The sequence below is a fragment of the Bombina bombina genome, chromosome 12, assembly GCF_027579735.1.
Source record: "Bombina bombina isolate aBomBom1 chromosome 12, aBomBom1.pri, whole genome shotgun sequence".
In the NCBI taxonomy this organism is placed as follows: domain Eukaryota; kingdom Metazoa; phylum Chordata; class Amphibia; order Anura; family Bombinatoridae; genus Bombina; species Bombina bombina.
In genome coordinates, this window is record NC_069510.1 from 107,157,380 (window position 1) to 107,301,558 (window position 144,179).

The 144,179-nt window shown below is 40.6% G+C and overlaps 1 protein-coding gene across 2 annotated transcripts; it reads left to right on the top strand.

Annotated features, from left to right (window-relative positions):
* The first annotated feature begins 39,862 nt into the window (after positions 1-39,862).
* FAM3A (FAM3 metabolism regulating signaling molecule A) lies at positions 39,863-96,209 on the top strand. 2 transcript variants are annotated; one of them, XM_053695951.1, is made up of 10 exons: positions 39,863-39,990; positions 51,687-51,758; positions 53,806-53,916; positions 59,346-59,372; positions 61,285-61,408; positions 65,087-65,145; positions 76,210-76,260; positions 93,389-93,473; positions 94,646-94,772; positions 94,884-96,209. In XM_053695951.1, the coding sequence occupies exons 2-10, from the start codon at positions 51,746-51,748 to the stop codon at positions 94,980-94,982; spliced, it is 696 nt and encodes a 231-aa protein (XP_053551926.1). In that variant the 5' UTR covers positions 39,863-39,990; positions 51,687-51,745; the 3' UTR covers positions 94,983-96,209. The 2 variants fall into 2 exon arrangements, with proteins under 2 accessions (XP_053551926.1, XP_053551927.1); XM_053695952.1 differs by having other exon boundaries at positions 59,349-59,372.
* Positions 96,210-144,179: the final 47,970 nt, after the last annotated feature.

A 144,179-nucleotide genomic window follows, 5' to 3' on the forward strand; every position in this document is an offset into this window, starting at 1 on the left:
AGACTTTTGGATTGCATTTTTTTGTTTTATCATTATTTTGAAAATACTTTGATCAGTTTGTCTACATGTAGGTAACTCTGCGGATACATTTGGAGCAATATCTTAGACAATAGCTGGTATATAGACTTGTTATCTCTATTACTAGGTCCAATACAGTACTATAGGTACACCTATAGGAGTTGGAAGTGATTACACTAGACATTTGTATCTTTATACACATCTTTACATTGATTTAGATACCGTTATGTCAAATAGCTTTTGATATATTTATGTTACACATTGCTACATTCCCTTGTTATTGTTACACATAGTTTGAGGGCGGGGCTTAGGATGCCATTTTTTTCAGTGCAGGAATAACAACTGAGGTTTGTGATTATATTTAATAGAGAATTTGTTTTTATCACTAACAAGGATTGACTATAATCAGTGATGTTCTGCAAATGGTCCCGCTATTACTACACTATATGTTTATTATTGCACTGTATAATATTAAAGGGTTAGAAACTGTTGCAAAATTGTATATAAATAAAATACCTTATGATAATTAATATATTGAATGTAAGCAAATAAAACGATTTTTATGTGAAAATTAAGCCTCTACACACCTTTGTATAAAACATTAAAATTCTCATGAAAGGAGCGGTAACGACCACCCATAAAAAGAGGCAGAGTTTATGCAAAACCAACTACGGAGCCCCATCCAATGGTGAAGTAGCTGAGGACATTAATTTTAATATGTAAATGCTCTTATTTTTGTGAACATTGCATGGGCACTTGTAATGTAAGGGATATGCAAGAGCACAATGAATAGAAACGCACATCGGCCATATTTTCTTTTACAATTCATGGTCCCTATAATAAAACTGATTTAACATGCTCGTTGGTCTAGGGGCAATTTGCATACTTACCTCCACCTCTCCATCTACAACATCCGCTCTTTCCTATCTGTGAAACTTCAGTGCCGTGGTGCACCACTCCATCCGGTGTCAACGTCAAAATCCACGTGACCGCCCAGCATCAGGTACTTGGATCATGAATCTGCGCATGCATTAGGCTAAGAGTTGATATAATGCGCATGCGGGCCGTCATGATGTTTCTACCTAGGTAGAACATTGATATAGGCCCAAAATAACTGGTTTAAAAGGGGGTTTGGCAAAGTAATCATTTTACATTAAAAATTACAAGAAAACGATAAATAAATTTAAACAAGTACCAATTACAAATATATTTAACATAAATAAATGTTTTAAGAGAGCTTACAATTTTTTTGAGTTTACTATCCCTTTAACACAGGATTAGTAACTATGAGCATTCACAATGTATTTGGTTTTTCTATGGTTGCTATGGCAACAGTTGGGCGTTTTTTTTGCACAGTGGGTGGGGTTTCAATGGGTATAAAATGTTTGATTCACTCTGTACAATTGTTGGTCTGATGAAGGGTTGAACAACCAGAAACGTCACTTGTGTATATGGAATAAAACACTTTTTATTTCACCTGTATCAAGTCCAGTGAGTGCTTGTGTTATAACTTGGATATTTGAACTTTCTAAAGCACCCTGGCAGAATTGAAATTTACTGTTCGTGGGAGTGCACTTATTTCAGTGGATTATATATATATATATATTACAATTGACATAAAACTACCTTTAGTTTGCATATATAAGATGTATCTGGACATGGCTATACCATTTTACAGATGCAAATATACATAGCAGTAGGTTATACTTAATAGAAGTCATTGCAATATGTAATTGTGATTATTTTAAAAGAATATTACCATTTATATATTTTTACTTCTACAAGGGGGCTGAAGTCCCTACATGAAGGCAATGTTGCCGTTTTTCCTTTGAAGTGTTGCTATCAGTTTATTGTCCATGTTCAGTGAAGGACTTGTGCTCCAAACATCATTAGACCATAGAACCTAAGTTCTGCATGCTTGCTTATCTAGCTGTAGGCAGTGGCTACACTGAAAATTTCAAAGTACTCATTTAGCTAAAAACAAGTAAATTGTAAGCTGTTTTTTTTTTTTTAAATGTTTCTTTTTATGTTTTTTTTTTACATTAAACAGTAAACAAATGCTAGATATAATAATGTTTTCAAAACATAGATCAACCTGAGAATAGTATGTAGATGTATTATTTTTTTTATTTTATTTTTTAAAGGGACACTCAAGTCAAAATTAAAAAACTTTCATAATTCATATAGAGCAGCAATTTTAAACAACTTTCCAATTTACTTCCATTAACAAAATGTGCACAGTCTTTTTATATTTACACTTTTCGAGTCACCAGCTCCTACTGAGCATGTGCAAGAATGAATAGAATATATGCATTTGTGATTGGCTGATGGTTGTCACATGATACAGGAGGAGTGGAAATATACATAACTTTGAAATTTGTCATAAAAAAATATCTACTACTCATTTGAAGTTTAGACTTAGTGCTATAGTATTGTCTTTTTATCTTGTGTTTGCTGACTAAGCAAATCTGCTGTATTTACTGGTCGTTTAATTACAATAGTTGTTAAAATACTGATGCTAAAAGTGTAAAGGTTTAGTTTCTATAAAGTACTTTCTCCTCTACTGAAGACAATTAGAGTCATACATGAAACAGGCAATAAAAGAGAATGAGCACACAATGGATGTGTGAATTATTGGACACCAAAATATTTATGGGGAGTTAAAAGTTATTCTGCTGACAGTTCTACTGTGAGGAGCATTTGATTACGCTCCTCGCAATAAAACTGACGTTACCCCCAATGAGAAGCATGGAATCGCAGCAGCGTGCACAGCAGAGCGCGATCCCATGCTGAAAACAAGGTGACGTCAGAGATAATGGAATGCATGCGCTGTACTAGTCTTCGCAAGAGCGAGCATACCTAAAGCGGCTGAACGTATTCTGAAAAACTGTCTGGGCTTGGTAAGTATTCAAAATGTAACAGTGTTCACATGCTAATAAATCCTTTATCCTTTAGGTTTAAAAAGGTAATCAGGGATAAAATAACTGCACATAACATGCTACATACGATAAAGGATAGAAATTGTGAGTGCATAATGTCCCTTTAACTCATCCCTAGATGGTGAAGAAGAAATACACAGATGTCATTTATGACTCATCCAAGGAGAAATAACTAAAAAGGAATAGAGAAGAACTGAATGGCACTACCTAATGGCATCCCAATAAAATAAGTATTTATATTATTTATTTGTTTCAACTGGGAGTGGGTGCTGTATACTGGGAGGACAGGATCTCAACAAATGTGTTTTAAAAAGAGGATCCCATAAGTCCTCTGCTTAGCTTGCTGATAAAGCAGCACATCTGTACGGTCACCGGCCTGGATTACATCAGCCAATCAGACGTCCATTGTATGGAATCTTAGATGATTTTTTCTTTTTCAAAGCCATTCTGAACTGTTACAAGAGACACTATTCAAATGAAAGAATTATTTAATCACAAAATCTAGTAAAACACGTAATAAACATATGAAAAATAAAACCTGTACGAAACAGGAGTATTGCAGTTGAACGTTCCAAGACCTTCACAGAAGCATGCTGTGTAATGTAGCCTACTAAGACAGGCCGGGGCCGGGCCACATTAAAAGCAGTCAGCAGTAAATAGTGGGCGGGGCTAAGGTAACCGGCGGCCCACCGGGCAAATGCCCGGTATGTCCTATGGCCTGAATTTGGGATTTGAGCTATATTTTTAAAGATACATGAACGTCAAAATTAAACGTTTGTGTATAAGATCGGTCATGCAATTTTAAGAATATTTTTAGTTTACTTATTAATTATATTATCACATGTACTTTGTATTCTCAGTATCCTTTGTTGAAAAGCATGTCTAAATAGACTCAGGAGCAGCAGCACAGTGTTGGGAGCTAGCTGGTAATCGGTGGCTACACATATATGCCTCTTATTATTGGCTCACCAGATGTGTTCAGCTAGCTGTCAGTTATTTATTGATGCTCTGGAGCTGCCTTTAACTAAGTGTTTAACCCAGTTGCCGTGATTCAACAAACAGGTTTTTAATCTGCCTGAAATTGTTGTTCAGTAACAAAAAAACTAAAAAAAAAAACGGCATAATTTGTTGTAATCAAAATGATTGAATCTTACCGAGTAAAAGACCTGGCGAGCTTGATAACTTGCAAGGTATTCGATTTCCATTTCCCCTCAACAACACAGTTAAAGGGACACTGAACCCAAAAAAATGTATTTTGTTATTCAGATAGAGCATGCAATTTTAAGCAACTTTCTAATTTACTCCTATTATCAATGTTTCTTCGTTCTCTTGCTATTTCTATATAAAAAAGAAGGCATCTAAGCTTTTTTCTTGGTTCAGAACTCTGGACAGCAGTTTTTGATTGGTGGATGAATTTATCCACCAATCAGCAAGGACATCCTAGGTTGTTCACCAAAAATGGGCCGGCATCTAAACTTGCATTTCAAATAAAGATACCAAGAGAATAAAGAACATTTGATAATAGGAGTAAATTAGAAAGTTGCTTAAAATGCCATGCTCTATCTGAATCACAAAAGAAAAAATTTGAGTTCAGTGTCCCTTTAATGACAGATAATCAGTGGCTTATTTAGGTTTTGTGCTGCCCTAGGTACTCAAAATTCTGCTGAACCCCCCCCCCCCACACACACACACACACTAGGTTTTAGGCTGTTTTTTCGGCCCTAATATTTTTTTGGTCAGGGTATAATGTGACTTTTTTTAGGAGATGTTCACCAAGACTTGCATGGGTGTATGTGTGATCAGGGACGATCCTCCATACATGCCAGCCCCAGGCAACAGTCAGTGACACACTGCTGCTATATTAATTAATTAAATTTATTTTGTTCGGGGACCGTCACCCACCTGAGTGTTTTGCGCCACTCAGCCAGTCTGCAGGGACCATCCTGACCTCCATACATCCCAGGCAACAGTCAGTGGCACAGTGCTGCTAGCCTGCTATTTATATCAATGTATCATTTATTTTGTTCACTGTAGACAGTGACCATTACCCACCTCCCTGTTAAACCTAACTAAAAATAGAAATACAATGGGAAATAGATATTTGCTAAAAGACTAATCTCTCAGTGATATTACACAAAAGTGCATATTAACATAATAAGAAAACTGCGTTGACTTCTATAATTTATCATTTGTGCAAAATAAACAGCTCACCAGCACTTGCTGTAGCTACTAACGTTACAAACCTCTTATTATATTATGAGCCTAAAAAGCCACTAATGTAAGCTAGCTCCCAGCTTTGATTCTTTATCCCTGCCAAAACCGATGGCCGTCTGGCCTTGGAAGGTCGCTATTGGTGAGAGGACGTCACGTGACCAGACCGACTGAGTCAATGTTTTTTTTAAAAGTATATACATAGACTAGTGCAGCGGCTGGGGGCAATAGACCAAAAGTGCCGCCCCCCCCCCCAAATTTGCTGCCCTAGGCATGGGCCTTGTTGGCCTAGGCCTTTTTGCTGTATTCCCATATATAACTTGTAGAAATCCCATATAGGGAAACAAAGCTATCAAATAAATTATATGTTGGTTATTAAACCATTCTTTAACCTTTTAAAGCCGTTATGCCGTTCCATTCCGTCATAATTAGACTGGGCTTTAAAGCCGTTATGACGGAATGGAACGTCATAACTAACGGCTGTCCTGAAGCCTTCTGTGCTTCAGGGATTTAATCGCGGTCTGGAGGGCGTTCCTAGGATTGTAGGGACGCCCCCCAGATGCGATCCAATAATTGAAATCTCGCGATCGTATGCACGATCGCGTAGTTTCAATTTGTCTACATCGGAACAGTTGTTCCGATGTAGGCACTTTAACCCTGTCACGAAAGGGTTAAATGTAAAACTTATTTCCTTATCTTAGGGCTATTTATTTATTATCTATTGACTTCCTTTTAAGCCAGTTAGTGCTGTGGCCTGCACAATTCCACTGGAGTGAGCACGATGTTATCTGTATGGCTCACATGAACTATCAGTCTCCTGTTGTGAAAAGCAAATACAAAAGCATGTGATAAGAGGCTGTCTATAGTGGCTTAGAAACATGCAGAAATGTAGAGGTTTAAATGTAATAAAATACATTAATATAACAATGCTGGTTTTGCAAAGCTGGGGAATGGGTAGTAAAGGCTTTAGCTATCTTTCTAAACCGTAACAAATTTGGTGTAGTCCAGGGGTGTATTTTGGCCTAGGCAAACAAGCACTTGCCTAGGGCAGCCGATTGGGGGGCAGCACTTTTTGAGTCTCTGTTGGGAGCAGCAGGTGACTTAACTATTGCTAGCCGTCGGTATTATATATATATATATATATATATATATATATATATATATATATAGTGAGGGGAAAATATTTGATCCCCTGCTTATTTTGTATATTTGCCCACTGACAAAGAAATGATCAGTCTATAATTTAATATAGGTTTATTTGGACAGTGAGAGACAGAATAACAACAAAAAATACAGAAAAACGCATTTCAAAAAAGTTATAAATTGATTTGCACTTTAATGAGTAATATAATTATTTGACCTGTTTGCAAAACATGACTTAGTACTTGGTGGCAAAACCCTTGTAGGCAATAACAGAGGTCAGACGTTTCTTGTAGTTGGCCACCAGGTTTGCACACATCTCAGGAGAGATTTTGTTCCACTCTTTGCATATCCTCTCCAAGTCATTAAGGTTTCAAGGCTGACGTTTAGCAACTCGAACCTTCAGCTCCCTCCACAAATTTTCTATGGGATTAAGGTCTGGCTAGGCAACTCCAGGACCTTAATGTGCTTCTTCTTGAGCCACTTCTTTGTTGCCTTGGCTGTGTGTTTTGGGTCATTGTCATGCTGGAATACCTATCCAAGACCCATTTCCAATGCCCTGGCTGAGGGAAGGAGGTTCTGACCCAAGATTTGATGGTACATGGCCCCGTCCATCGTCCCTTTGATGCGGTTTAGTTGTTCTGTCCCCTTAGCAGAAAAACACACCCAAATCATAATGTTTCCACCTCCATGTTTGACGGTTGGGATGATGTCCTTGGGGTCATAGGCAACATTCTTCCTCGTCCAAACAGGGTGAGTTGATGCCAAAGAGCTTGATTTTGGTCTCATCTGACCACAACACTTTCACCCAGTTCTCCTCTGAATCATTCAGATGTTCATTGGCAAGCTTTAGACGGGCCTGTACATGTGCTTTCTTGAGCAGGGGGACCTTGCAGGCGCTGCACGATATCAGTCCGTCACGGCGTAGTGTGTTACAAATTATTTACTTGATGACTATGGTTCCAGCTGCCTTGAGATCATTGGCAAGATCCTCCTGTGTACTTCTGGACAGCTCTTTGGTCTTGGCTATAGTGGAGAGTTTGGAATCTGATTGATTGATTGATTGCTTCTGTGGACAGGTTTCTTTTATACAGGTAACAAGCTGAGATTAGGAGCACTCCTTTTAACAGAGTGCTCCTAATCTCAGCTTGTTACCTGTATAAAAGACACCTGGGAGCCAGAAATCTTGCTTATTGACAGGGGATCACATACTTATTTCACTCATTAAAATGCAAATCAATTTATAACTTTTTTGAAAGGAGTTTTTCTGGATTTTGTTGTTGTTATTCTGTCTCTCAATGTTCAAATAAACCTACCATTAAAATTATAGACTGATTATTTGTTTGTCAGTGGGCAAACGTACAAAATCAGCAGGGGATCAAATAATTTTTTCCCTCACTGTATATCTATGTATATATATATATATATATATATATATATATATATATATATATATATATATATATATATATATATATATATAATTATTACTGCTCACCTGTATAACGTGTACACATGTGCTAATTTAACCCACCTGAGTGTATGCAAGTGTTTTGTAGACCCTGGTGAACATTTACTTTGGAAACGGCATGAAAAAAAGTCACATTACACCCTGCCCAAAAATATTATGGACAAAAAAGGCATAAAACCTGGAGGGGCAGCAGATATTTGAGTGCCTAGGGCAGCATTAAACTGCTTCCCAATATAGCTATAGATTCTCTTAAGTATTGTTCATTATTTATCACAAAATCATCCCACTTATTTCTAAGGAATTCCAAGAAAGACTCTGACGTTATAGGCTATCTATGAAAAAATAATTGACTAGTTCTATACCAGCTCTGGTCCCTTAGCTTAAATATAACTGGAGCATGATATGATATTATCTCCAAGATTTTCGTGAACATGCAATTTTAACAACTTTTCAATTTACTTTTATTATTACAGTTTCTTTGTTCTCTTGTCATTCTTTGTTGAAGAGTGATGCTAGGTAGGCTGATAGGAGCTTTGGAGTGTGCATGCTATGGCAGCAATGTTTGTAGCTATGTACAACATTGTTGCCAGATGGCTAAAGACACAAGCACACTTCTGAACTCTCCTAGGATAATAGGATTACTCTTTACAAAAAGATACAAAGAGAACTAAGCAGAATTGATAATAGAAGTAAATTTGAAATTTGCTGAAAACTTTATGATCTATCAAATCCATTTAAGTTTAATTTTGACCTTACTGTCCCTTTAAATATATGTTTTATAGCAGTAACATTTTATATATAAAGGCCTCGCTTCCATTGAGTCGTTAAAAATGGAGCCGTAAGCTACCGAAGCGGCCGACAGCTAAAAGTAATTTACGGCTCCATTTTAGTACCAGGTTTCCATTGAAATATTTTGCGGATAGCGTGCAGTCGCTCTTTTCGTGTAGTTGTAAGTTAACGTTGTGTTAACGCTTCCATCTGATGTCGGATTTCATGAAAATCAATTAGTTGCTAAGGTAACCCGACCTTACACTATAGAATTTACGTTTAATGTCCGTGCTCCTTACCGGTGATCACCTCTCAAGAAAAATAAAAAAACACTTATCCATATTTTTAATAATCAAATACTGTTTTCTAATATAATTATATTTAACACTTCATAAATATAAGTAATATTTATTGCTGCCATAGGCATAGGTCTAGTTTGCATTCTGTAGATATGTTCTTGCATATATTATTATATTTAAATATATACTGATATTTCTATTAGAATATAAGTTCAACTATTTCTATACATGAGACAACAATAAATATTACTTATAACAATTTATTTCTACATTAAAACACTTGCATTATTTGCAAGTTTTATAATTTCAATAGAAAATAGGTCTCAAAAAGCACAATTTTCCTCTTTTACACCTAGTTGAGCTGGGGGTAATATTTCTCAATGTATCAACAGCCTCCGACAATGTATTAACGGTTAGCGCTTTCATTGGAAACCTGGTATAATTTATCGATTAACGGCTTCTATTACTTTCTATGGGACGCGAAGATCTTTTCGGCAGCCGAAGTCCGGCTGCCGATATTGAGGTATAACGCGCCATTGGAAACAGTCGATAAACGATATTGCTTCCGACAGCATATTTATCGGTTTGCGAGTGCACGCAAACTGAATTACGACTCAATGGAAGCGAGGCCTTATTTAGGGAAGAAGTATATGGTAAAACAAATATGTGGTTAGAAAATTAAAACTTAAAGGGACACTGAACCCAGTTGTTTTATTTCATGATTCAGATAGAGCATGCAATTTTAAGCAACTTTATAATTTACTCTTATTATCAATTCTTCTTCGCTCTATTGGTATCTTTATTTGAAAAAGCAGGAATGTAAGCTACAGTAAATGTAGCCACCAATCATCAAGCGCTATCCAAGGTGCTAAACAAAAAATGGGCCGGCTCATAAGTTTACATTCCTGCTATTTAGCATGGGTGTTTTTTTGTGGTTGTAGATGTGTAACAGATTTTGGGGGTCAAAGTTAGAAGAAGGGTGTTTTTTCCCATTTTTTTCATCATATTTTTAATTTTTTTTTATAGTAAATGATAAGATATGATGAAAATAATGGTATCTTTAGAAAGTCCATTTAATGGCGAGAAAAATGGTATATAATATGTGTAGGTACAGTAAATGAGTAAGAGGAAAATTACAGCTAAACACAAACACTGCAGAAATGTAAAAATAGCCCTGGTCCCAAAGGTAAGAAAATTGAAAAATTGTCTGGTCACTACGGGGTTCAGCAGATCTATCTCTAACAAATACCAGATCTATATCTGATAAAGATTATTGTTTGTAGAATATTACACAGTAATACAGTTACAGTATCTGGCCACTATACTGCACTTTGCAAGATCGCCAACTGCAATGTGGCATCAGAAATATAATGGGTAGACATTTTGTGCATGGCAAGATCCCACTAACTATTTTAATTTCACATAAGCTTAGCATCCGGTACAGAATAGGTTAGATTTAACCTCTTGGGTGCTAGAGACTTTGCATTATACAGTGTGATCTGCACTCTGATCTGAGAGCAATGTTACCAGTGGGTGTACTTATGCACTAACTAGAAAACTTGAAGGGGCAGGTCACCTTAGGTATAAAAATATGTTTTCTGACTCCACACAAACTACAACACACAGAGAAAGTCCAGCACTCACAAGCTCTCAGCTAAGATTTAAAAGCAAAAATGGAAAGGTTGCTTTTAAATCTTAGCTGAGAGCTTGTAAGTGAGTGCTGGACTTTCTCTGTATTTGTTTTGTAATTTCCCTATGGTTATTGCACCCAGACCTGTCTGGGGTTAACTGCCTGTGACTCTGGGGACAGCACAGCTTCCTGTGAGTGCCCGTGAGCACCCAGGGCTGAGCATGTTACAGGGTCATGGGATGTGTACCCGGTCCGGTATGAGAGTGCAGACCTCTTCCGTGTTTTCCACACAAACTACAGTTTGTGTTGGGCATATTTGACTTACACTAGCCATTGACCTGACATCAAATAATAATAATTAGAATGAATTAAAGCGTGACAGAGAAAATAATGATCAAAAACTCGCTGCCATGGAGAAAATATTTAAAAACCTTTGGGATTTTTTTTAGACCAAATACTGTAATATAGGAGTCTTTCCTTCACATACAGAACCATGTATAGCCAGATAAGCATCTCTCAAGGTAAAATTTGCATTTCTAAAATTATTTAAAGGAATATTTAAGCAGCTTTCTAATTTACTCCTATTATTAATTTGTCTTCCTTTTCTTGGTATCTTTATTTGAAAAAGCAGGAGTGTAAGCATAGGAACCGGCACATTTTTGGTTCAGCACCCTGGATAGCGCTTGCTGATTCGTGGCTACATCTGAATCATGAAAGAAAACACTTGGATTCAGTATCCCTAGGGTCCTTGCCGTGCTGACAAGACTTTATAGATCATCTCGCCTGAGAGAAGAGCTTTAGTTCATCTGGGCCAGAGAGAGAGACCAGCTTCAAAGCTGCATAAACGTTCTTGTCAACCTTCCGTCTCAGCTTTTGTCTCCTGTCCGTTGGTATAATTGTCCAGGCAGTCATTGTACAAATATGCCCTGGGGCGTAGGCATGGCACGGGTACCTGACTGTGAGAATCAGACAGATCTTATTAAGACAATTGTTTTTATATTGCAGATTTAGAGCCTCCAGCACTTTACATGAGAGCAGTAGAATAATAAAACTAATTTGTTGACCTATCATATGTAAATGTCTTTCAGATTAGATCAAATAATAAAATATTTAATATAATTTGCATATTCTGTGCAATTTACATTTAAGGCTAGATTACAAGTGGAGCGCTAAATTATAGCTTACCAGCAAACTGGCTAATTTGCCCATTTGTGGGCGCGCGATAAATCCCCAGCCATTACAAGTGATCAGATCTCTGGTTAAAGGGACACTAAACCAACATTTTTTCTTTCATGGTTTAGATTGAGCATGCAAATTTAAGCAACTTTCTAATTTACTCCTATTATCAATTTTTCTTCGTTCTCTTGCTATCTTTATTTAAAAAGCAGGAACGTGATGCATAGGAGCCGGCCCACTTTTGGGTTATGCTTGCTTATTGGTAGGTAAATGTCATCCTCCAATAAGCAAGCGCTATCCATGGTGCTGAACCTAAAATGGGCTGGCTGCTAAGATTTACATTCCTGCTTTTAAAATAAAAATAGCAAGATAAAGAAGAAAAGTTGATAATAGGAGTAAATTAGAAAGTTGCTTAAAATTTCATGCTCTATCTGAATCACGAAAGAAAAAAATGCCCTCAAGCATTTATTTATTTTTTTTATAAAAAAAACAACTGCACTAGGCAGTTTTGGGGCTTTAAAGTTGGAGGGTGTGGGGTGTTAGGAAAAAAAACCGCACTGGAAAGTGCCGTTACATTGCGCTCTATGAGAACTGTGTGTTCCCAGTAAATATTTATGTACATGCTTATATACATATATATTTGTGTGTAAATATGTGTATATACATCAGTGTGAGGCTCCCATTGGAGCCTATGGAAGCGCACTCTTGTGAGCGCAATGCTTCCTTCACGTTCACATTGCACTTAACTTGTATCCAGTGCACATTAGCTCCACTTGTAATCTAGCCCTTAATCATTCTAGGGCTGAACAGAATGGGAGGAGCTATGGGAACTGTGGGTCAATACTTCCATAACTATCTTACTTTATTGTTCTGCTGCAAAGCATGCCTGGAATGTTTTTATTTAATATTGGGAGCTATGGTATCAGAGAAAATGTACTAATAAAGTTTGTATGATTTCTGGACATTTGGTTGGATATAGGTGTACAAGTATAATGGAGAGCACTATGCAGTGCTATTATATGCTATCAAATGTCCTCCTGTGTTAGCATTGTGTCAATGCTACCATGATTTGCACTTTCCCAAACCAATGTCTTTAGATGCCATCAGAACAACCTACTTGTAGCTATGGAGGAGACGCTACCCTATTTTACAATGATGACAATCTGTAGGACTAAATCTACTTACTGTGATCATTTCTCCGAGAAATGCAATATCTGGTCTACATCAGAAAACTGGCAATGCCTTCTGGAAATTATACATAGGCATTATTTAAATGATATTCAGAGCAAAATTGATCATTTCTGTTGCACTAGAGACACGTATAGAAAGAACAACGGAAGGATAGATGGGGGATTATGATGGATGAGCTAAAAATGAATAGATAAAGTGAAGAGGGACAAAAAATATTTTAAAGAGAGAAGGTAGAGATGACAGCTGATTACAATAAAGATGACAGCTGATTACAATAAAGATGATAGCTGATCACAATAAATATGACAGCTGATTACAATAAAGATGACAGCTGATTACAATAAAGATGGTAGCTGATTACAATAAAGATGATAGCTGATTACAATAAAGATGATAGCTGATTACAATAAATATGACAGCTGATTACAATAAAGATGACAGCTGATTACAATAAAGATGACAGCTGATTACAATAAAGATGACAGCTGACTACAATAAAGATGGTAGCTGATTACAATAAAGATGACAGCTGATTACAATAAAGATGACAGCTGACTACAATAAAGATGGTAGCTGATTACAATAAAGATGGTAGCTGATTACAATAAAGATGGTAGCTGATTACAATAAAGATGGTAGCTGATTACAATAAAGATGGTAGCTGATTACAATAAAGATGGCAGCTGATTACAATAAAGATGGTAGCTGATTACAATAAAGATGGTAGCTGATTACAGCTGATTACAATAAATATGGCAGCTGATTACAATAAACGTGGCAGCTGATTACAATAAAGATGACAGATGACTACAATAAAGATGACAGATGATTACAATAAATATGACAGATGATTACAATAAAGATGGCAGCTGATTACAATAAATATGACAGATGACTACAATAAAGATGACAGATGATTACAATAAAGATGACAGATGACTACAATAAAGATGACAGATGATTACAATAAATATGACAGATGATTACAATAAAGATGACAGATGATTACAATAAAGATGACAGATGACTACAATAAAGATGACAGATGATTACAATAAAGATGACAGATGACTACAATAAAGATGACAGATGATTACAATAAATATGACAGATGACTACAATAAAGATGACAGATGATTACAATAAAGATGACAGATGACTACAATAAAGATGACAGATGATTACAATAAAGATGACAGATGACTACAATAAAGATGACAGATGATTACAATAAAGATGACAGATGACTACAATAAAGATGACAGATGATTACAATAAAGATGACAGATGACTACAATAAAGATGACAGATGATTACAATAAAGATGACAGATGACTACAATAAAGATGACAGATGATTACAATAAAGATGACAGATGATTACAATAAAGATGGTAGCTGATTACAGCTGATTACAATAAACGTGGCAGCTGATTACAATAAAGATGACAGATGACTACAATAAAGATGGCAGCTGATTACAATAAATATGACAGCTGATTACAATAAAGATGGCAGCTGATTACAATAAAGATGGCAGCTGATTACAATAAAGATGGTAGCGGATTACATTAAATATGACAGCTGATTACAATAAAGATGACAGCTGATTACAATAAAGATGACAGCTGATTACAATAAAGATGATAGCTGATTACAATAAAGATGGTAGCGGATTACATTAAATATGACAGCTGATTACAATAAAGATGGCAGCTGATTACAATAAAGATGGCAGCTGATTACAATAAATATGACAGCTGATTACAATAAAGATGGTAGCGGATTACATTAAATATGACAGCTGATTACAATAAAGATGACAGCTGATCACAATAAAGATGACAGCTGATTACAATAAAGATGACAGCTGATTACAATAAAGATGGCAGCTGATTACAATAAAGATGATAGCTGATCACAATAAAGATGACAGCTGATTACAATAAAGATGACAGCTGATTACAATAAAGATGGTAGCGGATTACATTAAATATGACAGCTGATTACATTAAATATGACAGCTGATTACAATAAAGATGGCAGCTGATTACATTAAATATGACAGCTGATTACATTAAATATGACAGCTGATTACATTAAATATGACAGCTGATTACATTAAATATGACAGCTGATTACAATAAAGATGGCAGCTGATTACAATAAAGATGGTAGCGGATTACATTAAATATGACAGCTGATTACATTAAATATGACAGCTGATTACAATAAAGATGGCAGCTGATTACAATAAAGATGGTAGCGGATTACATTAAATATGACAGCTGATTACATTAAATATGACAGCTGATTACATTAAATATGACAGCTGATTACAATAAAGATGGCAGCTGATTACAATAAAGATGGCAGCTGATTACAATAAAGATGGTAGCGGATTACATTAAATATGACAGCTGATTACATTAAATATGACAGCTGATTACAATAAAGATGGCAGCTGATTACAATAAAGATGGTAGCGGATTACATTAAATATGACAGCTGATTACAATAAATATGACAGCTGATTACAATAAAGATGGCAGCTGATTACAATAAAGATGGTAGCGGATTACATTAAATATGACAGCTGATTACATTAAATATGACAGCTGATTACAATAAAGATGGCAGCTGATTACAATAAAGATGGTAGCGGATTACATTAAATATGACAGCTGATTACAATAAAGATGACAGCTGATTACAATAAAGATGACAGCTGATTACAATAAAGATGGTAGCGGATTACATTAAATATGACAGCTGATTACATTAAATATGACAGCTGATTACAATAAAGATGGCAGCTGATTACAATAAAGATGGTAGCCGATTACATTAAATATGACAGCTGATTACAATAAAGATGGCAGGTGATTACAATAAATGTCAGCTGCTGAGTGCTGATGATGTTTGTGTGATAAACAATAATATTATAAGAGACTGTTGAGATATAGACAGCCTCCGTGAGGCTCTGGGTCATTGCTGTGACTCGACAAGAATACAGTTGGGCTGACCCTGCAGGAGTGAGACAGGCACAGATCTGGGGGTAGAGAGAAGCCTACCACCCAACTCAGTAATACATTAATTCCACTTACCTAATATTAGCCCTCATCTAATATTCTCACCCTTGCAGTCCTCACCTCCAGTTTCTCACCCTCCTACCCTTCTAGATTGTAAATTCCCACGGGAATAGGGCCCTCAACTCCTCCTGTATGTGTTTGTCAAATGTTGTCTTGTCTCTTACAAGTTTTATATCATTGTTTTATTTAAATCATTTGTACCCATGGACAGCTCTGCAGAATATGTTGGTGCTTCATAAAGTATAATAATAATAATAGAGAGACAAACATAAACACTGGGTCTACGGTTGCCACCTCAGTCATGTTTTCCAGGACACTAATAAGTTACACATGCTGCAGGGTGTGCAGGAAGGAACATGTATAGTGTTTCTGGACAGCACTTTTCATATGCACTATACATATTCCTCCCTGCACACCCTGCAGCATGTGTAACTTATAACAGGCCCATTTATCAAGCTCCGTATGGAGCTTGAAGGGCCGTGTTTCTGGCGAGTCTTCAGACTCGCCAGAAACACAAGTTATGAAGCAGCGGTCTAAAGACCGCTGCTTCATAACCCTGTCCGCCTGCTCTGAGCAGGCGGACAGGAACCGCCGGAAATCAACCCGATCGAATACGATCGGGTTGATTGACAGCTCCCTGCTGGCGGCCGATTGGCCGCGAGTCAGCAGGGGGCGGCGTTGCACCAGCAGCTCTTGTGAGCTGCTGGTGCAATGTTAAATGTGGAGAGCGTATTGCTCTCCGCATTTAGCGAGGTCTTGCGGACCTGATCCGCAGTGTCGGATCAGGTCCGCAAGCCCTTTGATAAATGGGCCCCTAAGTGTTCTGTATTTTAAGGGACGGGTGGCAACCCTTACTGGGTCTGACCCCATAAGTCTGATACTGCTCCTAACTATAAGAACATAAGTGAGAATTCCACATAATAGACACAGCCCAGAAAATCACTTGTAGGCTGAATAACAGGAAGTTTACCTGTGTGTAGTATGCAATATATATATATATATATATTTTTTTTTTTTATTTTTTTTTTTTCCTGTTTCTTGCTTAGACTTTATACTGACACAGGATCCAGAAAATAAATTTTCTAGTCTAGTTATGTCTCATAAAGGAAGCATAAAAGCATTGTTTTACAATCAGACTGTTGCCAAGTCACTGTACAACCTGTATATAACTTTGCTTGAATTGTAGTATCCCTGGACACAATGCAGTAAGTGATACAAATTAATTACCCCCCCGGTCAGTAGTTTCAGTAATGGGAGGGGATTCCTTTACTAGTGAAACTAAGTGTGTCTGGGGGATAATTTACTTGTTGTGTCCACTGATACTGCAGCTTGAACAAATTACTGTACAGGTTATACAGCTGCTTAGCAAATATTTGTATTAGCAGATAATAAACCTGAAAGAAGTGTTGTGAGCAGGAAGGAAGGAAATGTTTATGTGCTCCTGTAGATATTGTATAACTAGACATCTTTATTTCTGTGCTTTCTAGATATAAAGGTATAGAAAGGTCAAAATTAAAAATGTGCACAGGTGTATTTAATTTTAATTTTAAAGTAATTTTTTATTGAGGTCTCAAAACAGATTACATACAATAGTCAATCCAATACAATAGTGATAATCTGAAAAAGATACTTATTACATAATATGCCCAAGTCATCAGAGATCCAGATAGTATACAGAATTGTGCAAACATGACAAGAAAAAAATAATAAAAAACCACTTATTTGATATATAAGGAGCCTCCTTTTAAAGGGACAGTGCACGCCAATTGTCATATAACTGCATGTAATAGATACTACTAATAAAGAAGAATATGCACAGATACTGATATAAAAATCCAGTATAAAACCTTTTAAAAACATAAACAGTAAACATAAATAGTAACACATTACTATCTCATAGGTATTCAACTTCTTCTCGCAGCAAAATTGACATTGCACCGGATTTTAAAAATACTTACCTTTTTCTTCTGAAACGCTGGATCGCCGTTCTGAAACGATGCCCTCGTCTGCTTCTTCCGGGTTAACTTACCCAGCAATGACGAAACCAGATTCCTCCAATCACAGAGTTGCCTCAGGCAATGATGCCCCCGGGGGGAAGCCGTGATTGGAGGAGGCCGGAATAGTCATTGCTGACGTATAAAGAGGCTTGCGACGGGCTGGTGAAGCGTTGGAGCGGCTTCAAGAAGAAAAGGTTAATATTTGAAGAAAACGGGTGAAATGTAAACTTTCATGAATGAAAGTGCCCCTGTTTTTAATAGTATTTTTAAAAACCAGGCACTCATTGAAAGTTTACATTCACTTTAAGCTGTGAAGTAGTTAGTTGTTAGTGCGCGTGGCCACCACCGTCCAAGAATCTGATGAGTGGTGACGTACAGCCATTGGAATGCTACAAGGAAGTGAATTTTTAGTTTTTTTAACAGCGGTAGGGAGGGGGGATGAGGTAGAGGGGATCCGAGTGGATGGGGGGGGGATCAGAGGGTAGGGAGGGGGGGACCAGAGAGGGAGGTGGGCAGCTACAAACATACCTGGCTTTAGACATTTTGACCCCGGGCTTTAAGACAAGTCCTATAATATATGCAAACTTGTCAGAGAATCAGTACCTGTACAAACGGTGCATTTACATTTTCAATAGAAGCAGTTTTGCATTATTCTTCAATTAGTAAAAATGCTTTCAGTAAAAGTTATTACGGTTTTTAAGTGGCATACGCACATATGCTGTGAGGGCTTGTGCACCAGTATTCAAGCTCAGCGAGCTGGTAGTTTCTATAAATATCATCAAATCCTTTTCTTTCTTGGATAAAGGGATATCAAAAGTCTGTTTAATTGTTTTAACCAAAAAAGCACGAAGCAGTGGGTTACACTTAATTGAAATCATTGTAATATGTATAATGCATAATTTTAAAAGGGTTATAGCTTTAATTCCTTTTTTAAATTTTGTTTGTGTAGTGCCGATTACTTTCTGTCACAGCACCACAAGGGGGCTGGGGTCTCTATAGGAAGGCAAAGGAATAGTTTTTTTTCCTTTGAAGTGTTGCTAGGAGATACCAGAAAATAGCTCCAATCCGTCTTTTGCCCATGATCAGTAGAGGACATCTGCTGCAAAAATCATGTGACAATGGAACTTAGGTTTTATAATGTCTGCTTGCTTATCTCGCTGTAGGCAGGGGCTACACAGAGAATTTCTAATTGCTCATTTTTCAACAAAAGTTGTTTTTTATATCTCTTAAATTAGTTAAAGGTGCATTCTAATACACAAAATGCATCCTCTAATTAATTAGAAGATGTCATTTGCGCCTTACTGACCCTAGATAACTGTATTTATCCCCCCCAAACAATTAGCGAAAAGCAAGAGAGTGCAGGGAACCGCTAAATGTAGTATATTGGATTCACAAATTGTAATTAAAATAACAGACTTACACTCTTTAACCTCATAAAAATCCATGAGGTATATATAAGGCATTAAAAACAATCTAGGTCTTTTTCAGCGTATATGAACAAATACCGTCAGTTCTGGTTTCCTCCTCGAGAATCCTCTCTCTGTGGTCATCACCATATTTTCAATAAGTCTCCACTTATACCGTGTGTTGCTTAGTGCCTAATTCAGACTTTCCACCGGATCCTATAGAGGAAGTTTGGAAAAAACATTTAGTGAAAAGCAAGAGAGCGCAGGGAACCCTTAAGTATCCCCCAACAATGGCTTAAACACATAGGTAAAGTCTGCTTGGGAGCCAAAAGCATTGCAGCTTCTGTTTGGCAGCTACGTTTGACTGCTGCTCCTGATTGGTGGAACTGTATTTATTTGTTTAACCCCTTTGGACTAACTCCTTAAAGGGGCAGATCCCCAATATGGCACTATGGGTGCAGGCTGAGAAGGTGTTTACTAGGTTAAAATGTAACTGTCTTGTCTTTTCTGTCCAATGGCAGGTCACATGCCTGAGAGAGAGCTCCTTGCTATAATGAGATCTAGGACACTGTTGTCCCTAGTTTCCCCACAATTTGTTTTGCTGACCTGGGGGAAGGACAGGCTGATATCACAATAAAAATAACAAACCTACCTGTCACTATACTTCTCTGTGTTTCTCAAGCAGGTAGGTACCTTACTGGGGTTAGTAGAAAGGGCACAAAACTGGGAAATTTATGAGTAGAGGTCAAATGTGGCACAGAGGAAACCCACATCTCAGTGTAATGGGGATGTCCATTCGCTTTGTGCACTGGGCCGTACAAAGACAATAATGAACATTTTAGCTATATGCTAAATCACAATACCATTATTATATTTAATGGCATGTGAGATATCTGCTGCAAAAACTGTAAAAATAATGTATATTTTTGCTTAGATTTTAGTAAATAATATTGAAAATTGCCAAGTGACCACTGTTAGTGCAATGAGCACCTTACTAAATTGTCATCATGGGTAGCAACATGTGGGATAGAAGCACATAAGGGATTTTGGGGGTTATAATATAGATTAGAGAGACCCTGCTGTGTACTTTATTTGTAAGACATCACCTGTGTACTACCATTCCGAGACAACAACCATTTGAAAGAGCAGAAGATTATCTTTCTAATGAGAGTTCTTGGAGGTTTGTAGACACTAAGGGAGCTGATGACATTTTTTCCTTTCATGATTCAGATAGAGCATGAAATTTTAAGCCACTTTCTAATTTACTCCTATTATCAAATTTTCTTCATTCTCTTGATACCTTTATTTGAAAAAGCAGGAATGTAAGCTTAGGAGCCGGCCCATTTTTGGTTCAGCACCCTGAGTAGCGCTTGCTAATTGGTGGCTACATTTACGCACCAATCAGCAAGCTCTACCCAGGTGCTGAATCAAAAATGGTCTGGCTCTGAAGCTTAAATTCCTGATTTTCAAATAAAGATACCAAGATAAAGAAGAACAATTTGATAACAGGAGTAAATTATAAAGTTGCTTACAACTGCATGCTCTATCTGAATCATGAAAAAAAAATCATGAAAGAAAAAATTTGGGGTCAGTTTCCCGCTAAGGAAGTTTACTATGTAAATCTTGCAAGATTATGGTGAAATCCAACAAAATTATGGCCAAATCTCACTAAAACGGGCTGCTTGTTTTTGCTTTTTTGCTTTACGTTGTAGATAAAAGTAAAAAAAGAGTATATGAACGGTAACCGCTCACACAGCAGTCACTCAGTTGAGTTAATCTTAGTTTTCAATAAAGAAAAACCCAGGTAAACATCATTAAAGTTTTTCTTTCTCAATGTAGCATCAAAGATAAATGAGACTTTATGTTGAGTAACAGGTCCACTCCCATCAAACAAATGCCTAGTATATGTTAATGCCGCAGGGCATGGGGAGAGGTCTTTAGTGAGAAGCTAGTCGGTTCCATGTGAGCTGCTGAGCAGGGATATGTGGCAGGTAGAACAATGCAGTCAAATGGTTAACTGTATAATGTATTCTTATTGGCTAAGATCAATCCAATTTAGTGATCTCAATCTCAATGTAGCGTTCCTGGTAAAATGTTTTATAAATAAAATAAATGAAATAAATATTTGAGGTATTGTTAGTAGCGTGCACTGGTATTACTCAGTTGAGCGCAAATATCGCTTTTGCGCTCAACTTGTAATCTGGTCCCTAGTTAGCCAATCACAAGGGACAAATGCGTGCAGGCACCAATCAGCAGCTAGTTCTCACTAGTGTAGGATATGTGCATATTATTTTTTAACCAAGGATACTAAGAGAACAAAGCACATTTGAAAATTGAAGTGAATTTAAAAGTGTGTTAAAATGACATGCTCTATCTGAATCATGCAAGTGTTATTTTGACTTTCCTGTCCCTTTAAACAGCTCCACAAACAAATATATTTTAATATTTGAGTTCTTTCATATGTATAATCTAAATCTTTCAGTTGATCCTTTAAAACCCATTTCAGATTAAAACAAATTGATTACACAACAAAACCATGGGGGTGGAAAGGGAAATAGTTTACAGATTATATTCTAAACTCTGTAGTCATTGCAAAGGTAGCTACTTGGTAACAACAGCAACAGACAGCAAGCAAATGTTTGTGGTTTCTTCCAGATAATGTATTTTACAACTGCAACAGCATCTAAAACCTGAGCTTTTTATAATGATCTAACCATAGTAGGAAACAAAATAATTAAAGGGAAAAATTGGATTAAGCACATAAAGTTTTCTCCAGGGCAGAAATATAATTCTGCTCCAGAGCATATTGTAGTGACGCTAGCCAATCGATAGCCAATCGGATGCTAAATTTAACGTGACAGATGAAAGACTCACGTTAAATTTAGCATCCGATTGGCTAGCGTAATAGTGAGTGGACCAATCAAAAGTGATGAACCTTAAGAAAAATTTGAATACGTAACACCCGAATCTGGTTGTTTATTAGAGGTCAGAACGGGATGATTTGCAGTCCCAGCACAGCACAGTACAAATCTCAGGCATAACACATTAAAGTTTATTTGCAACAATCTTTACTGAACATATAGCGATTTGACTGGTAATATGCTGTTTGTAGAACAGAACTGTGTGAAATGAAATAAGCCTGATTGGTTCAGGAGAGGGAAGGGTGTGTATCCCTACAACCAATGGCTCATCAGATGAGTGGTTTTAAAACTAAAAGCCAGCGTGTAGTTTTAAGCAGGCTAGGAGTAAGGCAGCAGCCGAAACCGGTCAGCCTTTTTTCATCTGATTAAATTTAATTTCTGTATTTTTACCCGGGGTAATGGTACCCTATTGAACCATAATAAAGTATTTCATTTTTACCCCCTACCTTGGTGCTCCTGTAAGTTTCTTAGCAGTTTAGAGTACATATTTTTGGCCAACAGTGAGCACAAGTTACTGGGTACACCTGTGGAGGATGGGTTTTTACTGCAGTTGACTGGTCCTTACCAATGGGGTAACGAGGATGTTGTAGAGCACCTAAAAGCATGCCAGCAAAGGAATTAAGCAACCCAGGCATCAGTTTGAAGAGGTGAGCATACCTGCAAGGGGATTACGCTGTACCAACTTGCACAAAGGAAGTTCTCAACATATCAAGCACAGAATTCAGGAGCGGTGAGTCATTTTGGACATTGTTTCTAACATTTGCATATGTGTTTGTAGTATCCCTTGGAAAATAACAGAGTGGGGGAGAAGGGGAACACCCCCACAGTTTATATTGGACAGTCTATTTCATGCGGTGTCCAGAAGGGACTTTTTCAATATTTGAACAACATTTAATGTGCACACACCCTACATTTTTCCCCTACCATTTTTTGATGTTATAAGATATAGGACAGTTTCCTTTAGGCAGCAATGGGAATTCCTCCTATCTGTTTAGAGCTAAAAATAACACTAAATAAACATACTGCTACAAGGAATTTGCATAGAAGGAAGTATTTCTTGAGTCTCCATGTACCGTGGGTGTTCAGAGACACTTACAAATGTTTACAGTGGTGGTTATTTAAATAATCATAATTATGTAAAAGTCATTCTGTAGAATTAACAGGATCTGGAAACAAAGAAGGAACAGTAATCTCCTAATTGATATTTTCCGATTAAACTACTTTAGAAAGAAAAACATAATTTATGCTTACCTGATAAATTTATTTCTCTTGTAGTGTATCCAGTCCATGGATCATCCATTACTTGTGGGATATTCTCCTTCCCAACAGGAAGTTGCAAGAGGATCACCCACAGCAGAGCTGCTATATAGCTCCTCCCCTCACTGCCATATCCAGTCATTCGACCGAAACAAGACGAGAAAGGAGAAACCATAGGGTGCAGTGGTGACTGTAGTTTAATTAAAATTTAGACCTGCCTGAAAAGGACAGGGCGGGCCGTGGACTGGATACACTACAAGAGAAATAAATTTATCAGGTAAGCATAAATTATGTTTTCTCTTGTTAAGTGTATCCAGTCCACGGATCATCCATTACTTGTGGGATACCAATACCAAAGCTAAAGTACACGGATGATGGGAGGGACAAGGCAGGAACTAAAACGGAAGGAACCACTGCCTGTAGAACCTTTCTCCCAAAAACAGCCTCCGAAGAAGCAAAAGTATCAAATTTGTAAAATTTGGAAAAAGTATGAAGCGAAGACCAAGTTGCAGCCTTGCAAATCTGTTCAACAGAGGCCTCATTTTTAAAGGCCCAGGTGGAAGCCACAGCTCTAGTAGAATGAGCTGTAATCCTTTCAGGAGGCTGCTGTCCAGCAGTCTCATAGGCTAAACGGATTATACTCCAAAGCCAAAAAGAAAGAGAGGTTGCCGAGGCCTTCTGACCTCTCCTCTGTCCAGAGTAAACAACAAACAGGTTAGATGTTTGGCGAAAATCTTTAGTAGCCTGTAAGTAAAACTTCAAGGCACGGACTACGTCTAGATTATGCAAAAGACGTTCCTTCTTTGAAGAAGGATTAGGACATAATGATGGAACAACAATCTCTTGATTGATATTCTTGTTAGAAACCACCTTAGATAAAAACCCAGGTTTTGTACGCAGAACAACTTTATCTGAATGAAAGATCAGATAAGGAGAATCACAATGTAAGGCAGATAACTCCGAGACTCTTCGAGCCGAGGAAATAGCCATCAGAAAAAGAACTTTCCATGAAAGAAGTTTGATATCAATAGAATGAAGGGGTTCAAACGGAACCCCTTGAAGAACTTTAAGAACCAAGTTTAAGCTCCATGGAGGAGCAACAGGTTTAAACACAGGCTTAATTCTAACTAAAGCCTGACAAAATGCCTGAACGTCTGGAACTTCTGCCAGACGCTTGTGTAAAAGAATAGACAGAGCAGAAATCTGTCCCTTTAAAGAACTAGCTGATAATCCTTTGTCCAAAACCTTACTCCATGAGTAATTCTTGGATTCACACCAATGAAGATATTTACGCCATATCTTGTGGTAAATTTTCCTGGTGACAGGCTTTTGTGCCTGTATTAAGGTATCAATTACTGACTCGGAGAAGTCACGCTTTGATAGGATCAAGCGTTCAATCTCCATGCAGTCAGTCTCAGAGGAAGTAGATTCGGATGATTGAAAGGACCTTGTATTAGAAGGTCTTGTCTCAGAGGCAGAGTCCATGGTGGAAAGGATGACATGTCCACTAGGTCTGCATACCAGGTCCTGCGTGGCCACGCAGGCGCTATCAATATCACCGATGCTCTTTCCTGTTTGATTTTGGCAATCAGACGAGGGAGCAAAGGAAACGGTGGAAACACATGAGCCAGGTTGAAGAACCAAGGCGCTGCTAGAGCATCTATCAGTGCCGCTTCTGGGTCCCTGGACCTGGATCCGTAACAAGGAAGCTTGGCATTCTGGCGAGACGCCATGAGATCCAATTCTGGTTTGCCCCAACGGAGAACCAATTGAGCAAACACCTCCGGATGGAGTTCCTATTCCCCCGGATGAAAAGTCTGACGACTTAGAAAATCCGCCTCCCAGTTCTCTACACCTGGGATATGGATCGCTGACAGGTGGCAAGAGTGAGTCTCTGCCCAGCGAATTATCTTGGAGACTTCTGACATCGCTAGGGAACTCCTGGTTCCCCCTTGATGGTTGATGTAAGCCACAGTCGTGATGTTGTCCGACTGAAATCTGATTAACCTCAGTGTTGCTAGCTGAGGCCAAGCCAGAAGAGCATTGAATATTGCTCTTAACTCCAGAATATTTATTGGGAGGAGTTTCTCCTCCGGAGTCCATGAACCCTGAGCCTTCAGGGAGTTCCAGACTGCACCCCAACCTAGAAGGCTGGCATCTGTTGTTACAATTGTCCAATCTGGTCTGCTAAAGGTCATACCCTTGGACAGATGAGCCCGAGATAACCACCAAAGAAGAGAATCTCTGGTTTCCTGACCAAGATTTAGTAGAGGGGACAAATCTGTGTAATCCCCATTCCACTGACTGAGCATGCATAATTGCAGCGGTCTGAGATGCAGGCGCGCGAATGGCACTATGTCCATCGCCGCTACCATTAAGCCAATTACTTCCATGCACTGAGCCACCGTGGGGCGCGGAATGGAGTGAAGAACACGGCAAGCATTTAGAAGTTTTGATAACCTGGACTCCGTATTCTATTAGTTAGTATTAATCTATTAGAGTCCCTAGGAAGGAAACCCTTGTGAGAGGAGATAGAGAACTCTTTTCTTCGTTCACTTTCCACCCATGCGACCTCAGGAATGCCAGAACTATCTCTGTATGAGATTTGGCAATTTGAAAGCTTGACGCCTGTATCAGGATGTCGTCCAGGTAAGGAGCCACCGCTATGCCTCGCGGTCTTAGGACCGCCAGAAGTGAGCCCAGAACCTTTGGAAAAATTCTTGGGGCTGTAGCAAACCCGAATGGAAGAGCTACAAATTGGTAATGCCTGTCTAGAAAGGCAAACCTCAGGAACTGATGATGATTCTTGTGAATCGGAATGTGAAGGTAGGCATCCTTTAAGTCCACTGTGGTCATGTACTGACCCTCTTGGATCATGGGTAAAATGGTTCGAATAGTTTCCATCTTGAATGACGGAACTCTGAGGAATTTGTTTAGGATCTTTAAATCCAAAATTGGTCTGAAGGTTCCCTCTTTTTTGGGAACCACAAACAGATTTGAATAAAACCCCTGTCCTTGTTCCGTCCGCGGAACTGGATGGATCACTCCCATTACAAGGAGATCTTGTACGCAGCTTAGGAATGCCTCTTTCTTTATCTGGTTTGCAGATAATCTTGAAAGGTGAAATCTCCCTTGTGGAGGAGAAGCTTTGAAGTCCAGAAGATATCCCTGAGATATGATCTCCAACGCCCAAGGATCCTGAACATCTCTTGCCCACGCCTGGGCGAAGAGAGAGAGTCTGCCCCCTACTAGATCCGTTGTCGGATAGGGGGCCGCTCCTTCATGCTGTCTTAGAGGCAGCAGCAGGCTTTCTGGCCTGCTTGCCCTTGTTCCAGGACTGGTTAGGTTTCCAGGCCTGCTTGGATTGAGCAAAAGTTCCCTCTTGTTTTGAAGCAGAGGAAGTTGATGCTGCACCTGTCTTGAAATTTCGAAAGGCACGAAAATTAGACTGTTTGGCCTTTGATTTGGCCCTGTCCTGAGGAAGGGTATGACCCTTACCTCCAGTAATGTCAGCAATAATTTCTTTCAAACCAGGCCCGAATAAGATCTGCCCCTTGAAAGGAATGTTGAGTAATTTAGACTTTGAAGTCACATCAGCTGACCAGGATTTGAGCCATAGCGCCCTACGCGCCTGGATGGCGTATCCGGAATTCTTAGCCGTTAGTTTAGTCAAATGAACAATGGCATCAGAAAAAAATGAGTTAGCTAGCTTAAGAGTTCTAAGCTTGTCAACAATTTCAGTCAATGGAGCTGTATGGATGGCCTCTTCCAGGGCCTCAAACCAGAAAGCCGCCGCAGCAGTGACAGGCGCAATGCATGCAAGGGGCTGTAAAATAAAACCTTGTTGAATAAACATTTTCTTAAGGTAACCCTCTAATTTTTTATCCATTGGATCTGAAAAAGCACAACTGTCCTCAACTGGGATAGTGGTACGCTTTGCTAAAGTAGAAACTGCTCCCTCCACCTTAGGGACAGTCTGCCATAAGTCCCGTGTAGTGGCATCTATTGGAAACATTTTTCTAAATATAGGAGGTGGGGAAAAGGGCACACCGGGCCTATCCCACTCCTTACTAATAATTTCTGTAAGCCTTTTAGGTATTGGAAAAACATCAATACTCACCGGCACTGCATAGTATTTATCCAGCCTACACAATTTCTCTGGCACTGCAATTGTGTCACAGTCATTCAGAGCAGCTAATACCTCCCCAAGCAATACACGGAGGTTCTCAAGCTTAAATTTAAAATTAGAAATCTCTGAATCAGGTCTCCCCGATTCAGAGACGTCACCCACAGACTGAAGCTCTCCGTCCTCAGGTTCTGCATATTGTGACGCAGTATCAGACATGGCTCTTACAGCATCTACGCGCTCTGTATCTCGTCTAACCCCAGAGCTATCGCGCTTGCCTCTCAATTCAGGCAATCTGGATAATACCTCTGACAGGGTATCATTCATGATTGCAACCATGTCCTGCAAAGTAATCGCTATGGGCGTCCCTGATGTACTTGGCGCCATATTAGCGTGCGTCCCTTGAGCGGGAGGCGAAGGGTCCGACACGTGGGGAGAGTTAGTCGGCATAACTTCCCCCTCGACAGACCCCTCTGGTGACAATTCTTTTATAGATAAAGACTGATCTTTACTGTTTAAGGTGAAATCAATACATTTAGTACACATTCTCCTATGGGGCTCCACCATGGCTTTTAAACATAATGAACAAGTATCCTCTGTTTCAGACATGTTTGTACAGACTAGCAATGAGACTAGCAAGCTTGGAAAACACTTTAAAGCAAGTTAACAAGCAATATAAAAAACATTACTGTGCCTTTAAGAGAAACAAATTTTCACAAAATTTGAAATAACAGTGAAAAAAGGCAGTTACACTAACAAAATTTTTACAGTGTATGTAACAAGTCAGCAGAGCATTGCACCCACTTGCAAATGGATGATTAACCCCTTAATAACAAAAACAGAATAATAAATGACAAAAACTTTTTTTTTTTTTTAAACACAGTCACAACTGCCACAGTTTTGTTACCCTCCTCAAACACGACTTTGAAGCCTTTTGAGCCCTTCAGAGATGTCCTGTATCATGCAGAGGGAAGCTGAATGTCTCTGTCAGTATTTTTAGCTGCACAGAAAAGCACTAAAAAAGGCCCCTCCCACTCATATTACAACAGTGGAAAGCCTCCGGAAACTGTTTCTAGGCAAAAATCAAGCCAGCCATGTGGAGAAAAAACTAGGCCCCAATAAGTTTTGTCACCAAACATATATAAAAACGATTAACATGCCAGCAAACGTTTTATATTACACTTTTATAAGAGTATGTATCTCTGTTAATAAGCCTGATACCAGTCGCTATCACTGCATTTAAGGCTTAACTTACATTAATCCGGTATCAGCAGCATTTTTCTAGCAAATTCCATCCCTAGAAATATGTTTACTGCACATACCTTATTGCAGGAAAACCTGCACGCCATTCCCTCTCTGAAGTTACCTCACTCCTCAGAATATGTGAGAACGGCAATGGATCTTAGTTACTTCTGCTAAGATCATAGAAATCACAGGCAGATTCTTCTTCTAATGCTGCCTTTGATGAAACAGTACACTCCGGTACCATTTAAAAATAACAAACTTTTGATTGAAGTTAAAAACTAACTATAATACACCACTCTCCTCTTACTACGTCCATCTTTGTTGAGAGTTGCAAGAGAATGACTGGATATGGCAGTGAGGGGAGGAGCTATATAGCAGCTCTGCTGTGGGTGATCCTCTTGCAACTTCCTGTTGGGAAGGAGAATATTCCACAAGTAATGGATGATCCGTGGACTGGATACACTTAACAAGAGAAATCATATTTAGTATGAAGCACAGCTTTATCTTTGTGAAAAACTAAAAATGGAAAATCACAGGACAAAGCTGACAACTCAGAAACTCTACTAGCTGAGTAAATTGCTAACAAGAAAAGCAATTTCCAAGATAAAAGTTTAATATCAATAGAATGCATTAGTTCAAATGGAGGACCTTGCAGAACACAAATAACTAGATTCTAATTCCAGGGAGGAGAAATAGGTCTTACTAGCGCCTGGACAAAAGTCTGAACATCAGGAAGCTTAGCTAAATTTCTTTGAAAGAGAATATATAAAGCAGAAATTTGACCTTTTAGGGAGCTGGCAGACAAACCCTTGTCAAGGCCATCTTATAAAAACCGAAGAATTCTATGAATACCAAACCCTCTGGAAGAGCACCATTCAAAATATGTCCTTCAAATTTTGTGATAAATTTGGTTTTGTAACAGGTCTTCTAGCTTGAATCAGTGTCAATGACTGAATCAGAGTACCTCTTTGTTTTAAAATTAGGCGTTCAACGTCCACAACGTTAAACTTAGAGATTTGAGATCCTGATGGAAAAGAGGCCCTTGATACAACAGATCTTGTTTTAGAGGAAGAAGCCAAGGGATGAGATGAGAAAATCTGCACTGGATCCACATACCATGTTCTGCAGGGCCAGACTGAAGTAATCAAGATTACCAAAGCTGACTCCTGTTTTATTTGAGCAATTTCTCTTGGAAGAAGAACAAACAGAGAAAACAGGTACGCTAGATGAAAACTCAATGGACACACCAAGGCTTCTATCATTTGAGCCTCTGGGGTCAATTTAACAAGCAGCGGATGCTGCTACCAACCCACATCGTTTCTGGCTCACCAGAAACAGAAGTTAAGAAGCAGCGGTCGTAAGATACGATCGGGATGATTGACACTCCCTGCTAGTGGCCGATTCGCCACCGGTGAGCAGAGGGTGGCATTGCACAAGCATTTAAATAGAAATGCTTGTGCAATGTTAAATGCCGACAGTGGACATGAGTCGCTACAGCAAATCATGTCCGCTCGCCTCTTGTTAAATTTACCCTTTTGGATCTCTTGTTCATGCACAACACATTGGAAGTTTGTGATTTAAATTAGAAGCCATCAGATCTATGACCCCATTTGATCACTAATTGATCGAAGATATCCTGAAGGAAAGACTACTCTCCTGGATAGACCAATTGATGGCAGAGGTAATCCGCTTCCCAGTTGTTCACACCTGGTACGTGAACTGCTGATACCCCTTGATGATTTATGTAGACCACTGTTGTGATGTTGCCCAACTAAAAACCGATGAATATTTCCTCTTTTAAGAGGGGCCAGCATTGAAGAGCCCAAAAATTGCTCCGAATTCCCGAATATTGATTGGTAACCTCGCCTCCAGAGGGAACCAAACTCCTTAAGCTCTTCGGGAATTCCATACCGTGCCCCAGCCTGAAAGACTGGCGTCTGTCATCACAATCACCCGTGATGGGCAAAAGAAAGTTGCCCCAGGGGTCAAAGAAGAACTATGTATCCAGCAAGAGAGATATTGTTTGACGGACAAATCCAGAACAATCTGCTGTTCCAATTGCAGATAATCATCTGACTATTGATTGAGCATAGATAGTTGAAGGGTTCCCAAGTGAAGATGGGCAAAAGGAACCGTTTCTGAAGCTGCAACCATAAGACCCCCTACCTCCATGCATTGAACCACTGATAGAAATGAAGCATGTTGCGGGGACAAACACTCCTTCTAAAGTTTGATATTGCGTGATTCTGTCAGGTATAGCGCATTAGGACTAAATATATCATGACCCCTAGAAAGGGCACTCTTGTAGTAGGAGTTAAAGAACTCTTTCAAACATTGATTCTCCAACAGTGGTTTTGGAAAACAGATAGTAGCCTTTGAGTATGTGCAATAGCTAAAGGCTAGGAAGGGAACTGTACTAGGATATCATCCATATAAGGGGAAATTGAAATCCCCTGAGCTCTGATCACCACCAACATTACTCCTAGCACCTTTGTAAAGGTGTGAGGAGCTGTAGCCAAACCTAATATAAGGGCGCAAATTGGTAGTGCAAACTTTAAGAATTGATGGTGGTCCTTGGGGATAGGGATGTGCAGGTATGTATCCTTTAGGTCTATGGTAGACCTGAATTGACCCTGTTGGATTAAGGGTAAAATTGTGCAAATGGTTTTCATCTTGAAAGTGGGAGCTCTGACGAACTTGTTTAGGACTAAATATATCATGACCCCTAGAAAGGGCACCCTTGTAGTAGGAGTTAAAGAACTCTTTGAAACATTGATTCTCCAACCGTTGTTTTGGAAAAAAAGATAGTAGCCTTTGAGTATGTTACTAGGATATCATCCAGATAAGGGGAAATTGAGATCCCCTGAGCTCTGATCACCACCAACAATACTCCTAGCACCTTTGTGAAGATGTGAGATGCTGTAGCCAAACCTAATGGAAAGGCGCAAATTGGTAGTGCAAACTTTAAGAATTGATGGTGGTCCTTGTAGATACGGATGTATAGGTATGCATCCTTTAGGTCTATGGTAGACCTGAATTGACCCTGTTGCATTAAGGGTAAAATTAAGCAAATGATTTTCATTTTGAAAGTGGGAGCTCTGACAAACTTGTTTAGAGTTCTCAGATCTAAAATGGGTCTGAAAGTCCCATCCTTTTTTGGGACAATGAACAGATTACAGAAAACCCTTAGCCATGAGGCACAAGTACTGGGCTAATTACTCTCATATCCTATAAATCCTTAACATATTGCAGAAAGGCAACCATGTTCTATGTTCTTTGCCCATGAAGCACCAGGCTTCCAGGCCAGCTTGGAGGGCTAAGGCTTCTGAGAAGAGGAAGACTTCTGATCTCCTGAGGGACGAAAGGAACGAACCCGATTACATGGTCTGTTCTTTCCTTTGGATTTCTTATCCTGAGATAGAACAGCTCCTTTCCACCAGTAACAGTTTTAATAATTGAGTCCAAGTCAGAAACAAATAGAATCTCCCCTTGGAAGGAAAGAGACATCAGACATTTTTTTGGAAACCATGTCTGCTGACCATGAGTTTAACAATAAGGCCCTTCTTGCAGTAACCACCATAGACATGTTCTTGGCATCAATCTTGATTAATGCATCACATATAAAGGCGTTAGCCATTTGTAAGGCTTCTGGAGATACTCAGCAAAGGATTTGTCAGAAACAATTTTGGATAGAGAATCACACCAGAGGGCCCCTGCCACGTCCACACAGGTGATAGATACTGTTGGTTTAAGCAGAAGACCTGTCTGAAGGAAGATCTTTCTCAGTAAAGACTTCGTTTTGTGGTCTATTGGATCGCTGAAAGAGGTGATATCCTCCATGGAGATTGTAGTGCATTAAAGTGAATGTAAACTCACCGGTTGTGCTTTACACCATATTATTGATCTCTCCAAATCATGGGGACTTAAATTCGTTTTTTTTATTCAAACTTTGAAATGCACAAATATCATTTTTTTTATTATAATTTGGTTCATAATTCCACCGCCCGTCATTTTTGTCCCTCTTTCCTTGAATGATTGACAAGAGCTATTGCCAATCCATTGTTCCCTCCCGTGGCGTCCAGCCACTTTCTTGCTACGTCATCAGCTTCTTCTGCGCATGCGTTAGCCGATACTATCCACCTTCTGAAGAGATGCGCGTCCACGCTCAGAGTATATGCAAGGGTAACACATGCGCAGATCGATTGACAAACGTTAACGCATGTGCAGAGTAATTTAATAGTGTATAGAACGCATGCGTATATTTCAAGGATCAGATGCGTGTAGTAAGAGCCTTATCTGGTGCGCGCATTAGACATACGTGTAGAGCGGGTGGGACTGCTCTATTCGTCACAATGCTCCGAAACAGGAAGTTGCAAGTAGGAGGAGTCCTGCTGCGAATGTATTGAATGTTGGTAATATAAATCTAAATAAACTATATATTTTTTTTAAATAAAAACTTAGCGGTTTAACTAGTTACTAGTTTACTAATCAGTATACCTATTCCAGGCAGATAAAATTGACATTCACTTTAAGCAAGAGGGGAAATAGCTCCATCAACCTCAGGTATGGTTTCCCATAATTCCACATTCTGCTCTGGAACCAGGTACATTCTTTTAAACCTGGAAGAAGGAGCAAAAGGAATACAGTTTTTCCCCCATTCCTTGGCTATATGGTCAGAAGCCAAATCTGGAACCTAAAATACCTCTGGAATCTTAGGAGGAGCTTTAAATAACAACATACTGATTTACAGACTTGTTTTCAGCAGGTGTTTCCTCAGAAATACCCAGAGTTCTCAGTACCTCAAGCAACAAGATGTGAATATGTTCCACCTTAAATCTGAAAGCATTGTCAAATTCAGAAACAGGGTCCTGTTCACCAGAAGACATTTCCCCATCTGAACTGGATTATTTTGAGTCCTCAGAGTCAGAGCTCAGAAGCAGGACAGGCATTTGAGGTTGAGGGGAATGAGTTTGCATGTTTACATCAAAGTGAGGTAAATCCCCAGATTTGTGTTTACACTTACTGACTTGGAATAACAGCTAAATATTCTGCCATAGCCCTGTGTAAATTATTTTTAAACTCCCCCTGTATCATGTGACAGCCATCAGCCAATCACAAATGCATATACGTATATGCTGTGAATTCTTGCACATGCTCAGTAGGAGTTTGTGGCTCAAAAAGTGTAAATATCAAAAGACTGTGCACATTTTGTTAATGGAAGTAAATTGGAAAGTTGTTTAATATTGCATGCTCTATCTAAATCATGAAGTTTAATTTTGACTTGAGTGTCCCTTTAAGTCAGTAAAATCTCCATGAGTAATATATACAGGACATAATTCCTAAGAGGAAGTAGAGGTATACAGCTGATTTAAATGCAGAAATTGAGGTACACAACTATTGCAAAGTTGGTTGACCTGGCACACTGGAACAGATTTGCAAAACAGGCATAAAAATGTACAGGGAGAAGTATCTGTAGGAACCTCTTCCATAGTGTTTTACAGTTTCAGTGGGGACAGATTCGCTGGGTTCCATTATGTGTAAAACTCACAGTATAATCTTCAATAATACAGCAGCACCATTCAGATAATAATCACTTATGTCTTTATCAGTCCCAGGAAGCACAACATAGCATGACATTTTGGGGTCAAATGCCCTTAATCATATGGTCACATAGCAGGATTAACACCTTTCTTATACACATCACCACAGGTGTATTCAATTGCATATTAACCTATTCCTTAAGCCATTCTAATTCCTATACTTCTATAGTGACACCTAGTGGTGTAATATTATTAAAGCATCTTATAAAAAATTCAAAACAAAAACCATTTTTCACATAACAATATATGGCTACTAAATGTTCAGACTAAAGATATACAGCCACTATTTGTTCATGTAGGCATTGAATAACAGGATTAATACATTGTCTTTTCAAGAGACTTAACATAGGGTTATAGGAAAAGATTAAAGCCGAGCTCACGATTAATACTTAAATTTCAAGTAATTGATCACATCCCTGTACCACGTAGGGGGGGTGGGATAGGGAATTATTGCTTAAAAAGAGAGAAGCAATGTGGATCTATAAACTTGATTCTATTTATCCAAAAGGTATGAATTGAGAGCTAAACTTTAATCTTTTCCTATAACCCTATGTTAAGTCTCTTGCAAAGACAATTCATTAATCCTGTTAAGAGCCCATCAAGTGCTTATTCAAGTACAGCAGAGGATATCTGAGAAAATACCATTATCCCAAAGGGGGAGGCTGAAGGACATGTCCCCGTAACGCCTGAGGGTAGTTATGGCTGAAATAAGGAGATACTGCGTACATAACAAGGTATTCCTATGTCCCTGTATCATTCAGCTTGCTGGAAATCTCTTCTGTCTTCTTTGTAAATTATATGTCCCCAGAATAAAGGGTCTCACATTTGTCTGACCTACCAATAATCCATAAGAAAGTAGCTAGAACACCTCTATTCTCAACTTTTTCCTGAGAGAAAAAATATTATATCCAGTTGCGAGATTTACAGGAGTCAATCATGGCTCAAATGTGTTCAATAAAGGTTTAAGTTGTATATTGCACAGTCCCACCGTTACCCATATTGATAATGTGCTGTGGTGTTAGTACTACTCGCTGAGGCAGCCTCCCTTCTAGAGGTCTAATGTCCACCTCGTATTACATAGAGTATTATACTGCAGTACCTGTATTGCGGTGTGGTGTTGTAAGTACAGGGGCCTCCCCACAGTAAGAGGAAAGAGCACTGCGAGTTGAAGACGCGGCAACAGTCGACAGTGGAAAAGGTATGCCTCAGTCATCTTGTTGTGGCAAACGGAACCCATGTCTAAGGTCTGAAGCTGGGAAGATATCCACTTTCTAACTGACTAGTTAAGCCTTGCCGTTAAGCAACTGAAACTGCAGTGTAATACCCTATGTAACCTTTACTGAACACATTTGAGCCATGATCGACTCCTGTAAATCCTGCAACTGTATATAATACTTTTTTGATATAGATATTATGATGCTCTATGGATATCAAGGACAATAAATATATATCTATTCTAAAGTGGGCCCACTTCAATATGTATCCATGGTCAGATAGTTAACGGTAATTCTATTGGACATTTTCTATATTCTATTGACAACTTAGTATGTTTAATGTAATAAATATTTACTAGGGATATCCCTGTTGTGCTTACGCTTATTTTCCTTTGGGAATAGTTTGATAGATTTTTAGTGAAGACTAAGGGGCATATTTATCAATAAAGGTTTTAACTATGTATTTTCTGTAAATATTATACATTCCAATGTTCTGCACATAGCAGAATATGTTTTATGTATTATGAAATATATATATCTGTATCTATATATACCTCTATATAATCATGTATTATTTTTGTTATCGCAACTTTGCGAATGCAACAGTGCAAACTTTTAACTTTCAACTCGTAATACGAGTGCAAATCTCTGAGCGGAAAAAACTACTTCTAGCGGTTTTAACTCTCAAATACCACTACACTTGTAATCTGGCCCATAGTAAGGCATAAAAGTCATTAAAAAAAACAGCCAGGACCCCAAAGCAACATCACCACCAAACTGCTCTGCAGCAGAGCTTGCTTAGAATAATCCAATGGATGTGACACCCACAGGGGGAATAAATGTGACTCTCATTAGCTTGAGGAAGGCCTCATGCTTAGCTCTGGGTAGATCATTCATTTCTTTCCGAAGGTATTTGTCCCCATGATGTGCATATGAAGAGCAAATAGACAGTACACTTGCAGTTTATTGTAGCTTGACAATTATAGTGCCAAGACTAGTAGATGTGCTTCAGATCAATAGTTATTTATCCGATAATAGCATTCGAGCTCTGACTGCTCCACCCGGGTCACGGGAGAAGTGTTGAGAGATTTGTTGAGAGGTCGCTGCCAAAAACTTTCAACGACCAGACTAGTGATCTAGTAAAAGTGATAACCATAATATAGGAATAATTTGAAACAGCATATTCTCTGTTCATGATCTCTGGTCTCTAAAGTGGTAGATGACACCTTGTTCCACAGATAATTGGAGGACTATCAAGACTTTACTAAAAGCAATTAGACTTGCGACCTAGCAAGGCCGCCACCCAGACATGCCCCCCCCCATATATTTGGGGCCAATCAGATGCCTCCCTGATGGTATTGCATGGTGGATAAATATCTGCCTGTACATCTGAGGATTAAAAAGACCATTAATTCTGAACAAATGACCAACTCAATTTGCAGAAATGACGCCCAAAACATGCAAGGAACCTCCACCATGCTTTATTGTTGCCTGTAGAAACTCATTATTGTACCACTCTCCAGCCCATCTGCAAAATTTTGATTAATCAGTCCAGAGCACCAGCTGCCATTTTTCTGCAACCCAATTCCTGTGCATAGTTGAGTCCCTTGGCTTTGTTTCCACATTGGAGGTATGGCTTTTTGGCTCTAAGTCTTCCAGGAAGATGGATGTACCAGGGTCCTGCTGGTTTCTGATAATTCTAAGCTGATGGCACTAGTGGACATCTTCCGATTGTGAAGGGAAGTAAGCATGATGTTTCTTTTATATGCTGCACTAAGTTTCCTTCGCCGACCACTGCATCTACGATCCTCAATGTTGCCTGTGCCTTTGTGCTACTTTAGAAGAGCTTGGACAGCACATCTGGAAACTCCTGTCAGCCTTGAAATTTCTGCCTGAGAGAGACCTTGCTGATGCATCATATCTACCTTGTGTCTTGTTGCTGTTCTCAGTCTTGCCATGGTATATGACTCTTGACATTAACCTGTCTTAAGCAACCTCACTTTGTTCGCAGAGTTTGGCTGCTCATCACCCAGTTTTCTTCCTCTTACACAGTTGTTTCCGTTTAAATTAATGATTGTGTTTCAACTTACATAGTAAATTGATAATCATTGGCACCCGTTTGATATAATTGCTTAATCATGCACCTAACTATATGCCTACAAAATCCCTGACTTTGCACAAATATACCTAGAAGAATTAATGCTATTTTGAAGTCAACAACTTTGTATTTTGTTAATTGATAAAAAATAAACTATTACCATGTCTCTACAAGATTGGCGCTTAACACCTAAATGTTTGTGCTGCTCATATCCCTGGCCTAAATATATTCCTCTGATGGGTAACAAACATTTCCCTGCTGGTTTGGACACACGTCCTTTCCATATTTGGCAAGACCAGGGATTGAGAGTAGTGGATCACCTTTTTTCAATGGGATTACGTTTTTTTAGAGAGCTTCAAATTTAGTACAAAATTCCCTTGACTAATTTATTTGCATATTTGAAAGTACAACATTATATTGATTGGCTAATTAGGGTGGATCCCAATTTCTCGAACACTGTCCCATTTGCTCTACCCCATATTGCTTTTAAGATGGTTGACTTTTCACTCTTGAGTTTTATCAGATTCTGTTGGTAAAGGAGGAAGATGAAGTTTTGTTGGAGCAATGGAACATAGACATTGCAGAGCCCCTGATGACCAAACACATTACAGGGAGTTTTAATTTATTCAAAAGGTCTACTCTTTCAATGTTGCTTAGGGAGACACAGGTTAGGATGCGCCATAGAGATTACATCACTCCTTGCATACTTTCTAAGTGACGGTCTAGCTGTAGAAATAAATGTGTTAATTGTAGTTTGGAAGACTAAATTCTTCCTTCATTACTTTGTAGTGTGCCCTTTGATTCAATATTTTGGTGAAAAGTACAACATTGGATCAATAGGAATTTTGCATATCTGGGTAGGGGTTTTACAGATTTGTTTTCTAGTCTGGGACAAGTCACTGGCTAGGCTCCATAGTATTCTCTCGTTAATCTTTTTGTTGGCTGCATTCACAGTTCATGGATGATGAAAGATCCACCCTCTATTCCCAAAATGAAATGTAAGGTACAAACAATTTGATGTCAAACTAGATGTTTCCAATAGACTACATAGCTTTTTGAAACAATGGCAGTCATATATCAAAACACTGAATTTCACTCTTCAAAAAACAATATTATCGCCCTTTGTACAAATGGAGATCCTTCTCTCGGCCACTTTATAGGACGTGTGAGGCGTATTATATGACATTGAAGATGGGGGGGGGGGTTGCTCACACTTTTGGGGAGCTTATACCCTTTGTGTTTTTTTATTAGACTAGATACGTTCTTTGGTCTGGAGTGGTGGGTTGGGGGCAATAATGGTTAAGCAAGGTGACATTTTTTTCTCAGTTTCCCTATTGTTTCAGAGCTACACTAATAGTATTATGTTTAACTTTTGGCCACTCATGGTCACTTAATTAATGAATATGAATGATTATTTTACTAATCATATTTGCAAAATTGTATCTTTCTATTGGTTTTTCCTTTATTATGTTATGTATGATAAAATGGTGACATATTTATATGTTTTAATGTCAAAGAACTCACTTTTTGGTACAAATTTTCTAAAACAGACAAGTATGTTATGTAGTGAAATAAACAATGATGTGCATATGTAATTGTTTACATTCCACAGATAATATAGATGCCCTTTACCTATTGAACTCTATTAAATTGAGAAGATGGAAAATTGCTCGGACTACCCTCTGTACCTACTATGTGATTGCAGGACATCCCAAGAGGAGCTACCTTTAACCCCTAGAGCTAGAAAGCAAACTTGGTTAACTAGTTTAGGGTTTCCATACCTAAATTCTGATTAAATATAAGTAACGTGTATGCAGTTTGATATATCAACCACTCCAACAACTTCAGTTCAGAGTGTTACCATATGGCTAGCGCGTAGCTTCTTATAGCTGATCACATTTGGGTATAGTAATATGGCCGACCTCTGAAATTCATTTTCCACGCAGGAGGAGCAAGATGGCGGTGTATATCAATATAGCCAACTCCACCTCTGTAGATTACTAGTGACACCTGATGGTGTCAGTCATAAACTACAGAAGCAAGGGGCAGGGCTAAATTTGGCCAATCAGAATTGCCGCTCACATTGCTGCTGCACGCCAGTCACTTTGCGGATGGGGTCTGGAGAAGCGTTTCCGGGTGTAATAGATTATTGGTAATCTTCTGCAGTTTAGCGGTCGGCAACGGCCTCTCAGGTGAGTACGGTACCGGGTGAGCAGCGCGTCGCAAGGTGTGAGGGTTACCATGGCAACGGGGTGGTGTTTGGAGTGGTCAGTGTAAAAGGACACTACAGCTGTTACACTGCGGGGATTAATAATGCTCCATAACTAGACACAGTCCAGCATGGCTTTTTATTAATAGCTCAAATCAGATTAAACCCAATGTGGCCCCTCTGTCAAATACATAAGGTCAGACCTGTGGCCCCTCTGTCAAATACATCAGATCAGACCTGTGGCCCCTCTGTCAAATACATAAGGTCAGACCTGTGGCCCCTCTGTCAAATACATATTATCAGAGCATCATATCAGATCTCTGGCTTTGTGGCCCCTCTTTTAGATGCATAGCATCAGATCATACTCCTGGCCTTGTGGCCCCACTATCAAATAAATAACATTAGACCCCTGGCACTGTGGCCCTTTTGGCAAATAGATAACATCAGATCAGACTACTGGCCCTGTGGCCCCTCCTTCAAACACATATAACCAGAACATCCGATCAGACTTGGGGCTTTTCTGTCAAATACATAAGATCAGATCTCTGGCATTGTAGCCCCTCTGTCAAATATGTCACCTGAACATTAGATTAGACCTGTGGCCCCTTGTCAAATACAAACCATCAGATCAGACTCCTCTGTCAAACACCTAACATAAGATCAGACCCCTGGCCTCACAGCCTCTCTGTCAGATACATAGATCAGATCCCTGGCGTTACAGACTCTCTGTCAGATACATACATCAGATCACTGGCGTTACAGACTCTCTGTCAGATACATACATCAGATCACTGGCGTTACAGACTCTCTGTCAGATACATACATCAGATCACTGGCGTTACAGACTCTCTGTCAGATACATAGATCAGATCCCTGGCGTTACAGACTCTCTGTCAGATACATACATCAGATCACTGGCGTTACAGACTCTCTGTCAGATACATAGATCAGATCCCTGGCGTTACAGACTCTCTGTCAGATACATAGATCAGATCCCTGGCGTTACAGACTCTCTGTCAGATACATAGATCAGATCCCTGGCGTTACAGACTCTCTGTCAGATACATACATCAGATCCCTGGCGTTACAGACTCTCTGTCAGATACATACATCAGATCCCTGGCGTTACAGACTCTCTGTCAGATACATACATCAGATCACTGGTGTTACAGACTCTCTGTCAGATACATACATCAGATCACTGGCGTTACAGACTCTCTGTCAGATACATAGATCAGATCCCTGGCCTCACAGCCTCTCTGTCAGATACATAGATCAGATCACTGGCGTTACAGACTCTCTGTCAGATACATAGATCAGATCCCTGGCGTTACAGACTCTCTGTCAGATACATACATCAGATCCCTGGCGTTACAGACTCTCTGTCAGATACATACATCAGATCCCTGGCGTTACAGACTCTCTGTCAGATACATACATCAGATCCCTGGCGTTACAGACTCTCTGTCAGATACATACATCAGATCCCTGGCGTTACAGACTCTCTGTCAGATACATACATCAGATCCCTGGCGTTACAGACTCTCTGTCAGATACATACATCAGATCCCTGGCGTTACAGACTCTCTGTCAGATACATACATCAGATCCCTGGCGTTACAGACTCTCTGTCAGATACATACATCAGATCCCTGGCGTTACAGACTCTCTGTCAGATACATACATCAGATCCCTGGCGTTACAGACTCTCTGTCAGATACATACATCAGATCCCTGGCCTCACAGCCTCTCTGTCAGATACATAGATCAGATCCCTGGCGTTACAGACTCTCTGTCAGATACATAGATCAGATCCCTGGCGTTACAGACTCTCTGTCAGATACATACATCAGATCCCTGGCGTTACAGACTCTCTGTCAGATACATACATCAGATCCCTGGCGTTACAGACTCTCTGTCAGATACATACATCAGATCCCTGGCGTTACAGACTATCTGTCAGATACATAGATCAGATCCCTGGCGTTACAGACTCTCTGTCAGATACATACATCAGATCACTGGCGTTACAGACTCTCTGTCAGATACATACATCAGATCACTGGCGTTACAGACTCTCTGTCAGATACATACATCAGATCACTGGCGTTACAGCCTCTCTGTCAGATACATACATCAGATCCCTGGCGTTACAGACTCTCTGTCAGATACATAGATCAGATCCCTGGCGTTACAGACTCTCTGTCAGATACATAGATCAGATCCATGGCGTTACAGCCTCTCTGTCAGATACATACATCAGATCACTGGCGTTACAGACTCTCTGTCAGATACATACATCAGATCACTGGCGTTACAGACTCTCTGTCAGATACATACATCAGATCCCTGGCGTTACAGACTCTCTGTCAGATACATACATCAGATCCCTGGCGTTACAGACTCTCTGTCAGATACATACATCAGATCACTGGCGTTACAGACTCTCTGTCAGATACATACATCAGATCCCTGGCGTTACAGACTTTCTGTCAGATACATACATCAGATCACTGGCGTTACAGCCCCTTTGTCAGATACATACATCAGATCCCTGGCCCTGCAGCCACACTTTCAGACATACTTTAGATCCCTGGCCCTGCAGCCACACTTTCAGACATACATTAGATCCCTGGCCCTGCAGCCACACTTTCAGATACACATTAGATCCCTGGCCCTGCAGCCACACTTTCAGACATACATTAGATCCCTGGCCCTGCAGCCACACTTTCAGACATACATTAGATCCCTGGCCCTGCAGCCACACTTTCAGACATACATTAGATCCCTGGCCCTGCAGCCGTACTTTGACATACATTAGATCCCTGGCCCTGCAGCCGCACTTTGACATACATTAGATCCCTGGCCCTGCAGCCGCACTTTGACATACATTAGATCCCTGGCCCTGCAGCCGCACTTTGACATACATCAGATCGCTGGCGTTACAGCCCCTTTGTCAGATACATAGATCAGATCCCTGGCCCTGCAGCCACACTTTCAGACATACATCAGATTGCTGACGCTACAGCTTTGTCACCCACATATCCACATTATTCTTTTTCATTTTTTCGTAAAGCAAATTGCATTGCTCTAGGTACATTTGCAGGGGTACACAATTTCACTGTTTCCTGGTTTAAAAAAGGTACTCACATCAGAGCACACCCCTTGCCCTTTAGACCTATGTCAGCCATATATCTACATTGAATTGCCCATGGCCCAGCAGTTACCTTGTCAGCCACATACCCACATTACATTAGCATGTTTTATTATTATACTCGCATATGTACAATAGACAAAATAGTTTACAGTGTCCTATATTATTCTATTTTCCCAAGGTTTCTTGTCATGTCCTATAGGGTTAAAATAGTACAACTATAGTATAGGTCATGAGGTTTATTAGACTGATGCCATTGTTGCCGGCCTTACAGGGACATAATCACATCCCTATGGGCCATTATATTGGAAAAATTACAAGCTATAATGCGTTATTCTAACACCAGCAACACTACATGTCTGTGTGTTTAACCCCTGCAAAGGAGCCACAGAGAGCTGCTGGCCCCAAGCAGAAAAGTGCAGCTGACCCAATCAGCCGTGGCATTTGCACAGCTGGGTCATGTGACTATTACTACTGAAAAGGTCAGCATTTCATTTCTTTTTTGGAGAGGTTAAACACAAAGAGTTGCAGGGTCACTAGATATAAAATGACATGCTCTAACAAATCGGGTAATTGGCTACAGCATGAGGCATATTACAATTGTATAATATATTTTGTGTGTTTTAGGAAGTAATATTCTATGTAATTGGCTTCTTTTGTAAACTCCTGTAGCTAATCTTGAAACACTTGGATACATGTAGTGCAGGGATGTGCTACCTCACTATATTATTCAGTATAGCAGACACAAACAAAAAAGAAAGGCGTACCCTGCCCTTGAGCACAATCAGTGGAATGTTTGCATCTATACACCTGACAATGGAATAGACGCAGAGTGTATAGTTCTGGTCTATGCTATGCTGTGGTATCAGCAAGAAAAGATTGTAGGTGTCGGTTGTGTGAGTTGCTGACAACCAATCACTGAGTTTTCTAAGTTACTCTGTGCATACCTACAATATATACAGTAGGTGTGTGGATTCCAATGAGATTGCTACACAATAAAACTTAAAGGTACAGTTTACCTAATTTTTTTTTCTCCTCTTTAATTTGTTCACAATGGTCCATTTTACCTGCTGGAGTTAATTAAATTGATTACAAATTGATCCTTTAACTTTATTTCATCACTTGAAATAGCCAACGTTGCCTATGTTATCCATAGTCAAACTGAAAATTTTCTATATTTAAAGGGACACTGAACCCAAATTTTTTCTTTCGTGATTCAGATAGAGCATGAAGGTTTAAGCAACTTTCTAATATACTCCTATTATTAAATTTTCTTCAATTCTCTTGGTATCTTTATTTGAAATGCAAGAATGTAAGTTTAGATGCCGGCCCATTTTTGGTGAACAACCTGGGTTGTTCTTGCTGATTGGTGGATAAATTAATCCACCACTAAAAAAGTGCTGTCCAGAGTTCTAAACCAATAAAGAAGCTTAGATGCCTTCTTTTTCATATAAAGATAGCAAGAGAAAAATTGATGAGTAAATTAGAAAGTTGCTTAAAATTGCATGCTCTATCTGAATAACGAAAGAAAAAAATTGGGTTCAGTGTCCCTTTAAGTATTGGCTATCGAAAAGCTGTGTAAACATAGCCAGTAGAAGAAATTACACTCTCAGCGGGGGTTTGGAGAAATAAGTAATACAATGTTAATTTTAAATTTTAGGCTTTGGTATACAGACAGATATAATATAAAGAAGCATATATGTGTACATAAAGTTATAAAATAAGTATATCTGATGTCCCTGCATGCTCAACCCATTTTAATGAGTTGGGGGTTCAAACCCAGCTATTTCATATACAAAAATAAACCTAAATGTGCAATTTCTCATTTTATACTCTGAATTTGGTGTAACTAGTCATTCGTATCACATTAAGGAAAACATTTTACATTACACTGTCCCTTTAATATCTTAGTGCTAAATGTTAGTAAGTATCAGCTTATTCTTATCAGTTGCTGACTACCTATAGTTTTTTTCTTCTCTTGTGCCTACTTTATTTAAACATCTTTTACAAATTCTTTTTTTTTTTTTCTATTGAAACATCTTTAGAAGACACATAGGTCAAATTAAACTTTAAAGGGACAGTAAAGTCCTAATAAGACATTCATGATTTAGACAGAGCATACAATTTTAAACAACTTTCTAATTTACTTCTATTTAATTTGCTTCCTTCTCTTGTTATCCTTTGCTGAAAGGTTTATCTAGGAAAGCTCAGGAGCAGCAAAGAACCTAGGTTTTTAGCTGCTGATTGGTGGCTGCATATATATATATATATATATATATATATATATATATATATATATATATATATATATATATATATATATATATATATATATATATATATATATATATATATATATATATATATATATATATATATATATATATATATATATATATATATATGCGATTGTCTTTGGCTCACCCATGGGTTCAGTTAGAAACCAGTAGTGCGTTGCTGCTCCTTCAACAAATGATGCAAAGAGAATGAAGCAAATCTGATAATAGAATTAAACTTTAAAGTTGTTTCAAATTTATGTTCTACCTAAATCATGAGAGAAAATGTTCCTTTAATGGCTCTGAAAGAGTGTGTAGTTCTAGGAGACTTATTTACCTAACTTCAATTATCAACTGGATTTCATGGTCTAGGTATCCTTTATTGAAAGGCTCAGAAGCAGCAATGCACTATTGAGTTAGCTGGGGATTGGTGGCTCACCAGAAGTGTTCAGCTAGCTCCCAGTTGTGCATGTCTGCCCTGGAGCTGACATGTAGAGTTAACGCATATATTGAATCCTAAGCAAAAATATTAAAATGAAGGTCAATTTTCATGTGAAAGTGCCCGTTTTTAAAAAAAAAAACTATTAAAAACAGGGGCACTTTCATTCATGAAAATTGACATTGCACCGGATTTTAAAAATACTTACCTTTTTCTTCTGAAAGGCCGGATCGCCGTTCTGAAACAATGCCCCCGCCTGCTTCTTCCAGGTTAACTTACCCAGCAATGACGAAACCGGCTTCCTCCAATCACGGCGTTGCCTCAGGCAATGATTCCCCAGAGGGGGCAAGCCGTGATTGGAGGATGCCGGAATCGTCATTGCTAACGTAGGAAGAGGCTTGCAACGGGCTGGTGAAGCGCTGGAGCGGCTTCAAGAAAACGGTGATATGTAAACTTTCATGAATGAAAGTGCACCTGTTTTTAATAGTATTTTTAAAAGCCGGGCACTCATTCTTGAAAGTTCACATTCACTTTAAAGGGTAAAAAAAAAATGCTGTACTGTTAGAACATTTGCTTATGCCTATAAGTATGCAAAGGATTTAAAGGGATATGAAACACAGTTTTGTTCTTTCATCATTCAGATAGAGCATGCAGTTTTAAACAACTTTCTAATTTACTTCTAGTATCACATTCCTTTGTGCTTTTTGTATCTTTTGTTGAAAAGCAGGAGGTAAGCTCAGGAGCGTGCACGTGTCGGCAGCAGTTTTACAAGAATGTTTATCCATTTGCAAGAGCACTAGATAGCAGCATTGTTTCCTGTCATGTAGTGTCTAGTACCTAGGTATCTCTTCAACAAAGAATACAATTGGAACAAAGCAAATTAGATACTAAAATTAAGTGGTGAACTTTTTAAAACTGTGTGCTTTGTCTGAATCACAAAATACATTTATGTTTGGGGTTTACAGTATCTCACAAAAGGAAGTACACCCCTCACATTTTTGTAAATATTTTATTATATCTTTTCATGTGATAACACTGAAGAAATGAAGCTTTGCTACAATGTAAAGTAGTGAGGGTACAGCCTGTATAACAGTGTATAATTTCTGTCCCCTTTAAAATAACTCAACACACAGCCATTAATGTCTAAACCGTTGGCAACAAAAGTGAGTACACCCCTAAGTGGAAATGTCTAAATTGGGCCCAAAGTGTCAATATTTTGTGTGGCCACCATTATTAACCAGCAATGCCTTAACCCTCTTGGGCATGAAGTTCACCAGAGCTTCACAGGTTGCCACTGGAGTCCTCTTCCACTACTCTATGAGGACATCACGGAGCTGGTGGATGTTAGAGACCTTGCGCTCCCCCACCTTCCGTTTGAGGATGCCCAACAGATGCTCAATAGGGTTTAAGTCTGGAGACATGCTTAGCCAGTCCATCACCTTTACCTTCAGCTTCTTTAGCAAGGCAGTGGTCATCTTAGAGGTGTGTTTGGGGTTGTTATGTTGGAATACTGCCCTGCGGCCCAGTCTCTGAAGGGAGGGGATCATGCTCTGCTTCAGTATGTTACAGTACATGTTGGCATTCATGGTTCCTCAATAAACTGTAGCTCCCCAGTGCCGGCAGCACTCATGCAGGCCCAGACCATGACACTGCCACCACCATGCTTGACTGTAGGCAAGACACTTCTTTTTGTACTCCTTACCTGGTTGCCACCACACACGCTTGACACCATCTGAACCAAATAGGTTTATTTTGGTCTCATCGGACCACAGGACATGGTTCCAGTAATCCATGTCCTTAGTCTGCTTGTCTTCAGCAAACTGTTTGCGGGCTTTCTTGTGCATCATCTTTAGAAGAGGCTTCCTTCTTGGATGACAGCCATGCAGACAAATTTGATGCAGTGTGCGGCTTATGGGCTGACCCCCCCCGCCCCTTCAACCTCTGCAGCAATACTGGCAGCACTCATACGTCTATTTCCCAAAGACAACCTCTGGATATGATGCTGAGCATGTGCACTCAACTTCTTTGGTCGACCATTGCGAGGCCTGTTCTGATTGGAACCTGTCCTGTGAAACCGCTTTATGGTCTTGCCCACCGTGCTGCAGCTCAGTTTCAGGGTCTTGGCAATCTTCTTATAGCTTAGGCCATCTCTATGTAGAGCAACAATTCTTTTTTTTTTCCAGATCCTCAGAGAGTTCTTTGCCATGAGGTGCCATGTTGAACTTCCAGTGACCAGTATGAGAGAGTGTGAGAGCGATAACACCAAATTTAATAAACCTGCTCCCCATTCACACCTGACACCTTGTAACACTAACGAGTCACATGACACCGGGGAGAGAAAATAGCTAATTGGGCCCAATTTGGACACTTCCACTTAGGGGTCTACTCACTTTTGTTGCCAACGGTTTAGACATTAATGGCAAATTTACACTGTTATACAGGCTGTACACTCACTACTTTACACTGTAGCAAAGTGTCATTTCTTCAGTGTTGTCACATGAAAAGATATAATAAAATATTTACAAACATGTGAGGGGTGTACTCCCTTTTGTGAGATACTGTGTATCCCTTTAAGTACTTAGTTATAGTCCGGACTGGCAATACACTGACGAGTTTGAGCTATGCGCATACGCTGCCCCTGATTGGCTCAGCAGCCACATTCGGCTTAGGATCAGCAGTTTGCTGCCACTGTTAAAGCTGATTTAACAATGTGTGTGGGATAAACAGATAAGTGTAGGTGGACAATTTTCAAATTTACTTATATTATCAATTTCCTTAGTTCTCCTGGTATCCTTTGTTAAAAAGTTATCATATGTGAGCTCAGAAGCGTGCACGTGTCCTTAGCCATCAGGCAAGTGTTTGCAAAAATGCTTAAAGCAATATTATATATAGTTACAAACTCTGCAGTCCTAGAGTGTCTATAGCATTATATGGCAGCAGTTTCTGTAGCTATGTATAATATTGCTATAAACATTGTTGCAAACACTGATGCTAGATGGTTAAAGAAATGTGCACGCTCCTGAGCTCACCTATGGTTACTCTCTTACAAAATATGCCAAGAGAACTAAGCAAAATTGGTGACATAAGTAAAATGGAAAGTTGTTTAACCCTTTGAGTGCTAAGCACTTTCCCACCAGGGTGCTAAGATTTTTTTAATGCTATTTTTATTACTTTTTTTTTTTTTTTTTTCTTTTTTTTTTTTTTTTTTTTTTCTTTTCAGACCCCCAAGACTTACACTGTTGGAAATGTTAGCCGATTACCTTTCCAATGGTGGGTCTTGGGGGTCTGTAGCTAGCTGCTTAGATGCCTGAGACACAGGCTTCTAAGCAGCATGCCCCCTGCTCCTATACTTAACATTGTTGCACGGTGACGTTACCACGTTATTACGCGTGACGTCACCACGCAAAACGGAAAGCCCTGGTGATGCCTGTCACTCTACAGGCACGATCGCCGGGGTAGGAGAGGGTGGGAGCCCCCAGATCTCCCTCAAGGTGGGAGATTGCTAGTGATGGCTCTGAGCCGTCATTAGCACCAGAGCAGGAAACTCTGTGACGGCTCAGAACCGTCATTGGCACTCAAAGGGTTAAAATGTCATGCTCTGTCCAATCCATATAAGTTTAATTTTGACTTTACTTTCCCTTTAAGGGAGTGTGTCTGTTTTGATGGTTAAATAGAAGATATGTGTTTTCTGGGGAGAATTCTTTCCTGCTGACTATGGGCAGTAGGAGATGCCTTTTGAAGTCCATTTGTGCCCTATAAGATGTCAATTGGATACTGAACCAAAATGTTTTCTTTCATGATTCCGATAGAGAATGCAATTTTAAGCAACTTTCTAATTTACTCCTTTTATCAATTTTTCTTCATTCTCTTTGTATCTTTATTTGAAAAAGCAAGAATGTAATCTTTGCACCCTGCCCATTTTTGGTTCAGAACCTGGGTTGCGCTTGCTGATTGGTGGCTAAATGTACCCAGCAATCGGCCAGCGCTATCCATGGTGCTGAAGCAAAAATGGGCCGGCTCCTTATCTTAGATTCCTGCTTTTTCAAATAAAAATACAAAGAGATTGAAAAAATTTTTTATAACAGGAGTAAATTAGAAAGTTGCTTAAAATTGCATGCTCTATCTGAATCGTGAAAGAAAAGATTTGGGTTTAGTGTTCCTTTAACCCCTTAATGACCACAGCACTTTTCCATTTTCTGACCGTTTGGCACCAAGGCTATTTTTACATTTCTGCGGTATTTGTGTTTAGCTGTTATTTTCCTCTTACTCATTTACTGTACCCACACATATTATATACCGTTTTTCTCGCCATTAAATGGACTTTCTAAAGATACCATTATTTTCATCATATCTTATAATTTACTATAAAAAAATTATAAAATATGAGGAAACAATGGAAAAAAACACACTTTTTCTAACTTTGACCCCCAAAATCTGTTGCACATCTACAACCACCAAAAAACACCCATGCTAAATAGTTTCTAAATTTTGTCCTGAGTTTAGAAATAACTATTGTTTACTTGTTCTTTGCTTTTTTTTTTTAAAGTTATAGGGCAATAAATACAAGTAGCACTTTTCTATTTCCAAACCATTTTTTTTTTTCAAAATTAGCGATAGTTACATTGGAACACTGATATCTGTCAGGAATCCTTGAATATCCCTTGACATGTATATATTGTGGTTGTAAATTCTTCTATAGGGTCCCCTTTGTTCAGAAAAAGCGCATATATATATGACTTTGGCATTGCTTTTTGGTAATTAGAAGGCTGCAAAATGCTTCTGCGCACCACACGTGTATTATGGCACACTTGTATTAATTAGGCAGCTTGTAGGGTTAATTTTAGCATTAGTGTAGAGATCAGCCTCCCACCTGACACATCCCACCCCCTGATCCCCCTCAAACAGCTCTCTTCCCTCCCCCACCCCACAATTGTCACCGCCATCTTAAGTACTGGCAGAGAGTCTCCCAGTATAAAAATAAAGGATATATATATATATATATATATATATATATATATATATATATATATATATATATATATATATATATATATATTTATTTAAAGTGTAGGATCCCCCATACCCCCCAACCTCCCTGATCTCCCCCACCACCACTCGGCTCTCTCAGCCTCCCCCCTCGACCTAATAGCCGCCATCTTAGGTACTGGCAGCTGTCTGCCAGTACCCATTTTACTTACAAATGTGCAATTTTATTAAAATAAATATGAAATCTACATTTTCCGTAGTGTAGCTTTTCACCCCTCTCAATACCCTCCCCCCCTCCCCCTCCCGGATCACTTTCCAAACCATTTTTTGCCCCTCCTGGATCCCTTTCCCTATTCTAAACTGAACCGTTTCCCTACTGCTAAAAATGGTTATGTCCGTGCGCGCTCCCGAGCCCCGCCTCCTCGAGTGCTCACGGACCAACGGATCCGGAACAAGCACCAGCATGGACCACCCACCCACCTCCCTGCAGCTGCTCCCACCCACCAACGATCGGCACCATGCTGGTCGATGCAGAGAGGGCCACAGAGTGGCTCTCTCTGCATCGGATGCTTAAAAAACGGTATTGCAGAATGCCTCAATATCGAGGCATCACTGCAATACCCTAAAAGCAGCTGGAAGCGATCATGATCGCTTCCAGTGTTTTAAAACCCTGAGGACGTACATACGTCCTTGTTCACTAAGTGACATTTTTTGTAGGGCGTATCCTGTACGTCCTTGGTGGTCGTTAAGGTTTATATAGACAGAGCTATGTGAAAGTCAATGCTGTTTTCACCATTTAAGTAACTTTTTTCTTTATTGTGTAGTGACCACACCTGGGAAAAGCCCCTGGATTCTAGGGCAAGGACCACCCAACGACTGAGCTATGCGTCTTGCAGGTAGTTCTAGTACTTAATTGGATTCTGCTTGTGCAACAAAGTATCAAAATAAGTTATTTAAACTGAAAAGGGGTAGAAAGGTCAAAATTGAAATTTGCTTGGGTGCATTTCAGTTTTAAAGGGACATTCCAGCCAAAATTGGAATCCACATGGATGCATTTCATTTTTGAATTGAAGCATTTTTGTAATATACATGTATTAGCAAAAATGCTTCTAATGAAAGCTATAGCTGTTTAAAAAGTGTATGTAAGTATGCACCGAGCACCAGCATTTTAAACACATCACTTGCTCAGAGGTTAAAGTGAAGGTCCATTTTGATGAATTAGTGCCCGGTTTTTAATAATCCTAATAAAAACAAGGGCACTTTAATTCATCAAAATTGACATTTCACTTGTTTTCTTCAAAAACTTACCTTTTAATCCTGGCAGCCGCTCCAGCACTTCCTCCGCCCGTTGCAAGCCGTCTTCACGGGTCCAAAATGACAAATCCGGCTTCCTCCAATCACAGTGTTGCATTAGGCCAAGATTCCCCCGGGGGGGAGGCTGTGATTGGAGGAAGCCTGATTCGTCATTTCTGACGTCTGCAGAAGCTTCCGAAGGCCGGGGGAATCGCTGAAGCGGCATTCAGGATTAAAAGGTAAGTTTTTGAAGAAAACCGTGAAATGTTGATGAATTAAAGGGCCCTTGTTTTTAATAGGTTTATTAAAAACCGGGCACTAATTCATCAAAATGGACTTTCACTTTAAGGTGCTTGTATTATCTGGTAATGACTCAATTTGTTAATTGCTGACATGATTCAAGCCCCACTGGTGCTCTGAGCAGCTGCAGTATTTAAAATGCTGGTGCACTGAGAATATCTATTTATGCTTCACATGCACGTTAAGAGAAAAATGCTATCAGTAAAACTAGATGCATTTTTGCCAATACTGTATATTGCAAATATGTTTCCATTCAAAGATTTAATTAATCTATGTGCAGTTTAATTTTGACCGGAATGCCCCTTTTAAATAGAAGTATTTTTGGAATATACTTCCATTAGCAAAAATTCTTCTAGTTAAAGCTATTACTGTTTTTTCAGCAGCATATGCATGTGCTGTAGGGGCACGTGCACCAGTATTCAAATAGTACACCTTCTCAAAGAGCAAGTCGGTGTTGTACGTTGCCTCAGGGTCATACAAACCACTTCTGACTCTGTTGCAAAAAGCTTCTGTTTAAACCTGAAATGCACTCATACATATCTCAATTTTGACCTTTCTATCCCAAAAGTTTCCAATACGTAACATGAAAACGTATTCTCCAGGGGGAAAAAAAACAATTTTAAAAGTTTTCTCTTACAAACTAAAATAAATTGTAATAATAATATGTTGATTTAAAACATCCAACAGAGCACAGTCTAACGTCGGATCCATAGCACGTACATCAATACCTCAATTGCTAATGTCACTGTATTTCAATTACTCATATTTAATTGAGTGGAACTAAAACTGTATCTATCTATCTATCTGTATATATATATATATATTACACAGTGAGTAACTAAGGGACATTAAACACTTTGAGATGGTTATATAAAATGATAAATCTATACATTATATAGATTATATTATTTCCTGTAATTCCATTCTGAAATTGTGAGCTTTTCAGTTCCTGTTAGAAATGGAAGTGCAGAACACTGTTATATCCCACACAGCCATTGGCTGCACACTCTAGTGACCTATTTATAACTGTCTCTAATTGGCTACAGCTGAGAAGGTAACCTAAGTTACAACATGGCAGCTCCCATTGCTTTAAAGACACTCAAACTTTACACTGATTTTGTCAATATTTAAACAGCTAATGAAACTTTAAAAAAAATACATCTCCTTTATTCTCAGACTAATCTTTTCTTTAAATGCGTTGTTCTATTTAGCATTTATTTAGTGTTTTATGTCCCTTTACTTCAAGATTAGCAGATCACGCGTCCTATTAATATATTAAGGGCAATGAATCCCAAAGGATAAAGTACAACAAAGTACTCAGTTTAGTAACAATGTATCACTGCTTTTCAGGTCCTGTGCGCATTGTTGTGGTTCTCCTCACTGTGGGGCTGACATGGATATTAGCGGGTGTTATGCTTGGAACACAGAGTGGCTTTCCTCGGATACAGCAGCTCCTGGGTGGTGAGTTTGTGTCTGCCTCTAATAAAGGGACTTTATGTGACACTGCAGCATTTTTGTACGGGACATTGTGACAATTTTACCTTTGCAGCCAGTTCACAGACAACATCGCCTCCAGAGGTACAAAAGGCTGCATTTCTTGTTTGCTGAAGCAGGTTGAAGCACATTGCTGCACAATGTGTTCCAGTAAGCGAATCACAGAAATTGTGCTTAACCCCTTGAGTGCTAACGACGACTCTAAGCCGTCGCAAATTGTCTCATTCAGGTGCTGACGACGGCTCAGAGTAGTCGATAGAACTCACCCATCTTGAGGGCAATCTGGGGGCACCCTCCTACTCCCACCCCGGCGATCTGGCCTGTATAGTGACAGGCATCGCCGGGGCTTGATGTTTCGCATGGTGACGCCACGCACAATGACTTGATGATGTCATTGCGCAACTTTATTTAAAGTTTACAATAAGTATAGGGAGATGGGGGCATGCTGCTTAGAAGCCTGTATCTCAGGCATCTAAGCAGCTACAGACCTCCAAGACCCACTGTTGGAAAGGTAATCGCCTAACCTTTCCAACGGTATAAGTCTTGGGTGTCTGAAAAAAAAAAAAAGTTACAAATAAATATATTTAAAAAAAAAAAAGTTCAAAACCACCTTAGCAGCCAAAGGGACATAAACCCCAATTGTTTTTACTTTCATGATTCAGATAGAACGCACAATTTTAAACAACTTTCCAATTGACTTCTGTTATCAAATGTTCTTAGTTTTCTTATTATCCTTTATTGAAAGGCAAGGGTGTAAGCTCAGGAGTGTGCATGTGTCGGCAGCATTATATGGCAGCAGTTTTGCAACAATGTTATACAATAGCAGAAGCACTAAATGGCAGCACTATTTCCTGTCATGTAGTGCTTCAGGCACGTGCACACTACCTACTTGGGTATCTCTTTAACAAAGAATATCACGAGAAGGAAGCAAATTTAACTTGGAAACTTTTTTTTAAAATTGTATTCTCTATCTGAATAATGAAATAAATATTTTGGGCTTTATGTCCCTTTAAGATCTTCTATAGCCTAACTCTAAAAGGTGCTAGCCTCTTAGCCAGTAAAACAATTATTCCAAAAAACTTCCACTTTTTTTTTTTTTTCTATCGTGATTTTGAAAGAGCATGTCATTTTAAACAACTTTCCAATTGACTTCTATTATCTAATTTGCTTCATTCTCTTGATATCCTTTGTCGAAAAGCCTTGTGGGATTGGCTCGCCCATGTGCATTGCTATTTCTTCAGCAAAGGATACCTAAAGAATGAAGCACATTAGATACTAGAAGTAAATTGAATGTTGTTTAAAATTGTATTCTCTATGAAAGAAACATTTTGGGTTTCATGTCCCTTTAATATATTGTGGAATTATAGACAATTACCCTAAAGCAGTGGGTCTCCCCAGGGGGGCGCTACAGCATATACAAGGAGGCGCAGAAGCAGTGACAACTCGCTCAGACCGCATTGCTTTTGTTGACTTGATCAGTAACTTGCATTTAACAAAGGAGTAATAAAATGTAGACTAAAACGTGAGTGAAGCACTCTTTGGTTGAACAGAGTCAGCCTATAAATAGGGGCGTGACCTGCGCTATTATAAACAAGAAAACCCTTAACGACCGGTGACGTACATGGTAAGTCGCGGTCGTTAAGAGGTTAACCTAACCATAACCCTAGGTACCTAATATAACTGCAATCATGGTATAATTTTGATTTTTCAAGTAAATTTGCTCTGAAAATGGAGCAATTTCTAATACTTAGAACGTGAAAACTACCCTGCTGACTTTTTAATGGCTAACTCTGCTAGATATATGTCCTTAAAGGGACACTCGGGTTAAATTACATTTTCATGATTCAGATACAGCATGTAATTTTAAACAACTTTCCGATTTACTTCCATTAAAAAAAATGTGCACAGTCTTTTATATTTACACTTTTTGAGTCACCAGTTCCTACTGAGCATGTGCAAGAATTCACAGACTATATGTATATGCATTTGTGATTGGCTGATTGCTATCACATGGTACAAGGGGAGTGGAAATATGCTTAACTTTGAAATTTGTTATAAAAAAAAATCTACTACTCATTTGAAATTCAGAGTACATGCTATTGTATTGTCTTGTTATCTTGCATTTGTTGATTATGCAAATCTACTGTGTTTACTGGTCCTTTAATTGGCTTTAACTGATAGCAACTGCAAATAAATGCATTTTATACTAAATTTATGACCGTGGCTAGCCTGGTAGTCTGCTGACTAAAGCCCAGATTGGCTCTTCCAAATGAGGTAAATGGTGGGTGTAGTTTGGCTATTGAAAAATAATTGCAGAAACAAGGATGTTAATTTGTTTTATCCCCTTAAAGTGAAAGTAAAGTTGCCTGCACCTCTATGCCGCAAAGCAAAATTTAGATCAAAATACGTAGAGTTTAAAGGGACACTGATCCCAATTTTTTTCTTTCGTGATTCAGACAGAGCATGCAATTTTAAGCAACTTTCTAATTTAGTCCTATTATCACATTTCTTCATTCTCTTGGTATCTTTCTTTGAAAAGCAAGAATGTAAGTTTAGATGCCGGCCCATTTTTGGTGAATAACCTGGGTTATTCTTGCGGATTAGTGGATAAATTCACCCACCAATAAACAAGTGCTGTCCAGAGTCTGAACCAAAAAAGTCCTGGCTCCTTAGCTTAGATGCCTTCCTTTTCAAATAAAGATAGCAAGAGAATTAAGAAAATTTGATAATAGGAGTAAATTAGAAAGTTGCTTAAAATTGCATGTGCTATCTGAATCACGAAAGAAGAAATTTGGGTTCAGTATCCCTTTAATTCATGATATTCTATTTTTGTCACATAAATTTACCTTTGAATTCTGATCACTATACCGCCGTTCCTCCACCTGCCTCCAAAAATAAACTTTATTTACAAATGACGAAAAACCCTTTCACTATTTCTATTTGTCCCCCAGTGGCATCTGAAAACGACACTATACGCCCCCACCTTCAATTGCGCATGCGTGTCTAATTGAATTTACTCCGTGTCAAGAAGCGCATCCATGAGACACGCATGTGCATTGAAATCAAAAGGCAAACGGCGAATCACTAAGCCGCATCGGCACTAAGCGTGTGCAATACATTTTAGTTTGCATGCGCACGCATGAACACATAAGAGCGCGTGGGACCGCTCTTAAAGGGACACTAAACGCAAATGTTTTATTTAATGATTCAGATAGAGCATGCAATTTTAAGCAACTTTCTAATTTACTCCTTTTATCAATTTTTCTTTGTTCTCTTGTTATCTTTATTTAAAAAGCAGGAATGTGATGCATAGGAGCTGGCCCATTTTTGGTTGAGAACCTGGGTTATGCTTGCTTATTGGTGGGTACATGTCAGCCTCCAATAAGCAAGCGCTATCCATAGTGCTGAACCTAAAATGGGCTGGCTGCTAAGATTTACATTCATGATTTTCAAATAAAGATAGCAAGAGAATGAAGAAAAATTGATAATAGGAGTACATTTGGAAGTTATGCTCTATCTGAATCGTGAAAGAAAAATTTGGGTTCAGTGTCCCTTTAAGTGTAAGCAAACGGAAGCAGGAAAAGAATGGGGAGGCGGAGGAAGATGCAAGACGGTATAAGGTATTAAAATGTAAAAAATATTTAACAAATTAAAAAAAAAAAACTTAGCGACTCAATATATTGATATGATAGTTATCCATTGCATTATTATTGTTCCATAAAATTTACTTTCACTTTAACAGCAGTCTTTCTATGGGGCTTGTTTTTTCAATAGCTGGCGGCGAAACCGCACTATTTCAGGATGCCTGCATGAGACAGGGAGGCTATAATAGCGTGGTCTTTCCGCTAGCGGCAAGACCTGCACTATTATACATAGGAAAACCTGACCAACGATGTACAGGGTATGTCATGGTTGTTAAGGGGTTAAAAACATTAAAACTTTGCTGGTTTATTTTTCTTTTGCAGCATATGTATTGTCACAGTCCCTTTAAAGGGACAGTACACCGTAAAATTGTTTTTCAATTAAAGGGACAGTATACACTCATTTTTATATAACTGCATGTAATATACACTACTATAAAGAATAAGATGCACAGATAGTGATATAAAAATCCAGTATAAAATGGTTTAAAAACTTACTTAGAAGCTCTCAGTTTAGCTCTGTTGAAAAGGCAGTTGGAAAGCCCACTGCAAGTGGGAAATAAGACACTCCCCCCCCTCCCCCTTCTTTTGCATATGAAAAGACCCTTTACACAAACAGGAGCAAGCTGGAGAAGGTAGCTGACAGTATTCAAATAAATCTTTGGGGCTTGGTTAGGAATCTGAAAATTAGAGCGATGTTCTTTAAAAATAAGCAAAATTATACATTTAAAAAAAAAAAAAAAACTTTATGGGCTTTATAAATAGATCATCTACAAAACATTTATGCAAATAAAAAAATGAGTGTATAATGGCCCTTTAATGTATTTTCAATGACTTATTATACCAGCTGCAGAGTATAAAATGTTTGAGAATTTGTATTTTCACGTTTATTTGTGTATATGAAGTAGCTAGTTTTGTGCTTTTAAACCACAGCCTATTACAATGGGTTGAGCTTCCAGCTAATATCAGATCTCATTATGTTATCACTTTTATTCACACAGACTTGCTTACTTATCTTATATCTGTTTGTAAAGCAAATCTCAATACTTAGAAAGAACAATGGACAATTAACATTTTATTATTTAAACTATCCTGCAACCCACTGAGAGTGTAATATCTTCTGCTGGCTGTGTTTACATAGTCTGTCAATAGCATATACTCCAGTATCAACATTTTTAGTATAGGTTGTGATACCACAGGCTAAATCAGCTATTTCATATGCCGAAATAGGGGTAAAGGAGCTACTTGTAAACAATTTAATACACTACAGCAGGTAAAATGGATCATTGGGTGACAGAGAGCTAGGAATATAGTCATGACATTTTCAAGTGCCCTACATACAGAGTACCCCCAGGCTACAAGTAACACGACAAGTATTCAAAACTTAAATGAGATCTGACTGAGGTATTTGACATAAATGATTATATAGGACAAGACACACAATGTTCTGTTTTGTTTAATAAGTTTTGTTGTATTTCTCATTGTAAAGCTTACAAATGTACAGGCATGTAACTTTGAATCACCTGTTTTGTATTTAACTTTGTACATGCTTCAATAAAAATATATACAGAAAAAAAATGGATCATTGGGAACAATTTAAAGGGGAGAAAATTTTGGATGAACTGTCCGTTTTAACTTCTAGGTTTGAACTAAAAATGGTTTTTTCCAATGTATGGTGTGTTGCAGGGACAATAGCACCAGTTGAATAATATGGGTAACTTTATGCTGCATATACTGACTTTGCTTTTATTTTAGCAGGTGGTGAAGTGAGCAGCACAACTGGTGAGTATCAGCGCCTCATAGAAGATAAAGGCAAGTGGAAAAGTGTCCTCAGTAAAGAGACTAAATCATCTGTTTATCTGTACATAAGACATAGGTTTATGAATCATCTAGAAGAAAATAAATATATTTCATTTGTCTTTTTTTTTAATTTAACTTTTTAAATGTACCTTCTACATTTGAGTTCTTTGCTCAAAGAAGATGCCACCATTGTTTTTTTCAGAAACATGGACTGTCCTTCAGTTAAACTGAATGTAAAGTTGAATGAATAAGTGCCCAGTTTTAAAAAAATACTATTAAAACAGGGGCAATTTCATTAATTAAACTTTACATTGCAGATTTTTTTTAAATACTTACCCTTTTCTTTAGGAAACCTGGACCGGCCATCCTCCGCCCGCAGGTTCTTTTGTTCTTAGCACTGCAATGACGAAACCAGCTTCCTCCAATCATGGCGTGCACCCCGAGGCATCCAGCTCGTGAGGCCACGCAACAATTGGAGAAACCGGTTTCGTCATCGATATGCTATGTACAGCATGAGAAGCAGGCGCAGGGTCACTGGTCTGTGATTCCTAAAGAAAATGGTATTTAAAAAAATAAAATGCTGCAATGTAAATTTTAATGAATGAAAGTGCCCGTGATTTTAATTAGTATTACATTCACTTTAAGATATATTGTTGTGCAGTAATCTTATGACTGGATTAGCCCCTGATATTTATTAACACAGGAGACTAAAGGATAATTTGAGGCATTATGAAGTACTGGGTGGGGGTATTCTAATACTTTGCAATATTATAAGATTTTCTGTTATTTATAAATGTTACTTAAAGGGACAGTCTACACTAAAATATTGTTTAAAAAGATAGAGAACGTCTTTACTACCCATTCCCCAGCTTTGCACAACAAACATTGTTATATTAATATACTTTATATCCTTTACACCTCTAATTTTCTGCCTGTTTCTAAACCACTACAGACAGCCTCTTATCACATGCTTTTTTATTTGCTTTTCACAACAGGAGACTGCTAGTTCATGTGGGAAATATAGATAATATTGTGTTCACGCCCAAAGAAGTATTTAAGAGTTAGCACAACACAGTACTAAATGCAAGTCAATAAATAATAAATAAAAAGTCATGTAATCAGGGGGCTGTCAGAAGATGCTTAGATACAAGGTAATCACAGAGGTAAAAGTACATTAATATAACGGTGTTGGTTATGTAAAACTGGGGAATGGGTAATAAAGGGATTAGCTAACTTTTAAAACAATAAAAATTATATTGTAGACTGTCGATCCAAAACACATGTTAAATACATAATTTAACAAAAAAATATTTAAAGGGGCAGTAAAGTTTATTATTAAACGTTTATGAGTTCGATAGAGAATTAAATTTCAAACAATTTCACAGTTTATTTATATAAAATTTGCTTTATTCTCTTGGTATCGTTCATTGAAGAGTGAGGTGCCGCAGTGCACTACTGGGAGCTAGCTGAACACATCTGGTGAGCCAATGACAAAAGTCATGTATGCAGCTACTGATCACCAGCTAGCTCCCAGCAGTGCATTGCTGCTTCTGAGCCCACCTATTTTTGCTTTACAATAAACTAAATTTGATAATAAAAGTAAAATGGCGAGTTGTTTAAAATTGGATGCTCTATCTAAATCGTGAAAGTTTAATTTTGACTTTACTGTCCCTTTAATGATAATTTGTGCAACAAACATTGAAAAAAAATGAACATTGGCTAACTTTAGCTTAATATTGGCTTACAGTTTAGCTGGGTGGTCAGTAAAATCAGTCGGGTGGTGTGCCCACTACTTAAAATGGGAGGGTCACAATATGAAGTAAACTAAACCCTGCAATGACTCCAGCTTCTTCCTGTGCCTGCTCACCTGCTGGTATATTTTATTATGTCTCAGATCCACGCCCCAGGCGGTACAAGTGCAGCCTGCCTCAGCCCTGTCCAGAGAAGCATTTCGCTATTCGTGTAGTGAGCGGCGCTGCAAATGTCATTGGACCAAAGATCTGTCTGGAGGATAAAATGTGAGTTTTGTGTATGGGCTTGGCAATGTATTATTTTATTCTGTTTCTTTCCGACCACAATGCTGCAGTATGGTTGAACTTGTTCTTAGGACTATACAGTTTTCCTGTTTACATTCAGGATTGATCAGGTAGTGACATTTAATTTAATTGTGAAGCGTTTATTTAAAGTGATTGTAAAGTTGAATGATTTAAAACCCATTATTTAAAAATACTCTTAAAAAAAAAATTGGGCACTTTAAGTCATTCAAAGTGATGGTAAACTTACCCGACTTAAAACTTGTATTCTTATGCAAATTAAAAAAATAAGTAGACTTTCATTCATGAAAACATGCAAACCGCTCGTTCTATTTCATTTTTTATCCGAAATAGCAGAATTTTAACATACTTTCCTCCTCCCATACCACGGCCGCCATTGATTTAATAATCCCACGTGTTTTAACATACCAATAACAGCCCAAGCCAGTCGGCGACACTGATATCATCAAAAACGCCCTAAGTTAACAATGCGCATGCGCTAGACATTGGATCGATGAGACCGTAGAATAACGTATTTGAAACGCATGCGCATAGCTAGAGTTGAAGATTTGGATTCCAATACTATGACGTCGTGACGGGTGGTTCTGCTTTCTGTCCAGCTATAGAAAATAACAGGAAGTAATGACAGGGCAGAGGAAGGAGCGATAAGGCTCTGTGAGTAATACATGATTGATTATAGCGACTTCAGTTAGAAAGAACTGAGGATTAATAATATATTTCCCAAATATTGAAAATTTACCATCACTTTAACTTTACAATGACGCTTCTTTTTTAAAATACTTACCGTAATTATTACTGTAAACAGACCGCCGATCCTCCGCCTCCATCTCCTCCTGTATTTAGCATATCGATGATGAATCCGCCTTCCTCCAATCGCTGCGTGCCCCCTTTGGCACCCAGCTCGTGGGACATGCAACGATTGGAGGAAGCCAGATTCTTCATCAATATGCTAAATTCAGAAGGAGATGGGGGCGGAGGATCGGCGGTCTGTTTACAGTAACAAAATGGTAAGGGTTTTAAAAAAGAAGTGTCGTTGTAAAGTATTTTTTTAAATACTGAGATTTAAATCATTCAACTTTACAATCACTTTAACATACATTTGCAGGGGTGTAACAGTATGTCTATACTTTATCACTCAAGGGTAACACATGAATCGTCTAAATATAGGCAAAAAGCTTATTTCAAAGTTGTCTGCTGAAATTCTTGCTAGTCTGGGCCTAGTATAATGTTCCGGAAGTTTGATTATACGTTGGTATCTGTAACTTGCAAAAAAAGGCATTAGAGTTATCATTGGATAGACTGTTGGGTGCCTAAGATTTCCAGCTAGACATTTTAGATTGGATCTTTTACATTTAACTAACACTTGAAAAATGTTGTAATTGTTGCTTTAAATAAGTTTGTGGCAACAACTTGTTTTGAAGTTACGATATGTTGCTGTTTTTATATTTGACCATTAAATGTTTGTTTGAACTTTTTATAATTTTGTACTTAAACTGTGTGGATCTACATCCATAGCTCCTCTGTATGTTCCCATAGCTGACCCAATTTTCTGGAGGTAAATATCCTCCCCAAATGTAAAGTATGCCAATGAATTGTATCAGTTGTGTGACACACTCTTCTGGTAGGTCATTTTGATGTAATAATTCCTGGCATGCTGCTAGCCCATCTCGCTGACAGAGGTTGTACAGTACTTCAACATCCATTATTGCCAAGATGGTACCTTCTGGAAGTACACCTATATTAGCCACTTTATTTAGCAGATCTGTGGTGTCTTGAATGAAACTGGCTATGTTTTTTACCAGAGGTTTCAGAATATTTTCTACCCAGCCAGAGATGTTTTCCGTTAGTGTGTCAATTCCAGATACTTTTTGTCTTCCTGGAGTCCCACTGTTAAATTATTTTTTGGAACATGTAAAATGTGCCAATTTTGGGGGTATCTGGTATGGGGGTCTGGATGTATTTGAGAGTGGGGGGGGGTAGTTTTTGTAATCTGTCTGAGTTCATTGGTGTATATTTGTGTAGGGTCCTCCTGTCTGCTGTAGTTGGCAGGGTTAGACAACTGTCTGTCTGCTTCCTTAAAGGGGCAGTGTACTCCAGAATTTTTATTGTTTAAACAGATAGATAATGCCTTTATTATCCATTCCCCAGTTTTGCATAACCAACACGGTTATATTAATATACTTTTTACCTCTGTGATTACCTTGTTTCTAAGCCTCTGCAGACTGCCCCCTTATTTCAGTTCTTTTGACAGACTTGCATTTTAGCCAATCAGTGCTGACTCCTAGGTAACTCCACGTGCATGAGCACAGTGTTATCTATATGAAACACATGAACTAACACCCTCTAGTGGTGAAAAACTGTCAAAATGCCCTGAGATAAGAGGTGGCCTTCAAGGGCTTAGAAATCAGTGCTGACTCATAAATAAGTCCACGGGAGTGAGCATACTGTTATCTGTATGACACACATGGACTAGCACTATTTAACTGTGAAAAACTGTCAAAATGCACTGAGATAAGAGGTGGCCTTCAAGGGCTTAGAAATTAGTATATGAGCATACCTAGGTTTAGCTTTCAACAAAGCATACCAAGAGAACAAAGTAAATTTGATGCTTAAAGGGGCAGTCTAGTCAAAATTAAACTTTCATGATTCAGATAGGGCATGTAATTTTAAATAACTTTCCAATTTACTTCTATTATCTAATTTGCTCAATTCTTTAGATATCCTTTGTTGAAGAAATAGCAATGCACATGTTTGAGCCAATCACACAAGGCCTCTATGTGTAGCAACCAATCAGCAGCTACTGGGCATATCTAGATATGCTTTTCAGCAAGTGATATCAAGAGAATGAAGCAAATGAGATAATAGAAGTAAATTAGAAAGTTGTTTAAAATGACATGCTCTTTCTAAATCACGAAAGAAAAAATTTGGGTTTCATGTCCCTTTAAAGTAAATTAGAAAGTTGTTTAAAATTGGATGTCCTATCTGAATCATGTAAGTTTCATTTTGACTAGACTGTCCTTTTAACCAAAAAAGAAAAGGATGTTATGATATTTATAGAGAAATCTTGTTTCCTGTTAAAAACATATTTAAAGGGATAGAAAAGTCGATAGTTTTCATAAATGTAGAGTCACCCTTGTTTGCTGGCTTTATTGTGATATCCTTATTGTTGTTTTTTTTTGTGATCTATTTACTTTCCTTTCCTTATGTGCGGTTTATTTTTTTCTATCCAGAATTGTGTTTTTTTTACCCTGCTTCAGAATATTTAAATATGCCCATGTAGCTGGGGGTTGCGTCCTGGAGGGGGTGTCCAATGTGATTCCTTTTCTGTTTGGGGTATGCAAATGTTGAGTGGAGTTATTGGAATCTATCTCTGTATTGTGGAAGCATTCCTTAAGGCGCAGTTTCCTAAAGAACTCTTCCATGTCGCAGCAGAGTTCCGTTTTGTGGGGCAGAAATTACGTCCTTTAGAATGTACATTGTATCCCTCTTTGGTCAGTGTGTAGTTTGAGAGGCACACAATGGTTATCAGACTGTCCTTTCCTCTTCATACAAATGGTTGGGTTAAACATTTTGCTGTTGTGGTTTTGGTGTGAAGTGCATAAATAATGTAATATACTTTTGTTCTGCTCAATCTCTTTACAGGTTGATGAGCAGTGTTCAGAATAATGTGGGTCGTGGGCTCAACATAGCTCTGGTAAATGGTGAGTTTGAGGACGTGTTAGACTGATTGAGGTATAGAAGCAGTACACACATTAACGACATCTTGAACAAGTGTAACACCTTTACTTGTATTAAAGATATCTCACTGTGGATTGCAACACAAAAAATAATAAAGATCATTTATTACAACAGTTCCTAACTAAGTTATCTTACTTTGGGTGACAACACGAACATTAATAAAAGATCATTGGTTACAAGGTTACAACCCTTTTAGGACTTTAAATATGGTTAAAAAATATCACACAAATACCTTGTGTCAAGGGCCTAGTCTGCAGATTCCCATCTCTCTCACTTTTCTGTGTGTGTGTGTGTGTGTGTGTGTGTGTGTGTGTATATATATATATATATATATATATATATATATATACACACATACACACATACACACACACACACACACACACACACAAAGGAAGACGAGGATACTTCAGAACTCTAGGCCAAAGTGGTTTATTCAAAATCGTGTGAGTATGGCACTAGATCAGTGTGCAAAGGTAGGCAGGATCTGACGCGTTTCGCGCATGCTCAGTGCGCTTCATCAGATATATATATATATATATATATATATATATATATATATATATATATATATATATATATATATATATATATATATATATATATATATATATATATATATATATATATACCGATTGTCATTGGCTCACACATGTGTTCCATTAGAAACCAGTAAGTAGTGCATTGCTGCTCCTACAACAAACAATACCAAAAGAATTTTGATAGTAGAAGTAAAATAGAAAAGTTGGTTAAATTGTATGTTCTACCTAAATCATGAAAGAATATATTTGGGTTTCATGTCCCTTTAATACTAGGCACATGTGCTCCTGATTGACTGTAATTTCTAATCTTGTTCCTCCAGGTTGTGTTTTTAACTAACTATCCTATTTTTTTATTTGTTGAGGTTTGGTTTCAATAAAGGTTTAGTTTTAATTAGTGTGACACATCCCCAAGATGAGAGTATATTATTACTCACAAGTTGATGAACATGATTTAATAACCTTTTGTGCTATCAGTGTATTCTTTTTAGTGGATCTATAATCCACTACAAGCAAATGTGATTGGCTCACATCTCTGAGGTTGAGACCAGCAGCATGATTAAAAGAATGATATTATTTTACCAAAACCTTTGTTGATCACAGTATACCTTAAACAAATATATCATGCATATATAAGGGCGCTATTTAAACATGTTAAAAAAAAAAATCCATTCATACAATATTAAAGAAACAGTCTAGTCAAAGTTAAACTTTCATGATTCAGATAGGGCATGCAAATTTAAACAACTTTCCTATTTACTTTTATCATCAAATATTCTTTGTTGAAAGCTAAACCTAGGTAGGCTCATATGTTCATTTCTAAGCCCTTGAATGCCGCCTTTTATATCAATGCATTTTGACAATTTTTCACAGATAGAGAGTATGCATGTAGAGTTACCTAGGAGTCAGTACTGATTGGCTAAAATTCAAGTCTGTCAAAAGAACTAAAATAAGGTGGCAGTCTGCAGAGCCTTAGATACAAGGTAATCACAGAGGTAGAAAGTATATTAATAGAACGTGTTAAATTATGCAAAACTGGGGAATTGGTAATAAAGGGATTGTCTATCTTTCTTTCCTAAGGCATGGAGAGTCCACAACGTCATTCCAATTACTAGTGGGATATTCACTCCTGGCCAGCAGGAGGAGGCAAAGAGCACCCCAGCAAAGCAGTTAAGTGTCACTTCCTTTACCCATAACCCCCAGTCATTCTCTTTGCCTCTGTCAATGGAGGTTAGGTAAGATATTTAATCCTTTTATGGGTATTTTTCCCTGCAAGCAAGGATTGGGGTTTAGCTGTGTCCACGTCAATCTCTTGAGTAAGGGCAGTGGTGGCTTATAGCACTTAGAAGGCGGTGAGATTATCTTTGCCTTGCTTCTAACATTGTTGCTACCCCTGTTATAGAAAGCCAGAGTTGGTTACTCTGTTCTCTTTCTACAGATCTCTGATAAGGAGTATGTGTCCTTTCACACCTGGTGAGCTGTCTTTCCTTCCGCCCAACAGCTGGATATGCAAGTAAGTGCTCTTGCCTCCTAGGTACTGGATACTTGCACTATAGATTTCTGCATTAGATTTCATGGGACATATTTAATCCTTTATTAAGGATTTTTTTGCGGCAGTGTGCAGGCACTTTTGTATGTGGAGACTTATGTTTTGTGGGATAATTATTTTGACCTTATGGCTATTAAACTTTTATTAGCAGTAATATAGAGGATGTGTTAGACTTTTATTCCTGTAATGTATTAAACGGCTACTTTCCGTTTTTACTTTAGAGGCAGGAACGCGCGCTTATACTTTTATTGTGCAGTTCTTTTTGCTGCCGCTCATGTGACCTTCCGCTCCGAGTTGAGCAGCGTCATTCATATGTGAGCTTTCTGCTGTGGCGGTTCGTCTGCTCAATATACAGAGAGTTTTGTGCATTGGGATAAATTTTGAAGGTTCAGGTAGGGCACCTCACACTGTCTGAGGTGTAGAGGCGCATATTTTGTTTTGCGATCTGAGAAGTTTACTTTATTCTTAAAGTGACAGTAGTTTTTTGCCAATTATTTTTATTCCTCAATTTTTGAGATTTAATTTAACTATGGACTCTGAACAGGAGTCTGGTTCTTTTGATAGATGTTTATTGTGCTTAGAGGCTCAAATTGTTTTGCCTATGCAATTTTGTTCCTCCTGTTTAGATAGGACTTTAAAATTTAAAGATAAATTACTTCCTTCTGAGCCTTTTGTCTCTCAGGATAATGCTGTTTTGGATATGCCACAGCTTTCTCCTCAAACGTCCCAAGCCTCTATGGCATCACATACAGTGCCCTGCGGTTCCTCTCAGCCTCCTGGAGGCGTGCATTTGCCAAGAGATTTTGCTGCACAGATATCTTCTGCGGTATCTGCGACTTTATCTGCTTTTCCCATGGCGGGTAAGAGCAAGAGGAAATTAAAGCATGTTTCTGATAAGGTGTCTCATCTCCTCGGATGAGAAGGATACCTCGGTTGCTTCTGAGGGTGAGATCTTATATTCTGACAGTGTAAATCCTTTGACTGATTCTAAAGAAGTAAACTTCATATTTAAGCTTGAACACCTTCGTTTACTTCTTAAGGAGGTACTGGCTACTTTGGATGACTCCGATTCTTCTGACGTTGTCAACCCTAAAAAAATCTAGTAAACTTAATAAATACTATTATGTTACTTCCTCTGTTGAAGTGTTTCCTGTTTCAGACCGTGTGTCAGAGATCATAGCACAGGAATGGGATAAGGCAGGGATTCCTTTTTCCCTGTCTCCTGTTTTTAAAAAGATGTTTCCTGTTGCTGACTCCATTCGGGACTCATGGCGTACTGTGGTCAACAGAACCACGATTCCTATTAGAGGATAGCTGTTCCTTTAAGGATCCCATGGACAAAAAGCTGGAGGCTTATTTAAAGAAAATGTATATTCATCAGGGATTACAATGGCAACCTGCTGTTTTTTGTAACAAGCGCAGCATCTTATTGGTGTGATGTTTTATCCGAGCTGATTTTAAAGGAGACTTCGTTAGAGGAGATCCAAGATAGGATCAAGGCTCTCAAGCTGGCCAATTCCTTTATCTCTGATGCCAACATGCAAGTCATTAGACTAGGAGCTAAGATGTCCAACTTCACTGTTCTAGCTCGTAGGGCTCTGTGGCTAAAGTCTTGGTCAACTGATGTTACATCCAAGTCGAAGTTCCTGTCGCTACCTTACAAGGGTAAGACCCTGTTTGGTCCTGGTTTTGTTCCTTTTGTAACTTCAAGGGTCAAAAGTCTTCCTCTTCCTCCTCCAAGCCGGAGCAGTCCAAGTCCTCTTGGAGATCCAATCAGACTTGGAATAAGGGTAAGCAATCAAAGAAGCCTTCATCTGAGACTTAAGTCAGCATTAAGGGTCCGCCCCGGTCCGGTATTGGATCAAGTGGGGGCAGACTGTCCTTGTTCCGACAAGCTTGGATATGCGATGTCCCAGACCCTTGGGCTGTGGACATAGTATCTCAGGGTTACAAAATAGAATTCAAGACTTGTCCTCCGAGGGACAGATTCCTCCTCTCAAGATTATCTGTAGAGTTATTCATCACTTTAATCCAGACTTGGACTGAAATCTTGGCGATAGATCTAAATCAGTGTAGAAGCTTGACTGAAGACACCCTAACCAAAAAAATAGGGTTTTGGACTGCGGTGTGGCCATCTAGCCCTCAGTACCAGACTTTTTACGCTGAGGCCTTTCCTTATCTCTGAAGCCTCATCTGTCCTCAAAATTGTTGCACCATTGTTGCGCTTCCAGCACTCTACGAAGCAAGCTATTCTACAGTCTACCATAAACTAAGTCAGAAAGAGCAAGCTATACGTATATAGAATCAGAATGGACACTGGAGAAGAATCACTAGTATCTATTATTGCTGGACTATTAGACGTCCAACTCAAATGCATCTCTGATCATCTGGCTAGAGACTGGGGTAGTGTTTGTACTCCTCAGCTTACAATCAATGCCTCAAAGATAACTGAAACTGTGCCTAAATCAGGAGAGGAAATAAGCTATGAAAAACACAGCTACCTGGAAGTAACAACTGCTACTCATCTTGACTCCGGGCTCCGGAGTGAACACGGAGCTGTACCAGACATTGGAGATCGGAACGAGAGCTTCAGTGTCAGTGCTCTGCTTGCCACTTTCAAGAGCAATCTAAAGAGACCAGTAGGTTGGAATTCGACAACCTCTATTCCACTTTGCCTTCCGGGGTTCCACAGAATCTTTTTGTTTGCAATCGAGATGAGGGTGGCGGTGCTCTGGAGCCCGACGCATACCGCCTATTGCATTGTTAACTTCTCTGGCACAGATGGCAAACTATTGTGACGCGAAAGCACTCTCCAACGTCGTCGAGGCCAAATATACAGAAGTTCAGCCTGATGACAGAGAACTGCCTGCTTATTATGTGGAGAAGTCTTATTCAATCACTTTTACTTCCTTGGCACAAGAGAACTGGGTCCCTGGTGGGTTATTTCTGCTGACTAAGAACATAGAATCTGGAGCCTCCAACAGCACGTTCAGAGCCGTTACAGCTTCCGTGCTGGATCTGGATCTAAAGACAGGAATGAGCTACAAGCAGAGTCAGTCGGCGACTGGAGTTGGTTGATGATTTTGGAGCACGGATGCGGGGTAGGATACTAAACGACATCTTACAGAGCTTGCAGTAACTGGTTCTAATGGAAATTTACTTGAAATTTTAGAGACTTCCACATATCAACTGGAACTATCTATGACGACCTAGGAGTCTGAAGCATTAATTATCCGGATATATTTCAAATATGGGGCTTGGGTTTGAGTTACGTAGCTGCTATCTCTGGTTTAATTGTATTATATAGTCGCGAACCATACAACCAATTACACATATGAAGTTTCTCCCATCATTGGCCCTGACAATTTTTGGAGTGTACACGAGCGCTTAACCTGTATAGTGTATCAACATCTTTATTTCTCAGTATGTAAGCGTAAACTCTGAGGCAGACGTGAACTATTCCAGATTAAGTCAGGTAGATGTTTAAATATAATAGTCTTTTTTCTTGCCTTCTACATAAATACATCTACGTACTATGGTTCCTACATCTTTTAGAGTTTTAATCTGCATTTAAATTACAGACCTGTGTGACATCTTGATCGAATTTCAACATCTATACCTATGTATGTTCATTGTTATTACATTGTTAAAATACATGAAAAATATATTCCTACCAAGATGATGCATTTTAAAAAGCTACTATAAGACTATACTTAGATACCAGGATTCTCCACCAGAGGGGAGTAAAGTTTTACTTATACATTTAAAAATGTATCAATACTTTCTTAGTTTTACCCACTCTAGAGCTGCACTCAGACTCCTGAAATATTCCTCCAGAGAGACATGGAGTAACCTTAACAAATATTTTACGTATACCCCCTTGTTCCTTAGTATTTAATTTGTGATACTATTTATACACTCTTTTATGTACTTGATTTTTATACCACACTATTATTGTCTCTTATGCAATTAGTTATGCATCATTCTCTAAAATATCTTGGGTCCGAGAGTGGCCTGGTTTGTTATTTTATTTTCTCCCCAAAGTCCCCCATTATTTCATCAATCTAGCCCAGGAGGTCCAAATGAGGCCCCCTTATATCTTAGGGGGAAATTATTGTTTTATTTTATATCTCACTATATTTTAAGGGAAAAATATGAGGTTCATTTTTTATTTGTTTTCTTAGGCAATATGTGTTTTCCTATTTTGACAAGTCCTTATTTGGAGATGTTTATGTCAGCGATTTCTTCTCTTGTATGTTTGGAACTCTGTGATATAATTTGCCTGTTGTACTTCTTCTACAACCTCAATAATAAATATAATAATAAAAAAAAGAGGCATTTTTAAACTGTGTTCAGGGCCTTTTCTCCCTGGGAGTCTAGGATTCTATTCAAATCTGTTTGTGGTTCCCAAAAAAAGAGGTAACTTTTCGACCCATTTTAGACCTAAAATGTCTCAACAAGTTTCTCAGGGTACCGTCCTTCAAGATGGAAACCATTCATTTCATTCTTCCTTTGATCCAAGAGGGTCATTTCATGACGACCATAGACCTGAAGGACGCGTATCTTCATGTTACCATTCACAGGTATCACCAGTTCCTGAGATTCGCTTTTCTAGCAAGCACTTTCAATTTGTTGCTCTTCTGTTTGGCCTTGCCACAGCTCCCAGAATTTTCACAAAGGTTCTGGGGGCTCTTTTGGCAGTTGTCGGGTCTCAGGGAATTGCGGTGGCGCCTTACCCGGACAACATCTTGATGAGTCATCTTTTCAACTAGCAAAATCTCATACAGATATCTTTTTGTCTTTTCTATGTTCCCACGGATGGAAAGTGAATCTGGAGAAGAGTTCCCTTGTTCCAGCTACAAGGGTGTATGAAGATATTTTTTTTGCCTCTCTCCAGTCTACTGTTCGTCCATCAGTGGCTCAATGCATGGAGGTAATTGGTCTGAAGGTTGCTTCCATTGACATCATTCCTTTTGCTCGATTCCATGTGAGAGCTCTACAATTATGCATGCTCAGACAATGGAACGGAGACCATTTAGATCTATCTCAGAAAATAGATCTGGATCCGTTAACAAGAGTCTCTCTTTGTTTTTCTCTCTTTGTTTTTCTCTCTTTGTTTTTCTCTCTCTTTGTTTTTCTCTCTTTTTTCTTTTTCTCTCTTTTCTTTTTCTCTCTTTTCTTTTTCTCTCTTTTCTTTTTCTCTCTTTTCTTTTTCTCTCTTTTCTTTTTCTCTCTTTTCTTTTTCTCTCTTTTCTTTTTCTCTCTTTTCTTTTTCTCTCTTTTCTTTTTCTCTCTTTTCTTTTTCTCTCTTTTCTTTTTCTCTCTTTTCTTTTTCTCTCTTTTCTTTTTCTCTCTTTTCTTTTTCTCTCTCTCTCTCTCTTTTTCTCTTTTCTTTTTCTCTTTTCTTTTTCTCTCTTTTCTTTTTCTCTCTTTTCTTTTTCTCTCTTTTCTTTTTCTCTCTTTTCTTTTTCTCTCTCTCTCTCTCTTTTTCTCTTTTCTTTTTCTCTCTTTTCTTTTTCTCTCTTTTCTTTTTCTCTCTTTTCTTTTTCTCTCTTTTCTTTTTCTCTCTTTTCTTTTTCTCTCTCTCTCTCTCTCTTTTTCTCTCTCTCTCTCTCTCTCTTTTTCTCTCTCTCTCTCTCTTTTTCTCTCTCTCAGGAGACCCTCCTGTGTGATTGTGACCACGGACGCCAGCTTGCTAGGCTGGGGAGCAGTCTGGGACTCATTAAAGGCTCAGGGCCTGTTGTCTCGGGAGGAGTCTTCTCTCTCCATAAACATCTTAGAGTTGAGAGCGATCTTCAATGCCGTGATGGCTTGGCTTTAGTTGTCTTTAGCCTGGTTTATCAGATTCCAGTCAGACAACATAACCTCAGTGGTTATTGTTATTTTGGAATGTTTTGTTTCTTATTGCTATTTCCTCTGCTCGCAGAGTTTCTGAACTCTCTGCTATGCAATGTGATTTCCCTTACCTTATTTTTCATGTGGATAAAGCGGTCCTTCGTACTAAGTTGGTGTTTCTCCCTAAGGTGGTTTCGGATCGAAACATTAATCAGGAAATTGTTGTTCCTTCTCTTTGTCCTAATCCTTCTTCCCATAAGGAACGTCTTTTACATAACTTTAGATGTTGTGCGCTCTTTAAAATTTTATCTACAAGCTGCTAAAGATTTTCGTCAGTCTTCTGCCCTATTTGTTTGTTTCTCTGGAAAGCAGAAGGGTCAGAAGGCCTCTTCTACTTCTCTTTCCCTCTGGTTGAGAAGTATGATTCGTTTTGTTTATGAGACTGCTGGACAGCAGCCTCCTGAGAGAATTACAGCTCATTCTACTAGGGCTGGCTCCTCATCTTGGGCTTTAAAAAATGAAGCTTCTGTGGAACAGATTTGCAAGGCGGCTACATGGTCCTCTCTGCATACTTTTTCTAAATTTTACAAATTTGATATTCTTGCCTCGGCTGAGGCCTCTTTTGGGCGAAAGGTTCGTCAAGCGGTGGTGCCTTCTGTTTAGGTCCGTCTGTCTTGTTCTCCCCCCCTGTTCATTTTGTGTCCTCTAGCTTGGGTATTGGTTCCTACTAGTAATTGGAATGATGTTGTGGACTCTCCATGTCTTAGGAAAGAAAACAAAATTTATGCTCACCTGATACATTTTTTTATATCAGGACATGGAGAGTCCACAACCACACCCTTAAATAAGACAGTATTTTTTTTTTAGACCTCAGCCACCTCTACACCTTTGTATTATCATCCTTTTTCCATTTCCCTTCGGCCGAATGATTGGGGTTATGGGTAAGGGAAGTGACACTTAACAGCTCTGCTGGGGTGCTCTTTGCCACCTCCTGCTGGCCAGGAGTGAATATCCCCATAGTAATTGGAATGACATTGTGGACTCTCCATGTTCGGAAAGAAAGAAATTTATCAGGTAAGCATACATTTTATTTTTTAAACAATAAAAAATCTGGAGTAGACTCTCCCTTTAAGTTAATGGACCAGTCAATACAGTAGATTTGCATAATCAACAAATGCAAATGATAAGAAGACAATGCAATAGCACTTAGTCTGAACTTCAAATGAGTAGTAGATTTTTTAAAAATAAATTGCAAAGTTATGTCTATTTCCACTCCCCCTGTACCATGTGACAGCCATCAGCCAATCACAAATGCATATACATATATGCAGTGAATTCTTGCACATGCTCAGTAGGAGCTGGTGACTCAAAAAGTGTGAATATAAAAAGACTGTGCACATTTTGTTAATTGAAGTAAATTGGAAAGTTGTTTAAAATTGCATGCTGTATCTGAATCTTGAAGTTTAATTTTGAGTGAGTGTCCCTTTTTAAAGGGACAGTCAACCCAAAATTGGTTCTAACTCATACATATAAAGTTGCAACCGATTATTATTTTCAAATTCAATTTTCTACCATATATCGTTAGCATGTAAAAAAAACCTTACTATTTTCGGCTCTGCTGTTTTAAAATGTCCGCCTGCCCCCTCCCCTATTTCGTCGCCAGCAGTCTGTGATCGCAGTAACTTTGCGATCCTACACGTTCCCGTTTGTTGCGCAATGCGCCGATTTTAGCTCACATAGAGCTTTATCCTGCCAGGAGCACTTTTCTCCTGACATTTGTAATAAATACTTTCAGCTCTTAAACACATTTGCTGCAGATATCGCCTTTTCCCTCCTCCCCCAGTTACCTCCCTTCCACTGGAGAATAAATGAAAGGAGACTAGACGCATCAAATTGTCTTTAGAAACCAGCTACTTCCGTTCCGGCTGCAGTGTAAATGGATACGGAGTATGGCTTTCAAAAAATCTACCTTTTCTGCAAAACTAAATATTACAGCCCTCAAAGCTTTCCTTGTGACAGGCTGTAGTTATGAAGCACATTTTACATTCATTCAATTTTAAACCACTTTCCACTTTACTTCTATTATATAATTTGTTTGGTTTTCTTGATATCCTTTGGTGAAAATGATACCTAGGTAGGCTCAGGAGCTGCTAATTTGTGGCAACATATATATGCCTCGTGTTATTGGCTCCCAGTAGTGCATTGCTGCTTTTTAAAGGGCCATAATGCCCAAATGTTGAAACACTTAAATGTGATGTAGCATAGCTGTAAAAAGCTGACTAGAAAATATCACCTGAGCATCTCTATGTAAAAAAGAAAGATATTTTACTTCAAAATGTCCTAAGTATTCACACCCCATTGAAAAGGGCTTTAAGCAGAAAATCAGTATGTCTGTCCCGGGACAACTAAGGGAGTGAGCTTTCATGCACACTCGTGTTATTTCCCTATTCAGTTTAAGGAAGTTTACTATGAAATCTCATAAGAGTTAAGTGAAATCTCATGAGATCACAGTAAAAGAGTTCATGGCCTCAGCATTGTTGATGCTGATTGGCTGTAGTTCATTTCTTCCCTTTTATTTATTTTTTTCCTGCAGCTGGACAACATCTGAAGTATAACTTTTTACACAGCACTTACTCTGGTGAGCTGAGGAGATTGTGAGGTAAAATGTCTTCCTTTTTTACATAGAGATGGTCAGGTGATATTTTCCTGTCAGCTTTTTACAGTTATGCTGCATCACTTTCAAGTGGTTTAGCATATGAGTATTATGTCCCTTTTAAACAAAGGATACCAAGAGAATGAAGCACATTTGATAATAGAAATAAAAAGGAAAGTTGTTTAAATTGTATATTCTATCTGAATTATGAATGAGAAAAAAAAGATGTTTTTCAAGGGTATATGATTCACAGGGCGATTTTGTGGAATAACAAATAGGTTTTAAAACTTTTCATTTTAAAATAAAATAAAGTATGTAAGTGTTATAGGCACAATAGAAATGTTAGAAGTAGTTCCAGTTTAGGTGTCCATTCCAACTTTTACTAAAATTTTTGTTAGTTTTTTTCTGTTTTTATCTGTGTAGGCTGAATAAAAGTTTTTTCTCTCTACAGGGGTGAACGGGGAACTTCTGGAGGCCAAGTCTTTTGACATGTGGAGCGGAGGTGAGTTGCCAAATTATTGGCCTGTAAAGCTTTCAACAACCTCTTCCAAGGCCTCGGGCACAACAGATGGCGATGTCTCTTTTAGCTTTGCTTATTGCCAAATTTTACATGGATTCATTTCTTTCCTAAGATATGGTGAGTCCATGGCTTCATCAATTACTGTTGGGAATACCACTCCTGGCCAGCAGGAGGCGGCAAAGAGCACCACAGTCGAACTGTTAAGTATCACTTCCCTTCCCACAACCCCCAGTCATTCTCTTTGCCTATGGTGCAAGGAGGAGGTGAAGTTTTAGTGTCTGATGGATTTATTTCACTTCAATCAAGATTTTATTATTTTGAAAGCCAGAGTAGGTTTGCTCTCATCTTTCTTCTCAAGATTGGGTCTAGCCATGCTCCATGTTAGTCTCTTCAGTAGGGCAGTGGTGGCATTCAAGCAGTTAGGAACTTGTGAGGTGGGCCTCACTGTGTTTTCCTAGCATGTTGCTGCCCCTGTATAGAAAGCCTAAGTAGGTTTACTCTGATCTTGTTGCTACAGCTCTCTGTGAGGAGTGACTTCCTCTCATACCGGGTAGGCTGTCGTCCTGCTGGACGACTAGAAGGCAGGTAAGTGCCTTTTGTCTTCTAGGTTTGGGAGACTGTGCACTTATGAATGTTAGGACCTGCAACTTAATTGGGACATTATATCCTTGTGAAGGATTTCTTAGAGCAGGATGCAGGCACGTTAAATTGTGACCAGGAGACGAGGGGTTAATTCTTTTTCCTGTAAGAGTATACCCTATTTTTTGTTAAGTTATGGCTCATAAGCAGAGGTTTTATAAGGGTTCTTAATACCTCAGAGGATAATTCCTTTATTCACTGTCAGGGCTTGTGAAAAATGTGTTACAATCTGTTTTTAATTATATTTACTGAGTCAGTTTAAAATGGTATGTTTCACTGATTGTTAGCCACCTTTATTGCTATGGGTTCATAGCTTGCCTGTCACTGTCATTTATCTCAGCACGGCGGAACATGAGATTTATTCTGCTTGCAGAGTCCAAACAGAATTAATGGCGGGTTTTTTTAAGCCTGTGCTTTTCCGACTTGGGAGGTCGTCATGTGACCAGGTTTCTTTTCCGCTTTCTTAGCGGAACGGCGCCATTGCCTTGCGAAGTTAGATAGCGTCTTCTAAATGCGGCTATGCCTGCAGTTCTTAATTAATTTTAGCTCAGTGGAGTTTCGTGTTTAGCTGTCTAAAACGCTAATGTGCTCTTTTAAAGTGACAGTATTGTTTTTTATTCAAATTAAATATTTGATTATGTGGCTACTCTTATGTTTGTTCTGTGAAGGGTCAAACTAGTACAGTGGTATACATCACAGATTCGGACAGTACATTAACTAAAGCATGCCTCTGTCTCACTTGTTTTAGATTAAAACTGGCCCAATTAATATATTCATAGATCATATCGGAGTCCTTTGTAAAGATTGACTACTGATTCTATGATTGAGACAGAGTTGATTTGCTAATGCAACTCTGCTGCAAAATTTCTCCTGCCCTATTTAAGTTACATAGGTTGTTGCCCTCTGAGCCTTATGTCTCCAAGGATGATGCTGTTCAGGCAATGCCACATCTTTCTCCTTAAACATCCCAAGCCACTATGGTGTCACATGCAGTGCACTGTGGTTCTTATTAATCTCCTGGAGGAGCTTGTTGCCTGCAGAAATTGCTGCTCAGGTATATTCAGCGGTATCTGTGGCATTATCTGCTTTCCTATTATAAAGGGGAATCACAATAGGAACATTAGAGATTCAGAGAGCAAGGTTTCTGGTCCACCTGCTGCTACTAAGGTTCCCTTCCTCATAGGATTGATGAGGAGGATACGTCCGTAGTCTCTGAGGGTGAAGTCTCAGGTTCGGACAGTATAGTTCCTTCATCTGATGCTGAAGTAGTATCCTTCAGATTTAAGCTTGGACACCTTCCTGTAGGTTAAAGGAGGTTTTGGCTACTTTGGAGTGACTCCGATACGTCTGTCGTTGTCAACCCTAAAGAATCTAGTAAACTTTATAAATACTAGGATTCTTCTGTGGAAATTTTTCCTGTTCCAGACCGTGCTAGGAGATTTTTCACAGGAATGGGAGTAGTCAGGGATTCCTTTTTCCCCGTCTCCTGTCTTTAAAAGAATGTTTCCTGTCGCTGTCTCCATTAAATATCATGTCGCACAGGGCCTAAAGTAGTAGGACATTTCTCCTCTGGCTAAGAGAACTATGATTCCTAGAGAGGATAGCTGTTCTTTTCAGGATCAATGACTAAGCTGATGGCTTACATGGAAGTTTGTTTTTCCACTGTGTGAAGTGCGGCATCTTAATGTGCGATGCCTTGTTTGATTCTAATTTGGTAGAGACTCCTTTGGAGGAGATCCAGTACAGAATTAAGGCTCTTGAGCTAGTCAACTCTTATTTCTGATGATACCATACACGTTTTTCAGCCGGGAGCCAGGATATCTGGCTTTGCAGTGCTAGCATGCGGGGCGTTGTGGTTATATTCATGGGCAGTGGATTTTTCCTTTTGGGTCCAAGCTTCTGGAGCTTCCTTACAAGGGTAAGACCTTGTATGGTCCTGATCTGACAGGAATATTTCTGATATTACGGGTGAAAAGGGTCTTTTCTACCACTAGGAAAAATGAATAGACCTAAAGGATTTTGCACCCAATCCGGGATCAATCCAGGTGGGGGGCGGAATCTCTGTCTTCAGACATGGATACGAGATGTCCCAGATAGGCTGTGGACATAGTATCTCAGGTTTTCTACATAGAATTTTACCTTCCTCCCATAGGCAGGTTCCTCCTCTTAGTTTTATCTGCAGGCCAGATAACAACAGTGAGACAATTTTGAAGTGTGTTAAGGACCTCTCTTCCCTGTAAAAGATAGTTCCAGTTCCTGTAAGGGAACATAGTCTAGAATTCTATTCATTCCTGTTCGTGGTACCCGAAAAAGAGGGAATTTTTCGTCCTCTGATAGATCTAAAGTGTCTCACCAAGTTTTCTCATGGTACCGTCCTTCAAAATGGAGAACGGTGGTTCCATTATACCTTTTGGTCCAAGAGGGTCAGTTCATGGTGACCATAGACCTGAAGGACGTGTATTTTCAAGTGCCTGAGTTTTGCCTTTCTGTCAAACATTTTCAGTTTTTGGCTCTTCCCTTTGGCCTTGCCACGGCTCCCAGAGGGGGCTATCTTGGCAGGGATCAGGTTTCGGAGTATTGTGGTACCCTTCCTGGACGACACAATGGTTCAGGCGCCATCTTTTCAACAAGCAAACTCTCATACAGAGATCTTGTCTTTTCTTCATTCCCACGGATGGGAAGTGAATCTGAAAATGGGTTCCCTTGTTCCAGCTACAGGGGTAGTTTTCTTATGGACTATATTAGTTCCTATCTCTGAAAATATTTTTGTCAGAGGTCAGAAAAATCTAGAATTCTTTCCTCTTGCCTCTCTCTGCACTCTACTGTTTGGCCCTTCAGTGGCTCAATGTATGGAGGTAATTGGTCTGATGGTTTCTTCATTGGGCATTATCCCTTGCTCGATTCGATCTGAGAGTTTGCTGTTTTGCATGCTCAGATAGTGGAACGGGGATTATGTGGTTCTGTCTCGGAGGATAGATCTTGATCTGTCGGCATGAGATTCTTTCCTGTGGTGGATTTCACAGGAGCACCTGTTTCGGGACACATCCTTCAGGAGTCCTTCCTGAGTAATGACGCCAGCCTGTTGGGAGGAGTCTGCTATACCATAACCATCTTGGAGTTGAGTGTTCTACAATGTTCTGATGGCTTGGCCTCAGTTGTTCAAGACAATTTCATCTTGGTGGTTTACATCAACCACCTGGGTGGAACCTGGAGACCCTTAGCCATGTTTGGCATGGGTTGTTTGGTGGGTGGACGCTCACATTTGTTGTCTCTCCACTATTCGCATTTCAGGAGTGGATTAATGGGAGCGGATTTCTTGAGTAAGATCATTTCGGGGAGTGGATGCTTCTCCCGGAGGTAATCACAAGGTTAACCCTCAAATGGGGGGTGGAGTTGGAGATGGCAGTACTTCAAGCTTTCTCGTTATGTTAAAGGGTATAGAGATCAGCAGTCTTATCTGTTAAAATCCCTGGCGGTTATTTGGGATTTCAGTCTGACATCCCTGTTACTCTGCTCTCCTTCCACGAGTCTTTGCTCGTATCACATAAGAGTGGGCATCTGTATTTTCTCCAACATAGGTGTGTCCGGTCCACGGCGTCATCCTTACTTGTGGGATATTCTCTTCCCCAACAGGAAATGGCAAAGAGCCCAGCAAAGCTGGTCACATGATCCCTCCTAGGCTCCGCCTTCCCCAGTCATTCTCTTTGCCGTTGTACAGGCAACATCTCCACGGAGATGGCTTAGAGTTTTTTAGTGTTTAACTGTAGTTTTTATTATTCAATCAAGAGTTTGTTATTTTAAAATAGTGCTGGTATGTACTATTTACTCTGAAACAGAAAAGAGATGAAGATTTCTGTTTGTAAGAGGAAAATGATTTTAGCAACCGTTACTAAAATCGATGGCTGTTCCACACAGGACTGTTGAGAGGAATTAACTTCAGTTGGGGGAACAGTGAGCAGACTTTTGCTGCTTGAGGTATGACACATTCTAACAAGACGATGTAATGCTGGAAGCTGTCATTTTCCCTATGGGATCCGGTAAGCCATTTTTATTACAGAAAGAAAAAAAGGGCTTCACAAGGGCTTTCTAAGACTGTAGACATTTTCTGGGCTAAATCGATTTATATTTTATACTCCATAGCCTTGAGGAATTATTTTAATCTTGGGAATTATGTAAAATAACCGGCAGGCACTGTATTGGACACCTTATTCTCTAGGGGCTTTCCCTAATCAGAGGCAGAGTCTCATTTTCGCGCCTGTATTGCGCACTTGTTTTTGAGAAGCATGACATGCAGATGCATGTGTGAGGAGCTCTGATACATAGAAAAGACTTTCTGAAGGCGTCATTTGGTATCGTATTCCCCTTTGGGCTTGGTTGGGTCTCAGCAAAGCAGATACCAGGGACTGTAAAGGGGTTAAATATAAAAACGGCTCCGGTTCCGTTATTTTAAGGGTTAAAGCTTCCAAATTTGGTGTGCAATACTTTTAAGGCTTTAAGACACTGTGGTGAAATTTTGGTGAATTTTGAACAATTCCTTCATACTTTTTCGCAATTGCAGTAATAAAGTGTGTTCAGTTTAAAATTTAAAGTGACAGTAACGGTTTATTTTAAAACGTTTTTTGTACTTTGTTATCAAGTTTTTGCCTGTTTAACATGTCTGAACTACCAGATAGACTGTGTTCTGAATGTGGGGAAGCCAAGGTTCCTTCTCATTTAAATAGATGTGATTTATGTGACACAAAATTTAGAGAAAATGATGCCCAAGATGATTCCTCAAGTGAGGGGAGTAAGCATGGTACTGCATCATCCCCTCCTTCGTCTACACCAGTCTTGCCCACACAGGAGGCCCCTAGTACATCTAGCGCGCCAATACTCCTTACTATGCAACAATTAACGGCTGTAATGGATAATTCTATCAAAAACATTTTAGCCAAAATGCCCACTTATCAGCGAAAGCGTGACTGCTCTGTTTTAGAAAATACTGAAGAGCATGAGGACGCTGATGATATTGGTTCTGAAGGGCCCCTACACCAGTCTGAGGGGGCCAGGGAGGTTTTGTCTGAGGGAGAAATTTCAGATTCAGGGAAAATTTCTCAACAAGCTGAACCTGACGTGATTACATTTAAATTTAAATTGGAACATCTCCGTGCTCTGCTTAAGGAGGTGTTATCCACTCTGGATGATTGTGAGAATTTGGTCATTCCAGAGAAACTATGTAAAATGGACAAGTTCCTAGAGGTCCCGGGGCCCCCCGAAGCTTTTCCTATACCCAAGCGGGTGGCGGACATTGTAAATAAAGAATGGGAAAGGCCCGGCATACCTTTCGTCCCTCCCCCCATATTTAAAAAATTGTTTCCTATGGTCGACCCCAGAAAGGACTTATGGCAGACAGTCCCCAAGGTCGAGGGGGCGGTTTCTACTCTAAACAAACGCACCACTATACCCATAGAAGATAGTTGTGCTTTCAAAGATCCTATGGATAAAAAATTAGAAGGTTTGCTTAAAAAGATGTTTGTTCAGCAAGGTTACCTTCTACAACCAATTTCATGCATTGTCCCTGTCACTACAGCCGCGTGTTTCTGGTTCGATGAGCTAGAAAAGGCGATCAATAATAATTCTTCTTCTTATGAGGAGATTATGGACAGAATTCGTGCTCTCAAATTGGCTAATTCTTTCACCCTAGACGCCACTTTGCAATTGGCTAGGTTAGCGGTGAAAAATTCTGGTTTTGCTATTGTGGCGCGCAGAGCGCTTTGGTTAAAATCTTGGTCAGCGGATGCGTCTTCCAAGAACAAATTGCTTAACATTCCTTTCAAGGGGAAAACGCTGTTTGGCCCTGACTTGAAAGAGATTATCTCTGATATCACTGGGGGCAAGGGCCACGCCCTTCCTCAGGATAGGTCTTTCAAGGCCAAAAATAAACCTAATTTTCGTCCCTTTCGCAGAAACGGACCAGCCCCAAGTGCTACGTCCTCTAAGCAAGAGGGTAATACTTCTCAAGGCAAGCCAGCCTGGAGACCAATGCAAGGCTGGAACAAAGGAAAGCAGGCCAAGAAACCTGCCACTGCTACCAAGACAGCATGAGATGTTGGCCCCCGATCCGGGACCGGATCTGGTGGGGGGCAGACTCTCTCTCTTCGCTCAGGCTTGGGCAAGAGATGTTCTGGATCCTTGGGCGCTAGAAATAGTCTCCCAAGGTTATCTTCTGGAATTCAAGGGGCTTCCCCCAAGGGGGAGGTTCCACAGGTCTCAATTGTCTTCAGACCACATAAAAAAACAGGCATTCTTACATTGTGTAGAAGACCTGTTAAAAATGGGAGTGATTCATCCTGTTCCATTAGGAGAACAAGGGATGGGGTTCTACTCCAATCTGTTCGTAGTTCCCAAAAAAGAGGGAACATTCAGACCAATCTTAGATCTCAAGATCCTAAACAAGTTTCTCAAGGTTCCATCGTTCAAAATGGAAACCATTCGAACTATTCTTCCTTCCATCCAGGAAGGTCAATTCATGACCACGGGGGATTTAAAGGATGCGTATCTACATATTCCTATCCACAAGGAACATCATCGGTTCCTAAGGTTCGCATTCCTGGACAAGCATTACCAGTTTGTGGCACTTCCGTTCGGATTAGCCACTGCTCCAAGGATTTTCACAAAGGTACTAGGGTCCCTTCTAGCGGTGCTAAGACCAAGGGGCATTGCAGTAGTACCTTACTTGGACGACATTCTGATTCAAGCGTCGTCCCTTCCTTAAGCAAAGGCTCACACGGACATTGTCCTGGCCTTTCTCAGATCTCACGGGTGGAAAGTGAACGTAGAAAAAAGTTCTCTGTCTCCGTCAACAAGGGTTCCCTTCTTGGGAACAATAATAGACTCCTTAGAAATGAGGATTTTTCTGACAGAGGCCAGAAAATCAAAACTTCTGAACTCTTGTCAAATACTTCATTCTGTTCCTCTTCCTTCCATAGCGCAGTGCATGGAAGTAATAGGTTTGATGGTAGCGGCAATGGACATAGTTCCTTTTGCGCGCATTCATCTAAGACCATTACAACTGTGCATGCTCAGTCAGTGGAATGGGGACTATACAGACTTGTCTCCGACGATACAAGTAAATCAGAGGACCAGAGATTCACTCCGTTGGTGGCTGTCCCTGGACAACCTGTCACAGGGGATGAGCTTCCGCAGACCAGAGTGGGTCATTGTCACGACCGACGCCAGTCTGGTGGGCTGGGGCGCGGTCTGGGGACCCCTGAAAGCTCAGGGTCTTTGGTCTCGGGAAGAATCTCTTCTACCGATAAATATTCTGGAACTGAGAGCGATACTCAATGCTCTCAAGGCTTGGCCTCAGCTAGCAAAGGCCAAGTTCATACGGTTTCAATCAGACAACATGACGACTGTTGCGTACATCAACCATCAGGGGGGAACAAGGAGTTCCCTGGCGATGGAAGAAGTGACCAAAATCATTCAATGGGCGGAGACTCACTCCTGCCACTTGTCTGCAATCCACATCCCAGGAGTGGAAAATTGGGAAGCGGATTTTCTGAGTCGTCAGACATTTCATCCGGGGGAGTGGGAACTCCATCCGGAAATCTTTGCCCAAATCACTCAATTGTGGGGCATTCCAGACATGGATCTGATGGCCTCTCGTCAGAACTTCAAGGTTCCTTGCTACGGGTCCAGATCCAGGGATCCCAAGGCGACTCTAGTAGATGCACTAGTAGCACCTTGGACCTTCAAACTAGCTTATGTATTTCCGCCGTTTCCTCTCATCCCCAGGCTGGTAGCCAGGATCAATCAGGAGAGAGCATCGGTGATCTTGATAGCTCCTGCGTGGCCACGCAGGACTTGGTATGCAGACCTGGTGAATATGTCATCGGCTCCACCATGGAAGCTACCTTTGAGACGAGACCTTCTTGTTCAAGGTCCGTTCGAACATCCGAATCTGGTCTCACTCCAACTGACTGCTTGGAGATTGAACGCTTGATCTTATCAAAGCGAGGGTTCTCAGATTCTGTCATTGATACTCTTGTTCAGGCCAGAAAGCCTGTAACTAGAAAAATTTACCACAAAATATGGAAAAAATATATCTGTTGGTGTGAATCTAAAGGATTCCCTTGGGACAAGGTAAAAATTCCTAAGATTCTATCCTTCCTTCAAGAAGGTTTGGAGAAAGGATTATCTGCTAGTTCCTTGAAGGGACAGATTTCTGCCTTGTCTGTGTTACTTCACAAAAAACTGGCAGCTGTGCCAGATGTTCAAGCCTTTGTTCAGGCTCTGGTTAGAATCAAGCCTGTTTACAAACCTTTGACTCCTCCTTGGAGTCTCAATTTAGTTCTTTCAGTTCTTCAGGGGGTTCCGTTTGAACCCTTACATTCCGTTGATATTAAGTTATTATCTTGGAAAGTTTTGTTTTTGGTTGCAATTTCTTCTGCTAGAAGAGTTTCAGAATTATCTGCTCTGCAGTGTTCTCCTCCTTATCTGGTGTTCCATGCAGATAAGGTGGTTTTACGTACTAAACCTGGTTTTCTTCCGAAAGTTGTTTCTAACAAAAACATTAACCAGGAGATAGTCGTGCCTTCTTTGTGTCCGAATCCAGTTTCAAAGAAGGAACGTTTGTTGCACAATTTGGATGTTGTTCGTGCTCTAAAATTCTATTTAGATGCTACAAAGGATTTTAGACAAACATCTTCCTTGTTTGTTGTTTATTCTGGTAAAAGGAGAGGTCAAAAAGCAACTTCTACCTCTCTCTCTTTTTGGATTAAAAGCATCATCAGATTGGCTTATGAGACTGCCGGACGGCAGCCTCCTGAAAGAATCACAGCTCATTCCACTAGGGCTGTGGCTTCCACATGGGCCTTCAAGAACGAGGCTTCTGTTGATCAGATATGTAAGGCAGCGACTTGGTCTTCACTGCACACTTTTACTAAATTTTACAAGTTTGATACTTTTGCTTCTTCTGAGGCTATTTTTGGGAGAAAGGTTTTGCAAGCCGTGGTGCCTTCCATCTAGGTGACCTGATTTGCTCCCTCCCTTCATCCGTGTCCTAAAGCTTTGGTATTGGTTCCCACAAGTAAGGATGACGCCGTGGACCGGACACACCTATGTTGGAGAAAACAGAATTTATGTTTACCTGATAAATTACTTTCTCCAACGGTGTGTCCGGTCCACGGCCCGCCCTGGTTTTTTAATCAGGTCTGATAATTTATTTTCTTTAACTACAGTCACCACGGTATCATATGGTTTCTCCTATGCAAATATTCCTCCTTTACGTCGGTCGAATGACTGGGGAAGGCGGAGCCTAGGAGGGATCATGTGACCAGCTTTGCTGGGCTCTTTGCCATTTCCTGTTGGGGAAGAGAATATCCCACAAGTAAGGATGACGCCGTGGACCGGACACACCGTTGGAGAAAGTAATTTATCAGGTAAACATAAATTCTGTTTTTAATAGTTTCTGCATAGTCTTGCAGGATCTTGATACAGACCTTGCGGGGATGTATCTCTTCCACCTTGGTGGTTGTTCCTGAGGAGGGACCTTCTAATCAGGGTCCATTCTTTCGTTTCTCTGAAGCTTTCTGCTTGGAGATTGAACGCTTAGTTATGTCTATGCATGGTTTTTCTGAGTGGGTCATTGAGACCATGATTCAGGCTCGCAAGCCTTTTACTAGAAAGATTTACCATAAGGTATGGCGTAAATTTCTTTATTGGTGTGAATGCAAGGACTACTCTTGGAGTATGGTCAGGATTCCTAGGATTTTGTCTTTTCTCCAGGAAGGTCTGGAGAAGGGTTTGCTAGTCAGTACCCTGAAGGGTCAGATTTCTGCATTTTCTATTTTGCTAGATAAGCATCTGACGGACGTGCCAGAATTTTTTTTTGTCAGGCCTTGATCAGAATAAGGCCTGTGTTTATAGGGACACTGAACCCAAAATTTTTCTTTTGTGATTCAGATAGAGCATGATTTTTTAAGCAACTTTCTAATTTACTCCTATTATCAAATTTTCTTTATTCTCTTGGTATCTTTATTTGAAATGCAAGAATGTAAGTTTTGATGCCGGCCCATTTTTGGTGAACAACCTGGGTTGTCCTTGCTGATTGGTGGAAAAATCCATCCACCAATCAAAAAGTGCTGTCCAGAGTTCTTAACCCAAAAAAGCTTAGCTGGCTTTTATTTAAAATAAAGATAGCAAGAGAACGAAGAAAAAATAATAATAGGAGTATATTAGAAAGTTGCTTAAAATTGCATGCTCTATCTGAATCACAAAAGAAAAAAAATGGGTTCAGTGTCCCTTTAAGTCTGTTGCTCTTCTTTGGAGCCTTAAAGGGACATAATACTCATATGCTGAATCACTTGAAACTGATGCAGTATAACTGTAAAAAGCTGACAGGATAATATCACCTGAGCATCTCTGTGAGGTAAAATATCTTCCTTTTTTACATAATCTCCTCAGCTCAGCAGAGTAAGTTCTGTGTAAAAAGTTATACTCGGCTGCAGGTTAAAAAAAAAAAATGAAGAATTGAATAGCAGCCAATCGGCATCAACAGCGCTGATTTCATGAACCCTTTTACTGTGATCTCATGAGATTTCACTTAACTCTCATGAGATTTCATTGTAAACTTCCTTAAACTGAATAGGGAAATAAGATGAGAGTGCACGTAAGCTCGCTCCTTCCGCTGTCCCGGGACAGACATATTAATTTGCTGCTTAGAAGTCATTTACAATGGGATGCGGCTACTGGGAAACTTTTGCGGTAAAATATCTTTCTTTTTTACATAGAGATGTTCAGGTGATATTTTCTAGCCAGCTTTTTACAGCTATACTGCATCACTTTCAAGTGTTTAAACGTTTGGGTATTATGGCCCTTTAACTTTGTAGAGTTTTACAGCAGGCTCCGTTTGAGCCTTTGCATTCCATAGATATTAATTTGTTATCTTGGAAGGTTTTGTTTCTTATTGCTTCTCTTCTGCTGGGAGAGTTTTCGGAATCTCAGCCTTGCAGTGTGATTTGCCTTTTCGTATCTTTCTTGTCGATAAGGCGGTTCTTTGTACTAAGTTAGGTTTACTTCCTATAGTGGTTTTGGACAGATATATTACGCAGGAATTTGTTGTTCCTTCTCTATGTCCCATCCTTCTTCTCATAAAGAGCTTTGTTGCGCAACCTGAATGTTGTGTGTGCTTTATCATTTTTATTTTATACAGGCGACTAAGGATTTTCGCCAGTCTTCTACCCTATTTGTTTGTTTCTCTGGGAAACGTAAAGGTCAGAAAGCTAATGCTACTTCTATTTCTCTCTGGTTGAGAAGTATAATTAGTTTGGCTGATGAGACTGCTGGACTGCAGCCTCCTGAGAGAATTACAGCTCTTTCCACTAGGGCTGTCTCCTCTTCTTGGGCTTTCAAGAATGAAGCTTATGTGGAACAGATTTGCAAGGCTGCAACTTGGTTCTCTCTGCATACTTTTTCCCAATTTGATACTTTTGCCTCGGCTGAGGCTTCTTTTGGGAGTAAGGTTATTCAAGCGGTGGTGCCTTCTGTTTAGGTCTGCCTGTCTTGTCCCTCCCTATTCATCTGTGTCCTCTAGCTTGGGTATTGATTCCCAACAGTAACTGATGATTCCGTGGACTCACCATATCCGTAAATATATATAACATGTTTTTGTTTAACCATATCCGTAAATAAATAAATTTATCAGGTAAGCATTTTCTTTTTGTCATATACCACTAGTACATAAGAGACGAGAGACTTATCTACTATACATTTTCTATAATTACTTTTACATTGGGGAACTTTGCATGTTTCCTTATATTGTTCATATTTTTACTATTTTACTTTTTTCAAACAGAGATTAAATGTTTGTATCTGTTTTTTTGTTTGTTTGAATGTTTAAAGGTTTTTATGAAACCCTACAATAAAAATAAAAAAAGCTTTCAACAACCTCACATCCATATACATTTCCTCAGTGATCCCCAAATATTTCTGAAACTGCACACTTCAATTCTTCTCACGTGCTGCTGCTACACTACGGAACGCTCTACTGCGCTCCATCAGACTGTCTCCCACCTTGTGTAGTTTCACATGCTGCTCGTACACTGCAGAACGCTCTACTCTGCTCTATCAGACTGTCTCCCACCTTGTATAGTTTCACATGCTGCTCGTACACTACAGAATGCCCTACCTGCTCCATCAGACTGTCTCCCACCTTGTATAGTTTCCCTTGCTGCTCGTACACTACAGAATGCCCTACCTGCTCCATCAGACTGTCTCCCACCTTGTATAGCTTCCCATGCTGCTCGTACACTACAGAATGCCTTACCTGCTCCATCAGACTGTCTCCCACCTTGTATAGTTTCACATGCTGCTCGTACACTACAGAATGCATTACCTGCTCCATCAGACTGTCTCCCACCTTGTATAGTTTCCCATGCTGCTCGTACACTACAGAATGCCTTACCTGCTCCTTCAGACTGTCTCCCACCTTGTATAGTTTCACATGCTGCTCGTACACTACAGAATGCCTTACCTGCTCCTTCAGACTGTCTTTCATCTTGTATAGTTTCACATGCTGCTCGTACACTACAGAATGCCCTCCCTGCTCCATCAGACTGTCTCCCCACCTTGTATAGCTTCCCATGCTGCTCGTACACTACAGAATGCCTTACCTGCTCCATCAGACTGTCTCCCCCCTTGTATAGTTTCACATGCTGCTCGTACACTACACAATGCCTTACCTGCTCCATCAGACTGTCTCCCACCTTGTATAGTTACACATGCTGCTCGTACACAACAGAATGCCTTACCTGCTCCATCAGACTGTCTCCCACCTTGTATAGTTTCACATGCTGCTCGTACACTACAGAATGCCTTACCTGCTCCATCAGACTGTCTCTCACCTTGTATAGTTTCACATGCTGCTCGTACACAACAGAATGCCTTACCTGCTCCTTCAGACTGTCTCCCACCTTGTATAGTTTCACATGCTGCTCGTACACTACAGAATGCCTTACCTGCTTCATCAGACTGTCTCCCACCTTGTATAGTTTCACATGCTGCTCGTGCACTACAGCATGCCCTACCTGCTCCATCAGACTGTCTCCCACCTTGTATAGTTTCACATGCTGCTCGTACACAACAGAATGCCTTACCTGCTCCTTCAGACTGTCTCCCACCTTGTATAGTTTCACATGCTGCTCGTACACTGCGGAACGCTCTACTCCCCTCCATTAGACTGTCTCTCACCTTGTATAGTTTCACATGCTGCTCGTACACTACAGAATGCCCTCCCTGCTCCATCAGACTGTCTCCCACCTTGTATAGTTTCCCTTGCTGCTCGTACACTACAGAATGCCTTACCTGCTCCATCAGACTGTCTCCCCACCTTGTATAGTTTCACATGCTGCTTGTACACTACAGAATGCCTTACCTGCTCCATCAGACGGTCTCCCATTTTGTATAGTTTCACATGCTGCTCATACACTGCAGAATGCCTTACCTGCTCCATCAGACTGTCTCCCACCTTGTATAGTTTCACATGCTGCTTGTACACTACAGAATGCCTTACCTGCTCCATCAGACGGTCTCACATTTTGTATAGTTTCACATGCTGCTCGTACACTGCAGAATGCCTTACCTGCTCCATCAGACTGTCTCTCACCTTGTATAGTTTCACATGCTGCTCGTACACTACAGAATGCCCTCCCTGCTCCATCAGACTGTCTCCCCACCTTGTATAGCTTCCCATGCTGCTCGTACACTACAGAATGCCTTACCTGCTCCATCAGACTGTCTCCCCCCTTGTATAGTTTCACATGCTGCTCGTACACTACACAATGCCTTACCTGCTCCATCAGACTGTCTCCCACCTTGTATAGTTTCACATGCTGCTCGTACACTACAGAATGCCCTACCTGCTCCATCAGACTGTCTCCCACCTTGTATAGTTTCACATGCTGCTCGTACACTACAGAATGTCTTACCTGCTCCTTCAGACTGTCTCCCACCTTGTATAGTTTCACATGCTGCTCGTACACTACAGAATGCCTTACCTGCTCCTTCAGACTGTCTCTCACCTTGTATAGTTTCACATGCTGCTCGTACACTGCGGAACGCTCTACTCCGCTCCATCAGACTGTCTCCCACCTTGTATAGTTTCACATGCTGCTCGTACACTACAGAATGCCCTACCTGCTCCATCAGACTGTCTCCCACCTTGTATAGTTTCACATGCTGCTCGTACACTACAGAATGTCTTACCTGCTCCTTCAGACTGTCTCCCACCTTGTATAGTTTCACATGCTGCTCGTACACTACAGAATGCCCTACCTGCTCCATCAGACTGTCTCCCACCTTGTATAGTTTCACATGCTGCTCGTACACTACAGAATGTCTTACCTGCTCCTTCAGACTGTCTCCCACCTTGTATAGTTTCACATGCTGCTCGTACACTACAGAATGTCTTACCTGCTCCTTCAGACTGTCTCCCACCTTGTATAGTTTCACATGCTGCTCGTACACTACAGAATGCCTTACCTGCTCCTTCAGACTGTCTCTCACCTTGTATAGCTTCCCATGCTGCTCGTACACTACAGAATGCCTTACCTGCTCCATCAGACTGTCTCCCCCCTTGTATAGTTACACATGCTGCTCGTACACTACAGAATGCCTTACCTGCTCCTTCAGACTGTCTCCCCCCTTGTATAGTTACACATGCTGCTCGTACACTACAGAATGCCTTACCTGCTCCTTCAGACTGTCTCCCCCCTTGTATAGTTTCACATGCTGCTCGTACACTACAGAATGCCTTACCTGCTCCATCAGACTGTCTCCCACCTTGTATAGTTACACATGCTGCTCGTACACTACAGAATGCCTTACCTGCTCCATCAGACTCTCTCCCCCCTTGTATAGTTTCACATGCTGCTCGTACACTACAGAATGCCTTACCTGCTCCATCAGACTGTCTCTCACCTTGTATAGTTTCACATGCTGCTCGTACACTACAGAACACCTTACCTGCTCCATCAGACTGTCTCTCACCTTGTATAGTTTCACATGCTGCTCGTACACAACAGAATGCCTTACCTGCTCCTTCAGACTGTCTCCCACCTTGTATAGTTTCACATGCTGCTCGTACACTGCGGAACGCTCTACTCCGGTCCATCAGACTGTCTCTCACCTTGTATAGTTTCACATGCTGCTCGTACACAACAGAATGCCTTACCTGCTCCATCAGACTGTCTCCCACCTTGTATAGTTTCACATGCTGCTCGTACACAACAGAATGCTTTACCTGCTCCATCAGACTTTCTCCCACCTTGTATAGTTTCACATGCTGCTCGTACACAACAGAATGCCTTACCTGCTCCTTCAGACTGTCTCCCACCTTGTATAGTTTCACATGCTGCTTGTACACTGCGGAACACTCTACTCCGCTCCATCAGACTGTCTCCCCACCTTGTATAGCTTCCCATGCTGCTCGTACACTACAGAATGCCTTACCTGCTCCATCAGACTGTCTCCCACCTTGTATAGTTTCCCTTGCTGCTCGTACACTACAGAATGCCTTACCTTCTCCATCAGACTGTCTCCCACCTTGTATAGTTTCACATGCTGCTCGTACACTACAGAATGCCCTCCCTGCTCCATCAGACTGTCTCCCACCTTGTATAGTTTCCCTTGCTGCACGTACACTGCGGAACACTCTACAATCTACATGACAATCTACCCCACACCTTATGACGCCTCAACCTGTAGATTTAAAAGGGCTATTATGCAAAAATATTATTCATCAGAGCATGTCATTTTATTACTATCTATCCTGCAGGTCGTTTCTGTTTAAAGGGACAGTCTAGTATAAATTAAACTTTCATTATTCAGATAGGACTTTTAATTTTAATTAACTTTCCAATTTACTTTTATCATCAAATTTGCTTTTTTCTCTTGGTATTCTTAGTTTAAACTAAACATAGGTAGGCTCATATGCTAATTTCTAAGCCCTTGAGGGCTGCCTCTTATCACAGTACACGTACAACACAAAGAGACAGAAAGTACATGTGGGCCATATAGATAACACTGTGATCAGGCACAGGGGGTTATTTAAGATTTAGCACAAAACAATGCTAAATTTAAGACAATAGATAATAAACAGTCACAGTCATGTGATCAGGGGGCTGGAAGAAGGTTCCTAGATACAAGGTAATCACAGAGGTAAAATGTATATTAATATAACTGTTGGTTATGCAAAACTGGGGAATGGGTAATAAAGGGATTATCTATCTTTTAAAACAATAACAATTCTATGGTTGACTGTCCCTTTAACCTTTGCTAAGCTCTAGCACTGCTGATTGGCTCAGTGGCGGTTTCTGCCTTGGACCAGCAGTTCTCTGTGACTCCCAGGCAGTACTTTAATATGGGCTATAAATATACACATTTACACAAATGAATGAGGACACAAAATAAATCTGGTGTTTGTCTCTTTTAGATGTGTCACAGCTGATGAAGTTCTTATTACCAATACACGAAGGGACTTTGGTTCTGGTCGCTTCGTATGATGATCCGGCCACAAAGTTAGTCATTCTGTTTCTGTCTATCCTTTTATGTTTTCAGCCGTGTACAAAATGAGTTCGGTTTTAGAAATTATTTATATGTAATTCGTTTGAAATACACTTTAGAATGGCCAGAACAGATTTCAAAATTCTTGTAATCTGTATTATCTTTTGTATTATATCAGCAGCAAAATAAAAAAAAAATAAAACCTTTAATTTTAAATGTCCCATTTTAACTCCGGCAGCCTCCTACACGTCTAGTTGCACAACACAGCCCTTCCTGAATCCTGCGACACAATATATCAGAAATAAAGAGCGGAACTGCAAAAAAGTCTGCACATACAATACATGTTTTATATATAAACTGTATATATCAGCAATTAAGTGCTGCATTGCAAAAAAAAATCTGTACACACAACAAATGTTTTATATATATATTATATACACATTATATATTGGCAGAAGATATGCATAAACCATGTGTTCTAAAAAGCATTTAAAATGTAATGTTGTTTGCAAAATTAGCATTATTATCTGTTTCAGGGATATACCCCTTAAAAAACATGTTGAGTGTGTTTTTATTTCTCTGTATATCTTTGTTAGCTGTGATTTATTCGGAACAGATATAAATAAACATCTGTAATAAATTGACCATACTAGCCAACTGTGAACCCTTTCAACATACAGTAACACGATCGTCTTTGCTGAAACTGGTTTTCAATAGCCAAATTTCTCCAACCACATGTCTTATTTGGAGGAGCCAATTTGGACTAACTAGAGTAAAAAAGACTAGCCACAGCATTTTTTTTGTAGTATCCTAAGAGGCTAGTTAGGATCAGATACTTGGGGTAAAGCTTGTGAAGTCTGCAGTGTGCACAAATTACAGGAAAATTAATCAAAATAAATACAAATATATTGCAGATACTATGAATAATTAAACATTTTATGTTAAATATCAGTGTTTCATGCCCCTAACAGGATTTAGATAAAAAAAACATTGACAGGACACATTAGCTACACACACTGCTACAGCTGCTGAGTTCATGCAAGAAACATACAGAGTAGCTTTGCAGATGCTTTTAGGAAGCTGTAAATAACCAATAGTGGGGTTATTCGTGTTTTGGAACTTTTTTATGTGTGAATTATTACACATTGATCATTCCTGGATTCTAACTACTGTCTGTCACTCTAAGGATGACTGAGGATGCCCGAAAACTGTTTGCAGAGCTGGGCAGCACGGCAATAAAAGACGTAGCGTTCAGGGACAGTTGGGTGTTTGTAGGAGCAAAGGGTGTGCAAGATAAAAGTCCATTTGAACAGGTGAGGATTGTATTTTTATTTATTTTTTTACTCCGTTTATAAACTTTGTCTGCAAAGTAAATGTTTTGTAACAATTTTATATTTTATTTTTATTGTTTTGCCTCTCTGTAGCTAATAAAGAACAGTAAGAGCAGCAACAAGTACGAGGGTTGGCCAGAAGCTGTGGAGCTGGAGGGCTGCGTCCCTCAGCGCACGCAAGATTTGGAGTGACGGGAACGAGAATAAAATGTTACTGTGGAGAGGTAGCTGGAGTGGCCAGACCTGGGCTTACCATAATACAGCTGGACTTTCTGTCTGACTCCCATTTGCACCTTTGGCTGGGGGTAGAGATACTACGGCAATCGTTAAGATGCGCAGTTTATAATTAATTGCACTGAAATTGACTTTCTTTTACGAGTTATGTACAGACATAGATAATACTCAGATTCACTGAGATATCCAAGAATAAACCCTCCCGATATCTGAATTGGGCAGCTATTTGTCTACTGTCCAACAACTGCGGTTCCGGAAACTGCAAGTCACCATTATTATTTTTTTTTTAGCTATAACTGGCTGACTGTCCTTCCAAGAAAATCAAACTATATAATTAAATGGAAACTAAGGGCTATAATGGCCCAATCTGTTTGACGTATTTATTATCATATTTTAAATAACTGATTTTATTATAAATGCGCTGTTTTTTGTTTTTTTTCACCTACTGACCAGTAAGTTGTTTTGTATATTCTCAACCTTTCGTCATGGTTTAAAAATGTATTTGTTTCCATTGGCTGTTATGCATTGTTTGACAACCAAAGGGGTGAAAGACAAACTTGTATATAAGTAATATGTTCTAGGTATTAACACCTGTAAATAGGCAACCTTTTTCTCTTTGAACTGTACATTGATGCACAAGAGGTTTGCTGCACTTTTTGGCTGAACAGTAATTTTAGGAACATTTTGTGATTGTATCTGTGCCCGACTTCCTTGCATTAAATCGAAACACCATAACACCCAGGTGCCGTAGGTATTGGTAAGCATAAAATAGTATAGGTAGATCTATCTATCATTTAATAGGAAGTTGACAATAAAAGACAGTGCTACTAACTTACACATTATGTTTTATAAACTGATACTATACAGTAAAGAGGGGTTTTGTATTATATGGACCGCCCACTAGGAATCGGACATGTACACAAGGAACTGTTAAAAAGTCAAAAACAATTTCTGGGTCTCCATTGTAAATGTAGAGTAAAAATCCTTTATTCACAGCTTGTGCTGTGGCAAAGTATATGAAAGTTATCAGGAAAAAAAAAAAAGATTGTAAAAACCATAGTATATCTGCTTTTTTAAAGGGCTGAAGATTCATATTAACTAGAAACTTGCTGGTCCAAGACAGTGTTGATAATAATTTAAGGTTGTAAAGCCTGTGATCTCAAGAATAAAATCCTTTATTCTCTGGCGGATTATTCTGTTCTTTTGTACCACACAGTTTAAAGGTAAGGCTGATATTAATATTTATTAGATATATTTGTTAATTTTTAATGTGCTGAGAAATATAGGCATTTTCCTGTCAAGGTGTAAGTATTACCTATTTTTTTATTATTTAAATACTACATTTAGGTCCAGTTTACGAGTGGCACGCCAATCGTTACGCATGAGCGATATTGGGTTTATTGCGGCTGTTTGCACGCATCAGATTTAGCACTTGTATAACACGTTGAAATAGAACGCCCTTCTTTATATCTTCTCTCTCTTCTTTTTCTCTTTCCTCTTTCTCTCCCCTTATCGGTGAATACGTTTAAGCGTTCACGATATTCTAACTTCTGCTTATACCACGCATCAGGTTAGCGCAAGAGCAAAAACTTTTTACTTTCAACTTGAAATATGAGCGCTACCCAATGCAGAGAAAAAAAGCTTACTTCTAGCCGGGTTAGCGCAGGAGCAATAAATACCACCCCACTTGTCGTCTGGCCTTTAAAGGGCCATTATAGTAACAAAAAAAATTATGATGACATTTTAAACAACTTTCCAATTAAATAATACATTTAAATGGCCACTATAGTCGAAAAATGATATGATGTAATTTTTTAAGGCCTCTGTGTTTAACCCCTGCAAAGGTGTTAAACACATAGTAGAAGTACCACTTGGAACTCACAGAGCACTGCTGGGCCAAACCGGAAACTGATGGTGATTTAATCCATTGCACTAGTTGCACAACACAGCTGTGCTATTAACGCTGCTGATTGGATAAGCTTGATATAGCTAGAGCTGCTGATTGGATCAACAGCAGTTTCTGCTCGGAACCAGCAGTGCTCTGTGGATCTCAAGTAATACTTCTACTATGTGTTGAACCATTTTGCAGTGGGTTAAACACATAAATGTGTAAGGTCACTAGTCTTACAATTACATCATATAATTTGTTGACTATAATGTCCATCAAATGTATTATTTAATTGGAAAGTTAAATAATACATTTGGGGTTTCATGACTGGGTTTGGCGTTAACCCCTTGGATACAAGAGAGGTGTTGTGAAACAGTGCTTTGCAGATCTATATGGCATTCAAATGATTAAAAGGTCTTCTACCTGGCTGCATAGGTGACATTTTTACTGCCATAATATAGCCGCTGTTTAGAGGTCCTGGCTAGTTTGTGTGTCTAATATATAATACATTTTCCCTTTTAAAAATAATGTTCTTAAAAACATTATTAATAAGGTCCTTGAAAATTGTGATTTACTGTATGAATGAAATGGAAATGTAATTAATATTTAAATCACTTTAAGGAACAAATCAAGACTTTGACTAGACCATCCTGTATTACAGATCTGGGTGAGTCCCAGTACAACAGATCCATGTATATGATACATTTGCAATATTTTGTGTAGTCCAATTTTAAGTACATAATGAGTCAAGAGACATTGTCACCTCACCAGTACATTTAGTGTTGTCACGTGTCTAGTATTTCAGCTGCCTGTTCACTATAATATATGTAAAAGGCTGCACATTTAACTAACGGTATCTGACCTGGGGTCTAACATTGACATATGATTGACAGGGGCTGATTTGAGAGCTGGTGTGGGCATATGGCTGACAAATACATATAGCTGATAAGTGCTGTGCTCCATAGGTCTGATGTGTACATATAGCTGATAAGTGCTGTGCTCCATAGGTCTGATGTGTACATATAGCTGATAAGCGCTGTGCACCATAGGTCTGATGTGTACATATAGCTGATAAGCACTGTGCACTATAGGTCTGATGTGTACATATAGCTGATGAGCGCTGTGCACTATAGGTCTGATGTGTACATATAGCTGATAAGCGCTGTGCACTATAGGTCTGATGTGTACATATAGCTGATAAGCGCTGTGCTCCATAGGTCTGATGTGTACATATAGCTGATGAGCGCTGTGCACTATAGGTCTGATGTGTACATATAGCTGATGAGCGCTGTGCACTATAGGTCTGATGTGTACATATAGCTGATAAGCACTGTGCTCCATAGGTCTGATGTGTACATATAGCTGATGAGCGCTGTGCACTATAGGTCTGATGTGTACATATAGCTGATGAGCGCTGTGCACTATAGGTCTGATGTGTACATATAGCTGATAAGCGCTGTGCACTATAGGTCTGATGTGTACATATAGCTGATAAGCGCTGTGCTCCATAGGTCTGATGTGTACATATAGCTGATGAGCGCTGTGCACTATAGGTCTGATGTGTACATATAGCTGATGAGCGCTGTGCACTATAGGTCTGATGTGTACATATAGCTGATAAGCGCTGTGCTCCATAGGTCTGATGTGTACATATAGCTGATGAGCGCTGTGCACCATAGGTCTGATGTGTACATATAGCTGATGAGCGCTGTGCACCATAGGTCTGATGTGTACATATAGCTGATGAGCGCTGTGCTCCATAGGTCTGATGTGTACATATAGCTGATGAGCGCTGTGCTCATGTTTCTGATGTGGGTATTTTGCTGATGAGCACTGTGCTCTGCGTGTGTGTAATGTAAGCATATAACTGGCAAGTGTTCTGCTCTGATGTGTGATATACAGTAACCACAGGGCTAGACTGGCCTACAGGGAGACCACAAGACTTCCCTGTGGGCTGGCAGGCCTGAACTGAAGACTGGCTAGGAACAGGTTTATTTTCAGAGGCAGATCAGAAGAACTCATGGCAGGATTTCTCACTAGGTGCCCAATTCTAAAAATATTGCTGGATCGAACGTGGTTTACCCTACAGACACTGTCTGAATACCATAAAAAAGGAGCCATCCCTGCAAGTGGCAAGATGTCTCCCATACAAAGTAATGCAGCTCGCTGGAAAGAGACCCTTCGCTGGGGGGAGTGAAGTTAGCAAGGAACAGCAGATTCACTTGAAATTAAAATATTGCAGTCAATACAAATCAAATTACTTTGCTTTTTTTGTGTATGGTATCTTACAATCTCCTCTATTTTCACATGATTTTCCATTAGTGTAATGATTGACTATTTTGACACAATATAAACACTTTTTTGTTTGCGAGAAAAAAACAGCAAGATCTGTAGGGGGGAATAGAGAATACGCCAGACCTGGAGGATAAATTTCAGTTACACCCATGGAACGCCCCTGTTCAGACCACTAGTAGAGGCGGGGACATTTAATTTTACAAAATAAAAATAATGTGCTTTGAATTGCGGATTAGAAATATGAATTCTCTTGCATTTATTTTTGCATGTGCAGTGTAGTTTTATTACGATTTCTACTGTGAACCTTAAATCATTTAGTTCCTGCAGAATTTTACGTTTTTCATAAAGTACGATTTTTAAAACGATTAAACAATACAAATTTTTACTGCATATTTATAATTTAATATCTCTTTTATTCATTGTATCAGTTTTTTTAATTTTAGATTTTTATTTTATGAGTCCTATTGTATAGTATGGGAACACCCCTTTGCGAGACACACTGTTATCATTGTAAAAACTGCTTTTATAGAATTAGGACAAAGTCTTCATAGTACTTATTTATTTATTTACTACCATTTTTACCTTTTTAAAGCTCCGACAATAAGCGCAGCTCTCCCGCCCGCCATATTGTGTAATTGATTGACAGGTGATGATTCTTAAAACAACATCCTTGTTTCCGTTTGTGCAAAGGGGCTGAACGCCCGGGGGGGAGGACAAGGATTAGTTGTTTTAAAAATCATCACCTGTCAAATCAATTACACAATATGGTGGGCGGGAGAGCTGCGCTTTTTCTCGGAGCTTTAAAAAAGTAAATAAATATAAAAAATTTGATGAATTAAACTCTGCATCATTTTTAAAAGTCTATTCAATGTCGTGAGCAATAACGCTTAAGTTTACATTCACTTTAAAGAGACAGTCTACTCCAAATTTTTTATTGTTTAAAATAATAGATAATTCCTTTTATTACCCATTCCCCAATTCTGCATAACCAACACGGTTATATTAATATTCTTTTTACCTCTGTGATTACCTTGTATCTAAGCATTTGCAGACTTCCCCCCCCATATCTCAGGGCATTTTAAACAATTAGTGCTGACTCGAGAATAACTCCATAGGAGTAAGCACAATATTATTTACATGACACTCATGAACTAGCCCTGTCTGGATGTGATTAGCTATAAAAAAAATGCATAAGATAAGAGGCGGCCTGCAGAGGCTTAGAAACAGGTAGAAATTTTGATTTTTTTTAAAGGTTATAAAGTATATTAATATAACAATATTGATTGTGCAAAGCTGGAGAATGGGTAGTAAAGGCATTATCTATCTTTAAACAATAAGTTTTTTGGTGTAGACTGTCCCTTTAAGCATTGCAGGAGAGCCAACATGGTACAGTTATAAATCTGGTTCTGCGCTTGTCCCTTCCTCTTTACAGAATGCTGCTTATCAGTGGAATGCAACAGCTTTGGCAGTTAATAAATTATCTATACTCATCTGTCTGCCTAGCATGAGTCTTCAAAATTATTTCACACACAGCCCAGATCTTCAGTGAGCAGCTATACACAACTATTTTAACCCATTCCTCTTCAGTGGTGTAGTGGATATTCCCCCTTATTTTTTGTTTGAATACTACTGTAGTGCTGCAAGATTGTGGCAATTATGGTCTGTTTTATGTAGGGTGACCATATTGCCGCTTTAAAAAGGGACACGCATGAAAAATACATATGGCAGGGTTTTTATAATGGAACATTATTCAAAACATTTCTTTAAACAACCCTGACATATGTATTTTTCATATGTGTCCCTTTTTAAAGTGGCTATATGGTCACCCTAGTTTTATGTGAATGCTTAAAGGGACACTGAACCCAAATTTTATCTTTCATGATTAAGATAGCGCATACAGTTTTAAGCAACTTTCTAATTTACTCCTATTATCATTTCTTTCATGTAATTAGCAAGAGTCCATGAGCTAGTGACGTATGGTATATACATTCCTACCAGGAGGGGCAAAGTTTCCCAAACCTTAAAATGCCTATAAATACACCCCTCACCACACCCACAATTCAGTTTTACAAACTTTGCCTCCTATGGAGGTGGTGAAGTAAGTTTGTGCTAGATTCTACGTTGATATGCGCTCCGCAGCAAGTTGGAGCCCGGTTTTCCTCTCAGCGTGCAGTGAATGTCAGAGGGATGTGAGGAGAGTATTGCCTATTTGAATGCAGTGATCTCCTTCTACGGGGTCTATTTCATAGGTTCTCTGTTATCGGTCGTAGAGATTCATCTCTTACCTCCCTTTTCAGATCGACGATATACTCTTATTTATATACCATTACCTCTGCTGATTTTCGTTTCAGTACTGGTTTGGCTTTCTACAAACATGTAGATGAGTGTCCTGGGGTAAGTAAATCTTATTTTCTGTGACACTCTAAGCTATGGTTGGGCACTTTATTTATAAAGTTCTAAATATATGTATTCAAACATTTATTTGCCTTGACTCAGAATGTTCAACTTTCCTTATTTTCAGACAGTCAGTTTCATATTTGGGATAATGCATTTGAATTAATCATTTTTTTCTTACCTTCAAAAATTTGACTCTTTTTTTCCCTGTGGGCTGTTAGGCTCGCGGGGGCTGAAAATGCTTCATTTTATTGCGTCATTCTTGGCGCAGACTTTTTTGGCGCAAAAAAAAAAAAAAATCTTTTCCGTTTCCGGCGTCATACGTGTCGCCGGAAGTTGCGTCATTTTTTGACGTTATTTTGCGCCAAAAATGTCGGCGTTCCGGAAGTGGCGTCATTTTTGGTGCCAAAAATATGGGCGTCGCTTTTGTCTCCACATTATTTAAGTCTCATTTTTCATTGCTTCTGGTTGCTAGAAGCTTGTTCTTTGGCATTTTTTCCCATTCCTGAAACTGTCATTTAAGGAATTTGATCAATTTTGCTTTATATGTTGTTTTTTCTCTTACATATTGCAAGATGTCTCACGTTGCATCTGAGTCAGAAGATACTTCAGGAAAATCGCTGTCTAGTGCTGGACCTACCAAGCTAAGTGTATCTGCTGTAAACTTTTGGTAGCTATTCCTCCGGCTGTTGTTTGTATTAATTGTCATGACAAACTTGTTAATGCAGATAATATTTCCTTTAGTAAAGTACCATTGCCTGTTGTAGTTCCTTCAACATCTAAGGTGCAGAATGTTCCTGATAACATAAGAGATTTTGTTTCTGAATCCATCAAGAAGGCTATGTCTGTTATTTCTCCTTCTAGTAAACATAAAAAATATTTTAAAACTTCTCTCCCTACAGATGGATTTTTAAATGAACATCATCATTCTGATTCTGATGATTCTTCTGGTTCAGAGGATTCTGTCTCAGAGATTGATGCTGATAAATCTTCATATTTATTTAAAATGGAATTTATTCGTTCTTTACTTAAAGAAGTACTAATTGCTTTAGAAATAGAGGATTCTGGTCCTCTTGATACTAATTCTAAACGTTTAGATAAGGTATTTAAATCTCCTGTGGTTATTCCAGAAGTTTTTCCTGTTCCTAATGCTATTTCTGAAGTAATTTCCAAAGAATGGGATAAATTGGGTAATTAATTTACTCCTTCTAAACGTTTTAAGCGATTATATCCGGTGCCGTCTGACAGATTAGAATTTTGGGACAAAATCCCTAGAGTTGATGGGGCTATTTCTACCCTTGCTAAACGTACTACTATTCCTACGTCAGATGGTACTTCATTTAAGGATCCTTTAGATAGGAAAATTGGATCCTTTCTAAGAAAAGCTTATCTGTGTTCAGGTAATCTTCTTAGACCTGCTATATCATTGGCTGATGTTGCTGCAGCTTCAACTTTTTGGTTGGAAACTTTAGCGCAACAAGTATCAGATCATGATTCTCAAAATATTATTCTTCTTCTTCAGCATGCTAATAATTTTATCTGTGATGCCATTTTTGATATTATTAGAGTTGATGTCAGGTTTATGTCTCTAGCTATTTTAGCTAGAAGAGCTTTATGGCTTAAGACTTGGAATGCTGATATGGCTTCTAAATCAACTCTACTTTCCATTTCTTTCCAGGGTAACAAATTATTTGGTTCTCAGTTGGATTCTATTATCTCAACTGTTACTGGTGGGAAAGGAACTTTTTTACCACAGGATAAAAAATCTAAGGGTAAAAACAGGGCTAATAATCGTTTTCGTTCCTTTCGTTTCAACAAAGAACAAAAGCCTGATCCTTCATCCTCAGGAGCAGTTTCAGTTTGGAAACCATCTCCAGTCTGGAATAAATCCAAGCCTGCTAGAAAGGCAAAGCCTGCTTCTAAGTCCACATGAAGGTGCGGCCCTCATTCCAGCTCAGCTGGTAGGGGGCAGGTTACGTTTTTTCAAAGAAATTTGGTTCAATTCTGTTCACAATCTTTGGATTCAGAATATTGTTTCAGAAGGGTACAGAATTGGTTTCAAGATGAGACCTCCTGCAAAGAGATTTTTTCTTTCCCGTGTCCCAGTAAATCCAGTGAAAGCTCAAGCATTTCTGAATTGTGTTTCAGATCTAGAGTTGGCTGGAGTAATTATGCCAGTTCCAGTTCCGGAACAGGGGATGGGGTTTTATTCAAATCTTTTCATTGTACCAAAGAAGGAGAATTCCTTCAGACCAGTTCTGGATCTAAAAATATTGAATTGTTATGTAAGGATACCTACGTTCAAGATGGTAACTGTAAGGACTATCTTGCCTTTTGTTCAGCAAGGGCATTATATGTCCACGATAGATTTTCAGGATGCATATCTGCATATTCCGATTCATCCAGATCATTATCAGTTCCTGAGATTCTCTTTTCTGGACAAGCATTACCAGTTTGTGGCTCTGCCGTTTGGCCTAGCTACCGCTCCAATAATTTTTACAAAGGTTTTTACAAAGGTTCTCGGTGCCCTTCTGTCTGTAATCAGAGAACAGGGTATTGTGGTATTTCCTTATTTGGACGATATCTTGGTACTTGCTCAGTCTTTACATTTAGCAGAATCTCATACGAATCGACTCGTGTTGTTTCTTCAAGATCATGGTTGGAGGATCAATTTACCAAAAAGTTCATTGATTCCTCAGACAAGGGTGACCTTTCTGGGTTTCCAGATAGATTCAGTGTCCATGACTCTGTCTTTAACAGACAAGAGACGTCTAAAATTGATTTCAGCTTGTCGAAACCTTCAGTCACAATCATTCCCTTCGGTAGCCTTATGCATGGAAATTCTAGGTCTTATGACTGCTGCATCGGACGCGATCCCCTTTGCTCGTTTTCACATGCGACCTCTACAGCTCTGTATGCTGAATCAATGGTGCAAGGATTACACAAAGATATCTCAAATAATATCTTTAAAACCGATTGTACGACACTCTCTAACGTGGTGGACAGATCACCATCGTTTAATTCTGGGGGCTTCTTTTGTGCTTCCGACCTGGACTGTAATTTCAACAGATGCAAGTCTCACGGGTTGGGGAGCTGTGTGGGGATCTCTGACGGCACAAGGAGTTTGGGAATCTCAGGAGGTGAGATTACCGATCAATATTTTGGAACTCCATGCAATTTTCAGAGCTCTTCAGTCTTGGCCTCTTCTGAAGAGAGAATTGTTCATTTGTTTTCAGACAGACAATGTCACAACTGTGGCATACATCAATCATCAAGGAGGGACTCACAGTCCTCTGGCTATGAAAGAAGTATCTCGAATTCTGGTTTGGGCGGAATCCAGCTCCTGTCTAATCTCTGCGGTTCATATCCCAGGTATAGACAATTGGGAAGCGGATTATCTCAGTCGCCAAACGTTGCATCCGGGTGAATGGTCTCTTCACCCAGAGGTATTTCTTCAGATTGTTCAAATGTGGGAACTTCCAGAAATAGATCTGATGGCGTCTCATCTAAACAAGAAACTTCCCAGGTATCTGTCCAGATCCCGGGATCCTCAGGCGGAGGCAGTGGATGCATTATCACTTCCTTGGAAGTATCATCCTGCCTATATCTTTCCGCCTCTAGTTCTTCTTCCAAGAGTAATCTCCAAGATTCTGAAGGAATGCTCGTTTGTTCTGCTGGTAGCTCCGGCATGGCCTCACAGGTTTTGGTATGCGGATCTGGTCCGGATGGCCTCTTGCCAACCGTGGACTCTTCCGTTAAGACCAGACCTTCTGTCGCAAGGTCCTTTTTTCCATCAGGATCTGAAATCCATAAATTTAAAGGTATGGAGATTGAACACTTGATTCTTGGTCAAAGAGGTTTCTCTGACTCTGGGATTAATACTATGTTACAGGCGCGTAAATCTGTATCTAGAGAGATATATTATAGAGTCTGGAAGACTTATATTTCTTGGTGTCTTTCTCATCATTTTTCTTGGCATTCTTTTAGAATACCGAGAATTTTACAGTTTCTTCAGGATGGTTTAGATAAGGGTTTGTCCGCAAGTTCCTTGAAAGGTCAAATCTCTGCTCTTTCTGTTCTTTTTCACAGAAAGATTGCTATTCTTCCTGATATTCATTGTTTTGTACAAGCTTTGGTTCGTATAAAACCTGTCATTAAGTCAATTTCTCCTCCTTGGAGTTTGAATTTGGTTCTAGGGGCTCTTCAAGCTCCTCCGTTTGAACCTATGCATTCATTGGACATTAAATTACTTTCTTGGAAAGTTTTGTTCCTTTTTGGCAATCTCTTCTGCCAGAAGAGTTTCTGAATTATCTGCTCTTTCTTGTGAGTCTCCTTTTCTGATTTTTCATCAGGATAAGGCGGTGTTGCGAACTTCTTTTGATTTTTTACATAAAGTTGTGAATTCCAACAACATTAGTAGAGAAATTGTGGTTCCTTCATTATGTCCTAATCCTAAGAATTCTAAGGAGAAATCGTTGCATTCTTTGGATGTTGTTAGAGCTTTGAAATATTATGTTGAAGCTACTAAGTCTTTCCATACAAAGAGAGAAGCGCTCTACCAGGAACGAACAACAGCTCAGTGGCTTGTTCTATGGCGATTTACCACCCGGAAGCAGCCTCTTTTAGACCAGTGTGCTTTTCACAGAAGAAAACTTTCCTGAAGTATATCAGTCTGATCCCGCCAAGTAAGGTCAGTCCAGCCCCGAAATACCAGGCAATTCTCCTCTGAACAAGGAACATGACAACCCCAGACGATCGTTTCGGCCTCCTATGGGCCTCGTCAGTGAGGTGCAGCCACATTCCTCTAAGCACACTGAGCAAGGAGTCCACGTCTGGTTTCCCCGCATCACCCATAGGGAGACTTCCCCAGGGTCATAATAATTTGCATACAAAGAGAGAAGCGCTCTACCAGGAACGAACAACAGCTCAGTGGCTTGTTCTATGGCGATTTACCACCCGTAAGACCACCCGTAAGACTTCTTTCCGTAAGACTTCTAGTCTATTTGTTATCTTTTCCGGTTCTAGAAAAGGCCAGAAAGCTTCTGCCATTTCTTTGGCATCTTGGTTGAAATCTTTAATTCATCTTGCCTATGTTGAGTCGGGTAAAACTCCGCCTCAAAGGATTACAGCTCATTCTACTCGGTCAGTTTCTACTTCCTGGGCGTTTAGGAATGAAGCTTCGATTGATCAGATTTGCAAAGCAGCAACTTGGTCCTCTTTGCATACTTTTACTAAATTCTACCATTTTGATGTATTTTCTTCTTCTGAAGCAGTTTTTGGTAGAAAAGTACTTCAGGCAGCGGTTTCAGTTTGAATCTTCTGCTTATGTTTTTCATTAAACTTTATTTTGGGTGTGGATTATTTTCAGCAGGAATTGGCTGTCTTTATTTTATCCCTCCCTCTCTAGTGACTCTTGCGTGGAAAGATCCACATCTTGGGTAATCATTATCCCATACGTCACTAGCTCATGGACTCTTGCTAATTACATGAAAGAAAACATAATTTATGTAAGAACTTACCTGATAAATTCATTTCTTTCATATTAGCAAGAGTCCATGAGGCCCGCCCTTTTTTTGGTGGTGGTCATGATTTTTGTATAAAGCACAATTATTCCAATTCCTTATTTTATATGCTTTTGCACTTTTTTATCACCCCACTTCTTGGCTATTCGTTAAACTGAATTGTGGGTGTGGTGAGGGGTGTATTTATAGGCATTTTGAGGTTTGGGAAACTTTGCCCCTCCTGGTAGGAATGTATATCCCATACGTCACTAGCTCATGGACTCTTGCTAATATGAAAGAAATGAATTTATCAGGTAAGTTCTTACATAAATTATGTTTTTTCTTCATTCTCTTGCTATCTTTATTTGAAAAGCAAGAATGTAAGTTTAGAAGCCGGACCATTTTTGGTTCACAACCTGGGTTGTCCTTGCTGATTTGTGGATAAATTCTTTCCAGGGTTCTAAACCAAAACTTGTCTGGCTCCTTAGCTTAGATGCCTTCTTTTTCAAATAAAGATAGCATGAGAACAAAGAAAAAATGTTAATAGGAGTAAAGTAGAAAGTTGCTTAAAATTGCATGCTCTACCCGAATCATGAAATAAAAAAATTGTGTTTAGTATCGCTTTAATGATAATTTTAAAGGGAAGGTATACATCAATTTTCATATACGTGCATGTAAATGGACACTATTATAAAGAAGAATATGTACACATACTGATCTTAAAATCCAGTATAAAACTTTTTTTTTTATTTAAATAATTTTGATGGAGGTGTTAAGGTAAACATTGCGAATACACAAAGAGACAGTATACAGTACATGAGTTTTTACAAATTTAGCATATGAGTGTCTTGAATTGCTCAACTAAAAATGGCTAAGGACAAAACAAGATAGAACCTAGATACTTCATAAAACAATGTTTTACATACACAAAAAATATGACACAATACATCACCTCCATTTTTACTTTTTTTCAGCTAAGTATAAAATAGATATACTATTAAAAGCCACTTTTGGACATCTTGGTACATTAAGGCACCTCAATGAGAAGGATTTCCATCTAAAGGGGAGGAGAGTCCACGGCTTCATTCATTACTTGTGGGAAATAAGAACCTGGCCATCAGGAGGAGGCAAAGACACCCCAGCCAAAGGCTTAAATACCTCCCCCACTCCCCTCACCCCCCAGTCATTCTTTGCCTTTCGTCACAGGAGGTTGGCAAAAAAGTGTCGGAAGATTTGGAGTAGTCTCTTATGGACGGTAGTACTCTTCGCAATGGCACTGCAGTTTTAAGTAGTCCTGTCAGCCTCTCCGTGAGAGCATGGGTGAAAGTTAGAGTCTGGAGATGCAGGGAGAGTCTTCCTGCTAAACCATCCCAACTCATTTTAACAGCTCCATAAGCAATTAGCGTTGACGAGTTTCGCTGCCTGCTTCTTAAACTCAAGTCCATGTCAGCAGCGATGCTACTACACTGTCACATTTGAGAGGCCGTGTTCCTGTTCCACGGTGTAGATTCTGGTAAGATTGTTTCATTTTATACACATAATGAGAACGCAGAAGACAGGGTCACAGTGTGATGCCTCTTATCTTTATAGAATCAAGGGTTAATATCCCTAGTAAGGGGATTATTGAACAGGGGGGGGTTTATACATAATATTGTTTATTGTGTCATTGCTGCGAGATGTGTGAGATGAAGCTCTGACAATGGGTGAACTTAGTCTCCTTCCGGGAGTATTTGCGCAGCTGTTTTGGCACGTTTTCTCCCCAGTGCAGGGGCAGTCCTGCAAGGCATTCCTTCTGACGGGGTGTGGCCTAATCTACTTCCTTGCTTGACTGACGGTGCAGGAGACGTAACGGTTTCTGTGGTCCGGGTCCTAGGAGGTGGTGAGTGCCCCGGCCATTAGAGGTTATAAAGGTGCCATTGTTTATATTTTATAATTAGTCCGTAATAAAGCCGCAATCTATGGAGGACTCTGAAACGTTAGAGGGTACTCCCTCTTTAACTAAGTCTAGTACCTGTGTTTATTGTGAGGAGGTTTCCGGTAGATCCGCCTGCTCAATTATGTTCCCCTTGCCTTAATAAGGTCTCTACTTCTCAAAAGAAGAGAATGTCTAGTACTACTGAGCTGTCCACCTCTGAGGGCTCCCCGTCCCTTGAGGTGCGTCCCCTACATTCATCTCCGAGTACACATGCAGCGCCCCAGGGCATGCCTATTTCTCCTTCGGGGGAAATCCGTTGGCCATCAGACTTTGCGGATCAACTGCAAACGGTGGTCTCTAAGGTGATTAGTGCCTTACCATGTTCTGCTAGGCGCAAGCATAGGGCAAAATATGGTGATCCAGCCCAGAAGTCATATACTCCTATGGATATCTCGGAAAGGTTATCAGCTGACGAGGACGACTCTGATTCTTCGAAGGAAGTTCCATCTGGATCGGAATCGATATCATCTAAAGCTCCGTCTGCAGAGGAGCCTGACTACATTTAGGATAGAGAATTTGCGCTTTTTGCTGAGGCAGGTGCTTGCTACTGTCGAGGTTCCAGAACCTAAACTACCGGAGGAACTCTCGATTCCTAAGCTTGATAAAGTGTATGAGGACAGGGTGGTACCTTAGACCTTTCCGGTTCCTGTTAAGATGGCTAACGTTATTAAGAATGAATGGGAGAGATTAGGTTCTTCCTTTTCCCCTTCTTCCGGACTCTCAGCTCGAGCTATGGGGGACCGTCCCTAAGGTGGATAGTGCTATCTCTATGCTCGCGAAGCGGACGACGATTCCTCTTGAGGATAGTTTGTCGTTCAAAGAGCCCGTGGATAAAAAGTTAGAAAACATGTTAAGAAAGATGTTTCAACATACGGGATTTGTTTTTCAGCCGGCAGTAGCTGCGGTTTCCAGAGCTGCGACATATTGGTGCAAATCTCTGACATGATCGAGAGGGAGACTCCCCTCGACGAGATACAGGAGATAATTAAGGCCTTGAGGGTAGCTAATTATTTTATTTGTGATGCCAATATGCAAATTATTCGCCTGAATGCTAAGATTTCAGGGTTTTCTGTACTAGCCCGCAGGGCTCTGTGGCTAAAGTCGTGGTCTGCGGACATGACTTCTAAGTCCAGAATGTTATCCTTTCCCTTTCAGGGAAAAATACCGTTCGGTCCAGGATTGGACTCGATCATATCTACGGTGACGGGAGGCAAGGGTGCTTTCCTACCGCAGCAGAAGAAGGTTAAACCTAAGGGATCTACTTTTCGTACGGACAAGACCCAACGCCAGCAGCCCACCGCGAAGCGGATCAGTCCAAGGGTGCTTGGAAACCAGCTTTCTTGGAACAAGTCCAAGCAGAACAAGAAGCTCACCGAAACAAAGTCGGCATGAAGGGGCACCCCCGACCGGTCCCCAGACCAAGTAGGGGGCAGATTATCTCTCTTCTTAGAGGCCTGGTTGCAGGATGTTCAGGACCTTTGGGTTCTGGAGATTGTCGCCCAAGGATACTGGATAGGGTTCAAAACTCATCCGCCCAGGGGCAGATTCCTCCTGTCAAACCTGTCTTCCAGACCAGAAAAGAGAGAAGCCTTTCTAGAATGTGTTAGGGTTCTCTCTTCTCTCAGAGTTATTGTACCAGTACCCCCAGCAGAAAGGGGTCTAGGTTACTATTCAAACCTTTTTGTAGTCCCAAAGAAGTAGGGCACGTTCCGCCTGATTCTAGACCTAAAATGTTTAAACAAGTTTTTGGCTGTTCCATCGTTCAAAATGGAAACGATCAGATCTATTCTACCCCTAGTTTAAGAGGGTCAGTGCATGATGACAATAGACTTGAAGGATGCCTACTTTCATGTGCCAATCCACAGGGATCACTTCAGGTTCCTGAGATTTGCGTTTCTGGGAGATGTATGAGATGAGGCTCTGGCAATGGGTGAACTTAGTCTCCAGTTTGTGGCCCTTCCCTTTGGTCTGGTGCTGCTTGCAGTAGCCAGATCCAGAGGCATTGCTGTGGCACCCTATCTGGGTGGAATTCCTGGGAACGATAATAGATTCTATATCCATGAGGATATTTGTCACAGATCAGCGACGAAGGAAGATTGCGTCCACTTGTCTTGTCCTTCAGTCCTACTCCAGTCCCTCTGTGGTGCAGAGTATGGAGGTGATCTGGCTCATGGTATCCAGCATCAATGTCATTCCATTTGCCAGGTTCCATCTCAGACCTCTTCAGTTGTGCATGTTGAGACAGTGGAACAGCAATCATACGGACCTATCCCAACAGATTTCTCTGGACAATTGGACGAGGGACTCCCTCTCTTGGTGGAGCCGTCTGGGACAACTGTCCATCTGGTAGGATGGGGAGCTGTTTGGGGTGCCAGGATGGCACAGGGAAAATGGTCTTGAGAGTTGAGTCTCCTCCTGATCAATATTCTGGAACTTCGAGTGATCTACAATGCTCTGAAAGCGTGACCTCTTCTGGGGTCGTTCAGCTTCATCAGATTCCAGACAGACATTACCTCTGTGGCTTACATCAACCATCGGGGGGAACGAGAAGTTCCCTAGCGATGAGGGAGGTTTCTCGGATATTGGAATGGGCAGAGTCTTACAGCTGCTCGCTCTCAGCAATCCACATTCCGGATGTGGACAATTGGGAAGCGGATTTTCTCAGCAGACAATCCTTCCATCCGGGGGAATGGTCTCTCCACCCGAGGTGTTCACGGAGATTTGTCAAATATGGGGGACTCCGGAGATAGATCTCATGGCGTCCAGACTCAATTGCAAGCTACCCAGATATTTGTCGCGATCCAGAGATCCCCAGGCAGAGCTGATAGATGCCTTGGTGGTACCTTGGAGCTTCAGCCTAGTTTACATTTTTCCACCATTGCCACTTCTTCCTCATGTAGTGGCCCGCATCAAGCAGGAGCAAGCTTCGACTATTCTGATTGCTCCGTTGTGGCCCCGGAGGACGTGGTTTGCGGATCTGGTGGGGATGTCATTGTCTCCTCCATGGAGGTTACCCTGTCGCAGGTCTGTTGGTACAGGGTCCCTTTCAACATCAAAATCTAGATTCTCTGAGGCTGACTGCGTGGAATGAATGCTTAGTCTTGACCAAGAGAGGGTTTTCTGAGAGAGTGATTGATACTCTCGTTCAGGCCAGGAAGCCGGTCACTCGTCGTATCTATCATAAGGTGTGGAGGATTTACTTGTCCTGGTGTGAGAAGCAGGGATATCCTTGGCACAAGTTTAAGGTATCCAGGATTCTGTCCTTTCTCCAGGATGGACTGGAGAAGGGGCTTGCCGCCAGTTCCTTGAAGGGACAGATTTCGGCATTATCTGTTCTGTTACACAAGAGGCTCGCTGAGCTTCCTGATATTCAGTCTTTTGTTCAGGCCTTGTCTAGAATCAGGCCTGTTTTTAGACAGTCTGCTCCTCCTTGGAGCTTGAACTTGATTCTGAAGGTGTTGCAGAGGGTTCCGTTTGAACCTATGCACTCTGTGGACATTAAGATTCTTTCTTGGAAGGGTTTTTTTTCTGTTGGCTATTGCATTGGCACGCAGAGTATCTGTGTTGGCGGCCTTGCAATGTGAGCCCCCTTATCTGGTTTTTCATGCTGATAAGGCTGTTCCCAAGGTTGTGTCTAACCGTAACATCAATAAGGAAATCGTTATTCTTTCTTTGTGTCCTATCCCCTCTTCTCCTAATGAGAGGTTATTTCATAATTTGGATGTGGTTCGTGCTATCTTCAGGCTACAATGGATTTCAGACAGACTACATCTCTTTTTGTGGTGTATTCAGGGTAGTGACTTGCAGTGACATCAGAGGCTGGTGAGGTACTGGCTATGATACCCCCGAGAAGCCCATATATAAAAAGAAAGAGACATCAGGTCGGTGCCAGTTAGCACTTTACAGGGAGACTGACTGTGCTCTGTAAAGTGAAGAGAAAGAGAACATATCTCAGTCAGTCTCTCTGTAAAGTGCTAACTGGCACATCCCTGATGTCTCTACCTTTTTATAACTGTGCTGACCACCCCATCACTGCCGGAGAGATTTTTTTTTCAGCCCCCTATTTTTGAGAGGCATTTGTTAACCCTTATGCTGCATAAGTCATGAAGCAGTCAGGGCTGCCAACTAGCAGAGAACGCTTTTGGAGCTGAGGGGACACAGGCCCCAATTGCATATTTTAGTTCATGTAGTAAAAGTCCTGGTATCCTTTCATGCAACCCCTAAGTCTTGTGCTGCCCACTGCATGTTGCTTCTTTTATTGTCAACTCAAGAGTATACTTTTGACCTTTTTTCTCCCATGCTTTTATAGAACCATATCTGTATTGGTAGGTATATTGACACTGGATTAGGTAAGAATTTCCTACCTAATCCAGTGTCCATATACCATCACCTACCAATATAGATATGGTTCTATAAAAGCATGGGAGAAAAAAGGTCAAAAGTATACTCTTGAGTTGATACCTCCCCTCTCCTCCAAAAGCGTTCTCTGCTAGTTGGCCGCCCTGGCTGCTTCACGACTTGTGCAGCATATAAAACCTCTACTTCCAGTCTTAACTTCTCCTCTTGTAAGGCTAACTTTGTATGATGAACAAAACAATAAGGGTTAACAGAATCAGAATCTGTCTACCTGTCCTCTAAAGTAGAAAAGAAACTGGTTTAAGAAGAAAGAAAAAAAAAAGACATGGAAATAAAACAATAATGACAATAAAGAAATTAAAACATTATATTTAATTCACAACAGAAATGGCCTCCAATATGGACTTTGTAACGTGACCTTGATTTTATTTAAAATAAGTATCTCAAATAACATATTAGTAAGATGGTGACTAATATAAAAAAAAGAAAGTGCAGGTGTAGTTTGGTACACTGCTCTGACTCTCTATTGATATGCTCTGCACAAAGCATTGTTTGGTAGAGCACACTCACACATTTTAATACTCAAATGCAAAATCTACTAAAAAAAAACACACGCAAAAAAAACAAAACACAAAATGTTAAAGGATCTTTTCATTAAGCTGATTTTAATGTCAAAATGTACCCATCTCTAGGACTGAGGATACTCACATACACTGACACCTCTAGGACTGAGGATACACACATACACTGACATCTCTAGGACTGAGGATACTCACATACACTGACACCTCTAGGACTGAGGATACACACATACACTGACACCTCTAGGACTAAGGATACACACATACACTGACACCTCTATGAGTGAGGATACACACATATACTGACACCTCTAGGACTGAGGATACTCACATACACTGACACCTCTAGGACTGAGGATACACACATACACTGACACCTCTATGAGTGAGGATACACACATACACTGGCACCTCTAGGAGTGAGGATACACACATACACTGACACCTCTAGGACTGAGGATACTCACATACACTGACACCTCTAGGACTGAGGATACTCACATACACTGACACCTCTAGGACTGAGGATACACACATGCACTGACACCTCTAGGACTGAGGATACTCACATACACTGACACCTCTAGGACTGAGGATACACACATACACTGACACCTCTAGGACTGAGGATACACACATACACTGACACCTCTAGGACTGAGGATACACACATACACTGACACCTTTAGGACTGAGGATACACACATACACTGACACCTCTAGGACTGAGGATACACACATACACTGACACCTGTAGGACTGAGGATACACACATACACTGACAACTTTAGGACTGAGGATACACACATACACTGACAACTTTAGGACTGAGGATACACACATACACTGACACCTCTAGGACTGAGGATACACACATACACTGACACCTCTAGGACTGAGGATACACACATACACTGACACCTCTAGGACTGAGGATACACACATACACTGACACCTCTAGGACTGAGGATACACACATACACTGACACCTCTAGGACTGAGGATACACACATACACTGACACCTCTAGGACTGAGGATACACACATACACTGACACCTCTAGGACTGAGGATACACACATACACTGACACCTCTATGAGTGAGGATACACACATACACTGACACCTCTAGGACTGAGGATACACACATACACTGACACCTCTAGGACTGAGGATACACACATACACTGATACCTCTAGGACTGAGGATACACACATACACTGACACCTCTAGGACTGATGATACACACATACACTGACACCTCTAGGACTGAGGATACACACATACACTGACACCTCTAGGACTGAGGATACACACATACACTGATACCTCTAGGACTGAGGATACACACATACACTGACACCTCTAGGACTGATGATACACACATACACTGACACCTCTAGGACTGAGGATACACACACATACACTGACACCTCTAGGACTGAGGATACTCACTGTTACGGTACCAACTGTGTACCAAGGGTTAACCCCAGATGAACAATGTCCTGCATAGGCAATCAGCAATTCACAACCCAGCCAGTTTCAGGTTTAAAACAGAATGACATTTATTAAAAGGCAGCACACAGATTTATACAGGTTTTTGACCCCCCCCTCAGATGGGGGTTGAAAGAATGTTGTACATTAGATAAAAGGGAGAAGCGCCCTTGACATGATACAATAGAATTATATTACTTAAATACTTTACTTAGGCAGATAACAACTTAAACACATTTGGCTTGTCTTATCACCTAGCGTCTGTTCTCTGAGGGTGATTAAACAATGGCCTGTTTATTACTTAAATGTAATTATAGCACACAATAGCTGAGGCCAGAAAACCTGTCTTTAGAAATTAGATTCTTAAAGCTAAACACAGTTAACTCTTTCAGTCCTGACAGAAGGGTCTGTCACATAGCTCCCCCCTTGTGGAACACTCCGGCAGACCCGGCTTGACCCTTTTGCGGGTCAACCTGGGGATGACCGGACTAGGAGGTGGTAGGCATGTCAGTTTGCTGGGACAATCCATCTGTATTCCCGTTATGAGAGAGAATCCCTGTCTGTATAAATAAGGGTTCAACCTCTTCAGTGCCCCGACTAGGGCTAAACAGTCCTTCAAAATATCATTGGCTTCTTTACGTGGTTTTTGTACCTGCTCTTTATAGATATCCACAATCCCTTCATACTGACATAGGGTGCCCTTGAGTTGCTGCACCTCCCTATGAGCCAGCGTCAGCTTCTCCTCCAGTGTCACTAAGTTTGTCCTTAATGTTTCATGTTCCACTCTCAAGCTGGTGTTTTCTGCAGTCTGTCGGTGCAGCTTGTCTAGCAGAGATTCCTGTTCTAAACGTGCTTTTTCCTCTGCACTCCTCTTCTCTCCCGCTAGCACTGTTACATGATTATTTAACGTGACCATTTTATCCTCTACGTGACTCTTCTCCTTCATCAGCGCATTGTAACGTGACTCCCACATATCAATAGCGGATAGAGATTTACTGAGCTCAGCGTCCTGGGGCTTAGCAGCAGGGGGGTCAGTCTCTGCTGCACGGATCTGAGCACGGGTAGTCACAGGGTTAACATCAGCGGGACCCATGGGAGCATAGGCAGAAACAAGGGGACCAAGGTATTTCCAAGGAGAACATCAGCTGGTAAATCCTTCATGACCCCCACATTCACAGGTCTAGCGCCCCCTCCCCAATCCAAATGCACCCTGGCAACAGGCAGGCGGAACACAGTGCCCCCTGCTACCCTCACAGCCACAGTGTCTCCTGTGTGCTGTTTCTCAGACACCAAGTTCTTTCGAAGCAAGGTCATGGTAGCACCAGTATCCCGTAGACCACTGACCTCCTTCCCATTCACTTTAACCAGTTGCCGGTTTATTCCGGTGGGCAGCTTGCACGGGGTCTGCCTCATGTAGGATGCCCCAGCATTCTTGCGCCTCTACGTAGCGGGCCGCAGGCTGAGGATTACGTGGGATTCCGCTAGCGGGTCTTCTCCAGGACTGTGCTTGGTTCGCTGCGTTTAGGGGACACTCTGGTCTTTTGTGCCCTAGTTGCTTACATCCAAAGCACCGAATAGGTTGTGAGTAGCCCCGCGAATTGAACCAGGCTCTCTGAGGGTAGTTCGTGGCCCGAGACCGTGTGGTATAGCGGTGTGCTGGGGGTTGGTAACTGGCAGGTGCTGGGGTGACTGGGGGTCTGTACTCCACTCTGGCAGGGGGCTTAGTGGTAGCAGTGTCCAGTTTGCGGGCATCCGTATACTCATCTGCCAAGCGAGCCGCTTCATGCAGGGTGGAGGGTTTACGGTCCCGAACCCCCTCTCGAACTCCTGCGGGTAACTTGTCGAAGCAATGTTCCAACAGGAATAGCTGCAGCACCTCTTCCCCAGATACGGCTTGGCACCCCGCTATCCAGTGAGCTGCTGTGCGGTGCACCTTACATGCCCACTCAAGGTAGGAATCACCAGCCAATTTAACAGTGTCTCTGAACCGTCTCCGGTATGCCTCCGGTGTAACCGCATACCTGGAGAGCAGAGCCTCTTTTACAGTATTATAATCCCCGACTTCCTCATCTGGAATGGCCCGAAAAGCCTCACTGGCCCGGCCGGATAATTTTCCGGATAATATCATGACCCAGTCCTCTGCGGGTACCTTGTGTAGTGCACATTGCCTCTCAAAATCCGCAAGGTACCCATCAATCTCTCCTTCTGTTTCCAGGAAGTTTTTAAAAGCTGCAAAATTTACTTTTCTCTTTTCCACTTGGGCTGCTGCAGCGCCGCTTTTGCGAAGTAGGTTGGCCTCCACAGCGGCTATGACCCGGTCGATAATTTCCGCAGATGGGTTGGGGCCATAATGTGCCAGTCTTATTTTAACCGCCCGATCAAAGCTTGCTTCTGCGGGGGTTCTGTCTGCTATACTGGGCCCATTGGTTCCTTCTGTCCCTGGTACTCTTTCCATCTTAGTCAGTATTGTAATAATCCCCCTCTTCCTGAGGTTACTGGCTTGTGTAGTTGCTCTTCTGGGCGATAAGGTTCATTCCGTCGCTTGCCACCAATGTTACGGTACCAACTGTGTACCAAGGGTTAACCCCAGATGAACAATGTCCTGCATAGGCAATCAGCAATTCACAACCCAGCCAGTTTCAGGTTTAAAACAGAATGACATTTATTAAAAGGCAGCACACAGATTTATACAGGTTTTTGACCCCCCCTCAGATGGGGGTTGAAAGAATGTTGTACATTAGATAAAAGGGAGAAGCGCCCTTGACATGATACAATAGAATTATATTACTTAATACTTTACTTAGGCAGATAACAACTTAAACACATTTGGCTTGTCTTATCACCTAGCGTCTGTTCTCTGAGGGTGATTAAACAATGGCCTGTTTATTACTTAAATGTAATTATAGCACACAATAGCTGAGGCCAGAAAACCTGTCTTTAGAAATTAGATTCTTAAAGCTAAACACAGTTAACTCTTTCAGTCCTGACAGAAGGGTCTGTCACACTCACATACACTGACACCTCTAGGACTGAGGATACACACATACACTGACACCTCTAGGACTGAGGATACACACATACACTGACACTTCTATGAGTGAGGATACACACATACACTGACACCTCTAGATCTGAGGATACTCACATACACTGACACCTATAGGACTGAGGATACACACATACACTGACACCTTTAGTACTGAGGATACACACATACACTGACAACTTTAGGACTGAGGATACACACATACACTGACAACTTTAGGACTGAGGATACACACATACACTGACAACTTTAGGACTGAGGATACACGCATACACTGACACCTCTAGGACTGAGGATACACGCATACACTGACACCTCTAGGACTGAGGATACACACATACACTGACACCTCTAGGACTGAGGATACACACATACACTGACACCTTTAGGACTGAGGATACACACATACACTGACACCTCAAGGACTGGGGATACACATACACTGACACCTCTAGGACTGAGGATACACACATACACTGACACCTCTAGGACTGAGGATACTCACATACACTGACACCTCTAGGACTGAGGATACACACATACACTGACACCTCTAGGACTGAGGATACACACATACACTGACACCTCTAGGACTGAGGATACACACATACACTGACACCTCTAGGACTGAGGATACACACATACACTGACACCTCTAGGACTGAGGATACACACATACACTGACACCTCTAGGACTGAGGATACTCACAAACACTGACACCTCTAGGACTGAGGATACACACATACACTGACACCTCTAGGACTGAGGATACTCACATACACTGACACCTCTAGGACTGAGGATACACACATATACAGGGAGTGCAGAATTATTAGGCAAATGAGTATTTTGACCACATCATCCTCTTTATGCATGTTGTCTTACTCCAAGCTGTATAGGCTCGAAAGCCTACTACCAATTAAGCTATTAGGTGATGTGCATCTCTGTAATGAGAAGGGGTGTGGTCTAATGACATCAACACCCTATATCAGGTGTGCATAATTATTAGGCAACTTCCTTTCCTTTGGCAAAATGGGTCAAAAGAAGGACTTGACAGGCTCAGAAAAGTCAAAAATAGTGAGATATCTTGCAGAGGGATGCAGCACTCTTAAAATTGCAAAGCTTCTGAAGCGTGATCATCGAACAATCAAGCGTTTCATCAAAATAGTCAACAGGGTCGCAAGAAGCGTGTGGAAAAAACCAAGGCGCAAAATAACTGCCCAATGAACTAAGAAAAAACAAGCGTGCAGCGCCAAGATGCCACTTGCCACCAGTTTGGCCATATTTCAGAGCTGCCACATCACTGGAGTGCCCAAAAGCACAAGGTGTGCAATACTCAGAGACATGGCCAAGTAAGAAAGGCTGAAAGACGACCACCACTGACAAGACACACAAGCTGAAACGTCAAGACTGGCCAAGAAATATCTCAAGACTGATTTTTCTAAGGTTTTATGGACTGATGAAATGAGAGTGAGTCTTGATGGGCCAGATGATTGGCCCGTGGCTGATTGGTAAAGGGCAGAGAGCTCCAGTCCGACTCAGATTGCCAGCAAGGTGGAGGTGGAGTACTGGTTTGGGCTGGTATCATCAAAGATGAGCTTGTGGGGCCTTTTCGGTTGAGGATGGAGTCTGCATCCTTCAAGAAAAAACATGATTTTCATGCAGACAATGCTCCATCACAACGTGTCCAAGTACTCCACAGCGGTGGCTGGCAAGAAAGGGTATAAAAGAAGAAAAATCTAATGACATGTGCCTCCTTGTTCACCTGATCTGAACCCCATTGAGAACCTGTGGTCCATCATCAAATGTGAGATTTACAAGGAGGGAAAAACAGTACATCCTCTCTGACAGTGTCTGGGAGGCTGTGGTTGCTGCTGCACGCAATGTTGATGTGAACAGATCAAAACACTGACAGAAATCCATGGATGGCAGGCTTTTGAGTGTCCTTGCAAAGAAAGGTGGCTATACTGGTCACTGATTTGTTTTTGTTTGTTTTGAATGTCAAAAATGGTATATTGTGAATGTTGAGATGTTATATTGGTTTCACTGGTAAAAATAAATAATTGAAATGGGTATATATGTGTTTTTTGTTAAGTTGCCTAATAATTATGCACAGTAATAGTCACCTGCACTCACAGATATCCCCCTAAAAATAGCTAAAACTAAAAACAAACTAAAAACTACTTCCAAAAATATTCAGCTTTGATATTAATGAGATTTTTTGGGTTCATTGAGAACATGGTTGTTGTTAAATAATAAAATTAATCCTCAAAAATACAACCTTGCCTAATAATTCTGCCACTCCCGTACTGACACCTCTAGGACTGAGGATACACACATACACTGACACCTCTATGAGTGAGGATACACACATACACTGACACCTCTAGGACTGAGGATACTCACATACACTGACACCTTCTAGGACTGAGGATACTCGCATACACTGACGCCTCTAGGACTGAGGATACACACATACACTGACACCTCTAGGACTGAGGATACACACATATACTGACACCTCTAGACAGGAGGATACACGCATACACTGACACCTCTAGGACTGAGGATACACGCATACACTGACACCTCTAAGACTGAGGATACACGCATACACTGACACCTCTAGGACTAAGGATACACGCATACACTGACACCTCTAGGACTGAGGATACACGCATACACTGATACCTCTAGGACTGAGGATACACACAAACACTGACACCTCTAGGACTGAGGATACACACATACACTGACACCTCGTAGGACTGAGGATACACACATACACTGACACCTCTAGGACTGAGGATACACACATACACTGACACCTCTAGGACTGAGGATACACACATACACTGACACCTCTATGACTGAGGATATACACTGACACCTCTAGGACTAAGGATACACACATACACTGACACCCCTAGGACTAAGGATACACATATACACTGACACCTCTAGGACTGAGGATACACACATACACTGACACCTCTAGGACTGAGGATACACACATACACTGACACCTCTAGGGCTGAGGATACACACATACACTGGACACCTCTAGGACTGAGGATACACACATACACTGACACCTCTAGGACTGAGGATACACATATACACTGACACCTCTAGGACTGAGGATACACGCATACACTGACCACCTATAGGAATGAGGATACACACATACACTGGACCACCTCTAGATTGAGGATACACACATACACCTGACACCTTTAGACTGAGGATACACACATACACTGACACCTGTAGGACTGAGGATACACCACATACACTGACACTTTAGACTGAGGATACACACATACACTGACAACTTTAGGACTGAGGATACACACATACACTGACACCTCAAGACTGAGGATACACGCATACACTGACACCTCTAGGACTGAGGATACACACATACACTGACACTCTCTAGGACTGAGGATACACACATACACTGACACCTTTAGGACTGAGGATACACACCATACACTGACAACTTTAGGACTGAGGATACACACATACACTGACAACTTTAGGACTGAGGATACACACATACACTGACAACTTTAGGACTGAGGATATACGCATACACTGACACCTCTAGGACTGAGGATACACGCATACACTGACACCTCTAGGACTGAGGATACACACATACACTGACACCTCTAGGACTGAGGATACACACATACACTGACACCTTTAGGACTGAGGATACACACATACACTGACACCTCAAGGACTGGGGATACACATACACTGGACACCTCTAGGACTGAGGAACACACATACACTGACACCTCTAGGACTGAGGATACTCACATACACTGACACCTCTTAGGACTGAGGATACACACATACACTGACACCTCTAGGACTGAGGATACACACATACACTGACACCTTTAGGACTGAGGATACAACACATACACTGACACCTCTAGGACTGAGGATACACACATACACTGACACCTCTAGGACTGAGGATACACACATACACTGACACCTCTAGACTGAGGATACTCACATACACTGACACCTCTAGGAGCTGAGGATACACACATGCATTGACACCTCTAGGACTGAGGATACTCTCATACACTGACACCTCTAGGACTGAGGATACACACATATACAAGGGAGTGCAAGAATTATTAGGCAAATGAGTATTTGACCACAGCATCCTCTTTATGCATGTTGTCTTACTCCAAGCTGTATAGGCTCGAGAAGCCTACTACCAATTAAGGCATATTAGGTGATGTGCATCTCTGTAATGAGAAGTGGTGTGGTCTAATGAACATCAACACCCTAAATCAGGTGTGCATAATTATAGGCAACTTCCTTTCCTTTGGCAAAATGGGTCAAAAGAAGGACTTGACAGGCTCAGAAAAGTCAAAAATAGTGAGATATCTTGCAGAGGGATGCAGCACTCTTAAAATTGCAAAGCTTCTGAAGCGTGATCATCGAACAATCAAGCGTTTCATTCAAAATAGTCAACAGGGTCGCAAGAAGCGTGTGGAAAAACCAAGGCGCAAAATAACTGCCCATGAACTAAGAAAAAACAAGCGTGCAGCGCCAAGATGCCACTTGCCACCAGTTTGGCCATATTTCAGAGCTGCCACATCACTGGAGTGCCCAAAAGCACAAGGTGTGCAATACTCAGAGACATGGCCAAGGTAAGAAAGGCTGAAAGACGACCACCACTGAACAAGACACACAAGCTGAAACGTCAAGACTGGGCCAAGAAATATCTCAAGACTGATTTTTCTAAGGTTTTATGGACTGATGAAATGAGAGTGAGTCTTGATGGGCCAGATGGATGGCCCGTGGCTGGATTGGTAAAGGGCAGAGAGCTCCAGTCCGACTCAGATGCCAGCAAGGTGGAGGTGGAGTACTGGTTTGGGCTGGTATCATCAAAGATGAGCTTGTGGGGCCTTTTCGGGTTGAGGATGGAGTCTGCATCCTTCAAGAAAAACATGATTTTCATGCAGGACAATGCTCCATCACACGTGTCCAAGTACTCCACAGCGTGGCTGGCAAGAAAGGGTATAAAAGAAGAAAATCTAATGACATGGCCTCCTTGTTCACCTGATCTGAACCCCATTGAGAACCTGTGGTCCATCATCAAATGTGAGATTTACAAGGAGGGAAAACAGTACACCTCTCTGAACAGTGTCTGGGAGGCTGTGGTTGCTGCTGCACGCAATGTTGATGGTGAACAGATCAAAACACTGACAGAATCCATGGATGGCAGGCTTTTGAGTGTCCTTGCAAAGAAAGGTGGCTATACTGGTCACTGATTTGTTTTTGTTTTGTTTTTGAATGTCAAAAATGTATATTTGTGAATGTTGAGATGTTATATTGGTTTCACTGGTAAAAATAAATAATTGAAATGGGTATATATTTGTTTTTTGTTAAGTTGCCTAATAATTATGCACAGTAATAGTCACCTGCACACACAGATATCCCCCTAAAATAGCTAAAACTAAAAACAAACTAAAAACTACTTCCAAAAATATTCAGCTTTGATATTAATGAGTTTTTTGGGTTCATTGAGAACATGGTTGTTGTTAAATAATAAAATTAATCCTCAAAAATACAACTTGCCTAATAATTCTGCACTCCCTGTACTGACACCTCTAGGACTGAGGATACACACATACACTGACACCTCTATGAGTGAGGATACACACATACACTGACACCTCTAGGACTGAGGATACTCACATACACTGACACCTCTAGGACTGAGGATACTCGCATACACTGACGCCTCTAGGACTGAGGATACACACATACACTGACACCTCTAGGACTGAGGATACACACATATACTGACACCTCTAGGACTGAGGATACACGCATACACTGACACCTCTAGGACTGAGGATACACGCATACACTGACACCTCTAAGACTGAGGATACACGCATACACTGACACCTCTAGGACTAAGGATACACGCATACACTGACACCTCTAGGACTGAGGATACACGCATACACTGATACCTCTAGGACTGAGGATACACACATACACTGACACCTCTAGGACTGAGGATACACACATACACTGACACCTCTAGGACTGAGGATACACACATACACTGACACCTCTAGGACTGAGGATACACACATACACTGACACCTCTAGGACTGAGGATACACACATACACTGACACCTCTAGGACTGAGGATATACACTGACACCTCTAGGACTGAGGATACACACATACACTGACACCCCTAGGACTAAGGATACACATATACACTGACACCTCTAGGACTGAGGATACACACATACACTGACACCTCTAGGACTGAGGATACACACATACACTGACACCTCTAGGGCTGAGGATACACACATACACTGACACCTCTAGGACTGAGGATACACACATACACTGACACCTCTAGGACTGAGGATACACATATACACTGACACCTCTAGGACTGAGGATACACGCATACACTGACACCTATAGGAATGAGGATACACACATACACTGACACCTCTAGGATTGAGGATACACACATACACTGACACCTTTAGGACTGAGGATACACACATACACTGACACCTCTAGGACTGAGGATACACACATACACTGACACCTTTAGGACTGAGGATTCACACATACACTGACACCTCTAGGACTGAGGATACACACATACACTGACACCTGTAGGACTGAGGATACACACATACACTGACACCTCTAGGACTGAGGATACACACATACACTGACACCTCTAGGACTGAGGATACTCACATACACTGACACCTCTAGGACTGAGGATACACACATGCATTGACACCTCTAGGACTGAGGATACTCACATACACTGACACCTCTAGGACTGAGGATACACACATATACAGGGAGTGCAGAATTATTAGGCAAATGAGTATTTTGACCACATCATCCTCTTTATGCATGTTGTCTTACTCCAAGCTGTATAGGCTCGAAAGCCTACTACCAATTAAGCATATTAGGTGATGTGCATCTCTGTAATGAGAAGGGGTGTGGTCTAATGACATCAACACCCTATATCAGGTGTGCATAATTATTAGGCAACTTCCTTTCCTTTGGCAAAATGGGTCAAAAGAAGGACTTGACAGGCTCAGAAAAGTCAAAAATAGTGAGATATCTTGCAGAGGGATGCAGCACTCTTAAAATTGCAAAGCTTCTGAAACGTGATCATCGAACAATCAAGCGTTTCATTCAAATAGTCAACAGGGTCGCAAGAAGCGTGTGGAAAAACCAAGGCGCCAAATAACTGCCCATGAACTAAGAAAAAAACAATGCGGTGCAGCGCCAAGATGCCACTTGCCACCAGTTTGGCCATATTTTCAGAGCTGCCACATCACTGGAGTGCCCAAAAGCACAAGGTGTGCAATAATCAGAGACATGGACCAAGGTAAGAAAGCTGAAAGACGACCACCACTGAACAAGACACACAAGCTCGAAACGTCAAGACTGGGCCAAGAAATATCTCAAGACTGATTTTTCTAAGGTTTTATGGACTGATGAAATGAGAGTGAGTCTTGATGGGCCAGATGGATGGCCCGTGGCTGGATTGGTAAAGGCAGAGAGCGCCAGTCCCGACTCAGATGCCAGCAAGGTGGAGGTGGAGTACTGGTTTGGGCTGGTATCATCAAAGATGAGCTTGTGGGGCCTTTTCGGGTTGAGGATGGCGAGTCTGCATCCTTCAAGAAAAACATGATTTTCATGCAGGTCAATGCTCCATCACACGTGTCCAAAGTTACTCCACAGCGTGGCTGCGCAAGAAAGGGTATAAAAGAAGAAAATCTAATGACATGGCCTCCTTGTTCACCCTGATCTGAACCCCATTGAGAACTGTGGTCCATCATCAAATGTGAGATTTACAAGGAGGGAAAACAGTACACCTCTCTGAACAGTGTCTGGGAGGCTTGTGGTTGCTGCTGCACGCAATGTTGATGGTGAACAGATCAAAACACTGACAGAATCCATGGATGGCAGGCTTTTGAGTGTCCTTGCAAGAAAGGTGGCTATAATGGTCACTGATTTGTTTTTGTTTTGTTTTGAATGTCAAAAATGTATATTTGTGAATGTTGAGATGTTATATTGGTTTCACTGGTAAAAATAAATAATTGAAATGGGTATATATTTGTTTTTTGTTAAGGTGCCTAATAATTATGCACAGTAATAGTCACCTGCACCACACAGATATCCCCCTAAAATAGCTAAAAACTAAAAAACAAACTAAAAACTACTTCCAAAAATATTCAGCTTTGAATATTAATTGAGTTTTTTGGGTTCATTGAGAACATGGTTGTTGTTAAATAATAAAATTAATCCTCAAAAATACAACTTGCCTAATAATTCTGCAACTCCCTGTACTGACACCTCTAGGACTGAGGATACACACATACACTGACACCTCTATGACTGAGGATACACACATACACTGACCACCTCTAGGACTGAGGATACTCACATACACTGACACCTCTAGGACTGAGGATACTCGCATACACTGACGCCTCTAGGACTGAGGATACACACATACACTGACACCTCTAGGACTGAGGATACACACATACACTGACACCTCTAGGACTGAGGGATACACACATACACTGACACCTCTAGGACTGAGGATACACGCATACACTGACACCTCTAAGACTGAGGATACACGCATACACTGACACCTCTAGGACTAAGGAACACGCATACACTGACACCTCTAGGACTGAGGATACACGCATACACTGATACCTCTAGGACTGAGGATACACACATACACTGACACCTCTAGGACTGAGGATTAAACACATACACTGAACCCTCTAGGACTGAGGATACACACATACACTGACACCTCTAGGACTGAGGATACACACATACACTGACCACCTCTAGGACTGAGGATACACCACATACACTGACACCTCTAGGACTGAGGATATACACTGACACCTCTAGGACTGAGGATACACACATACACTGACACCCCTAGGACTAAGGATACACCATATACACTGACACCTCTAGGACTGAGGATTCACACATACACTGACACCTCTAGGACTGAGGATACACACATACACTGACACCTCTAGGGCTGAGGATACACACATACCACTGACACCTCTAGGACTGAGGATACACACATACACTGACACCTCTAGGACTGAGGATACACATATACACCCTCGACACCTCTAGGACTGAGGAACACGCATACACTGACACCTATAGAATGAGGATAACACACTTACACTGACCACCTCTAGGATTGAGGATACACACATACACTGACACTTTAGGACTGAGGATAACACACATACACTGACACCTCTAGGACTGAGGATACCACAATACACTGACACCTTTAGGACTGAGGATACACACATACACTGACACCTCTAGGACTGAGGATACCACAATACACTGACACCTGTAGGACTGAGGATACACACATACACTGACAACTTTAGGACTGAGGATACACACATACACTGACAACTTTAGGACTGAGGATGCACACATACACTGACACCTCAAGGACTGAGGATACACGCATACACTGACACCTCTAGGACTGAGGATACACACATACACTGACACCTCTAGGACTGAGGATACACACATACACTGACACCTTTAGGACTGAGGATACACACATACACTGACACCTTTAGGACTGAGGATACACACATACACTGACACCTCTAGGACTGAGGATACACACATACACTGACACCTCTAGGACTGAGGATACACACATACCACTGATACCTCTAGGAGTGAGGATACACACATACACTAACAACCTCTAGGACTCGAGGATACTCACATACACTGACACCTCTAGGACTGAGGATACACACATACACTGACACCTCTAGGACTGAGGATACACACATACACTAAACACCTCTAGGACTGAGGATACACACATACACTAACACCTCTAGGACTAAGGATACACACATACACTGATACCTCTAGGACTGAGGATACACACATACACTAACACGTCTAGGACTGAGGATACACACATACACTGACACCTCTAGGACTGGGGATACACATACACTGACACCTCTAGGACTGAGGATACACACATACACTGACACCTCTAGGACTGAGGATACTCACATACACTGACACCTCTAGGACTGAGGATACACGCATACACTGACACCTCTAGGACTGAGGATACACGCATACACTGACACCTCTAGGACTGAGGATACACACATACACTGACACCTCTAGGACTGAAGATACTCACATACACTGACACCTCTAGGACTGAGGATACACACATGCACTGACACCTCTAGGACTGAGGATACTCACATACACTGACACCTCTAGGACTGAGGATACACACATACACTGACACCTCTAGGACTGAGGATACACACATACACTGACACCTCTAGGACTGAGGATACACACATACACTGACACCTTTAGGACTGAGGATACACACATACACTGACACCTCAAGGACTGAGGATACACACATACACTGACACCTGTAGGACTGAGGATACACACATACACTGACAACTTTAGGACTGAGTATACACACATACACTGACACCTCTAGGACTGAGGATACACGCATACACTGACACCTCTAGGACTGAGGATACACACATACACTGACACCTCTAGGACTGAGGATACACACATACACTGACACCTTTAGGACTGAGGATACACACATACACTGACACCTTTAGGACTGAGGATACACACATACACTGACACCTCTAGGACTGAGGATACACACATACACTGACACCTCTAGGACTGAGGATACACACATACACTGACACCTCTAGGACTGAGGATACACACATACACTGATACCTCTAGGAGTGAGGATACACACATACACTAACACCTCTAGGACTGAGGATACTCACATACACTGACACCTCTAGGACTGAGGATACACACATACACTGACACCTTTAGGACTGAGGATACACACATACACTGACACCTCTAGGACTGAGGATACACACATACACTGACACCTCTAGGACTGAGTATACACACATACACTGATACCTCTAGGAGTGAGGATACACACATACACTAACACCTCTAGGACTGAGGATACTCACATACACTGACACCTCTAGGACTGAGGATACACACATACACTGACACCTCTAGGACTGAGGATACACACATACACTAACACCTCTAGGACTGAGGATACACACATACACTAACACCTCTAGGACTAAGGATACACACATACACTAACACCTCTAGGACTGAGGATGTACACACACACTAACACCTCTAGGACTGAGGATACACACATACACTGACACCTCTAGGACTGAGGATACACACATACACTGACACCTCTAGGACTGGGGATACACATACACTGACACATCTAGGACTGAGGATACACACATACACTGACATCTCTAGGACTGAGGATACTCACATACACTGACACCTCTAGGACTGAGGATACACACATACACTGACACCTCTATGAGTAAGGATACACACATACACTGGCACCTCTAGGAGTGAGGATACACACATACACTGACACCTCTAAGACTGAGGATACACACATACACTGACACCTCTAGGACTGAGGATACACACATACACTGACACCTTTAGGACTGAGGATACACACATACACTGACACCTTTAGGACTGAGGATACACACATACACTGACACCTCTAGGACTGAGGATAAACGCATACACTGACACCTCTAGGACTGAGGATACACACATACACTGACACCTCTAGGACTGAGGATACACACATATACTGACACCTCTAGGACTGAAGATACTCACATACACTGACACCTCTAGGACTGAGGATACACACATGCACTGACACCTCTAGGACTGAGGATACTCACATACACTGACACCTCTAGGACTGAGGATACACACATACACTGACACCTCTAGGACTGAGGATACACACATACACTGACACCTCTAGGACTGAGGATACACACATACACTGACACCTTTAGGACTGAGGATACACACATACACTGACACCTCAAGGACTGAGGATACACACATACACTGACACCTGTAGGACTGAGGATACACACATACACTGATAACTTTAGGACTGAGGATACACACATACACTGACACCTCAAGGACTGAGGATATACACTGGCACCTCTAGGACTGAGGATACTCACATACACTGACACCTCTAGGACTGAGGATACACACATACACTGACACCTCTAGGACTGAGGATACACACATACACTGACACCTCTAGGACTGAGGATACACGCATACACTGACACCTATAGGAATGAGGATACACACATACACTGACACCGCTAGGATTGAGGATACACACATACACTGACACCTTTAGGACTAAGGATACACACATACACTGACACCTCTAGGACTGAGGATACACACATACACTGACACCTTTAGGACTGAGGATACACACATACACTGACACCTCTAGGACTGAGGATACACACATACACTGACACCTGTAGGACTGAGGATACACACATACACTGACACCTCTAGGACTGAGGATACTCACATACACTGACACCTCTAGGACTGAGGATACACACATACACTGACACCTCTAGGACTGAGGATACACACATACACTGACACCTCTAGGACTGAGGATACACACATACACTGACACCTTTAGGACTAAGGATACACACATACACTGACACCTCAAGGACTGAGGATACACACATACACTGACACCTGTAGGACTGAGGATACACACATACACTGACAACTTTAGGACTGAGGATACACACATACACTGACACCTCTAGGACTGAGGATACACGCATACACTGACACCTCTAGGACTGAGGATACACACATACACTGACACCTCTAGGACTGAGGATACACACATACACTGACACCTTTAGGACTGAGGATACACACATACACTGACACCTTTAGGACTGAGGATACACACATACACTGACACCTCTAGGACTGAGGATACACACATACACTGACACCTCTAGGACTGAGGATACACACATACACTGACACCTCTAGGACTGAGGATACACACATACACTGATACCTCTAGGAGTGAGGATACACACATACACTAACACCTCTAGGACTGAGGATACTCACATACACTGACACCTCTAGGACTGAGGATACACACATACACTGACACCTCTAGGACTGAGGATACTCACATACACTGACACCTCTAGGACTGAGGATACACACATACACTGACACCTCTAGGACTGAGGATACACACATACACTAACACCTCTAGGACTGAGGATACACACATACACTAACACCTCTAGGACTAAGGATACACACATACACTGATACCTCTAGGACTGAGGATACACACATACACTAACACCTCTAGGACTGAGGATACACACATACACTGACACCTCTAGGACTGGGGATACACATACACTGACACCTCTAGGACTGAGGATACACACATACACTGACACCTCTAGGACTGAGGATACTCACATACACTGACACCTCTAGGACTGAGGATACACGCATACACTGACACCTCTAGGACTGAGGATACACGCATACACTGACACCTCTAGGACTGAGGATACACACATACACTGACACCTCTAGGACTGAAGATACTCACATACACTGACACCTCTAGGACTGAGGATACACACATGCACTGACACCTCTAGGACTGAGGATACTCACATACACTGACACCTCTAGGACTGAGGATACACACATACACTGACACCTCTAGGACTGAGGATACACACATACACTGACACCTCTAGGACTGAGGATACACACATACACTGACACCTTTAGGACTGAGGATACACACATACACTGACACCTCAAGGACTGAGGATACACACATACACTGACACCTGTAGGACTGAGGATACACACATACACTGACAACTTTAGGACTGAGGATACACACATACACTGACACCTCTAGGACTGAGGATACACGCATACACTGACACCTCTAGGACTGAGGATACACACATACACTGACACCTCTAGGACTGAGGATACACACATACACTGACACCTTTAAGACTGAGGATACACACATACACTGACACCTTTAGGACTGAGGATACACACATACACTGACACCTCTAGGACTGAGGATACACACATACACTGACACCTCTAGGACTGAGGATACACACATACACTGACACCTCTAGGACTGAGGATACACACATACACTGATACCTCTAGGAGTGAGGATACACACATACACTAACACCTCTAGGACTGAGGATACTCACATACACTGACACCTCTAGGACTGAGGATACACACATACACTGACACCTTTAGGACTGAGGATACACACATACACTGACACCTCTAGGACTGAGGATACACACATACACTGACACCTCTAGGACTGAGTATACACACATACACTGATACCTCTAGGAGTGAGGATACACACATACACTAACAGCTCTAGGACTGAGGATACTCACATACACTGACACCTCTAGGACTGAGGATACACACATACACTGACACCTCTAGGACTGAGGATACACACATACACTAACACCTCTAGGACTGAGGATACACACATACACTAACACCTCTAGGACTAAGGATACACACATACACTAACACCTCTAGGACTGAGGATGTACACACACACTAACACCTCTAGGACTGAGGATACACACATACACTGACACCTCTAGGACTGAGGATACACACATACACTGACACCTCTAGGACTGGGGATACACATACACTGACACCTCTAGGACTGAGGATACACACATACACTGACATCTCTAGGACTGAGGATACTCACATACACTGACACCTCTAGGACTGAGGATACACACATACACTGACACCTCTATGAGTGAGGATACACACATACACTGGCACCTCTAAGACTGAGGATACACACATACACTGACACCTCTAGGACTGAGGATACACACATACACTGACACCTTTAGGACTGAGGATACACACATACACTGACACCTTTAGGACTGAGGATACACACATACACTGACACCTCTAGGACTGAGGATAAACGCATACACTGACACCTCTAGGACTGAGGATACACACATACACTGACACCTCTAGGACTGAGGATACACACATATACTGACACCTCTAGGACTGAAGATACTCACATACACTGACACCTCTAGGACTGAGGATACACACATGCACTGACACCTCTAGGACTGAGGATACTCACATACACTGACACCTCTAGGACTGAGGATACACACATACACTGACACCTTTAGGACTGAGGATACACATATACACTGACACCTCTAGGACTGAGGATACACACATACACTGACACCTTTAGGACTGAGGATACACACATACACTGACACCTCAAGGACTGAGGATACACACATACACTGACACCTGTAGGACTGAGGATACACACATACACTGATAACTTTAGGACTGAGGATACACACATACACTGACACCTCAAGGACTGAGGATATACACTGGCACCTCTAGGACTGAGGATACTCACATACACTGACACCTCTAGGACTGAGGATACACACATACACTGACACCTCTAGGACTGAGGATACACGCATACACTGACACCTATAGGAATGAGGATACACACATACACTGACACCGCTAGGATTGAGGATACACACATACACTGACACCTTTAGGACTAAGGATACACACATACACTGACACCTCTAGGACTGAGGATACACACATACACTGACACCTTTAGGACTGAGGATACACACATACACTGACACCTCTAGGACTGAGGATACACACATACACTGACACCTGTAGGACTGAGGATACACACATACACTGACACCTCTAGGACTGAGGATACTCACATACACTGACACCTCTAGGACTGAGGATACACACATACACTGACACCTCTAGGACTGCGGATACACACATACACTGACACCTCTAGGACTGAGGAAACACACATACACTGACACCTTTAGGACTGAGGATACACACATACACTGACACCTCAAGGACTGAGGATACACACATACACTGACACCTGTAGGACTGAGGATACACACATACACTGACAACTTTAGGACTGAGGATACACACATACACTGACACCTCTAGGACTGAGGATACACGCATACACTGACACCTCTAGGACTGAGGATACACACATACACTGACACCTCTAGGACTGAGGATACACACATACACTGACACCTTTAGGACTGAGGATACACACATACACTGACACCTCTAGGACTGAGGATACACACATACACTGACACCTCTAGGACTGAGGATACACACATACACTGACACCTCTAGGACTGAGGATACACACATACACTGATACCTCTAGGAGTGAGGATACACACATACACTAACACCTCTAGGACTGAGGATACTCACATACACTGACACCTCTAGGACTGAGGATACACACATACACTGACACCTCTAGGACTGAGGATACACACATACACTAACACCTCTAGGACTAAGGATACACACATACACTAACACCTCTAGGACTGAGGATGTACACACACACTAACACCTCTAGGACTGAGGATACACACATACACTGACACCTCTAGGACTGAGGATACACACATACACTGACACCTCTAGGACTGGGGATACACATACACTGACACCTCTAGGACTGAGGATACACACATACACTGACATCTCTAGGACTGAGGATACTCACATACACTGACACCTCTAGGACTGAGGATACACACATACACTGACACCTCTATGAGTGAGGATACACACATACACTGGCACCTCTAGGAGTGAGGATACACACATACACTGACACCTCTAAGACTGAGGATACACACATACACTGACACCTCTAGGACTGAGGATACACACATACACTGACACCTCTAGGACTAAGGATACACGCATGCACTGACACCTCTAGGACTGAGGATACACGTATACACTGACACCTCTAGGACTAAGGATACACACATACACTGACACCTCTATGAGTGAGGATACACACATACACTGACACCTCTAGGACTGAGGATACTCACATACACTGACTCCTCTAGGACTGAGGATTCACACATACACTGACACCTCTAGGACTGAGGATACACACATATACTGACACCTCTAGGACTGAGGATACACGCATACACTGACACCTCTAGGACTGAGGATACACGCATACACTGACACCTCTAGGACTGAGGATACACGCATACACTGACACCTCTAGGACTAAGGATACACACATACACTGACACCTCTAGGACTAAGGATACACGCATGCACTGACACCTCTAGGACTGAGGATACACGCATACACTGACACCTCTAGGACTAAGGATACACGCATACACTGACACCTCTAGGACTGAGGATACACGCATACACTGACACCTCTAGGACTGAGGATACACACATACACTGACACCTCTAGGACTGAGGATACACACATATACTGACACCTCTAGGACTGAGGATACACACATACACTGACACCTCCAGGACTGAGGATACACACATACACTGACACCTCTAGGACTGAGGATACACACATACACTGACACCTCAAGGACTGAGGATATACACTGGCACCTCTAGGACTGAGGATACTCACATACACTGACACCTCTAGGACTGATGATACACACATACACTGACACCTCTAGGACTGAGGATACACACATACACTGACACCTCTAGGACTGAGGATACACGCATACACTTACACCTATAGGAATGAGGATACACACATACACTGACACCGCTAGGATTGAGGATACACACATACACTGACACCTTTAGGACTAAGGATACACACATACACTGACACCTCTAGGACTGAGGATACACACATACACTGACACCTTTAGGACTGAGGATACACACATACACTGACACCTCTAGGACTGAGGATACACACATACACTGACACCTGTAGGACTGAGGATACACACATACACTGACACCTCTAGGACTGAGGATACTCACATACACTGACACCTCTAGGACTGAGGATACACGCATACACTGACACCTCTAGGACTGAGGATACACACATACACTGACACCTCTAGGACTGAGGATACACACATACACTGACACCTCTAGGACTGAGGATACACACATACACTGACACCTCTAGGACTGAGGATACTCACATACACTGACACCTCTAGGACTGAGGATACACACATGCACTGACACCTCTAGCACTGAGGATACTCACATACACTGACACCTCTAGGACTGAGGATACACACATATACTGACACCTCTAGGACTGAGGATACACACATACACTGACACCTCTAGGACTGAGGATACACACATACACTGCAGTGTTAATTTCGTCGACTAAAACTAGACTAAAATGACTATAAAACTAAAGAAATTCTGATGACTAAAATACGACTAAAACTAAAATGACATTTTAGTCAAAAGACTATGACTAAAACTAAATCAAAATGACATTTTAGTCAAAAGACTATGACTAAAACTAAATCAAAATGACATTTTAGTCAAAAGACTATGACTAAAACTAAATCAAAATTTGCTGACAAAAACATTTTATGCAAGGTGTTAATCAATCCCTATCCAATTACTGCTCTTTTGTAAAATTTACTAAACTTAATTTTATTAAATTTTAAGATAAATAAAGACATGTTATATACCACAACAGTTAAATCTGTTAAATCTGTATTGCATGTTCAAACCTTAATACCATAAATCAAATCAGGTTAATAAACCTTTACTCCAGGACTATATAATTTGTTTCAAAGTTCTAGAGCAGTGATAATTTCGTTGCCGAAAATGTTTCGAATCTGTGAACAATCAATTGATTCTTCCTATAGAAATAAGCATAACCCATGAGTATGGATTTAAGTTATGCTGTGCCTGTGCTAGCTGCAGAAACTTTTTGTTATGTTGAGTTACTTGATACTTGTTTTAATTATTAACAGAGAACTGTTAAAGTTTTTATATTGGGTAATATGTGCAATACAGCCAATACAGTTTACAGTTTTGTTTTTTTTATATTTTAAAGTTGCACTTCTGTATCTCCAGTAGATTTTAGTCGACTAAATCTCCAGTAGATACTAGAGATTTAGTCGACTAAAATCTACTGCAGATTCAGTCGACTAAAACTAGACTAAAACTAAAACAATTCAGATGACTAAAATACGACTAAAACTAAAATGGCATTTTAGTCAAAAGACTAAAACTAAGACTAAATTGAAATTTGTCGTCAAAATTAACACTGATACACTGACACCTTTAGGACTGAGGATACACACATACACTGACACCTCTAGGACTGAGGATACACACATACACTGACACCTGTAGGACTGAGGATACACACATACACTGACAACTTTAGGACTGAGGATACACACATACACTGACAACTTTAGGACTGAGGATACACACATACACTGACACCTCTAGGACTGAGGATACACGCATACACTGACACCTCTAGGACTAAGGATACACACATACACTGACACCTCTAGGACTAAGGATACACGCATACACTGACACCTCTAGGAATGAGGATACACGCATACACTGACACCTCTAGGACTAAGGATACACGCATACACTGACACCTCTAGGACTGAGGATACACGCATACACTGACACCTCTAGGACTAAGGATACACACATACACTGACACCTCTAGGACTGAGGATACACACATACACTGACACCTCTAGGACTGAGGATACACACATACACTGACACCTCTAGGACTGAGGATACACACATACACTGACACCTCTAGGACTGAGGATACACACATACACTGACACCTCTAGGACTGAGGATACACACATACACTGACACCTCTAGGACTGAGGATACACACATACACTGACACCTCTAGGACTGAGGATACACACATACACTGACACCTCTAGGACTGAGGATACACACATACATCTCTAGGACTGAGGATACTCACATACACTGACACCTCTAGGATCCTATAACATCCCCAGTTGTTCATTGTAAAACATTCTCACAAACGTTTTCTGTGCACAGGATGGCAGGATACATACTGTAAAAACATTATCATAAAGCAGCTTTCTCATTATAATTTATATGTGAAACAACCTCAAGTAAGACCTTTATTAAATATTAATTAAAATAAATTATGATCTGTAGATAGTTACATCTCTATGATCTCTAATAATTAATCAGTTGTTACCTAATGGGGAAATATAGACAATAAATGGACAGTAGGTCAAGTTCAACAACAGCGGTGAAGCACTTGTTTGGAAAAGGTTATTTATTTCACTGTTTAACTTCTAAATCTATCTTCATGCTGCAAAATAAAAAAGGAATGAATCATTCCTTTTTTATTTTGCAGCATGTTAGATAGATTTAGAAGTTGATATTACTATTAGTAGACATTACTGTAATGCTTAGCTAAAGCTAACTATTGGCTAGATTACGAGTCTTGCGTTAGCCTTAAAAAGCAGCGTTGAGAGGTCCCAACGCTGCTTTTTAATGCCCGCTGGTATTACGAGTCTTGCAGGTACAGGTGTACCTAGCCTGAGGAAACAGCGTGGTTAACACTGAGAAACGCGTAGCGTGTTATACTGATTATATCTGTTATTTGACCTTGTTTTTAACATTTTATAAAGCTTCGTTTTTATTAACTCCTGGAGTCTCCTGTCCATCATTTGCTGTTTGCAGTCATCACCGGAGCAGAGGATATCCTTTGTTTATATGTGCACTGGGCCACTATAATATACCCAGTAAGCTTCACTTGCACTATTGTGTGCATCACACATTGTGAGTATCCACTTACTTGGGAGCAGCTTATGGGGTCTTCATATGTTATTGTTCTGCACTAGGAGGAGCCCTCTTCTTCCTTCCTTTTTCCAGACTGCTGAATCTGACCTTGATTCTAGGAGGAGCCGCCCTGCTTTGGTGCACAGTATACTGGGACACTGCTGAGTTCCCAGATCATTTGTCTCGGCATTATCTTTGCCGCCATACTTTGTGAGTATCATTTCATTGCTTGATCATTTCATGCTCTATATCCACTAGCTACACTAGGGGGCGCCCTTTCTCTCTCTTTGTATAGGTACAGGTGTACCGCTCACTTTTCTTCCACGACTCGAGCTTACCGCAAATCCCCTTACGTCAATTGCGTATCCTATCTTTTTAATGTGATTTTCCTAACGCCAGTATTACGAGTCTTGGAAGAAGTGAGCGGTAGACCCTCTCCTGTCAAGACTGATACCGCATTTAAAAGTCAGTAGTTAAGAGTTTTATGGGCTAACGCCGTAACATAAATCTCTTAACTAAAGTGCTACAAAGTACACTAACACCCATAAACTACCTATTAACCCATAAACCGAGGCCCCCCCCCCCCCCCACATCGCAAACACTTTAATAAAGTTTTTAACCCCTAATCTGCCGACCGGACATCGCCGACACCTACCTACATTTATTAACCCCTAATCTGCCGCCCCCAACGTCGCCGCAACTATATTAAATTTATTAACCCCTAAACCTAAGTCTAACCCTTACCCTAACACCCCCCTAACTTAAATATAATTTAAATAAAACAAAATAAAATTACTACAATTAAATAAATTAATCCTATTTAAAAGTAAATACACGTGCTTACCTATAAAATAAACCCTAAGCTAGCTACAATATAACTAATAGTTACATTGTATCTAGCTTAGGGTTTATATTTATTTTACAGGCAACTTTGTATTTATTTTGACTAGGTACAATAGTTATCAAATAGTTATTAACTATTTAATAGCTACCTAGTTAAAATAAATACAAATATACCTGTAAAATAAATCATAACCTAAGTAACAATTACACCTAACACTACACTATCATTAAATTAATTACATAAACTAACTACTATTAACTACAATTAAATTAAATAAACTAAAGTACAAAAAAAAACTACTAAATTACAGAAAATAATAAAATAATTACAAAGAATTTTAAACTAATTACACCTAATCTAATCCCCCTAATAAAATAAAAAAGCCCCCCAAAATAATAAAATTCCCTACCCTATACTAAATTACAAATAGACCTTAAAAGGGCTTTTTGCGGGGCATTGCCCCAAAGTAATCAGCTCTTTTACCTGTAAAAAAAAAATTCAATACCCCCCCACATTAAAACCCACCACCCACACACCCAACCCTACTCTAAAACCCACCCAATCCCCCCTTAATTAAACCTAACACTACCCCCTTGAAGATCACCTTACCTTGAGCCATCTTCACCCAGCCGGGCACAAGTGGTCCCCCAGAGGGGAGAAGTCTTCATCCGATCCGGGCAGATGAGGACCTCCAGACGGGCAGAAGGTTTCATCCAGGCAGCATCTTCTATCTTCATCCATCCGGAGCGGAGCGGGTCCATCTTGAAGCCAGCCGACGCAGAGCATCCTCTTCTTCCGACGACTCCCGACAAATTCATGTTCCTTTAATTGACGTCATCCAAGATGGCATCCCTTGAATTCCGATTGGCTGATAGGATTCTATCAGCCAAACCGAATTAAGGTAGGAAAAATCCTATTGGCTGATTGGATCAGCCAATAGGATTGAAGTTCAATCCTATTGGCTGATCCAATCAGCCAATAGGATTGAGCTCACATTCTATTGACTGTTCCAATCAGCCAATAGAATGCAAGCTCAATTCTATTGGCTGATTGCATCAGCCAATAGGATTTTCCTACCTTAATTCCAATTGGCTGATAGAATCCTATCAGCCAATCGGAATTCAAGGGACGCTATCTTGGATGACGTCATTTAAAGGAACATTCATTCGTCGGGAGTCGTCGGAAGAAGAGGATGCTCCGCGTCGGCTGGCTTCAAGATGGACCCGCTCCACTCCGTTGGATGAAGATAGAAGATGCCGCCTGGATGAAGCCTTCTGCCGTCTGGGAGGGTCCTCTCTGCCCGGATCGGATGAAGACTTCTGCCCCCTGCTGAGGACCACTTGTGCCCGGCTGGTTGAAGACGGCTCAAGGTAGGGTGATCTTCCAGGGTGTTTTGGTTGTTAGGTTTTATTAGGGGGGAGTTGGGTGGGTTTTAGAGTAGGGTTGGGTGGGTGTGTGGGTGGTGGGTTTTTAATGTAGGGGTATTGTATTTTTTTTCAGGTAAAAGAGCTGATTACTTTGGGGCAATGCCCCGCAAAAAAGCCCTTTTAAGAGCTATTTGTAATTTAGTATAGGGGTAGGGCATTTTTATTATTTTGGGGGGGCTTTTTTATTTTGTTAGGGGGATTAGATTAGGTGTAATTAGTTTAAATAAATTGCCAATTATTTTTTTATTTTTTTATTGAGTTTTTTATTTTTTTTGTACATTAGTTTATTTAATTTAATTGTATTTAATTGTAGTTAGTTTAGGGTAATTTATTTTAATGATATTGTAGTGGTTAGGGTGTAATTGTAACTTAGGTTAGGATTTATTTTACAGGTATATTTGTACTTATTTTTAACTAGGTAGTTATTAAATAGTTAATAACTATTTAATAACTATTGTACCCTAGTTAAAATAAATACAAAGTTGCCTGTAAATAAATATAAGCCCCTAAGCTAGATAATGTAACTATTAGTTATATTGTAGCTATCTTAGGGTTTATTTTATAGGTAAGTATTTAGTTTTAAATAGGATTAATTTATTTAATTGTAGTAATTTTTTTATTTCGTTTTATTTAAATTATATTTAAGTTAGGGGGGGTTAGACTTAGGTTTTAGGTGTTAATAAATTTAATATAGTAGCGGCGACGATGGGGGCGGCAGATTAGGAGTTAATAAATGTAGGTAGGTTGCGGGCGACATTGGGGGGGGCAGTATTAGGGGTTAATAAATAAAATGTAGGTGTCGGCGATGGTTGGGGGGCAGCAGATTAGAGGTTAATAAATTCATAGGGATAATGTAGGTGGCGGCGGTGTCCGGTAGCGGCAGATTAGAGGTTAATAAGTATAATGTAGGTGTCGGCGAGGGTAGGGGGCGGCATTAGGGGTTAATAAGTGTAAGATTAGGGGTGTTTAGACTCGGGGTTCATGTTAGGGTGTTAGGTGTAGACATAAATTTTATTTCCCCATAGGAATCAATGGGGCTGCGTTAGAAGCTGAACGCTGCTTTTTTGCAGGTGTTAAGTTTTTTTTCAGCTGACTCTGCCCCATTGTTTCCTATGGGGAAATCATGCACGAGCACGTTTTTCCAGCTCACTGCTACCGTAAGCAACGCTGGTATTGAGGTGAGATGTGGAGCTAAATTTTGCTCTACGCTCACCTTTTTGAGGCTAACGCCGGGTTTAAAAAAAAATCGTAATACCAGCGTTGTCTTAAAGGAGCGATGAAAAAAAAATGCTCGTTAGCAGCGCACCCCTGTTACCGTAAAACTCGTAATCTAGGTGTATGATAACTAAATAATATAATTCCTTTTTTCAAATTCCTTCCAATTCCATTACCCACCCATGGGCTATCCTGTATCCGTCTTCAGCTACATCCAAATAAGATTGAATTTACTTTGCTTAATGTTAAACAGGTACTGGTGGATGGTGTATGTGACTGTGTTTTTGTTATTATTTAGGCACCATTTTAATATCTATCAACCTGGTTGATAGATAATAAAATGGTGGCTAAAATAATAACAAAAACACTGTCACACACCATCCATCAGTTTAAAAGAATTTCATATAATTTTATGGTTTTGTGTTACATTATGTATGGCAGGTTGGCAGTGGAAGGTTGTATGCGCCAGGTTCCTATTAATTTTCTCATTGGTAGCGTAGCTGAAAAAAACCATGATCATTTACACACACTACAGCTTGCTAATGCTTGCCTTACTTAGCTGCCCTGCCTATGCCTAATATCATTCATTCATAATAAAATAAATAACAAATAATTATTCCAATACCAAGCCAGCAGCCATACGGATAACTTAATAGCTGTTGCACCCTCAGTACATCCTGTCCGACGACGACACAACACACACGGTCCAGGACTCACGGCCCTCATTCTTCTAATTCTCAGTGAAGTCCTCTGTACTCTGTGTACTAGACACTGTCTCACACTTACTGGACACCACACTCCTCGTTATCGCGGCTCGCTCTGAGTGACACTGTGTGACAGACAAACTCATTCACACGTGGCTTCTGGCTCGTCGCAGCAGCTCCCTCCTGTTAACTGCTGTGTCTTCCCACCAATGTGACGTCACTCAGCCGAGTCGGACAAGACCAGCAGGCACGCCTCCCCTGCAGCGCTGATGCTGCTGATTGGCTGTAGATTTAGCTCCATAATAGAGGTGGTTTTGAGAACCGCCTCTATTGGAGCGTGTATGGGGCCCAGTGAGCCACCAATAGAGGGCAGCAGAACGGTTCACTGCCTCCTTATTGCGCAACAGTCATGGATGCTGAAATTTTTTTAATTATATTATGTGATGGTAATCGCATCAGGTGGCGCCGGCAGGGGGGGAGGAGTACCTAGGGGGGCGTGGCCCAAAAAAATAAAAGAAAAAAAAATTCTTTTTTTTTTTATCAGATTTAAAAACTTTTT

Bases quoted from the DNA above. Each gene is read 5' to 3' on its own strand.
- FAM3A (XM_053695951.1), top strand. The intron at 65,146-76,209 runs GTGAGTTTGAGG...TTCTCTCTACAG, and splicing joins CAACATAGCTCTGGTAAATG to GGGTGAACGGGGAACTTCTG. The intron at 76,261-93,388 runs GTGAGTTGCCAA...TGTCTCTTTTAG, and splicing joins TTTTGACATGTGGAGCGGAG to ATGTGTCACAGCTGATGAAG.